We start from the raw sequence: 144,179 nt of genomic DNA, 5'->3' as shown, positions 1-144,179 counted from the left end.
TGAACTCCTTTCTGCCAAGATTTGGACTAAGACCACCAGCTCTTTAGCATAGGCCAGCAGAACGCTGCCAGATGCTAAGAATTTTCAGTCGTTCACAACCTGTGCTGATTTTTAGATAGCTAAAGGTGAAGGGCTCGAAATCTTGTTTTCTGTCCCCAGAGCGATCTTGTTTCACTGTCATTCAGCATTATCTTTTCTCCAACATTGTACACAGCACAAAGAACTTCCTAAAGCTACTTTGACACTCGATTCTACTCCAGCTGAAGACAACAACCTCAATCTCATCCTTCTGGTGTTCTGTAGACAAACTTTGCTCTGAGTTAATATAAAATACCATATTCAGTAGCATTTATTTTCACAAATTAATTTAGGCTACATCATCTAAATAGCTGCTAGTGGAGACTGCCCATGCAGATTTTAATGCTATAAACGTACATTTATTTCTAAATCATCAATGTGATTAACTGGCACACACAGTATTTTATCCAACAGACAGAAGCTAACTTTGCTTAAAAAGAGGTGGACAATTAGGGGATTGTTCCCCCTCTTCTGAATGCTGGTAGCAAAAATATCCACTAAATACTGAATTGTTGCTTATTATAAGATAGTAGAATGTTCACCTAAACTTCATGGAGGAGCAAGCTTTTACAGAAGTGAAGAGTACACACATACACACACACACTATAAATGTATCCAGCTTTCAAACAACTAAAAGTTTTCATTACTATGATCAGGTCTTTCAGGTTTGGCTGTGAGATTTTTTTCCTGTTTTCTGCATTTTCAACAAAATCCTCCAAAAGACTTGTTATTCTTATTTAAGCTTGATGTGGACACAAGCTTTTTTGCAAGTAGTTTGAGCTGCTGTTAGCAGCTACTGAAGAGCTCTAAGTCCGATATGGGTTTAATTTGTGATGAGTGCCATGGCAGAACAGTCTAACAATATAAGTCTGTTGGACATATCGTCTGGGCTGTCACGTTCAATTTGCACATGACCTCCTGGCCAAAAAATGGGAAAGAAGTGGTAGAATGTGGGACTGAAAGCTTATATTATTGCTTTGACAGCTTCACTCATCTAGAAGTAATGCAAAATGCAATTTATATTTATACTCTCTGACCTTCTGTACAGAGAGGGAAACTATCTAATGATGGGCCATGGTAGCAGAGAAAGAAACAGATCTCAATACAGCTGGAATTTGTCTACATTTTTTGCTTTTCAACCATTCAATTACAGTCAAAAGATAAATGAAACATGAAGAGTGCCTTGGTTAGGTAGTGACACAATTATTTTATAGTGAGTAGGTTCTGGCTTTGAGCCTTGGCAAAGGTTGCCATGCACGCCTTGTTTCACTAGATACAGATAATCTGCGTGCTCCCACCGGACAAATCCCCTCTGCTTGGAGGTGTGTCATTATGCCCATCACAGAAGGAGAAGAAAGACACCAGCAACTCGGTACCACTCTTCCCGTGCATTTGAATATTCTTGAGAGAGGCTGACGCTCTAATCCTATTAACTACAATAAATCAAGTCATGCCTAATTGTAAACAGGACCTTATTCATTTTTGTGGTAAGTAGGCAGATAGGAAGAACGCACCACATTCTTCTTGTCCAAGGAGCAGCACATGGGTTTGTGTCTTTGCAGGGAAAATAAACAAATAAATCACCCTTTGATTCTGTCAGAACTGCTGAAGTAAATACCAGGTGAAAACACCTGGAAATCCTTAACAACACATCTCAGAGCAGATATCCGACTGCCATAGCTCAGCATCCTTCAGAGGGCTTCAGTCCAGCCATGACTCTTTACAACAGTGGAGTTTGGCTCAAAATTCAGCCTCCAGCTGCATTTTCATTCAAAAGAGACACAGCATTTGAAGGAAATGTTATTTGCAGGAATGAGCATTAAGAGAAGACAACAGACACAGAAAACAAAGTACAAGTTTTACGCATCTCAGTGTATTGTGAACAATTTTATCAGTCTGAATTCACGTCTTCATCCCATTGATCTGTTCTGCCCTAAATAGGAGGTGATCCAAAGTCCGTTGACCTCAATAGTGAGACTTTCATAAATGGTTGTAGGCTGTGAAACAAGCCTAGAGTTTAGGTGTTCATATAAACCAGACAGTCGCTTGTTTTCTTTTCTGTCTTAATTGTTTTACTCTGGACTGCCACATTGCAATGGGTGTTTTTCGCTTTTGTAGATTGAATGATTAAAAAGCATGGTATTTGACAAAAATTTCAACTGATATGCAACTTTCTTCATGGAATTCTTTTTTTAAAAGACGTGATGACAATAATAAACAATGAAACTGATGGTCACTATACAGTTAATATGTCAGAAAAGAAAAAAATGCAGAAACAAAGGCTATGGGAAGGTCATGTTTCATAAATAACTGCAATAAGATGAGACAATTAAGACAAAATAGTGCAATGATAAGAGGCTGAGTGAAGATTAATATGCAATTTACCTTTCTTTTGGTTTGTTTCCCAGTGAGAAAGAGTGCTTTGCCCAAACTATTAGTTATCCTACAGGTTAAAAACTTCTTACCTCTGCACCTTTTGGAGCAGAATATAATTATATCTTTTTTAAATTGTAAGGAAACTTGAAACCTAGTTGATTTATGTAGCTTCTTCCTCTGGTCCCTGCAGGCTGGTGCAAACTCATGGCTTTCCAGCGTGTAATGTTTCAGTACATGGGTTTAAGCGATGGGCCACACATGAGGACTGAGATCTCTAGGGTGACTCCTTGGAGATGAGGGGCAGGTCTGAGTGTGAGGGGCACTTTGCAGCATGAACCTCGCAGTTGGTGCACATGGTTAAATCAATACCCACCTCCCCCAGGGCTCCTCCAGCCAAGCAGCACCGCAGCTCGACCAGGGAGTGAGCTAACCAGGAGGTCTGCTTCCTTTTCTTTCTTCTTTTTTTTTTCCAAGTGGGCAGCTAGAATCGAAAGAAGTTAAAACAACAACAAAAACCACCCCCCACAACATACCTGCCTAGGTCCAAAAACTGGTCTAGGTCTGACTCCTGCTGGTGTCACCACAGGCTTTGCCCTTGGCGGTGGAAGGAAAGGGATGAGGCCTTTGATTTGGGTGGGAGGGAGAGGAATGCCCCCGGGTAATTGCAAGGTTGCTTTTGCAACCTCTTGCCCAGCAGCTGGTACAGAAAGCGGTGCCTCCTCTCCCTGCTTTGCAGATCTTTTCCAGCTGAGTCACTAAATCTGGAAAAAAATGGAGCAGTTGAGCTGGCATTTTGGAGGATTGATTTGGAGCGGGGGAGGAGAAAAAAATCCCCCTCCTTTGTCTGCACCCTTTTTTTTTTACATGAAGCTGCTGGAGTGAAGCAGTTAATAGTGATTTTTTTTTTCATCGTTTTTAATCCACAACCCTGCCCTGTACCTGCCCTTATAATCCCCTAGCATGTGCTGGTGACATCACATGGCCATCAGCTCCCAGCTCCATCCCTGTGACTGTCATTAACTGTTGCAAGCAAATGAAAAATGACTGGGAGACTCGGTGGCTCCCACCAGTGACCTTGGGTATTATTAGAATGACCTCGCTTTGGCTTGACCACAAAAAAAAAAAAAAAAAGAAAAACCTTCCTTGATATCATCACAGGGGCTGGGGGCTGAACTGAGGGTGTTTGCAGTGAGGAGCAGGGAAAGGAGTGGAGAAAACCATTAAAGAAAGCAAAGTAAGTGTCATGCAAAGATGCAGCGGCCATAAATACTTGATCAGAGGCGCAGCCCTGCCACCAGCCCTGCAGCCTGACCCCTTGCCAGGACATGCCGGGCAGCGCCGGGGTTACACTGCACCTTGCCGGGCGTAATTTTAACCCACCTCCTTTTTGTTATTTGTTTGCTTGGTCTTTAAAAAAATATAAAATCACAGGTAACCACTTCAGGGCTCTTTGGCCTCTCACACCTTATATTTTGGAGTACTTTTCTGGTCCTACACACACCTCTGTAAACAGAGGAGGCAACAGACTGGGCAGATTGCACACTTTCTTGTGCAGTATAACACATGGAAAACCTGTCTTTATGTATCTATGTGCCTACACCTACTCTATGTGCAAAGACTCACACACACATTATACAGCATATGTTTATAAATGTGCATATGTATATAAGCATACATACATATACAACACATATTAATAGATATTCATATTACGGTTGTGCATTATTCTCAAGGCATATGAATATGGACATAAAAAGAGCACATATTCATCACACGTCTGATGTTGCCTTCTATGCAATATATAATAGTATATATAGCATATAGTGGTCATGTTTCTTCCAGTGTACTCTAATGATATTAGTAATAGCAATAGTAATAAATAATAATAATAATAATAATAATAAGAATAAGAATAAGAATAAGAATAAGAATAAGAATAAGAATAAGTTCCCACAGCTGGGCTGGGCCACGGGGACATGAGGATGCTCTGCTGTTTAATGCCCTCCCTGGCAGGGACCTGCAGGCTCCGCTGGGGCAGGGGCTGCCCAGAACCCCCAGCCCTGATCCCAGTGTGGCGCTGGGGAACCACGACAAGCTGCAGTGCACTACTTGGGAGGAGGGGGGTGACCCAGCCCGGACACCGGGGTCCGGCTGCCCTCGGGGTGCCTAGCTGCGAAATGGTTAAAGCCCTGGAGGCAGACAAAAGCGATCCTCCCGCCGCTGTCCTGCCTCGCTTCTCTGTTGTCAGCTGGAAATGGATCTGATGCCCTCTGGACTTTAACTCCCGACGAAAAGGGCATTTTATTACAGGTTATGACAAGTTGGAGAGAGACACGGAGAACTCAATAAGAAGAAACAGCAAGTGGAATCAAGGCGGGGAGTGGGGGGGTGGGGATGCTCCAGATGTTCGGAAGACAGAGCGAAGATGACTTCAAATCATAGGTGTGAGCAGAAACCCTGATGCAGTCGGCGGCCGCCGGCTCAGCGCATCTTCCGCAGCGGCGGGGGCTGCGCGGAGCCGAGCAGGGCGGCTCCTCTCCCGGCAGAGCCCCAACACACACCGGTACCAATACCATCTCCTCCTCAGCAAACAGGACCAGACAGCACCAGACCTCCTTTTTTTTTTTTTTTTTTTGGCTATTAAATCGGGGCTGTCTGAATGGCTGGAGATCTTTTCTCCTCCTGCACCGCGCAGGACAGGCTCTGTGTGACTGAGGCAAGAGGAACCAGCTGCGATCGGGTTCCCTACCCAAATCCTCCATCTCTTTCGTATTTGGGGCCAGGAGGGTATCTGCTGCCCGTCTGCAGAGATGTGCTAACACCCAGCCTGTGCCAGGCGGAGCAGGCTCTCTGGGGGGCCGAGCTCAACCCCCGGCTCCCATCTCTTCGTCCTTGGACCTGTCACGTAGTTAGAGGGATGCCAAGGACATTATGGAGTCTGTCAAGCACTCGCTACTTCTGTCTTTAGCGTCATCCTCATAGACAAACTTCGCAGGTGTTAGAAAAAAATATATGCTGGGAAATAATAATAATAATAGTAATAATAATAATAATAAAAAACCCAACAAGCTTAACAGCTGCTCAGGGACACTTTAAACCATCTGATTTTGCAGGATAAGGCTACCATCCTAATTCTCCCTGGCAGCTTTTCAAGTGCGTTTCATTGCTGACTGCCAATGGAGGACGGCTCAGTCTCTCCCTTCAAGCCCCGCTCGGTGCCTGCCGAGTGTCTCTGGGAGCGGTCTGGCACCGGGAAAATAAACTCACATCTCGGGAGCCGGAGGCGGGGGGGAAGAGTGCTTGTCTCCGGAAAAATAATAAAAAAAAAATTTTCCAAGTGTCAGAGTGTAAATTGAAGAGTTTCAGCCGGGGAAACTTTATGCCTTATGGCAGGTGAGCACTGCCCGGGGAGCCCCTCATCCTCCTCAGGGCAGGGAGAAACGCGACAATTGCAAAGATAATCTGAGGACACGCGTGCCCAAGGGTGACTTCTGTGCCAGCCTGCCATCCCTGTGCCAGCCATGAGCCACACAGTATTTCATCGGGAGAACCGAAGGCAGAAGCACTCGGCAAAAATCACAGCGCACAACACCTCTGCATCCCTTTCCCCCCCTCCCAAATGATGCTCCCTACAGCCCTTTCTAGCCTGCCGGCCAGGTGACTGTCAACGTCTGACTCTTGTTATTTCTCTTTGGCTCATGTGTCTTATTCCCGGGTTATATTTATTTTTGAAGCGTTGAACCCCCAGTAACATGAGGGGTTTTCTCTGAAGGAAGAACAAACCCCAACGAAATCCCAGAGCAATCTGCATGGCGAAGTGGAGCTGCCTGCTTCTGGAAATGATGCTTGCAGAAAGGGTGGAAGTCATGAGCCTCTAACCAAAAATGCAGCAACCCCTGGCCAGTATCACAAGGGCAAAATTCCCATGGGCCTCAGGGTTTGCTCTTATCCTTACTTACAGTGATAAGACCTTTTGCTAAATCCCCCAAGTTGCTTGTTCTTCCGTTTCATGTATAAAGTTACCGAAATCTTACAGATAAAGGCATGTGCCTTTACTGTTTCTGGATAAGACTTATAGCCACACATAAGAGACTACACTGCAAAAGATCAGTTAAAATGTGTTGCTGCTTCAATGAAAGACTGTTGAAAAAAAGTGTTTTGCTTTAAACCACAGCATGAGGAAAATCATAATATAGTAAGAGGAGAAAAGAGGCAGCTCCCAGCAGAATAAAGACATTCTCCGCTCTGCTGTCACTTGCGTTTTCACCTGTATTCGTGCTTTCGAGAGCAGGCGGTGTGGCTCAGGGAGCCGCTTCTCTTCTCTTTTTCTTATAGTTTATTTCAAAATGCAGCCAACACGTTCACAGGTACATGACGTTATTCCGCACTGACACTAGAAAATAGGTTTGGGGGAATGCGGTGGAATTATGCATTAAGCATGGGGCAAGAAAGTGGAAAATGTAGAAAATCCTGGAAGTTTTTTCTACAAGCAAACCGAAAAGACAAATTAGCGGGGACTACTGGGATTATAATGTATCAATTTCGTACTCTTTTCGGGGACCTGTATCATGTAAGGAAGGGTGAGAAATTTCGGAAGAGTCAACTGTTTGCCTCTTCCACTTAAGCGACAAGTTTTTGCCTACATTTGCAGTCGCTGGTATTTTGTAGCACTGCTGCTTTGGAGGAACACAGCCCAGCCCCAAGCTTCCTCACCTTACCGATAAGCCCCAGCTTTCCTTCGGTTATCCAAAACTGTTTCAATTTGATCTAGCGAGCCCCGAAACTTTTACAAACATGAACAGAGAAATATCCCATACGAAAGAATATTATAACTCAGGGAGACATATCACACTGAATTGGCTAAAAAAACCCGCCCAAACCCCAAACCAAACCAGTATGGGCTCTCGCTCAGGTTTATTTGGAAGTGGTCTTTTTTTTATGGTAGTGAAAAAGCGAAGGGACGATTAACTGCTTTAAAGGTAAATAGAAGAGGAGAATGGGGGATCCTAGGAAGAGGAAAGCTAGGCAGGAGTGCATCTGATGGAAAACAAGCGTTTCTTCGCGAAGTCGCTGGGAGATGGGCGAGCAGATGGCAACCCGGGAGCCAGGCAGCAGGATTTGCCCCTCTCGGAGAGGAAGAGAGGGCATCGCCCTTCCCCGGGTCCCCCCAGCCCTCGGATAATAAACTCAAGTGTCTGCCTGTCTCAGCCCTGCCCATCTTCTTTAGCCAACTTGACAAAGTGGAAGAAATATGACATGTGAATTATTAAAGAGGAGGCAGTTGACTCCTAACCTCTGTTGCTTTTTCTCAGAACCCATTACCTGAGAATTTATCTTGCAGGAATTACAGTGCCTGAAAGCTTCGGGAGGAGCAGCGAGGAGGGAGGGGGGCGTTTGAATAAGAGTTTTGAAGAAATACCGCTGAAAAGCACCAGGTTTCACCTTAGCATTTGCACCACTCAAGAGATGGATAACGTGTTAGAGAAAACAAGCCATTCCTCCTTAGAAGTGGATCAGTTCGCCACAGGGAGCCGGGGAATAAAATCCGGACTGAATTTAAAACGGCTATCACCACTTAAATACCTTTAAAAAGTAGGAAGGGGAAAACGGAGAGCTTTTCCATGGTTAAAATTTGTCCTTTAGTCTCGTCCTTAAAGTTAATGAGGCCACTTTCTGGGCACTTGACAAATAATCTTCCAATCCGCCCCGGGTGAAGCGGGGCTCTGCAGTGGGTCGTGCTCAGCCCCCGATACGCAGGGACGTGATTTACCTCCCTGCCAGGGATGCAGAGCCCGAAGTCCTGGGGGGAGCGGGGGGGGAGGCACAAACTCTCGGTACAGGCTTCAAAGTTTAGAGGATCCGCCATAATCTTGCCTGCAAAAGTTTCTCACTGCCGATGTAACTGCCGGCTAACTCTCAGGCCGACCAATGCGGCGGCTGATTTTTTTCCAGGAACTCCTAGAAGACGGGCATGTTGAATGGCATGGACGTTTTTTATTTTTTTTTTAATTTTTATTTTAAATTTAGAAAGGGGAAAAACCCACTCGAGGGGGGGGGGCGGGATTTTTCCGGTCCTTTGGGCATAGATTTGTATCTACCACTGCCAAGCTGAATGTAATAATTGAATCTCTCCCAAATCTTGGTGATAGAGCAGTCAGAAATGACTCCATCTGACAGCAGAGCCATGAGGCAAGTGATGGATACTATTGTCCAAGCCTGACCCTCCATTAACACCACCTATCAGCATCTGTATTCTGTCACCAATTCCCATGCCGGAGCCAAGAGGGGTGACTCTAATATTCTGAGCACATTGAAGGCTTCCATGCTGAGTTCAACCCTGCATCAACTAAATGGGTGGAGAGGATGACCTAAACCTTGCGCTCTCTATCTCCACTCGTCTTATTACCCCTCTCCAATCCCATTGTTTTGCAGGTGCCTGCAATTTGCTCCTTATCTCCTCACTGTTTATGAGGGCTCCTTTTTATTAATACAAAGGAGAAATGTTATTAATATTAATTAACAAAATAAAAAATGAAGCAGTTTTGGGAATCCACCAAATGAATAATCTCATCCCCTAATTGGAGATGAAGTGGGGGGGGGAGGAAGGAGGTGTAAGAGAAACAGATGACCTACTGGGTGACAGGCACAGGTTGGAAGGGTGACATTTTATTGTAAGCCTCCCTATGAAAGGAAGAAAAGGAAAGGACCAGTCAATTTAATGCAGGGACCAAGAGTGCAAGAGTGTTGCTAAGAGACAGAGATGCTGCTAAAGTTCTGTGAGAAGCTGTACCCTGACCTTATGCAAATGGAGGCTTCCAACTCTTTGTGGAAAGGCTGCAAATTCCACCCACTGTGTCACCAATACCTGGCATCGAGCCTTTTATTCAAATGTTCTCTAAAAACACACACGCAGAGGATGTGACAAAGCATGACACATTTAGGGCTGGAAGGGGGGGATGCAGAGGGGGGGAGCGGGGAGGGGGGAAGGACGGATCTCATGGTGGAAATGTCACCCATCCATACCTCCTAGAGCCTGTCATCTTCCCGAGTTGAGAGACGAACCTGAGGATTCCTCAATTACCTTAATCCAGATCTATTAAGAGTCATAAATAGCGTCTGTTCCTTGTGCGCGGGGGAAGCTTTGGGAAAACAGAGGAGCCACCAGGATCTACTCGCTACCAGATATATCTCTGTTCACATCTGCAGCACCTATAGCTGGCCAGGGACTTCCTTCTGGCTTTGATTATTCCCCATGGTCAAAATACGGCAGGGAAAAATCAGCCCTAGGCACAGTTTAGCCAGGGCCGACCTATAGGAAACCGTAAAATCTGGCAGAGCAGGGAGGTGAAACACTCCCAGAGAAGTTCAAACACAACCTTCACCAAAGATTCAAGGCGAAGAGAGTGACTCTACAACGGCTTTTATTTACTGCAGTTAGCAGAAAGTAAATACCCGCGTAGATCAATACAGCCCCGCTCCTGGTGGAAAACAAGGGGTTTTTTTAGAAGGAATCTGAATTGCAGACCGGCATCAGTCTAATTAAAGAGTTATCTCGGGGGAAAAAAAAGCCATAAAAAAATCCCAGGTTATGCCAACTTTCTTCCTAATATTTTAAACACCTGCGGATGTAAACGAGGGGCTCCCTAAAGCGCTCAAACTTGGTTGGAGGACCGGCAGCCATCGGAGCCAGCGCAGCAGCTCCGCTTCTCCCAAACTCGTCCCTGTCTCTCCCTGCACCTTGCTCATATGCAAGTGGCAAATTTCTATTTTCCCAAGAACGTGCAGATTTGCGATGCATCGAAAGGAAGGTCTGCTTGTGCTCGGAATAATAATAATAATAATAATAATAATAATAATAATAATAATAAAAATAGCAGAATAATCCTGGGTAGCTGTCTAAAATGAAAGCACGATGAAGTGCTCCAAGAGAGGGTCGTCCTGTCTGTCTAAGTTTGCACCGGTTACATTCAATACTGCTCTGTTTTCCACGCGATCTGGAAATTATCGGTTTACTTTCATTTCAGTTGATCCTCGGGGCACTTTTGGGACTCTGGCGGCCAATTTTCCTTTCACAGGAGATAGGATTTCTCTGTCCGCCCTGAGCAGCAACGGAGAAGTGACTCGGCTGCAGGCTGCAAAGTAAGTTGATGCCCGATTACTCATCTTTTAGACGCACGGGGTTTGCTTGTGCTTCAAACCCGCTCGAAAAGTCGAGCTTGGGGGAAGCGGGCAAAAAACCTATAACCCCCCTGTCTCCATCGGATCTACTTGACCGCCCCCCCCCAGCCCCAGCCCCAACCCCAACCCTGTGGGGGGAAAAAGCCGCTTTGTGCATCTCCTGTCCTCAGGATGCCCCAGCCCAGATGGAAAACGTGACCCTTCAAAGGCAAACGACTCAACTCCGTGGATGGAGGTGGCACTGCCAGGGACATGCTGCTTCCTGCGGTGCCACCCGGGAGCCGGGGCTGCTCCCAGCGCTGCCCCGCTCCGCCCCCACGGTCCGCTGCGCAACCCCCGCGCAACCCCCGCACTGCCGGGGCTGCGGGTCCCCTGGTCCAGGTGGACGCACTAAATGAATTTACCCCTGCAAATTGCCCAGTAGATATATATATATTTTAATAGTAAGACTTTTCATAATGTGCACAATACTATTAATATTTCATATTAGCAGTGCGTGTATGGTGAACTTTGTAATGGGAAATTCAATCGCCGCTGTAAATATTAATGGAATAGGAAATGAAGCCACAGTTTCCATGTAGCACTGACAGTAAAACAGAGTGAACATGTGGTGGCCCTGGGGCAAGATAGGCCTTTCCTCTTGTCTCTCTCGCTTTATTACATTAGCCCGAGCCTCTCCTTACAGTTCTGGGCTCAGAAGCTGAAGTTCACAGGTCAGCCATGACAAATGTCCCTACGTCTAGCCAAACAAGACCCCCTGGCCTTGCCATTACATCTGCCCAACAAGCCCCCGGAGAGTGCTTAAGGGTGTCTGTTGCAGGTAAAGAGCTCTTTAGAGCAACTTTCCAAACAGATTAGAGGAGGGGAGGCTCCCGCAGCTCCTTCAGAGCTGGCTGCGGGGACCCTGCTGCCCCCCCCGCCTCCGGGGGGCACCGGGCCAAGGGCCCCTCCCGAGCTCCGCGCCCGCGCGTGGGTTACCCCTGTCCCGGTCCGTGTTTTCCGACCGCTTTCCTTCTGCCCCGAGTTGCCTCGACGGCACCCGCAGGGCTCGGGGCATCCCCCCCCGACGCCCACTCGCGACGGCACGGACCCACGGTCGGGGAGTGCGGAGGTTCCCCAGCGGCAAAGGCTGCGCTGGCAGCCGCGCCTTGGAAAGGACCGGGCGTCAAACGCCGTTTTGGCTCATCAGCCAGGGATTTCAGCACTTGGGATGACATCAGCCCGGGACTGCCAGCCTCCCGGGCTTTTTTTTTTTTTTTTTTTTTTTCCATCCCTCTTTCCCCTATTTCCAGGATTTCTCTTGTATAAACAGCACTCCCGACCGCTTCCTTTTTACAGTGGGCATTAATCTTCATTTGTTAGGGGAAGCCTTGTCAGAATTTCCTCCCGCCTTTCTCCTTGGAGGTTTGGGCTGCCCAGTGATTTATGCCTTATCTCCTCCGAGGCTTGGTGCTGACTTTTCCCGTGCCTTGAGGAGCTTCAGGTAGGCGGGAGAGGGGCTCGGTGACCGGGAGAATGTGTTTAACCCCGCACTGCTGCCAGCATCCCTGCAAACATGCTGGGGGCTTTGCAGCCCGCAGGGGAGAGCCGGGCAGGATCGGGGCCTGCCACGGGTTAAAAGTGGCACAAGGCACCGTGATGGAAATGAAAAAAAGGCGCATTTAAGTGAGTGGAAAGCGGGAAGGTAACGAACGGGCGAGAATCCCAAAGCGTACTTGGGCGACAGCCCTTTTTATGTCAGTAGGCAAAACTTTTTTCACTCGCCCTTACCTGTGGCGGGGAAAACTTACCGCACCCCGAGAGCCCCACTCCTTCCCACCGGCCGCGAGAAAAAAAAAACCCAACAAAAAACCCCGCCATTGGCCACTACCAACTTTTTGTTTCGACAAATACCCGGGAGAACTGATTTCTTTTAGGAAATTCTAATCTTTTATTATTTCTCTGACAAACTCTATTAAAAAAAAAAAAAAGTCCGCGTCTGTTCTGCTTCTTCAGCAGCTCAAACTACCCAGCAGCTCCGACAAATGCTGAACTGGGAGGGAAAAGCCCCCGGTCGCTTTCTCCTTGGAGGTGCTTGTCCCTAATTGCATGCCAAGAAGAAACAGTTCTCGGGAGCCTTTCAGCCACCGGGGTTGTGAAATCATGAATGAAAAGGAAATAAACCCTAATGCGCAGCCTGGAATCGACTCCGGCCACTTCTACATTGACTTGTTCTTTTAACAGCTTCTGTATTTTTCCAGCATCGTGGCTCATGTACTTTGTACAGTGTCTGTGGCTTCATTAAAAGCTTTCTATTATATCCCCCAGGAAAATGCAACTGTCACCTCTCCTTGCCTTTTAAGAAGAGTTGCACTTTCAAAGAATATTCTTCTCCCCTTTTACTAAAAGAAACAGCACTGGATTCAGGTTTTGTAAGTGTTAAATAACTTTCCCAGCGTGTATTAAAGGAAGATTGTATTTTATCAACAGCTGATTGATGCGGCCATGTGATCCTCTCGGTTTGTCTATAGTATCATATTTATTTAACCTGCTGGGGGACCGTGTTCAGGGGCCGCTTGCTCCCGCTGGCAAGAGCACACACATTACACACTACCCCAGGTATTCTGATTGATTGTTCCCACCCCACAGCCTTTGGATCATAATTTAACACAGCAGGTCCTACAGCACAGACGAGGTTTTCGGGAAATACAGTGAGGGGTTTCTATGAACTAGTACCGGCACAGCTACTAGGCTTTTCTGAACTAAAAATTTGATATACGGAGAGAGATGTAGGAGCGCTTACACAATCCCGATGCGAACGGTCTCACAAACAAATGCCTTTAGCCTCTTAATTTAATCCAAGCCCTTTATTTTTAGCAAGTTCTTCCTGCAAATGAGCGTTTTCTGTGACTTTTAAGGCACCTGAGTACGGCACCATCAGCCACGTCAAATGCCTAATAGCGGCGGTCCGTCAATTATATTCAAGCATATTTAAGATGCGGAGAGTCAGACGTCAGTTTTCTCCTCACTTTCCCCAGATGAAACAGTTCACAAAGTCTTTTGGCTACCAGCTGCTGTTTGCCCCCAGAGAGGAGTTAAACACAAAACGCCCCCCCCCCCCCCAAAACCAGCAAAAAAACCCCCAAACAACCCCACACCCCAGACCCCAGCCCATAACATTCCCGCCCTGTAAATTGTTTAACAAGCTCTGTGATGAATTAATTTGCGCAAGGAGGTCTGGTTCCCGGCGGCTGTTCCCCGCAGCGGGGCTGCTGGTCCCTTCCCGGGCAGCCCGTGGGTGGCGGTACCGGAGAGGGCTGTCCTCGGGCGGGGTGCGGGGCTGGGCCGGGCCGGGCCGGGCCTCTGCCCTGTGGAGCCCCGCTGCGGTGCATCCGGGGCAGCTTTGATTAAGATACTACCTTTTTTTTTTTATTATTATTTTTTTATTTGTGTGTGTGTCTGTGTGTTTCTCCTGCGTGTAGCCACGGTTTTCTACGGGAAATAACGTCTTTCAACTGCTCTTAAAAAAAAAAAATAAAAATCTTTTTTTCCTTCCTTCTGCGAAGTCAGGGATGCGCTCGGGGGCAAGCCCTCGCCCCCGCAGCTGGTTCTCCGTGCCTGCGAGTGATTTATTTATTTATTTATTCCCCTCTGCCCTATCTGTGCGCCCTGGAGAGGTGGGGAGCTCACACGTTTGCTCTCTGAAGGCTGCACTCCTGTCTCGCAGGAGCCTCTCAAACCCAGCCTAAACCCCCCAGGCTCGATTCGAGGCCGAGACCGCGGTTTGGCAGGGGAGGCTGGCCGGGCCCCCGGGCAGGTACCCCGGGCACAGCCTGGCACCCGGCGATGTTTACCCATGACTCAGGGCTAGGCGAGGGATGCAGAGGCTTAGCAAGGTGAGGGAGATGGCAAAGAAGGTGCCAGGTAATAGATCGGCTCCAGTCCCGCGGGGCAAAGGCGTATTGACAGATCACGTTAATCAGTAATTTTTTTTTTTTTTTTTTTTTTTTCCTGGTGGGTGCCGGTGACAAATAGCTCCAGTCGCCGGGCTCGTAACCCCTTCGTGGCCGGGGCCGCTCTTCCTGTCCAGCCTCCCGGCTCCCGTGTGAGCTCGCTCCGCTCGCCCCTTGGGAAGCGCCCCCCCCCCCCCCCGAGAGAGGCCGGCTTGATTGCCCGGGCATTTCCCAGGGCATTTCTCCTTTCCAGCTTATTTTTGCTGGGGGGAAATCCTGTCACTGAGGACCACCTGTGCTGAGACCTCTTCAGCTGGCCAGGAAAGGCGGTTTTATGGTCCAAACCTCCCTTTTGGAGCAGAGGACGGTGAGCGCTTTTACTCTACACCAGGCACTTCCCACATTACCTGTTCTGTTGACAAAGTAAATCCCACTTAAAAACATGATTCCTAGGCTCTGTGCGAATGAAGCATATATATTTTCAGGGCTTGTTAGTGCCAGGTCATATTGACTGTTTCCTGAATAGTTGCCATTGTGCCGTGCTTGCAAAAGAAACGCGAGCAAACATCGCCCGAGAAAGGCTTGTGGTTTTCCTACACATGCCGGCTGCAGACTCGCACCCCACCCTGCCGCTCGCAGCCAGCCTCTCCCTCCTCTTCCTAATCTCTTCCTTTTAAATTTGTTTAGAAAAGGAGGAAAAAACCAAAAACATTCGTAGGAAGGTGGGGAGGGAGAACGGATCAAACAACAAGTAGGGGTTAATACACCTCCCAGGCAACCGCGGTGCAAGCGTCCCCTTGCCATAAGCGAGATGGAGTGCGGTCGGGTTTTTTCCCATGGCTTTTTCTCGGTGAGGGCTTGGTTCTACCTGCCCAGGAAGGGGATAAGGCACCTTGCTGGTGGGCTGAGGGGCTGGAGGTGAGTTTTTTGCCTTTGGCAAGGTGCCGGGCAGGATCCCGGCCCCCTGCCTGCCCCTGCGCTGCCGGACCCGCACCCTCCAAGCGCCAGGTCGTTCCCTCCCGCCCCTCCCCGAGGAGCTTTGGGAGGAAAACAACAACGTTTGTTCATTCCAAACCTCGGCAAACAGCTAAACTAGTTTACACAGTTGGTTTTGACGAACGAATAAATTGTTTTCTTTAAGTACACCGTCCTAAGCAAGCACACACTTTAACTAGTTTTCCTATGAGACAGCTTTTTACTAGATTGCTTTTTCATTGCGTGGCTATCGAAATGAGATAATGACCAAAGAGGTGGAACCTAATCAGCCTTTTAGTTGAGTTTAAAGAGTCTAGAGGTAGTTTAAAGGTAGCTTTGGTCATGTTTGCCGGCCAGCTGCGATGTTTGCACTACCACGTTATGATGGGGAGAGTAATGTGTTTGATAGATAAGGGAAAGAGGCTAGCCAAAAAGCAAGGTCAGGTGTGATAAGACTTGACACTTTTACTCATTTTTCATGCACATAAAAGGAAACTTTAAAATATGAAGCCAAAAGAAGGAGGAAAGACTCGACATGCTAACATCTATCATAAACCCCATACATTAACAAACCTTACTTCTTATTTAATTAGCCCCAAACCTTCTTATCATAGTTTGGAACATGTCATGCCACAAAAAAAAAAAAAAGTTCTTCTATTTTGTTTAGCAACTAGGTACGTTCTCAAAAAACCGCACTGTTCATGGGATAATCACACAAATCTCTTTTTCCTTTTTCATGTTTTATCTTCATTTTTTAAGTAGTGAATAAGTTATAAGCCAAAGATAAGAGTCTGTGAGTGTAATCAATAGCGAAGGGAGTGCACAGGGTTTTAATAGAGGACAGAAATCTTGGAGAAAAAGAAAACAATTATCACTCTGGAGTTAAAATCTCTGTAAAATAAAAACACCAGGTACCGACGATGAAGAAATATAAAGTGAAATGTAACCAAACAATCAATGGCAAAACTCTCATTAACTTAAATAAGGCCTGCCGTGACTTGAATAGTATTTTAGAAATACTGGTGTCCAGGAGCACAGATACATATTATTGATCCTACATTCTGTAAAAATGAATTGATTTTTGCAATATACGCAAGAATTCTAAACCAGAACTTATTACATTTTTCTTTCAGGAAACATTTCTGCCATCTTCAGCTGAAATCTAAGCTACACATTGAAGATCAACCTCTCGCCAACACACACCTTCCACAAGCAAATGATTTTGGTCCCCATTCAACAAAGTAATAGTAAGATAATATTTGCAAAGCCATCTAATACCAATTTTCAAAGGCAACTTAGGCTAGGTGTACAAAGGCACTTACACACCTATGTCCAAAATGTGGCTTCTCAAAATGCCTGTGCAGCTGCTGCTTAAAATAAACCCAGAGTCTGGAGGCACTGCAGCTTTTCTCCTTGAAGCCTGGCAAGCGCCTAGAATTTGCCTCTGGGCAGGTCTAGGGTTCTCTGTCCCTTGGCAGTGCTGAACAGCTTGGTGTTTTCTGCTTTTTCTCTGAGCCCTTCACAAATGAGGCCTCTGTGCTTGCCCAAGGGGTCTCATCGAGGGGGAGCTCTCAGGGCTTTAAAAGAGAAAATGAACCCGTTGAAGAAAGATGACTGACCTCCTGTCTTTTCCCTCCTGGAAGGTGTGCTTTCCCTGCCCTTCCACCAGCCCCCAGAGATTAGAGTAGCCCCAGAAGGATGCAAGGTTCTCCGCCATCCGAGAGGACAGAAGCCCCTGCCCCAACTCTGCTGGGAGATGAAGGGGAGAAATGGACCACATCTTCATCAATTCCTCCTGAAATGGTTCCACTTTGCAGGAAAAGTGGGCCAGAGAGAACATGCAAGTATGAGCATGGCTCTATACCTCAGTGGCTAGAGCAGGCACCGAGGAAGCGGAGGAGGAAATGTAGCTCCTGGGTGAACCTGGTGAGTCTGGGATGCCCTGTGGAGTCAGGCACCTAAAGCATTGCTGCTGCAAATCCCAGCCCTGAAACTCCCCATTTCCTGATGTTGTTCCAGCTCTTAAGGGAAGGAGACTGGATGTTGAGTGGTCCCTTGATTCCCACTCCACACTGGACACCAGGGCAGATCCCTGAGGATGGACTGGAAATTCACCCGGAGGAGCCTGATCTTGGCATAGCTTTCCTGCAGAGCTCAGTGCAGTGTTGGGTTTAGAGGTCCCTGAGCAAACAAGAACTCACATCCCATGATTGGCACCGGCACGCTAGCATGGCCCTGTGCCAGCAAACAGCTCCTAATCAGGTGGGGCTCAAATACCCGTATTGTTCTCACAGCAAGTGCGTTTGATGTGCACTCACACATACAAGCATAGGGCACACTTGAACGCACACGTAAGGCTTATGAGATTTAGGTGTCTAAATACCTACAATACTTTGGAAAATAAGTCTGACACACACCTGAGTCACTCAGGCATTTTTCATAATACTACTCTTAAGTACCTGCTTGACTGGTGCCACATGAGGGATCTCATAGACTTCATGGAGACCTCTTTTGCCTAAAATAAAATATGAGATTGAGGGCTTTGCCAAACAGGGACGAGATGACTCACCCACTTGGAGATCATGCAATGTCTTAACACGCTGCTGAATCATGGCCAAGGCAACAAAAGTACAAAAAGCATGCAGGGGATAAAGAAGGTGAAAAGCAGTTTCTCAAGCTTAGCAATAGTGCTGAAAATAATACAGCCCTGTGTCCTGTGCAAAACCCATCACTTCCAGTAAGGACTAGTGTAAGAACGATGAGGGCTTTTCCACATCACCATTGCATGGGACACATTTTCTTCTCCGGTGTGCCTTTCTGCTCCTGAGTCCCGCAGGCAAATGACTGGTGGGTGCAGACTTTCCTTAGAGTAATGGGCAGGCAACTGTGGCTCCTGCTGGATTACATTTTCCATTAAAAAAAAAAAAAAAAGGAAACCTAGGCCTTCAGTAATGATTTTCTTCCTATAGGGGCCACCTTGTACATTTTTTTTTGGTCTCATTTTAATAATCTATATCGGTGTTATTTTTTAGCTGATTTTAATGTCAACTAGGGATTAATGTGCATTAATTAAATTGACTGTATTTTCTTTAATGAGCACAAAAGGATTTTATGTTAATACTGATGATCCTAATAAGTATTCTGTCTACTTATCTGTATTTTCTCAACATCCTGAAATATTTTATTAGGAAACAAATTAATTTAGTTACTATCACAGAGTAAAAACAAAAGCTATCAGGTGGCTGTTAACTGGGTCTGGCATTAGCAAGCTATATGATGATTAAGCTGTAAGAACTGCACCTAGTTGCAGAACTGTTATTGCAATGCATTATTTTAAACTTAATTTATGCCATTTTTATTTCTTGTTTGGCATTGACTGAGTCTTTTCTGGATTTAAAGCCACTATTAAACAAGTACCTGAGTTGCCTTAAAAGAGATGCTGGCAGTGAAGTCTGGGTTGGGGCCCATACCCCTTTCTTTGGAGCAAGCTGCTAACAAGTAGGAAACAGGATTAGCTGGGACCAGATGCTTACAGAGTGATTACAAACAGGTAGACAGGTATTAATGTACGATCCCCTTTCAGCTGTTCAGGCTGATAATGCAAATTAGTTTCTAACTTGTTAAAACCCTACAATATAATAAAAATCATTCACAACAAATGAAAGAAATACATTTATTTGCATGCATGAATATATCTGTGTCAATATATTTTTATACATTCACAGCTGTTCCGAGCTTGAAAGACACTTGACTTGCTGAGCAAGCATTTAATAAAAAGCCCATGGAAATGTTAATTAATGGTATTTGGTACTAAATGCTCACTTTGATGCTAAAATGTTACGCTGCACAGATTTAAAATTCATTCGGCATTTTTTGCCCTTGTTACCATCTGCAAATTTCTACCCCACACCCCATTCTCACATCAGGTTGCTGAAATAATTTGATAGTATTATAGCATATGCTAGTAATGAACACTAGAGATGGCTTCTGATCCCACTACACCTGTTTAACATCGTGGCTTTCAATTGCATAATTTTTGTCAGTTGTTTGCCTCATTCGTCATGGTTTAAATACCTATCCCAACTCAAAATGCCCTTGGTTCTGCACAGGCACATAGGAAGAGGCAATGTGCCTCAAAGAATGCCCAAGAACCTCAGCAGCTGTCAGCTCTTAAATAAATAAGAGCAATTCCAGTGAATTCAGAAAAAATATTCTGTTGAACAAAGTTACTTGGGTATAAAATAGTCTGTGAGATCCAGCAGCAAGTAGAGTTGTAAGAAACCTGACAATGGTTCTAAGATACACTGGGAGAATGGGGATCTGAAGGCTTTCAGGGGCTAAAAGCCCTCCCTGCCCACCCTCAGCATGGAAAGGACCTCTGTGAATCCCACTGAAGGTAATTCTTGTTTCCTAAGCCTTGTGGTATTGGGAAACTCAGCCAAGTGCTAAATATACTTTTTAGAGCTGATAATAAAGCAAATTGCAAAATCTTTGAAATATATGTGATTTAAAGAAAAAATTGCTTACATTTCAAAGACTTTGATTTTGAACTAAGTTTATAAAAATGTTACTGACATGACTACAGAACTACTTATATTTTCGTTTACATTTGTCCTTAATAAGAACAATTTTCCATGTAAATGAAATCACAATAATAATTTAAACATAATTAAAAATAACTCCTCTGGCTAAAATATTGCAAAAAGGAATGGTTTCCTCCAAAAGACCAGAAAATTAATTTTTTTTAGATTCAAATTCCTACTGAAACTAAAATAAAAATTGCAGTTGTCTCATTTGTAAGGAGAGGAAAAAAACCTGTAAGAAATCCAACTATTTTATGAACTTGCAATATATACATGGGTGTGTATACATAGATGTTTAGGCATTTATTTCTTTATACTGTTTCTTTATGTTTAGTTCAAGTTTTGAAATGAATGCTTATATGGAGTTCTAATAACGTTTCCGTTTACCTTGTGTCTTTCTTGACAAATTAACCTTTTTTTAACAGTAACTATAAATTACTTAATCATATTACAGCATTAATTAATTAAAGATGTTAGTAGATGACCTACAATTAATATAAAATAATTACTTAAATTATTGTTAGTTTCAATAATCTGGAGCTGAAACTCTGTTTGTAACATCTCAGGCCAGCATTCCTTAGTGTGATTACAGTGTATGTTACCGTAAAATACCCTACTATCGTTTTAACAGTGTGTACAGGAGAATTAATTTTTATGCCAGATCTCCCCAGCACATCCAGGCATTGAATTCTACAGAATGGACTAGGGACCTAATTGTGAGCAATGCATTTTGCATAGGCCACCAAAGAGCTCCAGACCATAAAAATACAATCGACATCTTCCACCACGTGGCAGATCCCCAGTAAATCCAGCTGAAGAATGGGGCCATGGCTCATGTCTCAATGCTTTTGCGATTATAGCATTCACAAGTGGTAAGTGAGGCTGTGAGATAGCTGTCTTATATACTCTTTTCATTTGAGTACATGTAGCAATCTTGCACGTTTGAGTTAAAGCCATGTAAAATACAACATCAGATAAAAACGATCTGCTGTGTGTTGTTACGAAAAATGTTTTTTGGAAAACGAAAATTTCATTGCCTGGTAGGATACTTTAAAGATCCTGAATGTGCTGAAATTTATTAAACAGTATTATTTCCTTCTTTAATCTGAAGTAATTTTTAAATTAAACCTTATTGAAACCAATGAATGCAAAATAATATTAAAAAAAAATTCCCCCAAATAAGTCCATCAGTTTCAATTTACACCACTGGTGGAGATTTTGAAAGGGAATAATTAATATACTTCTATTCAATCTACTATTTATGACATTACAATTTGATGAACATGTTACTTTCTAGATGAAAAAACACATTCCTTAGCTCTTTTTTTATGGTAAGTATGGTTTAGTACTTTCACAGATGTGCTATTTTTACAGTAAAAATATCTTCCATGGAAATATTTCTGGAGCAGGTGTTCCAGTCCTATGATGAGAATTAGGGGGACAGAGGAGCATATGTTTATACCTATTAGGACAGCTGAAGTAGTGGGTGAAATGGTGAGGCTGTGCTGCAGCTCATGTGGCACCATTCGAAGGTTAGGATGGCTCCTGAGGTTCACACCAGCTATTTCCCTCAGCTGAGAGAAGATAATCCATTTTTAGAACATTCCTTCAGCCCAAAGCAATTTTTTTTTTATTGCTGTTGTCCGTGCAGCCCACTACTCTTTGAATACGATGTGATTTGTGCTGGCATCTGATTGCGGTCCCCTAAGTCCGCTCTTTTCTGTTCTACCTGGCAGCTTCTGCCACATCCATCTCAGTCCTTTTGGAGCATCTCAAATGCAGTAGAACTAAATGCCTAGCTTTGCCTAAGGCAATTCAACTGTAACTTGACAAATTGGCCAAAAAATTGTCCAAGGGGTTAATTCTCATTTTAAAAAGTGTTTGTTTTGTGAGACCGTTAATGACCTATCCTAGCCTATCTAACAACTGGACATGGAAGGTAAGAACGTGCCGGGTGCAGACTTGAGGGACTCTTTAGGTCTCCACTCTTGGACACTTTCTATATGTGACAACTAGACCATCAACTGATGGAAGTCCATCTTCCTTGAATTATTCTTCTAATGGTTTTCTATACCTCCCATTCCTATATATTCCTCCCCATTTAATAAAATACATAACTCAATACACTGAACTGGAACCTTGGCTTGGTCAGACTCCAGAGACTGACTCTGAATTCTTACAACTAGAAACAAGGTGAAACCTTCCTAACAAAAAGAAAAAAGCAGTCTTCCAATGCCAGCCTGTGGTCCCCCTCCTTCCTTAATGAATTGGGAGATTCATTCACCCCACAGTTTGAAGGTAAATCTTTCCATATGAGACTTTCACAAGAAGTAGACTAATTTGCAAATATTTAGCAGGGCTCTGTAGCCCTTCCCAGGGGCACCTTGGGCAGAAACGTCAGCCTGAGAACTGTAGCACTTTCAAGAGGGTAAAACCACAAAGCTCTGATCTGACTATAAATGTTACATTACATTTCATTATTGGTTTGGCACATGTTATAACAGATGAATATAGACGGCTTCATCTGTATGTTTGAATCTCTGTACACATATCTGTCACAAGTGATATTTTTAAGGGTTCTGCCTTGGTTAGGTGAAGACAATAACATTTATTTGTGCAGGGATTGCAGTAAATATTGGCATGTGCATAAACGGAGGCTGTAGTCAGAAAATACAATCCATAAAGATTTAGGGGATGTCGTTCGAAGCACACAAATCTATGCCTTGTTCACATGCATATATAAATACCAGCATAAGAAAATTGAGGCATCAGTGTCCAGTCTCGATCATGGCCTTATAAAAGTAGCTCCTGTGCAAGAGTCCACTTTACAATTTCCTCTGCTCTACCCACCTCCTTTCATTGCAAACTTAATGAGTGCTTTCAAGTGCGTGACAAAAATGAGATGAGAGAGTTTGGGGAAACCTCCTTGTCAGGGAAAACCAACACATTGAATTAAAGGCATCAAATATTTGAGCCTCTGCAGTCAAAGCTGTGTTTTCAGAACATAAAACTAATAACATGCATTGAACTACTGAAATACTATAAAATAAAGGAGAAAAGTCCAATAAACACAGCCCCTAAAACTCCAAAAAGGTGCTTGCTTTTGATCTGCAGGAGTCTCTGCTTCTCTATATTGTGTAGGAAGAACCACTCAGCTTAACCTGTGGGTGTTGCCTACAGCAATATTTTAGCAATTTGATATTTTTAAAAAAAAAACCAAACCCCTGCCATTTCCTGGGACTCTTATCGTTCACTTTCCCTTGTATTATTTTTGTCTGTTATTAAACTAAAGAACAATGGGATTTTTTCCTCCTCTTGTTTTGTCCGTAAATTGATTTATGTTACAGTGGGTAGTTGCATTACACACCCTTGTGTAAAACATGCTGAACACTAAAGAATAACTGGCTATCTACCACTTGAAGATTAATCTTCTCTCTGTTTGAGTATCTGAGACTACAGGGCACTCACAGCTGGAAAAGAGCATTCCAGCTACAGGTTTGCGTTTTTAATAGCATATGAAAGCTGTTGTCAGTTTTTTGCTGTAGTATTTAGTTATCATCATCATCACCAGAATAATTAATTGTAATTCTACTGTACGTTTCATCCAAAAACCTCAGAGTGCTTTACAGGCCTTAATTATCCCAACCAACTCCTGCAACATGTAAATGATGCATAGGGATAATTTAACAACTACTAAAAGGAGCTAACTGTGAGGTAGCTCTATAGAGGTTGTAAATTAGTCATATAGGCTATCTGAACGAGTTAGTTGTAGCCTGGGAGAGCTGAAAGGCATACTACCCAACTGAAATAGCAATGTGGCATTAGCAGGCAGAGTATAACTATGATTTGGCCAAGTTATAGGATCAAGTAATCACACTATGGTGAGGTTCACACTGAGATCTGTAAGAGTACTCCTTCGGTGCCATGTGTGCTGGCATCTTTGCGTTCTCAGTTCGCTAGGGATGATGTGCATTGATGCAGCCTACAGAAGAATAATAAAAAAATAATTTTTACCTAGGCAGGCCAAACTTGTGACTTTTGGCCCCAAAATTCAAGGAATAGAGAGGAGTTTTGTTAATTTTTTTTTTTTTTTAAATTTCATTTTTAAGAAAATGAAACCATTCCTCATAAATTGCATTTACAAGGCTGTTCTCAGTCACATCCCAAAGACATCTCCAACAGCTCGGGGAATGCCACTGCACGGCTGGAATATGGGTCACTTTAACTCAGACTGGAAATGCCAGTACTGAACTATTATCTGGTGAAATGTGACAAGATCACACAACAAGGCAGTAAGGCTGAATGCATATATAGATGCAAATATTTCTATTATACCAATACAGGAGACAGAGGAGATGTTTCCTGCATTACTAAGCTCTTGGTGTACTCCTCACCTCCAAATAGAAGGAACTTAAAACTTGTATTTCTAATGCTTGATGGAAACCTTAATTAGGAAACAGAGATCATCTTAGTCTTGAAGGGAATGCTGCTATTTTGAAATTTTACTGAAGCTACAGTTTATGGAATATTCATGGTTTAAAAGCACATTTGCAATAACAATGTTATTTTTCCTCCTTTTCCCAGGATTTATTAAAAGGTAATTGGCCATCACTACTTCCCGTCAGCTGCTCACCTCAAAACGGTTGCCGTCTCTGACATCAGTCAGCTATTGCCATGGGAAAGATTAAGTTGTCTTAATTGTACATGTTGTCAGTTAAAAACATCAGAGAAAAAACCCAAACAACGACAAACCCACAACCAAAAGCTATGACCAGAGAATATCTAGACATGCTAGTAACAAAGACTAGAATAAATACAGAAGCAATGGCAACTATTGCTCGTCTTAAGATCAGGAAGCTCAGTTTCCAAACAACAGTGCTGAAGGTGAGGTTTCGGGATGCATCTCAGCTCAGCTCAGCTCCAGCAACTTGCTCCTGCTTATTTCAGGGGAAAGACACAGGCTTTCACCAGCTGAGGATGTGGCCCCGGCATCTCACTCAGATGCTATGTGAGTGCCTCTGTCCCCTGGGCTTTGAAGAGATGTGGAGTGGTAACCTGTACACATGTGTGGGTGTCCTAGCAAAAGGTTTGTCAACAGGATTCAAGGTCAATACATATAAAAAAATGAGGCCTGGCTAATTTACTTTCATTTGTGCACTTGGAGTTAAGCAGCAAAGAAGGGGTTAACCATAAAGTATTTCACCTTGAACCTTGCACTCTCTTTATCTAGCACACCATAATAAAAGATCAAGAGTTCCTGCTTATTATCTTATTTTTCCTCCTTGTTCCACTAGGCTAGGGCCCAGACTAGTTATGGATTAACACTGTGATCAATAGTAAGCTTGCTGTCTCACTCTCGGCAGGGGAAAATGAACTCAAAATGCAGTCAAACTCTTATTGATCAAGGATATAGGTCTCACTTTCATTACCTCTGTCTCCTGATAACCCACATATAATGTGATGAGTTGCTAATCTCTCTGATTTTCAATGGACCCTTCACCCCTCCTGTCTGTGCAGTAGAGCTTTTATTTTTGCCTCTTCTGTGTAATGCTTGTAGCATTAACTCTCACTCTGTTACCATCAGACTTGGTCAATCAGGACTCATAAAAGGACTTTTAAATAGAATTGGGCCAACTGTGTTAAGATTATATTTGGGTATCTCCAAGCGAGGGAGTTACCCTTCAATAATAAACAGATAGGATAGGTAAAGGAGAATACTGCTTCACCTACAGCCCTGACAGAGATCAGGTAGTTTGGACTACTCAAACCCACCTCAGAAGATGTTTATGTAGATGCTTGCATTAAAAACATATGCTGTGCCATAGTGCATTCATAGCTTCTAATTTCATTCTTCTGTCCATTGTGGATAAAGACCTATTTCATGTCTATCTATCTCACCTGTAATTTTGGATACTTGCAAAGAAATACTTATTAGTTTCTCAGAATCAACTTTGTTGGGTATACACAGGTGAGTGCATTTTATATGCAAAGATAACATTTTCTCGTATCCCCCAAAACAAATAGCTCAGCAGAAAAGCAGTTTATTGACAGTGGTACTGATAGCCAGAGAAATGCTGAATATTTGGTCATCTTCTGCAAATTTTTAGCAAGCTCAGAAACCACCTTCTGTTTGCAATTTTCAAATGAAGCAATTTCCTTCTGGAATACAATAATTTGCTGACTGAAAAAAGGTTTGTATTGATTTCCTCATTGAATAGTTAATGCTAAATTATAAAAATGTTTCCTTTTGATGAAATCTAATTTTTCTTTATTTATTTTCCATTGGTATTAACAGTTGTAATGATAAAACTGAATCGAAATTAAATTCTAGTGACAAGCTTGAAAGAAAAAGTAACAAAAAAAGTTCCTAAAATAATGAAATCTGAAGAGCTTTTTGTCTGATTTGAAGAAAAACAAGTTTTGAAATACTGGAATTCCCTGCAAGATAAGATTTTCAGTGTCAGCTAACCCCACTATCTTAAAAACAGATAATTTGCTGGTGAGCTAAGTCACTGGATTAAAGTAATCAGAACTGTGTTAGAATGTGTTAATCAATGTCCCCAAGCAGTGCTTTTTCCAGTTTGTCTCAAACAAATAGTCTATGTACTTCTATCAGGTAATTGAACCAGGTCCCCTCGCGTACAGTGTCACAGGAATTCAAACGACAGTTCTTGTAGATCCAGTCCTTGTAGATCCTACAAAGTGAGTCATTATTAGCATAATTATTTGTGTGATCTTCAATCAAGGATGTCATCACATTTTCTTAAACATAACATAGATTAAAAATAAGACGTTATTGATTGGTTCTGAAAGAGAAAGGTCTCAAGTTTCATGTGTAGTGTTTGCCTTCAGTGGTAGTTTTCTTTATACATTAGATAACACTCATAACCTTGTAGCCATTGTGAATGCTGAGCTGTCTTTTGAAGCTTACATCAATCATATAATTAAGACATCTTAGTACTACTTTTGCAATCTAGCCAGATTGCGATCTGTGCTCCCTGGGCCTGTTTCTGAAACTTCAATTCATGTTCTTTCTTTTTTGTATGTGTGCATGTGTCACGTAATTACCGCTCTTCTTTCTCTATGCTTCTTCCAGGTAGTCTTTGCGGTTGGTCCAAATTTCTTTGCATTAGCCTTCCTGTTAGCTCTAAGTCTTTCCATTTTATTACAAAGAAAAATTAATTGGGTTCTAATAATGAGGTAGGCATGCAGGGCACTTACCAATGAAATACAATTGTTTGTGCATAATAGAATCTCTATGGTGGCATCTGCTTGAACAGCTAAATCAAAGACCAACCAAAATCACTGGTTAGAGATAATTATCTTTGCTGTAAAACATGCTCAGATCTATATGGTAAGATAAAAGCTCACCCACGGTATCACTAACCAATACCTTTTTTTTGGAGGGGGAGGCACTAATGCATTAGTTAAAAAAGCAAAAACATAGATGTCATCTCAGATCAAAATATTCACATGCTCGAACATTAGCAGCTGATCTTTCATTTTATCATCTTAATAAAAAGGGGTCTGAGCTTCAAAGGGATTGTTGACACTTCATACTACCCTTACTGCTATGTCTCTTTTTTGTTTCTTCTCGGACATGTCATTCGATACCCAACATTCTCCCCTAAATGTGACATATCATCAGTTTGTGTATTAGAGTTGAAGTTTCTTAAAAATTGCTCATTTAAAGACGTGGACCTCCCCATATGATTTTCTTCACTATTTCAGTTCTGCATTGAATAGGCACAAATAGACAATCAAAAAAGCAGATGTGAGAAGGAAAAGATATTTTATAATGGAAAATATTTTTATAGAAATGATGAAGGCCTCCATCATAAGGAAGAAAAGTGAGCTGAATTTTTGATGTATAAATCTGAAATACAGTCCTGCATCTGTCAAATGGATATGTCAGAAAAAGTGACAGTGGTATTTTTTCACTTTATGACCCAATCTGATTCTTATCAGAGTCAGATCTGGCCCATAAAGATCATGGACATCAGCTACTCGATTGACCTAATAAGGCAGGTTTAGTCTTACAGTCTCAAATGTGTTTTATCATTGAAGAGCTAAAGCACACTTAAAATTTTGCATATAAAGTAATGTAAGCCCAGGGTATAATTTGATAAGACATGGTAATGCTGGCAGGATCCCCAATATGCGGACAATTTATCTCTAGCAGATACATTCACAATGCATAGGTTTGGTGGAATAGCTGCAGTGCTGAAACAAAACCATTTTAACCTTTAAATACAGAGAAGGCTTGAGTTTGGTACCATATTTGTGCTACTTTTTCACTCACTTCTACGCCCAAGTTTTACATTTAGTTATTATTCCCTCTTTCTCCAGAGAGACAAACAGGGACAGGCCATCACCATGTGAATTAATGAACTGCTGGCAATAATTACAATTATAGTTGACAGTCACACTGCAGTGCTCTACCTACCAGTCGTGACACTACCAACAATACCTGAGAGGAAGAATTAAATTCTCCAGAAAGGAAAGAATGGGTTAAAAAGGCATATGGAAATTTACACTAGGGATAATTTAAAGCAACTGCTAAGATTTAAAAAAAAAAAAAAGTATAATCACAAAATGTCCACCAATTAAGCCTCGAGAAAATATCCTTTTTTTGTTTTTTTTACTTTCGTGTTTTGAGATACAGAGTTCACCCTAGAGCGCTGAATTTCTATTCATGAGCATAGTACATACATAATTAATGCAATCTGCTGTCTGTTATGACTAGAGATGACAGAAATTTATGTGACAGCTACCAAATATGTATATATTTGGTTGTTGTGTATATGGCTGTTAATAGGTTTGGCTGTATCTGGCATTGATAATATGCCACCAATGTGGTGAAGTTAAACCTATCCCACGTCTTTCAGGCCTGGTGTGTGGTAGAGCTATCCAATTTGAATAGCTCCTTTATGTCCTTTTTCAAACCAAACGTTTTTATTTTTGTCAATAAACTGTGTCATTTATTATAGTTAAGAAAACTCATGTTGTTTGAGGTCTTTATCAGAGTTCCTACAAATCAGGTTAATTGGTGATCAACAGAGCTTTTCTGCCTTTAATGAGGCCTGGTAGCCCAAGGCAAGGCCCAGCTCTTGATAAGGGACTTTCCCTTTCCTTATTCAGGACTCTTTGATCACTTTTTTTTACTGGGAGAACAACCGCCGGGAATGTCATTGTTTTTTAATTGCCTGATTACCAAATGTTGGAGATAAAAGATAGATGTTCTCAATTAATAACATTTACATAGATTAGCATCACTAACAAGCCTCATTAGTAGCTGCTGACTTTTGTTTAGGCTGCGTCCCATGTCAGTTGTGCTCTGATAGCGCACTGGTAAGTATTTTCTCCATATTAAAATATATTTCTTTCTAATCTATTTCCATTAATCAAGCTATATATATGACATTTTAAAGCACAAACAGGCTTGCATTGAAGTTAACTCTTACTTCTCAGAGCATTCAGTGCAAAGTTGGGTATATTAGGAGGCTTTGCATCAAAAAAGCCTTGCCTTCAGGAGCATTTGTAAGTCCTGAGGTACATTAACGTATTTAGCATAATAAAAAAGCCACTGCAGCCAGTTGCTTGGAGTTCCTCTGCAACTTAAGTTGCTGGTTTAGTTATTAATTTTGAACCACCAGATCATTTGTTTTTGCTGTGCCTCAGTCTACTCATCTATGAACTGTATATAGTGACACATGTTTTCCTTTAAAGTGCTTTGAATGCAAGGGCAGAAAATATACTGGTTGCACTCACAATATCCTTAATAAATATCTGTACTGAGAAAATAAATTTCTTTTACACTATTCTGTTGGTGCAAATGTTATCCTTGAAATCTGACCTTCTGCTAAGGCCGTTCCTCAGCAAAGTACCTCGTCCTAATGATTAAATCATAGGAGATGTCAAGAGCCTTCAGGTTTGCACTCCAGAGAGAGGAAAGGGGAGTTAGAGTTTTCTTGGTCCTTACCCCGAGATTGACTTTTCCATTGGCCAATGCACTTGCAAGTGTTGTTGGGGTAGCAGAAGAAACCTCCCTCTCCCATTCAAGCAAACCCTCACCAAGTTGGCTGTACTTTAAACACACTTGATTTTTGGCAATAAAAATCTATTTGAGAGCTTGTGCTTTTCTGCTTCAAGAACAAAACAAAACATATATCAAGCAAAAGAAAGAAAACAGCACAAAAGCACTGTTAAAAAAAAAGGCTTAACATGTATAGCTTGCCACAAGGGAAGGGAAAATGGTATTCTGACTGAACTGTCAATGAAATCAAGCTAAAAGCTGAAAGATATATAGAATGCCAAATACTTTAGGAGATAGAGATACACTTCTGCATGTCTTTGTACGTGTGTGTACAATTGGAGATACAAACATGTATGGACTTGTGCAGATTAAAAAATGCTTCTATCTATTATTTTGATCAATGGTCCTCTTTTTTATATTTTCAACACCTACTGCACCAATACACACAAAACCAATATTTTTTACTCCATCTGCTTGAAAATCTCTAGTGTCATGGCCTTTGCTTCAATGTCGAAGCTGATTTCAGGGTTGCATAAAAAAAGTAAGCTCTATAGTTCAGTCAAGCATCAACAGTAAAGTGCTAAAGCAGAAGCTTTTGTGCTATCAGTGGATGGATTAAATAAATAAATCAATCAATAGTGGATGTAAACTTTTTTTTAATCTCTCTTTTCTGTAGAAAAACTAAGGTATAGATTCTTCCACCCTTAGTCTTTAAGGCAGAAATAGCTTTGTTGACTTACACTAGAATCTGTGGTGTAAGACGTTTCCCCCTTGTCAGCAAGGGATATCAGAATGTAAAATCAAACAGAACTCAGAAGAGATAACATTTTTATTTGTCACATTTTTCAGCCTTTTGGTCATGTATGTTTCATCTTTATGTTTTTTAAAAAGAGAGAAAATAACCCCTGATCTTCATTTTATTGATGCATGCATTTCATAGGGCAACACAAAGCATGGAGCAGAAAGCAAAGGCAAGAAAGATACAGGAACTGGATATTCCATTTGTGGTTTTGCAGCATAAGATGACAGAACTGTGATTGCAGGTATGTGCACGTATTTATTTTTTAATTATCTGTTTTAGAGGAGAAAAGGTAGTACTAAAATTCTTAGTGTGCACAGTACCAAGACTGCTAAGCACCATCATGCATGATGTCAGAGCCCTAACATGACAGATGTGTTCAGAGAGTGAAATTCATCTTTGTTTATAGGGCCAATGCGGAGCCTGTGAACCACTTAAACACCGTTATGAGGGAGGGACACGGACCACAAACCCACCGCACTTGGGCCCTTGAACAACCTATAGATGGCCATTGCTTCAGACTCTGGCTGGGTTCAAGCCATTTTCCCAAGGGAAATGCTTCTGTGCTGTTATCTGTCTCCTGGACTATCTACTCCACAAATACAAGTTGTTATTATTTATATTTTAGTTCTTTCCTGCTTTTCCTTTTTCAGCTTTCACCCTTTGTTTGTGACCAACACAAAAGAAAAATAAGTAGAGAGAAAGATGAGTCTAAATAAGCAAGCCGGGTCCTTTTCTACACTTACTTTCCGAGTCCAGGTAATTCCAGCACTCTGGTCCTCCAAATTCTTTGATTCATGTTCAGCCAACCAGAATATTTTCCCTCTTGACAAGGTATAATTTCAATGGAGCTGTGTTTTGTCTCTGTATGATGCATTTCATATTTTTCATGATTTCGCATCCCTCATACAACACTCCATCAATTAAAATGATAGCTACTTATGTGGGACAATAAGTGACTATGAGGGAAGGGATTTGTGGAGGCAATTCACAACCTCTAATTCAGCTCCAGGGATGTGTTCGAGTACAGCTACCTTGCAACCACTGTGCCAGGTAATTTGCTGGAACACTCCACTGAGGCATCAGCCTGTTGATTGCCTGATGTGTAAGAGGCCTCAGACTGGGTCATATTCAACAATTAGTTTTAGTAAAAAAATCAGGAATATTTCTTTCAACATTTCTTTCAAAATATATTACATGCTTTCATATTGCAAGGGTTAAAACATGCAGGAAGAGGGAAGCTGAAATAGAATATTAAAGAAATTAAATCACTGTTTTGGTTGAAACAAAACACTGCAGATTAACCTAAGATCATTTTGTTTGTTGCATTGCAATAAACCTTAAGTACTGACGCAAATACTATTTAGATCTTTATGTTCGCAGAATAAAAAACCTCAAACAACTATTTATCACCTAGATCTAATCTTGACCACATTTTCTTCTTAGCTAGTAGAATATTCTAAAAAGAAACAGATGGTTTTAACCATCTTTCCAGTACCAAAATATAAAACTGGTTTAATTAGTGTGTAAGCAGTCATGGCCATGCACTACATGTGCAGCTCCCTGCAGCATATCTTCCCTCCTCCATCAGCGAAGCACTGCTGAAATTCTCCCATTCCCATTACTCCTATAAACCTTTAGGCCAGAGCTTTGATTGATATAAATCAAAGCAGCTCCACTGAGTTGGATGGAGTTGTGCCAATTTGTGGAATTGAGGTTCCGTGTTCATGTCTTAATTTTTATTTATTTTTTTCCCCCTGCCAAATGTATGAAGAAAATAGGGGAATATGGAGGAAATTCCAAATGCTGTTGTAGCATTCATTCATGGTTTGTCCCTTTCAATAAATGCAAATACACCAGATTTTTTTTTTTTCTGAACACTGTTCTTGTTTACATATACACTTTTAAATAAAACAGGAGATTTGCTAACGAAATGATGCAATTAGAAGAATATTCTTACAGAATCTACCCAAAGGAGAACAGTAAAGAAGATAAATTCAAACAAAATAGCTTTCCCACTGCATAGAAAGCAATTTTTGTAATTGTATTTTTTTGGTATTTTATACCATTCTGATTCCTAGGGAAATTATGATTTTTGACAAAAACAACCCATTCCTATTTAAACTGCATACCAATTCAGGGCAGCTTAGTGGATAATGCAGCCAGAGTTCACCTACAGGACCTCTGTTTGAACCAACTTCAGGTTATAACCTAATTGGCTTCTTCGTCTCAGCTCAGTGTCTCCAGGTCAGGCTATGGATCACTGCCAAGGCATTAGGGAAACTTGCAGCAGAGTTGCACGGCCTAAAGATAGACAACTTCAGTTACAAGCTCTGCCTGTCCTGACCCTTATCCTTCACTTGCACGAATATCCTCTGCCTTAAAAGAAGAAAGAAGAAAGAAAATCCATGCTCTCTCCAGATCAAAGCCATTATTTGCCTTTGTCTTGCAAGGCATCTGGACAAGGAAAAGGAATAAAAAGATGGTTTTGTTTGTTTGTTTGCTTTTAATTTGAATAAGGATCAGAACTCCAGGAAAAAGTCATAGAAGCTAAATTAAATCGGTGGAAAAATAATGTTTATGATGTAGTGGCTTTGAAGCAATTGGACCCATGTGATCAAAGATTTATGATTTCTAGAAAAGAAATAAAAGGATAGGTCTAAGAAGTGGGACAGATCCAGAGCCATCCCATTAGCACAGCTGGAGGAGATTATTCTTATTATTCAATTAAAACAAACAAACAAAAAAGATGTTAATTCTTCAGCTTAAATTTCACTATGGTTGGACTAGATCCATGATGGAACTGGTTTCAGTGGAGCATGAAATCCCTGCCTTAACACCAGAGAGTTGAAATAAGGAGACACTAAAAAGCTGTCAGTAGAGAGGGACCTACACTAGACAATGTCTTTTTGAAGAAAACAATTTTTTAATTAAAAGTTCCCTGAAGAATCTCTCTTGCTTTATTCATTGTTTCTCCTAACTGAATAGATATCCGATGAGATCTTTTCATGTTTCTTCACGAAAGAGCTCTCTTTTAATAATCTTCCATTGTTTTTGACTGCTGTAAATTAAATAAGTATATTCATTTCTTCAGCAAATCTACTGATAGATAATTTAAGCCTGATTATATTTTGAATTTATTAGAGCCATTTGATTTTTTTTTCCCCTCAAAATGTCTGGCAACAACTATTTTTAATAAAAAATACGTAGTTATCAGTGAATAGGTTGGCAGTCACAAAACAATTTATTTTCTATAGGATTGTAAAATATAACTACGAAACAATCACTTGAACTTGAAATTTTAAAATTCTCTTCTCAAAGAGTGATTTTTAAGACGATTTTGGAGTTTTATACTTGGGTGGGAAAAAAGTGCAAAAGAATGCTAGTAACTTATCTTTCCTTCTTTTTTACATTTTTTTCAAATTTCCTTTTGCTGCTTAAAAATTCTTTAAGTATCTTCTGGCTTTTGGAAAGTGGCCAGAGGAAAGAGGAGGCTGTCATTTAGTCAGAACCTAATTTTTCCTAACTGGAGGAAGACATTAAAGTTTACAGAGTGGGCAAATAGAGAGGAATAAGAAAGTAATTAAGTGCAGCCACCTCTGTCCCTACAAATAAACAAACATAAATAAAAAACAAAACAAAAAGCCAAACCACAAGTCACGTTGTTTCAAATACTTTAAAAAGCAAGCAAATGCCAAAAAGGGGAGAAGACATTTTTTTTTTTGTAATTTTACAGTAATAAAATGCTGGACTGAATTGTGGTGCCAAGTATTTTGGAAAAAAAATTAAAATTAAAATATGAACAGTGTTCCCATTTCACACTTTTCATAAATACTTTTTTCCTCCCCTCCAGCATTCTTTCCTTGTACCTCTTTTTCTTTGTACTGCTTCTAATGACAGTGATGTTTAGTTTTACAGGGTGGGATGTACCACAATTTAATCAGTTTATACTGGGACACCGAGCAGGACTCCAGTGTTTCATGCCCGGGGTAGTCCCTGTCTCAGCACTTTCCAGGAGAGCATCAGGATGGGTGAGAGGCAGGAGATGGAGCTACTGGTAGTAGGTCCAGTTGTTACCCTCATCCCCCAAATTGGCACAGCTGGAAATGAAAGCCAATGATAATTTTTGGCAGCCTCAGCATCACGTGGAAGACATATTTGCTAGATCTCAGCACTGTTCTCTGCACCAGCTGAGAGGTGAGTTAGGCCCTATAAATTCCCTGTTTGTTCTGGAAACTGAAAATGGAGAAAATTCTTGGATTGGTGATTGTGAGTGAGGAATGACTGCCATGACTCTGTTTCATAAGAATCCTCATGGAAGCCACCAACAGCAGAATTCGGTCAAAACTCGACTAACAGGTAGCGGGTGCCTCCCACAGTCCTTGATCCCATTACCTGCCAGGTTTGGCAGAAAAGGAGAACTTGCCATCTCAGCCCTGCGCCCTCGATACAGGGGCACCGAGACACCATTCCCAGGTGCACATGCCACAGACTGAGATTCATCTGCCATTGATTCCCCTGGAATCAGACTGAAATTATCTTTTGTTACATTTTGAATATGCTGTTTATTAAAGTCAGTCATGCCTCTGGGCTGGGAATTTCCTGAGTTCTTGTCAGGAATATTTTTTTTTGAGTCATTTTGCATCATTTGCAATTTCTGATGCATTCAAATACTACATTAGGTCCCCAGAGCAAAACCTTCCTGTCAATAGACCTCATCTGACAGCAATCTTGGGAGGGAGCTTTAAAACTCAAGCACTAGTTTTGAATGCTGGAAAAAGCTGCCCAAGAGATAAGAAAAGAGGAGATAACTGGTAGTTCTCTTAAAAGTGTTTCATGTAACCCTGAGAATCTCTTGAATATCTTATAAAAGAAAAAAAAGAAAACCATGGCAGGAATCAATTCAAATTAAATACCATAGAAAATATTTTCTAGATAAATCAAAATGCCTCTTATATAAATTCGAGCTGCACACCTCAAATGAATTTTTCCATTGCGTGTTTTTCACTATATGGGTGGGTATAAATGCTCCATAGATACTCCTGTCATCTTTCCCTATCACATTGCAAATATGTTTATGCTTGAGACTTACTGCCTTTTACTACAGTGAAAATAAATAGTGAATGTTCTTTTCTACTTACCATGTTATGTGTTTTAGAAACTTCCAGAAATAAGTCAGAACAGCAATATTTATATAGTTAGGCCTGGCATATTTGTGTATATTAGGTAAACATGGTTATTTGGAACCAAGCTGTGCCTGTATGGTTTCTTCATGCTGTTTTGTTGTCTAGAGGCACAACGAGGCCAATTTTTTAGAAGAAAAATGTGCCATATAATTGCCACTTTGTGATGCATTCAGCTAAAATTATGGAAAAAAAGAATCTCAGTTCCCCCTTTGATGCATTATGCTGTTGTTGCACTCTAGCTTTTACGAGCTTTCCAATGCAACTGTCCTGCTCAGTAAGAGAAAATACCTGAATTACCTACACAAGTGCACACACATACACATACACGCATACTGATAAGGTTTGTCTAACCCCTGACTTGAGCCATAGAGAAAAAATTGCCATAGAGAAAAGGATATGTTTGTTTGAAGGGGAAGAAAAGCAACACTGTTAAGAAAGGTGCGAGCTGACATGGTAAATAAAAGCAACACAAGTGAAGGCACAATTGGAGCAGGAAATAGTTGGGAGATGTGATTCAGCACTTAGGCTGGGAGATTATGTTTAACAGGAAGAATGGAAAATGTAAGGCAGCTCCTCCTGCTGTATATTCATTTGAATATGTCAAATGGAGAAATGAGGGACCTAGCTCATTTGAGACCAATGCCACAAAGGGAAATACCGTATAGTTCCAAGTTTTCATATATTGCCATTAGAACTGTGTGAAAATTAGACAGTATTATTGGTGCAGTAAATCACTCAATAGATCCACACAATGTTTTGTGGCACCAGGATGATATTTTAAAAGGATGCAATTATGTTTTCTGTCGGGATGTTCATCAGGACAAAGATGGCCCTTTGGAAAACACCTAGCATGAGGTTTTTTGACGTTGTCACAACAGAAATGCAGTAACAAGTACCTCTTTCCACGGCCTGTAGACAGTTTATTTATGCAAGAAAGAAATAGGAGTAATGCTAGGATATTTATGTTTAACATGAAAGAAAAGCCTGGTTCAAGCCAGCACACAGGAAAAATTGCTGAAAATCTGTTCATCACGGAGTGGTTATCTCTGTAATGCTGCCAAAAGCAGTAAAACATCCTGTTACCTGTGAAGTGATTGCCATCTGAGTGAAGGGATGGAGTTACCTTGCTCACACCAGTACTTCTGTAAAAACAGTTTGTGCATTTTTGGTGGCTTTGCCTTCTCACTTTTTTTAGCTTCTTCACCATTCTCCCTTGCAGATCAGATACTGGGAAATGCAATCAGTGTACCTATGGTCTTCCAAAAAATGGCATTGGAGTTCCAGTACATGCATTTTGTTCCTGCAGGATGTTCAGAGTTGGAAGATAACCCATACCTGTGGACTGAAGATTAAAGAACTGTGTGTAAACCTGGAATTTAAATTTCATTCAGTTTTTGACATTTTGCTTCTTCCTGCTTTGGGGTGAAAATGCAGAATTTCAAATATTTTGAAAAAACAGATGCCTTGAAAAAATTTACCTTTGAAGGCATCAATATAACCATTTTACAACAAATCCTGGAACAAAACTTTCTCTATTCATAGAATCATAGAATCATAGAATCATTTCGGTTGGAAAAGACCTTCAAGATCATCAAGTCCAACCATTAACCATGCCCCCTAAACCATGCCCTGGAGTACCCTGTCCACTCGCTTTTTGAATACCTCCAGGGATGGTGACTCAACCACTTCCCTGGGCAAGTGAAAAAAAGCATCATTTAGATGTTTTGTGTTTGAAAACAGAATGTTCTTTTAATTCAATGTATTTGAAAATTCCTTGTTGAAAAAGTAACATTTTTTTCATCATTTTTGAAAAATTTCATACAGATATATTGATAGAGCATCAACTCATTACACCATTTAAACCCCAAATATTAACACTTAATCAGCACAGTGAAGTCAGAGTGAAACAGGAATATCTGACGGATGATGCATAAATAAGAATAAAAAGAAGTAAGACTCCATTTTATGACCAGTCACCAGCACTGTAGTCAGAGCTGGTAAAACTTACAAGCTGTTTGAGCTGAAATAAGATGATGTTCTTCACATGACTTTTTTTCTGAAATTTTGCAGTAAGCTATACTAATATAATTTCATACGAAAATGAAATTCCCCTGAGTCCAGAATCCAGCTCAAAGCACATACTCCTCTGTTGTCACAAGATGTCCAACTTACAAATCATGTAGACATGAAAGACCATCAGGATAGTTTCAACAGCTAGAAATTTCTCTTGATGGCTGGACTCTGACCACAAAGAAATATATCAATATACCCTTCTAATGAAAGAATCAATCTTTAATAAACAGAGACTTTTTTCCTTCTCCAATTACTTGCAATTCTCCAAATGTGAGAAATGAGAACACCTTCTACTCCTTGCCATTGGACAGAAGTGATAGGCATGTTTTAATTTTGTAGGGAGGACGGCTTGAGCTGTCTGCCAGTAGTTTCACAACCCACTTTAGATCAGCCACATCAAGGAAACCTTATGTTCAAATTATTTTTCATATTTCAAGAGACAAGGTTTGTGATACCTCTTGTTCACAGGTGGTCAGTTCAAGGACTCATTAAAAGTTATACAAGTTTCCTATTGATAAATATGTGAAAATTATAGTCAAACTGTCTTAAGAAGTCAGAACCATTAAAGAACATGTGCAGCATTAAAGGGAAATAACAAATTATTATTCAATGAGATGACTAGCCTTGCTATTGTTGCTTTATTTTCAAGTAACACTGAAACAGGCTCCCTGGTGTTTGTAGTTTTTGGCTATCTTTTTTTTCCTCCTCATTATTAATTCTTTTTTTCTCCATGCTAATCAGCCAAAGTGCTGTGTGTTTGGAAGACTGATTTTTATACTTCATTCCCTTTGGATTTAAGGGTTACTTGTAGGCCTAGCCAAAGACTTAGGCAGTAGGTAAAGTCAAAGGCACACCTCATGACCACCGCAACACACACTCACATGCAGAGTTTATGTGACTGCTACAGCTCCAGATTAAAGTTCATTGAGGATTTTCATAAATCCAGTGGGTAATGTGCCAAATAAGATTAGAGAAGACTTCACATTATTGCACAATCCAATGAAAATATCATCTGCTAGGCTCCTTCTGGTGGCGACTGGAAGTAGGTAGCTAATATTAGCAGGTGTTTGTCTCAGAGGCAAAAAGAAGGAACACCTGCTTACACCCGTGCAGAAAGTGGGAGAAGTAGAAGTAACTTCACCTGTGGCAATGTCTTCTGTAAAAATGCAATTTTTAAGTGCTGAAATTCTGATCATTGCCCTGTTGTGTCATATTCTTTTCTCTACCTTTGATTACATTATGTTTAATCTCACCCTGTTTTATATTTCCAAATGTATTTTTATTCAAAATTCTGTTTAAATTTATCTAGCTGTACTTTCATATGCTACCTAATTCCTGACATTATATTTTCACATGCAGAATCGCATTAATAAATGGAGCAGGTGGATTTTTACATCTGATCTGTGCCTGTTTTCTTTCTACACATATTTTTCTTTCAAACCTTGACCTGCAAGAAAACAAGAAGGAAGAGTGAGTTTTGATACCTACATTCTGGCACTTACACAATAATCATTCAATATGTTTGTATTTGAGAATAAAGCAAAATGGATTTTTTTTGTGTTCCATGAGGCAATAGTAGAGGAAGTCTTAAAGAGGGAGGTGCATTTGCATTCTGTATTTGTCTCCTTCATAAATACGGTTAACTAATTGCCTCTCCTTTCATCAGTTCTCAATCCTTTGTCTCTGAACACAAGCAGAATCAGATTCTGATACCATCACTGAACTTGATGAGCACCTGACTCCATTAGTCATCCTCTTGAACTCAATGGTCCAGATTCTCAAATGGTATAAATCAGCATAGCCCTTTCCCATAATCAAAAAAGCTAACCTAAGGAGATGATTTGTGGAATAAAGTCCTACATGGGGAGACTAAAGATATCTGAATCATAATGTTCTAAAATTTTATGAAACATCCTTATCCCTAAAGCCTTAAAAAAGTAAAGTGGGAATAAATACTTTTGGAACAATTAGCTGTGTTATTCTTAGATAACACGGTTTGATGAAACATGATCTGTATTCTGCTCAGGAGTAGAAATGAATATATATATAATATGCAGAAGTTTATGCAATTACTTTAAAGCATTTAAGCCACTTAAAGATTGTCCAGTTTTTTGAATGTGGTCATGATTCACAATTGTTGGATAATGGATGTAATCCTTGGTGTTACTTGGTAATAACCCTAAATGTTACTTGGGATCCATAAATTGTGAATATTGCATGCTAACACTCCTGTAACTGAGATGTATGACAGATGCAAATAAATGGTACTGTTACAGCAGCCTGTCTAGATGGACCTTACCTTTATAAAATGCCATGTTTGCATAATAACATTTTGCTTCATTGCAGAACAAACCTGACTTCACGCTGCCCACTGGCTGAGAGCTTGTAACAGTCCCAGAAATACAGCTGCAGTAATGTTTACAAAAAGTTGAATGGAGCAAGCTGAATACAAGATCCTGTCTAGAAGTGACCAAAAGCAAAATGTTGGAGTCACAATAAAGGAACAGTGCCCAAGTCTTAATCCTCTGGTGTCAACATCGAGGAATGATGAATTTCCACAGTTGGTGTGCAAAAGTGATGTCTTCAACCATGGCCTTGGCAATCAGTCAGACCTCAGAGTAAATTAATGCAGTTTACAGCTGTTCTAAATTTTCCCAAAACTAAAAACATAAAAAAAAAGCATGTATCCCATTTCTGGTGTGATTCTCATTTGCTTGTTCTCCTCCTGGCTTACTGCCATTTGCCTTCCAGTGACTCTGTTATAACAAGGAGGCATGGAAAACATCTCTCATCTCTACTTCTCCCAGATCTTTAATAGCACCATGGCTGGGGAACACGTCCAGAAAGTGAGAGATTGGATTTTAGTCTCTACAGGCTGAGAAAGAAACAGACTTCAGATCTCCCTCACAAAGCATCCAGAATATGGCTGCTGTCACTGGGGCCATGCCTAGCAGTCTTCAGCTCATATGTAGGGTATGGAGCTTTTAGGCAAGCAGCAAAGACATGGTAGTGCTCACTCAAGTTACAGTCACGTGTCCCTGCGGTGTCCCCAAGTGTTTATAACTTACATAGTATACTATGCAATTCAACTTTGTTGAGTTCTCTGGAAACATAGTTAATCCAGTACTGAGTGTTTGTAAAAGACCAACCTGATGCACAGTGAGGAAGCGCTATAAAAATAGATTTCTGCTCTTAACAGCTACTTCCAAAAGTACCACCCTATCAGTGAAAGTGGGAAAGGTCTGCTAAGGTAATACATCCCACACCGGCCAGAGATGTAGGTTCATGAGGGATAGGATGAACTTTATAAAACACTTTTAATCTTTGGCCTTTAAGCAGCATAGCCAACAACAGGTTCACATCAGGATAGTGGCATTAGCCAAGACAAGTTTACAAATCCCTGAGTGTGCTTCCATCATCCTGAGCTTGAGATATCTGTCAGTCCATAGCAGATGTTGCTGTTGCTGTGCATGTGTCATGTTACTGAAACCCCTAGATAATGATTACGACCGATTATACAAGATGCCATGTTCCTTAATCATATCACTTACATTTCTGCTGAACGGCAGTGACAAGGTTTTGAAAAGAGAAGATCACAGCTGTCCAATAAAAAAAAAATCAGATAAACCAGATAGTGTTTGCAGACAGAAGATTATGCTAACCTGAAAAGTAGCTTCAGTGCTGTTGATTTTTGCACTCTTCCTAACTGACCTGAGCCCTCATTCATCCTTTCTCTTTGGCATCACATCTGAAATGGAGGTGATTGATGCATGAGCAAGTATAGGTCTGGTTTTTTTTTTTTTACATGTCTTATTTACAATTTTCTGTTCTCTAAGTGAGCATTTGAGTGCTTGGCTTCCCCCCGCCCCCTGCCCCAAGATTACCAGTCTCAGAATACAAGGAACTGAATACCAGTTCTGATGCAGACAGCTGGAGTGAGAAAATCCCCTCCTTGCCCTAGTGGTAACCCCAGCTCTAAGCTGAAGACATTCCTCTCCTTCATATGCTGGCTCATTTTGGAGTCTCTCTTGTGCAGAGACTGCCAACTGTCCTGAATTAAATGCAATGCATTTCGATATGAGTTACTGCCTACTAATGACTGAGCAAAACCAGTGTATTCATTTAAGTAAAGAGTTCAAGCGGGGTTCCAGGAACGAAGATCTGAGTGCCCTACTAACAAAGCTATCTAGTTCAGTGCACAATCTGAACTATGCAAAAGAAAAAACCTTATACTTTTAAGCAGTTATAATGCAGTACTACACCACTCAGTTTTCGGTGGAAAAGTCAGATGTAATTACTGTTTGACACAAAGGGATTTTTTTTTTCCTAGCTCTGCTGACATTCTATTTTAAATAATTAAAAGTATAATTTAAAACTTAAATTGATCATTTCAATAGACCTGATCCTGTCCTCAGAGGGAGCCACATGTGTCATTGTTAAACTGTTGATCAGCCCAGTGTCACTGCTTCTCCTTCATCAGAACATGTACCATCAGATCTATAATTCTTTTTTGCTTATGATGGCAGAGCTCCAACATGGGTGTAGTTTGACCCAGGTTAAGCAGATTTAGCTAAATGCATAAATTGTTCACATTCTGTCATGTGAAAAATATAGACCTTGAGCCAATGTTGGGAATACAACTGATAGCCCACCCAATGAAGAAAGTAAGGTATGTATGCAAATTTTCATAGGTTCATGTGTCTGGACACTACTCTCTTTGACTCCTAACTGTCCAAAGGAGCTACATGGGTTAAAATGATGTCTTTGGTTTTAATGAAAGTTCAGATGATTGTGCGTTCTGGCACTAACATTCATAGAAAGCAAATTTGAAGGCTGTACAACTCACTGCAAGCATGCTTTCAATTTCCTTTCAGTTTTTCTGGCCCATTTCCACCCATAAAATCACATGAAGAATAAGCCCATAAGCCAACTAATAAGTCAAATGGTTTTCATGGTGTAAACCACAGACCTAACAGGATGCCAATGATCCCTGGAGGCAAAGTCCGTTCACCTGGATTTCTTGTGCCATTACATGGAGTCTTGTTTCCAGTGCATTCCTGTCCATTGGCAGCTTTGGTGGAGTTGTGCTATCAGAGATGTCTTCCAATACCTGTACTATCCTTTCAGACTGATTTTCATCAGTGTACAAGGGAGTGATATTTATCCACATGGCAGAACTTTAAGAAAACAGAACTGAGCCCTGAAAGTATCATTAATTTGTGCCTTAAATTATCATTTTAAACTATTAGTTGTTAAACTAACAGTTCAATGAGTTTCAGTCTCCAGGATTTTCTGTTCTATGCAAGTTATTAAAGAAACTTCTTCAGGAAATGTCCAAGTCATAATGTAAACATCTAATTTAAATAATAAACCTAAGTTTAACCTGTGATAAGCATTAAAACAATCCCTGTCATAATCAGTGTTCCACGTGATGGAGATTTGCTCCTTTTCTCTTTAGAGAAACCCTCAACTCTGGATCCTGGACTTCACTAAAAATCAGGAATATGTATGTAAATTAAGATATATAGCCCTATAATTGCTGCTAAGGTAAGTTATGCCCTCCTGAATAAAGTAAGATGGTTGCCTAGGTTTTGCCTAAACCCCCTAAGATGACATCTATGGCCCATATGTGACCACATGTGGTATAAATAAAATGGAAGTATAAAAGAGAAAGAGATAAACATATAATTAAAAACAGCATAACAAACACTTGTGCTCATTCATTTTAATGACTGTATGCTCCAGTTTATAGAGCAGTTGCAGATCCATGCCATAATAGCTGTGTTGACCACATGCCATAAAATACATCAGTGTAGGCTGGGTCCAAATTATTCAATACTTGTAATAAATCCATCCCATTAACTGGATAAATATGCACAAGCAACAACTCTGGTGATAATGCTGGAAAGTGGCATGTTGTTACTTAGCAGCAATGCTAGCTAGCAGGACCTAATAAGTAGTAATACTACTGGCTTTTATTAAGAAACAAACAAACAAACAAAAGATTAGTTTAGCTTTTAAGATCTCATAACTATGTCTTTCTTTCTGTTATTTGTAATTTGAACTGAAAAAGAGATTGTGGCCTTGAAAGCTTCAATTCTGATTACTTTTTTGTAAGCCTAATAAAAGGCATCAGTCATACCATTTATTTGTGAAAATGAAATCTTCATATATTGAAGGTCAATTTCAGTTGAACTAATACAATCAGTAAAAGTCAAGGTTCCTTTACCATTAAAATTGTCCATGCTCTGAGTCTTTTGATATTCTATGCTTAACCTTGAATCATGCCTTGTATGTTGTATGAAGGGAGGATAGTGAATTCACGTTACAGTATAATGACTGAGTCATCTTGGCCTTGATTTTCTGCTGGGTAAAGCAGATATCCAACAAATATAAGAGTTCTCTAAAATTATTTGAAATTAATACACTCTTGAAGTACTTCCTCTCACCTCGGAATAAGCAGCAGGTCACCTAATGTCTACAAACAGCTTTTAGTTACAGTTTTATGAAATATTTATTATCATTCCTGAATATATTTCTTAAAGTTGAAAGATGGTTACATATAACTAGAGCAAGTATTGATATTGAGAAACACTTTGAGGTTTGCACAGAAGAAATCACACAATAATTAAATATTTACTGCAGTCTGCGATCAAAATGCTCCCACCACTGCAGGCTGGCTGGCTCTTCCAGGCATACAGCCCTGCGTTACCATGCCGAAAGCTGTCACGCTGGGCCAGCCATGCGGAGGATTTGTGTAAGCAGCTTGCTACTCACAGTTTGAGTACGAGAAGCGGCACTTAGACTGCCCTGCTTCTGCCATCTCAGCTGAGAGGAGGGTAAACCGAGGGTATGTGGGCTGCTCTGCAAGGGCTAGTGGGGCAAATCTTGTCAGAGGATACGCTGGCAAGGAGCTTACATATTATGCCTTTGGAAGGTGCATTCCATTTGGGAAAAGGGAGCAGAATAGCACTAGGCAGAAAATTGTATGATTTTGTAAAAATGGAAGATATTTGGCTGAAATCTGGGTGCCATGGTTGCAAGCTAGAGTTCCCTTTGGATAGAGCATGCCTAAACTTGAGCTTAATTTTATTCAATGTGTGAACTGATTAAATGCACACATGTCTTCAAGCACATACTTTATGACCTCTGGAGTACTGTGAAAAAGAATGAGGTTGTCCCACTATTTGTGATACTTACAGTGTAGAAAAGTCATGCACAACCCTCTGTCCCATCTAGCTCATGATGCCTTGAGGGAAACATGGAGAAGAAAAGATGGTGAGAAGCTGCTCTGTGAAAGATGATGTTGCATGGAGCAAGTGGCTAAGGGATACTTCATCTAGCTGTGACCTGAAGACAATCCACAAGCTAAAACATGCTGGGTTCAATTATAAAAGAGTGTCAGACCTGTGCTTCTTTCAGTAAACTAACCATCGTACCAACATAGTTACTTACGGAAAAACACATTTCTGAGAAATGTTGTCTGATGTTTTTAATATTCAGATGAATCAGTAACAAAATAATTTCTCTAGCTAGCTGACGTGCTACTTGAAAGATAGTCAACACATTTTACATTCATAAAGTACTCTGCTAAGTAGATAGCCGAGGACACATATGCAGAGACAGGACTTTCTAGACCCAGTTCTGGCAATAAAGATGGCAGAGCAGCTTTATTATCGTTCTGCAGCTCCAGAAGATGTAAATCTGAGTCCTCTCCTTGATTTGTTCCAAAAGCTTTCCCTCTCTCTGCCTCTTCCCTTTTCAGTACAACTATAAAATAGGAACTTGATCATTTGCACTGAGGAATAAAAAGGCACATCAGTGTGATACTGCCAACCCCAGACCAGGGCAGGGTCAAGCTGGATGGAGGCTGTGCGTGAAGGACATCAACCTAAAAGCACTGGCACAGCAGAGCGCTCCACAAGTATGAGTACCGCCTCATTTTTAAAAGAGGTTTAATTAAAGAATACATTCAAATCAGTTGGCTCAGAGATGCGTTAAAAGCATCACATGCAAAACCGCCAAAAGTAAGAAGCAGTGCAGGTTTACAGCAGTGTCACACTGCTTACTCCAGTGGAATGAGTTCTGATTTTGATCTGTGTAAATGAAATTAGACTGAGGCCTGCATCTTATCTCTCTGGAACTGGATTTCTGGAGATGACTTAAAAATATCTAGTTTGTGTTTTTAAAGCAGTCCTGCACCAAGATAGAGTTTGAGGGATTTACTTGCTGAAAGACCTAGAGAAAGGATGTACAATGGGAAGTGAAAACTAGATATAAAAATAATGAAGGATGTACAGGCTGGAAGGGTCTTTCTATTCATGACCATTCTGTTCCAGCAAAAGTAATTTTTAACCTGTGGATTCCTTAAATTCTTTTTTTCAAAAGCCGTTCCTGTTCCTCCTGAGAAAATTATTAACTAGAAGCAAAGGATGTGTTCATTTTAGTATTGATTATCCAGTTCTGAATTTTAACTGTCTTTTCAAAGTGTCGAGTTTAGTGGCAGGCTGGAAGAATTCTTAATTGCCCCACGCTGGCAAACAAAAGTTTCTGATGCAGGACTGAGACTTGGTCCTGGCTGCATAAAACAAACTCTTTAAAACCTTGTTGTAAAATTGTTCAGACTGATTTTTTTTTTTTCCCAGAATATCTGCACTAAAGAAGAGGCAGTGTCAGGCAGTCTATAAATAGAACAGTACTGTATGAACTTTTGAACTGTGAAATCTGGGGGATGTAATCTTCCTGCTAAACAGAGGCTTACAGCAGATATTAAATGCTCTGACAGGAGCTTCGCCCGTATTTGAACTGTCTATTAGAGGAAGGGAAATTGTGAATTGTTGTTAGCACTGTGCGCCGGTGTGGTAGCGTTAAGGTTGTTTCAGAATCGCTTGTCCTAGTTGAGTAAGTTGGTTTGGCTATTTTTCTCTGTGTGTGTTTTTGCATAAGCATTCTGCGGCCAAACGGCTTACCAGCATTAGATGTCTAAAAAAAAGGCTTTGGATCTAAACCAATTAATTTAGCAGACATTTAGCTGTTATGACACACTCCTTAAGCAACGGATTTGTTGGAAGAATCAGCCTATATTACTGTTTGCATCACCTTTAGTGGGGCAATGCTGATTTTCATCAGCTGAGAGTCTGTCCCATAGGAAGTACCACCCGTAAAAATTCACAGCAATTTCCCTGGTGACATCGAGTTCCTGTCCATCACACTTTGAGCACACACAGGACAGTGCCCACTTTTACACAAGAAGTAGCTGAAAAGCAGCGTCACTTCCCAATATAACTGTTACGCTATAGATTAACATTCACGTCATGGCTAAGTCCTTGTAGCAGTTGTGCCGTATGGAAGCTGCTTTTCAGAGACATGGGTGTGTAGCCTGGGCAGTTTGTGGGGAGGGGGAATGGAGACTTCTCAGCCTGCACCAGGCTCCAGGCGCTTAGAAAATGGAGAGGCATGTGTAACACTTTTCTGGTGTTCTCCAAACACTTTTTCCGTGTGTGTTTGGAGCGTTTTAGCTGTCGACATTTTCAAGCAACCATCATGGCCACAAATTGGACTAGAAATGCATAAACCCCCTGACTCCAGGAGCTGGGATTCTAAGAAAAACTGCCAGCATTGTGTGGATATTCAGGAAAATCACATCAGCAGGTGGTTTTCCAGGGGCAGGAATGACCAGGGATGCTGTGACCGAACAGGGGAGGAGTGCCCACAGTGGGGCAGAGGTGCCTCCAAATGGGGCCAACCACCAAGTGGGAGCACCCCCTTCCTGCTCCCACAGCTGCCATTTGGGTGGGTGTGGGGACTTTTAGCCATGGCCCCACCCTGCCCCACCATAAAAGAGTGGGAATGAAGGTCATAGGGTTTGGCTGCTGGAGGGGTGGGTTGTTGTGGTGCTCCCTCATGAGTGCAAGCAGCTGTGGGCCTTCACCAGGGCCTCATTAGGGCTGGGCTGCTTTTTCCTCCCATCAGTCTCCAACAGGAGGATCTACAAGCATTTCAGAGAAGGAGACCTTCCTGCAAGGCCTGGTCTGATCCATGGAGAGATGCTGATCTGAAGGCAGCAGACATGCGAGTAACCCAAAAGCTACCAAGACCTTTGGTCCCTCTTGGTTGTGTGAGGGGCTGAGTGTGCCAGGGCTATTGCTGGGGGCTCTGGGGAGGGTAGACTGGAGGTGCTGAGGGCCTTCCCAAAGCCAGCAGCAGCTCTGGGTGCTCCCTTCCTTGAGATACCCACTTTTGGTTGTGGAAATTGCTCTTAGTGTGTGGTGGGGAGGGTTTAAACCCTAATGGCTGACACCCAGCTGGCAGGAGGTGGGTTTGTTGGTGGTCCTGGAGGCCCCTGGTGCGGTAGAGGCAACACACCTCTGTGGTTTCAAGCCGGCTGTGTCTTAATGGTGATTTCTTTGCTCTCTTGCACAAGTGTTTGGGTTGTGTTTTCTATTGGACCCTTTGAGCCTGGTGCTGTGGGTCATGGTGGTGTTTGCAGTGGCCCTGTGTTATGGAGGTGTGTGGCTTGCCCTGGCAGTGAGTGAGTGCATCTGCCAACCACACAGGTTGTGGGTTATAAAGTTTATGAGCATCTTGGGAGAGGGGTCTGTTGGTGCAGCTTCTTAAGTTGTTCCTTTGCCTTTTGTAAACAGAAGCTTCTTGATAAAGGCCAGAGTGAGTAAGGATCTTCACCTCACTGTGTAGGTGGGCCAGGCAGGCACTTCTGTCTGGTACAATGGTGTCCTTTGCGTGCTGAGTTTGCTTGGTGGGCTACAAGTGGAAAACAAGCCAGATGTGACACCAGCATGCCTAAATTTAAGCTGTGGAAATTAGTATGGGCTCCACAGACCTCTGATATACGGCCCTGAGAACCGAATACTGTTCTCCCCAGTGAATTTGCCATGTAAATTGCTAGAGACAAGGGTTTCATTTACTTTACTTCTGTAGATAGACTAATGTATTGATTTTTTTTTGCCATCTTTCTTTTTAAACCTGAAGGAAAAATTCAAATGAAACCTAATTACGTCTCTCTGTTTCTGAACAGTTTTGGAAATTGCAGAGCAATCAATATTAAGTACACTTTACACCAATTTAGAGAACTATTCTGTCCAGACATGTGCTTTATAGAGCTCTGATTTTTGCGTAATTTAGGCTGAAAAGTAGGGTAATGTGGATTTTCCAATTAGCTTATGATAAGTCAGTGTTCTTCCACCTGAATATTTTTAATAGCTTGGTTTTTAAAAGCATGGGTGTATATGTCCAAAGGAGGCAAATAAAAAGGAAGATAATCTTTTCAGAAGGATGAAAGACAAGTGGATTAATGCAGAGTTTGAGATTTTGTGAGAAATTCAGATACACAGGCTAGTGTTGCAGGGAGAGCTTCTACTTGTGAAACTGTCACTTGTTAATTAAGTTAATGTCTACAGTGCTCTGAAAATGTAAAGCACTATGTAAGTGCTAAGTATTATTATTAATGATGCCAATTTTGACAGGTTTACTGGAATAGGCTTTGCAGTACAATATAAGCTAATGTTCTAATGCTTTACTCATCTACAATGAAACTGTTAAAAATAAGAAAGTGGGAATAGAAGGCCAGCAAAGGCCAACAGACTAGATGGAGTCCCTCATTTGGTGTTTTCTGCAAGCACTGCCTGGGAACAAGGTTAAATCAAAGATAACGTGGAGCTGTCTCACCATCTTCTAGAACTCTTCAGGGAAAACCTCAGGTGTACGATAGGCTGCACCAGCTTATTGTGACTTTCAGTTGTCCTGTTAGGAGATCCGTTGGCCCTCAATACCTGTAACACAAAGCGTTGTAGCCATATGGCCGGTGTGTCCCACCTGTCGCCTATAGACTCATTCCTGTCACAGACTACAAAAGGGGAATGGGGTAAGATGTCAGCCCTATGTACCCCAAGAGTGCTTTCTTCTCTAAGGGAAATCCCTACTGGCCAATTAAATTGGTTTGTGGCCCTTGCCTTTCTTGCCCTAAAGGGGTTGCAAAAGGAAAGAGATGTTTCTGGTGTGGGCTGTATTGGTATTAGTGCCTGAATAGGTGCGGAGAGCTGGTCAGTAAAATATATAAAAGCACATATTCAAAAAGTGAATAAATTATCTTTCACAGTCCATTGGGTCCTAGTAGTTTGCATGTAATTTGGATATAGAAGCATAGCTGCATGCAGGTATCTGACCCAGTAAATGGAGTAGTTTCCTCAATGTCTTGGGCATGTTTCCTTTAATAACTGTAGGCAATGTTTTTTCTCTGAGCAAAACTATCAAATCTGACCTGTAAAGGGGACAGTCTAATCTTCAGATGTTTTTTCTTAGATGCTCTTCAAATTATTTTTTTCATTACCAGGCTTAATTTTCTCCTGTCTCTATGGCTTCTAACCGGTGTAAAGTATGGTGAAATACAGAACAAGGCCTATAGAATTCAAAATTCAGATGTCTTTATGCAGATGCCTCTTTTTATGTGTCCCCTTTCAAACTTAAAGTAATTTCCCAAACAGTCAAGTCCAGTAGATGTCGTACTGGCATGGTCAGAGCAAGGGTCTGTTTAGCTTAATTGCTGCAAGAGAAATTTATGGATTCTTTTGCAGTTTGGCTTGGCTCTGCTAATGTGTCGAGAGTGCATGTGCACACATCTCTAGTCAATGGTTCCAGCCATGTGAGACCAGCCACTCCACTGCTTAATTAAATTCATTTACTGGCTGGCAGACATGCCACATTTTAGTGCCACGTGGATCCTGGTTGTGCTGGGAGAACTTCAGGGCCAGTTGTTTTCTTGTGTGTTAGAGACCGAATTGTTGCACCCTTATTTAATATGAACTTTGGTATTATGCTGCATTAGTCAAACACTGCAAGCAGTATTGGAAAAGGGATGATGCGGTTGCTTTGGGGGCCTGGGAAATTATGTCTTTCAAAAATAACAGCAGCAAGGGAGGTAGACTCTAAAATTATTTCCTTGCCTTTTACTATGTCTTCAGTCAGTTACCTTAGAGTTGGACTTGAATAAAGGCTGCCAGGAACCAGCCAGGACTCAGTCTTTCTCATACATCCAGAAAAGTGAAAAGTAGTATTTTTTCCTTTTTAATATTGGACAATGATGTAGTGTTATGAGGCTATTGTACACTTTACAAGATGAATCAGTGGTCTGGGTAGGAATGGCTGTCTAGAATCAATGCTTTCATCTGTCAAAGCATCTAGAAAAATTACTGCCTTCCTTTGCAGGCAGGTAACAAGGAATGGTGCCTTGAGTGGAAAGGTTTATCAGTCCAGCCCATCTTCTTGCCCATCAGCCACCAGTCAGGTGTTAGTCACTGGGTAAAGTAGTCTTGAAGCATCTTGGGGGGTAGCTTTGAACCCCTGCTACTCAGGCTGCAAAGAGGGATTTCTGCCTTGGCCTCCTCTGAGCTGGCTCATCTCTTGATATCCAGATGTCTCCTGAGTCAGTTGGTTTCCTATTTACAGAGTAGCAGTGCTGGGATTTGTAAACAAAAAAACATTATCAAGACTTTGCAGCCTATTCCCCATGCAGAAAAGAAAGCAAAGCAACACAACAGAAATAAAAATCAGAATAGACTCCAGCAGTTGCTGGTGTTCTAATACAGCATGGGGAGATTTAAAAATTTAGGGTCGATGACTGGATGTTGATACAGGAACTATATTAAATATAAGTTGTATTGAGATCTGAGTCTTTCAAGACAACCTTAAAAATAAAAAAAAAAAAAGGGCAAGCCTTTTGCCCTTTTCTAAAGTGTGGTAATAGGCTGTAATTCTAAAACAGGTATGTGGACTTATGCTTTGGATGCTCTAGTTGCTGAATACGATGCAGCTAGTACATCGACCCTGTCATGAAAGCACAAATAGTCAGAACAGAGTCCTTAAGGCATAGCTGTCTATTATAAATCAGTTAGAATAATTCATGCTATAGATTTCCCAGTGCTGAAAAGCCTCTTATTCAGCAGAGTATAAACATATATCACATTTTATAGATTTTTTTTTTTCCTTCTTGGTATGAGTCAGACTTAAAGAATTCTGCAAGAGAAGAACAATGCACTGTACAGATATTCCCTGAAAACCTTCGTAAATAGGAGGTGGAATGGAAAGATACTATTTAGCTTCAGGAATGTTTTTAACAGCTCTAGTCACACCTTTGTTATTAAGTTTGGAGCATGTTGCGTAAGAGCCAACAGTAAGCCTGCATGTAGAGCATACAGGGGCTGTGTCTGGACTCAGGCTGAAAATGCAAATAGGACTTTCTTTTCTGGTTTGGTTTCTCAACACAAGTTAGAGCAGCTTGCACCAACTGGTGAAGGCTGCAAAGGGCCATTTTGCCAGCTGGGAGGTGCAAGGGTGTAATAATGCTGCTGCTGGCTCCTTGCCTGTGCCAGCCACAGGGAGGAGAGTGGTAGAGAAGCCAATGTATGTCTCAGTGCCACTGAAGAGGAGAGATTTTTCTGCAAACCAGGCTTGAAGACAGCTTGTACCACTTGGGAGTGGGGCATGGTGGATCTAAAGTAACCAAAGACCTGCCATGAAATATTTATGCTGTGACTCCCTGTATACTTCATATCACTTAAGTTTCTAAAATTTCCAAAAATAACCCCTTAAATCCAACCAATTTAAGTCATGAAGAGCTGGCTAGTGCACAGTTCTCTAGGTTCTGATAAATGGCCTTGGGAGTGAAGGAGTTAACTGACCATCATCAATTACAGCATCAGAGGGGGTGATTAGGACTGAAATTGCAGGGAGGTTTTTAATTTAGCCGAGTAGAGGAGACGCCCCCAGCTTAGCCAAGCTCATCAGATCATATACTTCTTACTGCTTCATCCGCTTACCATGCGCTGCCACTCAGAGCTATTGTGCATGGAGAGGGCACCGAGCAGACATGATGATAGAATATTATTCTATTGTCCAGAAATCCACCCAAGACTCACTGTCACTTTGCCTGCCACAGAAGTGCCTATCGTACAAAATTCTTATAAAGACCCCAAATCAGGAAGCAATCAGCAAATTATGTAAAGGAAGAAATGGCACAGTTTTAAAGCTTAACATGGACTAGTTTATCTGCCTGATTTTTTTTTTTTCGTCCCTCAGCAGAGTCTTATTGAAGTAGCTGGGATTACTCCTAGGAGTAAAGATGCATACAGGCTTATGTGTTAGGATCAGGGATGAATCAGTTGGATACTTGTATTTTGCCTAGCTCCGTATACATTCAACCCAAGTGAAGTGTATGGTGTGCAATATATAGACAGCTCTAACTTCTCCAATGTGTTTTCCTGGTCAAGTTGGTTAGCTAGATCACTTTGGGCATTGCCTTTGGAAAAGGGCAGCAAAGTTCAGCCTGTGAAGAGCAGCTTGAGGGAGGGGAAAGGGCTCTTAGCCCTGGCACAAAGCTTTTGGGGGAGTTGCAGTGATAGGCACCAAGGGAAGAGTCTGGCCCAGCGCTGTCGGAGAGAGAAGCTGCCTCTGCTCAGCTGAGCAAACCGCTGCGGCTGGGGGCTGTGGCTGGGTCCCCCCCAGTGCTGTTCTGCTGCCCGGGGCCACAGGTCCCTGCTCGGCCGGCGGGGACCGGCTGCTGCTGCCGGCTTGGCACATGCCACTTGTCAAGGCTATGAAATGCAGGAGGGGAGAAAAAGAAAGAGAAAAAACCATCACACCCGCATCCCCACTTTTCATCTGCTTTTATTTTATATTTCTGGTAGAATCCCTTGAGTGTGTTGCTTCTGGCTTTTAGAAATTTGCAGTGTTCGTAGGAGAAATTGCAAGCGGACACTGTTTATAGAGTCAGCCTTTATGTTCTTCCTGGGGAAGGGAGAAAAGGAGGAAGGAGGACAGCGGTAATCCTACCACAGGATGTTTGGTATGGGCCTGATCCAAAACTCAGAAGTAGTCAGGCTTTGGTGATGTAAAGATACCTGTGTTTGCAGACTGCTTTTGCATTCCTAGGTCTTGAAACAACCCCCTCTCTTCCATTGGAAACTTGAGAATAACAAGACCTGAGATCAGGCTTATATTGGTGCAGTGTTAGTGGTGAGAAGGCCGTGGGAAGTTACGGCAGTCCTATGTTTCCCTTCCCTTGTGTCTTGCTGCTTGTAATGTTGTTGAGCTCCTGCCACTGAGGCTGAAGTTTTGTTTATGATCATGTAATTAAAGATTGACTCACAGTGTGCAGGCATATGGAGGCTAAAACAGTTGCCCATGAAGCCTTCAGCAGCATTTTGTGTGGTGTTTGGCAAACTATTTTTATTTTGATTCTTGTTAATGTGGCACTTTGTGCAATCATGGAGACACTTAGCATGTAACATCAGTCACCTGTGTAATCCTAATGAACTCATGTAAATGGAAATAAGGGGCTTCTGAAGAGTATTAACAATGAACTGCCATTTTTCAGTGTGCCATGATGCTGGAGGAGACTTGGCAGCCCTATCGGCCCACCCCTGATTCTGAAATGTGAGAGCGTAGCTTTTTGCATTGCAGGGGAAGAATAATCAGAGCTAGTCCTTGAAATGGTCTATAGCGAAGCAACAGATATTTTAGCTTCAGGGTTATCACTGAGAGAACCCTACTCCTTACTCGAGCAAATTCCCACTGATTTCATAGGAGTTATGCCTGAATACAGCAAAGAGCAGGGCTTGAGTAAGCCTTGGTGTGACCTAATACTGATGTGTTTCTTTTCTAGCCCACAGTGGTTGTGAATTATTGTGTTACTAATATAAAAAGTTGGATATATTGATTACTAAAGCCATTTTACAACTGTCAGTTCCTCCTGTGTGGTAAAATCCATATTATTCATACAAGAAGAACTGGAAAGGAAAATCCACCCCCCAAACCTGAGAGCAGCCTGGGGAGCCACGGTTGCTTTGCTCTCAGTGTGCTCTGAGCAGTGCCTCCATCAGGTTGCTTCCCACTGCAGTGCTTTTTGCAAAGGTGGAAAGGAGGTCCTTTCCCAAGCTGGTAGAATTCAGGGCTCTTCAGGTCCTTTTGCCCAGGTCTGATCCATTGTAGGATCTGCTGTGGGAAATTTTATAGCTAAAGGATCTGAAGGTGTTGGAGATGAAGCCTGAATTCCCTGGGAATGGCTACAAAACTAGGGCTTAATGCAAAGGGCTTGCAAGTTGTAAAAGGATGTCAAGTGGAAATTGGAGATGTGCAGTTTCCTGGAGAGTCGGGCCATTTCTTCTTCCCTCTTGCATGTAAACTTATATTCTGTAAGAAAACATGATTGCTTTGTTCTACTGTGCTGTGGAGATCTTGTTGAGGGTCCTCTGCACTACCTAATGCTTGCATGATGTTTTGTAGACCCTAACACAAAAGCCACAATGCTTGCTGGGACCTACCAAAGAGCCTCAGCAAGTGGATCTTTGACAGGTCCATGCCAGAAGTTGCTACCAGCTGTTTTTCAGCTGTCTGTTTTTATTGTAGTCTGTCTTGCTGACCTGTGAGCTATTACATGTCACGGCTCTGATGTGATGTGTGCAGCAGCTGCTTGTCCAGAGCAATCATACTTTGTACTTCGGGCTGCAACTATTTCTGTGCTGCTGTTGAGTCAGTGGGAGTTGCACTATGGGCCAAAGCAAGTGGAGAGATCTCTGCACGTTGTTACTTACTGTGCATTTTGGGAAAACTCCCTGGTCTAAGTAGGCACCAATTTTTCCTGCAGAGGGACAGGAAAAAGAAGCCTTGGTGTGCCCAAAACTACTCTACAGGGTGTTTCTGTAAGGGCAGCCTCCCAGAGATTTCTTCTCACAGAGCCTTAATATACAATGAAAAGTAGCACTAACCCTAGGAACAGACATATCTTCTCATGCTGTTTAATTTCAGTGATGTTCAGGCAATAATATCAAGAGCTAACATTATTACTAATCCAAAAATAGGTTATAAAAGAAAAAAAAAATAAAGCTGTTCTCTGAAAATTCAAGTACAATTGGCAGAAAGTCAAGCTGCAGTAGTTCTTTAATTTGATAATAGCTCAAATCAAGAGGAAAGAAATTCTGTGAGCCTGTTAAGGGTCCAGGTCCGAGCCCTACTGAATTCAGGGAGACTGTTACAAAGATTCTGATCAGATTACAGGATCGGAGCCTAATTAATATTTTTTTGTTTTGTTTTGTTTGGAAATGAAAAGACTTGGATTTTTGAGCCTTAAAGTTTGCTGAAGTGATTAATACCTGTATTTTCTAGTGCTAGCATATTAAATATCCTATACATTTTTCATCTGTTCTAATTTATCTTATTAGGAAAAAATGGGCAAATAACATATATGTAAATATATAATATTATACTTTAATATAAGCTGTGTGCTGCATTCAATAATGAATGTTGTTGACTCTAGTAATTAAGTATGATTCCAGCTTCAAACAGTTATTTACTTGTCAATATTAGTGAATCTAGTTCATCTAAAACTGCAGGCAGTTTTCTGTTTACTATATAAACAGTAATTGCCTGTTTAAGTATTTGCTAAAATATTGTTTGAGTCTAAAATCAAGATCACAAGTGGATTTCAATACGCTAGTTAATTTACTTTAATTTTGGAATTTTCTCTCTGCAAGGAAAGAGAAATATGAAGAGTAATTTCATCTCCTTATAGTTGATTTAATTGTATGTACTTTTGATGGATTAAGTTTCCAGTTAATTGTGGAAAATGCAACAACAATATTATAAAAAGAGGTTTAAAATAAAACAATTGCTGGCTGCTTTGCATGCTATTTAAAAAAAAAATTAACATTATTAATTTTACAATGGTAATTTATAAATATTAGTTACATCTTCCCACTTTCAAACCCCCCAAAATAGATGGTTTTAATCATACTTATTGATATTATCTATGTAATTATTTTTCATTATGCAAATATGTTTCAATTGCTGTGCGATAATAATGTGATGGAAACATTTTCCAGTTCTTTAAAACACATGCTTAACTAAATCCGGGCTATAACGGAAAACTGGTGTAAAAAACAGAAAAAAAAACCCCAGGCAAAGCTTTTTGGAAAAGCAACAGTAGCTTTATATCTGTAACATTTAATGCTGAATGTTCAGGTAATTTCAAACTCTACTATGAAATAATGATTGAGCAGTTTTGTATACATGGACACTTTAAGTTTTTTAAATAATGATCTCTAGCCGTGTTACTTTCTATCCTTAGTTAAAACTGACACTAAATTAAAATATAATTGATTTCTAGTAAACAGCATGTTTTGTTAGTCTTTGCATATATGTAAAAGATGTAAATAACCAGCTTCTAATTCACATGCATTTCTTAAAACATTCTGAGGGTGCCTTCTTCCAGGGAGAAGCAATACGCAATGTTAGAGGACTGTGAAAAGTTTATTTGAAAGTATAATTAACAGTGCATACTCAAATAAATATAGGCATTCAAAAATGGAGAGGTTTCAAATTCAGTCTTCTTTCCTATTTGGAATTTAAAGATTGTGAAGAGAAATACGATGATGATGCTTGCTTTGGACAGAATGACAGCATTAGATCTAAGTTTCCTGACTTGATTTTAGTGTCGCTGTATGATTGCTAGCTTAAAATAATGTAGGCAATGCTCTCTTTTGCCAGAATAAAGTATTATAATTTCTAGCAGTTGATAACTTACAATTTGTTCTTGTTTCTTTTGTGTAGATAGTTAAATAAGAAAATGAAGACAGCTTAGTGTGTTGTATAAGGATTCTAATGAATCTAGCAGGGTTCTAGTTTTAAAACAAAGTAAACGGTTATTACTTTCAGTTAAAAAAATCAGGATTGTCTGAAATAATTTATTGGATATATGTTCTCTCTGGATTTTTCTTGTAAAAAGTTGCTCTAGTGCTTTATTTTTTTCTTAAAGAAATTTATACATGTATGTAAAACCCCCAAGTGAAAGTTGCTTCAGCCTTTATTGCAGCACCACTGTCTGCAGCTACAATTTCAGCCCTAAGCTTAACTTTTTTGCAAAGTATGTGGTTTTCATTAAACCTGTAATTAGTATAATTAATAATTCACTAATTGAAATGCAGGTTAACAAACCCCCATATGTAAAAGTAAAGGGGGAAAAATGTCATTCATTCACACTGGGCTTTATAAGCCTATAAAACTCTTCAAAGGACTTCAAGATATCAAGCAATCTTTTATTCAGCTAAACCTACCCCCCACCTTCACTCTTACACACACTTAAATACGCAGTATGCTCACAGCTTGGAAAAAAGCAAGAAAAGCTTTAATGGATCACTGATTTTAACCAAAGAGGTAGTATAGAGGTATGTATTCCATATAAATGGTTTCAAAACAATTTTTGTGGTAGTATTAATAATTTTCATCAAATGAAAACAAGCATCTTAATGCTATAGAAAGCAAAGCTTTCAACTGTGCACTTATTAACGTAGCTTTTATTTCAAGCTCAAAACATCTAAAACAATTACACTGGAGCAACTGCGTAATTTGCCCCTTTCTTTACTACACAGGTATAGTCTTGTAGACAGAGGCTAATAAAGATTTAAGGGTAAAGTGGAGAGGTAAGGTCCAAATTTTGTTCATCTTTATACCCATAAGTAATTAACCCATTTGAATAGATTGAGACAAATAACATGAGGAAAGGTATTCACATGTGCATAGGTTGCAATACCCAGATTCTAGTTAGGTGCTTTACAACTGATGTAATAAATCAAAGAATAGAATAATTATTTCTCAATTTACCATGACATAGATAGCTTGTCATCACCCTGGTTATATGTACCTTTAAGAAGTGGTGAATATTAAAGATCTATTTAACCACATCAGTGAAACAGAGCTAACACAGCAGGAAATATTACTTTGTCTTTTTTTTAAATATAAAATGACTTGTCAAGTTATTTGCTTCTATTAGAAACCAAATATTTTCCATCTGGAACTAAAGATCAGAATTTTATACGTAGGACATGACTATTTGTTCTTAAATGGTTATATATTTAAATAATTTAAAATGTTTTGCTGTTGGGGATTTTATCTTTTTTAGAAGAAACAATAGAAAAGTCCTATATCTAGTTATGTGCTTTGTGAGCTGTGCATGTATCTGAAATGTTTTTTGCAGTTTTACACAAAAAAAATCTATTTTTAAATTTGCACAAAATATTTGCTGCTTAGATCAAATAAGTATGAAGTGAAGATACAGACACCCTCAATGCGTGCTCTTTCTGCAACTCTTTGGAACTGATGAGTTAGTTATTTAGAAATATTTCTTAGATAATTTTTATCTGCATTTAAGAGCATAACATTGAGCTAAAATTGAACGTTATACTAAGCTAAAAACTAAAGTGTTCCCTTAATATCAAACTTTAAAATATAATTGAGGTAGTAACAAGTCATGGACAAATTATTGCTGTGCAGCCCAGTGGTGGGCACTGAAATGTTATAGGTTCAGTTTCATAATGCTGCCTTTCAAAATCTGTTATCTGTAGTTATCTTAAAATTTGTGTGCTTTCTGAAACACATGATTTAAAGTTTCTCAGGACAATATACTATTTCAATCAGATAATTTTCTAGAGTACACATTAACAAAAATCCTTACAATTCCCTGTTATCTTTGTCCTTTTTTAAATGGGAGAGAAAATGCAGAGGATAATGACTTATGCTTGGATGCAGTTCAATGCATTTTGTATGTTTTATTGATAAACATATACAGCTACATATATAAACATATGCAGAGGTATGTGTTTATTTGTTATTATGTTAAACAAAAGCTGTTAGAGTTCCCTCACCAAGATTTAGCAAGTTTGCCCTACTTGCGCATTACTGATAAATATCAAATCCAGCTCAAATAGTAATCAAATGTTCAGGATGACTGAAACAGCATTTTTTCCTAACTTAATCTGACTAAACAGGTAAGGATGCGGGGGAAAAAAAAAAGCAAACCAAAAAAACCCCAAATCTGAAGACCTCACTGTACCGTCAGCTTCCCTGCTGACACCTGTCAACTTTTTAAAACAAATTTTTAAGCTGGGTTTGGGAAATGGGGGGAGAGGAAGAGAAGCTCTTTTCAGTTATGGATGATCTGTGAGAACTCTGGCATGATGGTCAAGCTTCTCTTAACTCTTAAGGGTGTCCTTCATAGTTCACAAATATGTTCAAACACTTTTATATATCTGAGATGCAAACTGGTGGGGGGATGTCATATCTCTGTTTGTATTGAAGTTTTTTCAGAGTTGCTAACAGGTGTTACCCACTACTGTAACTGAATCCACACACTGCATTAAAAACTTGGGACCAGAACGTGTATTTATCGCATCTGCAGGAACCTACTGTAGTGTCTAAATAGACAGAACCTGTTGTTTCTAATTTTATTTCCTGGTCTTACTAGAGAAGTTTGTAGTCTGCACTTGTGATGAACCTGAAACTCGATTCACAGGATGAAAAATACCTAATAACTAGAAAATTGGTAATATGGTGTATTCATACCACTTCAAAATGTGTGCTCTCTAAAGATCAATACAATAAACTTGCTGCTTGTTCATTATCTGACTAGTAAAGTGTTCTGTCTCAATAGGATTTCATCTACACTGGATAGGTCACACAAGAGAGTAAGAGACCTGTTATTTAACTACTAGATTTTGCTTTGATTCTTAATTTGTGGGTAATAATAAAACATCATTAACTATTTGTTTTCTCATATGTTAATAGCCCAAATGCATTTGAATCTATCTTTTGCATAGATTTTTTTCTCACATGAACTGTAAAGACTTCATTTTTAATTTAAGCATGTTTTGAGGTAATACAGATTAATCTATTCCTTATGATTTGTAGATGCAAACATTCAAACAGTGACAATCTCTGAATATCCAGAATACTGTGTTTTTCTGTCCTTTTCTTTCAAGTCTTCTGATTCAGTTTCCCTAATTTCTTTTATGAATTAATTTTAATAGACTAGGTCAGTCTGACAAAAGTATTTTACAGAGTAATTTAAGTACATTTATGTGGCAGCATTGAGATTTCATAAAGGGCTGAATCTTCAAGCATGTTTTCTTGTAAAGAAATTAAGGTCATATATGTGTGAATTTATTCTTGTGCCTGAGTTGGAATGCATAAGTGATACACATATGCACATATTTCAGATACTAGAAAATAAATCAATATAAAATAGTAATTATTTAAGGTAGGGCACAGCCTTGGCATATATTTAGGCAACATTTAGCATCTGTGGGCATTATCATAGCAAAATAGTAGTATTAGAAATTAACTCGGATTAACTTCACTTGTAAAGCTGACTTTTGAGTATAAAATATGGGTTTGAGCCCTAAGCCTGTATTTTCCAGTATGCAGTGCCAAATCTTCACCTCATATGTGCAGACAAAATGTTTCTGCTTTAGCTGGCAAAATACTCATTTATACAAGATGAAGATGTAGCCTACATCAAAAACCTCATTCTGGTTACTCAACAGCTTTTAACATTTAACACATCTCCAAGCATGTATTGGAAAACTACTTGGGAGGAGGTGTATGTACATGCATCTTACCCCAAAACACCCTAGGAACTGATTAATCTGTTTTGTTAATCAAAGATTTCATCTTCACATTATAGTGCAGCCCCATTAGTGAAGCTGTGATGATGGGACACATGATCATTTGCTAAGTAAAGTCAAAATTAATGACAAATAAAATCAGGTTCCCTTTGTGGTTATTTCCAGCCAGCTGCATCCAAATATAAAAGAACTATCAAAGGGAGATACCCATTAATTATTAACTCAGAACAACTTCAGAAAGCATGTCTTAAAAACCTCCATTGATATCATCCTGACAGGCGCCTAATCTCAGAAAGTTGTTGGTAAGAGTTGCATTAGACTCAGCACTTCACCAGTTCTGACTCAAACAACTGCAACTCGAGATGCACTGCAGCATAGATATGAACACATGGGACAAACTACTGCCTCTTAAGACATCTGTGAGTAACATTTACAGCATAACATGCTGTATAATTCCCTGCATAGCTCTACCTCTGCTGTCAGCATAATAGAGTTGTCAACAGTCTAATTGCAAGATGCAATATGTAGGGGGGTCATCCAAAAAAGAAATCTCAGTGGAAAGTAACACAAATCAGCTGTCATTATTATAAAGCTGGACCAACCTTTGGCTAAACCATTTAAACCTCCAGATTAATCCCTAGATTTATCTGTATAGATTGGATCAAACTCAAAGTTTGACTGCAGACAAAAGAGAAACTTCAAAAAGAAGGCTATCATTTATGCCCATCAGACAATGCATTCAGTTAATGATCTGCAACTTACATTAGCCTGGAAACAGTGTTTTAAAAACTTAACTGTTGCTTCTTTTTTCTTTTCATGTTATACTTTGGCCTTCATTTCCAGCTTTTTTTTCTCAAAACACTTTTGTCAGAAGGTGAAAATATTCTTTTTTTAACAGAAGATTGTTCTAGTTTCTGCCTTTCCCTTTCCACCAACTTACATGATTAAATATCTACTTTAGTCTAAAAGTTAACTTGTAAAGAGCTTATCTGACTATGTGGTATCAGTAGAACCTAGATTTATTTACCACAAGATCTCTTTATTGCAAAATGTATATGCTATATCAAGCTGTTAAATTCCTTTGAATAATTTTTTTTTAGGATTTTATGCCACTGATAAAAATAATTAAGAACAACCAGTGTTGGAAAAACTCTGCTGTTTCTTTTTTGTTTTAAAAAAGCCAAGCAAACTCAGACAAAGCTTCCTTTCCCCCCCTGCTGAACAGGGCAGGCTAGTAGTTTTTATTTAAAAAAAAAAAAAAAAAAAAGATGCTAGCCATTCTTTCATCTTATGGGGAGACATTTAAATTTAGAATAATTACAAGACAACAATAAGCAGCACTGAGCATGAATGACAAAATGCAGCTCAATTTGATGTTTTAATGCAGTTTTTCCCCTCTCATCAGTGATATTAACCCTTCTGACTACTTCACTGAAGATTCTTCCCCTTATTTCCCAGACCATGATGTGAATGATAGATTATCAGAATATTAACAGTTTATAAACATGGATGAATGAACAATGAGTTCAAGTATATATTTTTCATATACTAACTCAAATTTCAAGACTATTTCTTGCTGTATATGATATAGGCCTGGCAAAGAGCTAGGCAACAGATCTATTAGAATAGCTACTAGCTGTTGTAAAGAAGAGAAAAGCAAGGTTACTGGCTCATCTCGATCAAAATAATTAGACTTTCAAGTAAACTAGGATCAATATAATTTCTTCTTTTAAAAAAATGTTTCCTACCTTTGCTGGCCTGTTTCATCTGTTTCATTAAAGATGCAACTTTTACTGATGCTTCTGCTCATCCTATGTTTTCATCAGTGTGAAACCTAAAATGCTCTTTGCCTAAAGTGTAGGTTAATATAATAGCTACTTGAAGCAGGAAACCTCTGCAATGTGTCTATAGTTGTCTTTATTTGGGCCTATGCAGCATTTTGTTTGTCCTCTAGCCTTTTACGGCAGCTGGACCCTGACCTTCAAGTTCTTAAAAAGAGGAGGGGGGGGAAAGTATTCTTTTCAGATTCCAAGTTCCTCCCTTTTTACCCTCCCACTGACACCATCCCATTCAATACTACAGATAACTTTATTCATCTATACATCATTGTATCAAATTCAATAGGCAAACTGCTTCAACATGCTTCAGAACTGGACAGGGCAGTAATGTCTTCATTTTTTCTTAGTGCAGTGAGTTTCTTATCGCAGTCCTTTCAAGCACAAAACAAACACTGTAACAAAAAATGATCTCCAAGTTTTTCCCACCCTGCTATTTCACCATGGGCTTATTTCTTTGTTCGATCTTTTAGTGGACAGCTACAGATACAAAGCTGTAAAATTGATTACATATGTCCCTACCTAACATGAGGTAGGAAACTGGGGGGGGGATCTTTTATAATTGCAAACTGTATTGAGAAGATTTACTTTGGGCTCATACTAAGAGCGTGGAAGTAATTTGTTCCTGAATTGGCTATCATCCTTTAAACAGGATACCAAAATTAAGTCACATCCAGAAAAGCTCGTAGAAATGTCATGTCAACTGCAAATTTAGCTGATCACTATTTGGAAAAGACGGATCTTTTTCCCAACTATGTCAGTGTGAATTTGATACACCTAATGTTACAAAACTCCCAATCTGTCATTAACTTCCAGGCTTGACTTAAAGCTAATGACACCAACTCCATGGATGTTAGTACAGCTCTAGCAGCAAGGAGTCCAGCTTTCCCTGGTTGGCCTATTCTGAGTCCTGCTCACCTGCAGATGTGTTTAAGTGAAGAGAGTTGAATGCTTGTCCCAAGTGTTCATGACGTAGCATGGTTTAAGCTCACTAGCTGAGCTCCAGAAAAATATGCTATGAACATACCGATAAGAGGGATAGGTCAGTATTTTAATGAATCACTTCATTAAAATTCATTTGTAGTGCCTTTTTATTGTAGCATGGAATATGTAAGATTAGGATACTCAAGTCAAACTCATGTCTTCTTGACATCTTTGTCTTTTAAATGGAAAGTAAGGCTGGAGTGGAAAAAGTTGGTTAAAATACAGAACTTCTGAAGTGCTTAAACAGCTAATGGTACTAGATCATTTTAGATTCTAGGGATGAAAAAGAAAAATAAAAAAAAATCACTTACATCCCTGACTGGGTGTTTTCCACTATAGGCCCTACATGTTTATGTAGAGGGTATTGCGAACGTTTGGAGGGATTTGGGAGTTTCAAAAGGCAGAAGTTTATACATTAGTGCTGCAAGTTGCAAAACACTGTTGATATTCAAATGTTTATTGTGTAAAATCTGGGATAAGCTTCAGCATGAGAGCTCCTTTAAGTGCCTACAACTATTGCTAATTCCCCTCAGCATTGAGGCTTGCACAAAGGCCTTAATCCAATTCCACTTTTTTTTTTTTTCAGAAAGCCTATGCTATTTTCTCTCACATAAACTAACAACACTATCCCATCACACTGCAGAATGGGTCAAAGAAAAAGGGCTCTGTGTTTATACTTCACCAACACTTTGTGTTTCTTGGCCAAGTATGGCAAGAAACTTTAAGTGGGTCCCGCAGGCCCCACGCCATCTTTAGAAAGAAAAATAAGCCTTCAGAGATTGAAAACAGACTATTTTAGGCACTAAAAAACGTATGAAATGTCAACTATTCTTTCAGTCACTATCCGTGAAAAGAAATTGATCACTCAAGCCTCATTCTTCCAGTTCTGATTTAAATTATGAAACACAGGAACTGCTTTGATACAATAGTGTATTCTACCTTGCGTATAACAACATCCTTGGAGATACTCTTTTAAGAGTGTCCTTAGATACTAATATTTGTGTGTGCATATTTTATTCTACTACCACATGAGTACCTACTCATCGAAACAGCTTAAAGCAGTAAGTTCCATCAGGGAAAATAAATTTCATAAGGTCTCTAGGTTTACTTTTATGAAGTGTAAAAGAAACCGTTTCACTTTATGAAGCGTATTTTGTAAGCTTCATCCATAATCTGTCTTGTACAGGAGATCCGAGTCCAGCTCGAAGTGGTCGGGTATTCTCTGTATATAAACCTTCACTTATTTCTGCCAATCCCAGTGGTGTTGTCAAGGTTTAAACAACAACAAAGACTGAGCTGCTTTGAGGATTGACCTTCCACTAGCAGGAGGTGAGAAGCTGGTCTGGTTCCCATCTGATCATCTATGAAATGTAACAACAAAAATTCTGCTAAAACTACTGGGGATGCTAAAATGCCAGAGCGTAAACCAGCCTTTAAAAAAAAAAATTTTTTTTTTAGTTCCAAACAAGAATTAGAACCCCTTTTATCATCATGGCTTCTTAATTTTTACCATGAGAACCCAACTGACATCCTGCAGCACCAGTTGTGCTGATTTAGACAGCATGGATTCTAATCTCTTGAATAAGCTCATAGTTATATTGCCCCAGAAGGAGTCAGAGGAATTCAGCCTGGAAGGGAATCACTTATTAAAGTCTTTGACAAGCTGGAATTTATTGTCCCTTCACACTGCCTTTGCTCTTGAACATGTGTGTTAGCGGCTGAGCCAAAGCTTCATATGTTTTTTTTTTGCTCCTCTCTGATTATATTTATACAGCAACTACAGGAGTGACTGCAGTATACTCAGATGAGGTTTGAACACTTTGTCATGAATGGTATGAAATAAGCTAAATTTTCCTTCGGGTTTTGCTTCCCTGAAGAGTTTTACTATGTTCCAGGAACCTCTCTTTCCCCCATCTCTTTCAGGATTTGTTGTCCACTGAGGGCATTCAGGACAGGGGAAGGACTTGCTGCCCCTCGTGGCCTTGCACTGCCACCTAGAGCTAAGTGCTGCCAGGCCCTGAGCAGTGTCCCAGCTCTCATTTCCCTTGGGGGTGTCAGAAGCAGAACAGTAGAAATTTTCCCCCAGATGTGATGAGCAGAGTCTATACCATTTGCAGACATCCACCTTCTGCAGAGGAAGGAGGCTGAAGCAGAGTATTTCAGCATATGCACAGGTTGCTCGCTAATTTAGGTGAACTTAATCCATTGTTTTATCAGAAATGCACGCTTTGGTGATGGAGAGTGATGATGGCTTCTTTGAGACACTGTTTCTTATCAAATACTGAAAAAGCACGTTTTCATGTTTTTGCAGATAGGTTATTTCCTACAGCACTGTTTCTGAAGTAGTTCAGGTATTTGCATGGGCTCTTCTCCACTAACAGGCTTTTAGCCCTTCGGATCATGTTATATCCGTTACCACACATGGATTAGCTGAGTGCCGAAATCACGTTTTATAAGAGGTTTTTATATGTTGGGGTTAAAATTATCCTGCGTACGTAGCTAACGCAAGGCTTAAGTATCACTTAGGTCCTGTTTAATTTAGTTTGAGATCTATGGTAGAGCCAAATTTTGTCCACTGGAACTTGCCCCTAAAAGGCAACTTTCTGGAGCATCCCCTTTATTTTTCATGAAGGATAAAACAAAAGAAATACCTGTGCAAAAACACTGATGAAGGACATGCATTAAAATTAACCCCCCAAATATTTCAGAATAAGCACCAAAATTCTTCTTGAGATTTTCATTTTGCTATACTACAGAAGTTAAATACATACATTTTATATTCACAAACACATGAAGAAAAGTTCATTTTGCCCCACAAAATAGAAAATCTGGGATTTTTTTTTTTTAAAGGATCATCAAATGACTAAATCTTTCTAGTGAGAGATTAATTTCTTTTGCATTGTGCTGTGTGCAGTACTTATTGTGGGGAATTTATAAGAGTTGATATTTTAGTTGACTGACAAGTCTCTCGATGTATTTAACAACTTTAATTATACCTGTCATTTTCAAAATGAGTGAAAAAATGTACAAAACCAACAGAAATATGTCAGTTGGTTATTAGTTACAGCGAAGTCTCTCTTTTATTTCTCTTCGCTTGGGTGGAAACCATCCTTTCTATTAAATAGGGAGCCAGTTCAAAAACTTGAGACCCATCACTGTCTTCAGGGTTTTTAATTACTCCTCTGCCTTTTTCTTTTTCTTTTGGATTGTCTCTATGTTAGATGACTTCTGAGTTTTTAGATTTCCTCCTTGCCTTGCTGTCAGCATGTAGCATCTTTTCTTTATCATGTCATACAATTCAGATGTCTGATTGTCTTGTTTTGGTGCCATACTGGCTCGGCAAATGCAGCCCTTCTTTGTGAGGGGAAATGCGCCTTGTCATTGTGAGAAACGAAAGGGAGAAGTAAGCAGTGGTACTGGGAGCAAGGAAGCAAAGTGGAGGAAGTGTGCAGGAATTGGTGGGTGGGTTATTTGCTAGCTAAAAATGGACCACAGGCCCCACTAGAACTTGTTAAAGTGACCATACTGTGATTTTATAAAATAACTTTCTTTAAAGGCTGCATTTTCCTCTTCCCTCTATTTGTGTCCTGGTCTTTCTCGTGTGTGCAGGTTCTTTCTATCTTCACTTCTCTACTTCACTTAAAGGTTTCCGTGAAATGTAGACTTCTTAAAGGGTTTCCTTTTGGCTTGGCATGGTGCTTGGAGGTTCCTTCTGTGAGCACTGGAGGTTCTGATCTAATATCAAAGGGTTTAAAGCTAATGACTTTAAGTATGGTTGAATTTTATTGCTCCTCTGGTGGGCTAAAACCTTCAGCAACTCTTTGACCTCTTCCCAGTCAATCCAATTCCATCTAATACTCTGTGACTAATATGGTGGATATTTAATCTACTTTGCTGCTGAAATTACTTTTAGAGCCACTTTTTTCCTTAAATCTTCCTCTTTAGAGAAATTGCTGATCGTAAGCTCTAAATATGTTGCCCACTACAACATAGGTTTTTAAAGAAAAAGCTTTTATTTTAGTAAAAGAAAATTAAAAGATGTAATTTCTTCTTATATCATAAATGGAATGAGGGGATATAATTATATTATGAAAGTAAAAGCCAGGTTAAAATGAAAAATTGACAGAAATCTCTCTGATCATGCTGTTAATATAGATATCATGATGAATAGCCACACCTTAGCCAAATATTTCCTGTAATATAATTAAGCTTTGAAGAGAAAATTAAAGGAAGCTCCTAAAGACATTATTTCCACTCTCTAGGCAGGGCTTACTGAGTTAAAATTTGGAACATGGATCTTGTCCTATAAGTAGTACCAAGAAGCTGAACTGAGTTTTGTTTATAGCATATTTTTTTCTTAAAAAGTGACCACACTGAATAGTTGAGGCCATGGTTACAAATTTGCCATAGTGCCTGAGATATTTGGCCACTTTTCCCTGTTTTCATCTCAAGAGATCCAGGTTGCAAGCATTCTGCACTCTGCAAACATGAGCAGAAGGGATTTGCTTATCTGATTTATGTGAGGACCCACCAAATTGTGTCATGTATAATGATCTCTACATCCACAATCCTGTGCCTTATAATTTAGTCATGGGCATAGGCACATTGAATTCAATGGGCTTGAGTGATTGGAATTTAATGGAACTATTTGTATGCCTAAAATTAAGCATTTAGGCAAGTTTTTTGAAGGATTGTGGCATTAACCTTTTCTATATGTAACTTTTTAAAATAAGTGTACCATCTAGCATTGTATCAGGCGAAGAGATGCAGAGTTTAAGTCTCAACCTTCTGTCTGAATCCAGAGCAGGCTGATATAATAGAAAGGGTGATATGAAATGAGATTTCTGCTCATAGCCTAACTACCAAGAAAGATGAAGCTTCCAGTGCAAAGAGTGAATGGAAAGAAGTATCTGAATTCTCTTGCCTGTCTGTAATACCAAGGATATTGCTGGTGCAATAACACGAGGCTAAATTAAGAGTGGAAGTGAGAACAAATCTTCTAACTGTTCAAAGAGTGAGTCTCAAAGCAACCTGGAAATAGGAGCAGTGGTGGAAACGGAGAGATTTCCCCCTAAGCCAGGTAGTTTTAGCTGTGGTTTGATTAGCCTGCGAAAATGAATGCGTGGTCTGCAGGAGCTGGGAACTAGACTTGGTCATCTAGCTCAGTTTTCCTGTCTTCCTAAAAAATTACGTCAAGGGATGAGATGCATTAAAGTAACAGTAATGGAAGTGATTGTGCTCTACTGCTCTTACAAGTAAGTGAAGGACTTCAGTCTTCAGAGCTGTCCATATGGCAAATTTCACATGCACTAAAATTAAAAGAGAGGGGTGAGGTGACCCAACCCACATGTAATAAACATCCATCCCACTTTGGATGGAAGTGTGTGTTGAGGGAGGTGGTGGAGAACCTGGGGTGTTCTGTGATACAGCCGTTCTTAAATAGGGACCCTGGCTCACAGGAGCAGGAGGGAGGCTTGTGATGTCTTTAGAGCATATTCTGTATCAGGAATATCTGGGCTCTGTTCTGAGATTTGTGGATTTCCTTGAGGAGAAACTCCTAGTAGTATTGTTTAGCTGCTGACATGAGTACTAGTTGCTACTGGAGAGCATGTGGGTATAACACAACCTTACTGTACAGGCCAAGAGATGATGGTTGATGTTGAGACGAAGACCATGAAATTATTGTGTGGATCTTTCTAGAAGACTACCTACCCTGCAGACCACTAAAGCCATAGCTCGGTTCTTCTGTCTGTAAAATGAGACTAACCGTACATAACTATGACATCACTTCTTGATGCTTAATACATTGGTATTTTAAGGGAGTTCAGCTCTTCAGAGATGTGGTACAAGTACAGGGTTACTTTTTTACCTTTTTTATATACAGTTGATGTCTTGGGCATAAATTGCATATAAAAATGCAAAAATACGTAGGTATGTTTATACCCCTCCTCTTTTTGTCCGCTGAATAGAACTGTAATTGATGGAACACAAATGATGTATTAAATTTCTTGCACACAGGGATAAAATAAGCCAATGTGAAAACCACCATGTGCAGTTAATTTATAGACAAATATATTTGGAGCAGGTACAAAGAAAGGTGTAAAGTACTATGTTTTAACAGATTTTCATGCCATATGCATTCGCTTTAACTGCCTGAAGAAAAAAAAAAAGAAGATTGAGCTAGATATTTTTAAAAAAATTAATGTTAAAATACCTTTTGAAAATTATCTTTTTTTAATTACAGGAACACTACTCTTCATGGGTTATTAGTATGTTTAACTGTTTTAACTATTTTTTATATTATTTTAATAAGTCAATGGTTTTGCCACTTAATTTCATTTAAGAAAGCAAATCAGGACAACCCCCCCTGAACTTTGACATTCTTTCTTGTATTTATTGCATATCTTTGGAAATGACCTAATTTTAGAAATTCACATGAAAACAGTGGTCAGATCTCGTCATTTCAAATTAAGTCTGACAGCTCAGAAGTTAAACCAGTTTAGCTTGTTTTAACAGCTACACTTCAGTGATTCTGGGTTCTTAAACTCTTTGGGAAACCTTCCACACTTTATTAGGGAGAGGAAATTTATATAGCAAAAGAAGAAAAACATATGTAATTGCCAACATATACATAGTGACTCTGGTAATAACATCAGTTTATATATATAGATTGTTAGTATCCCGTACAAAACTGTATGTATATCTGCTTTTGTGTGAAGGAAAGATATATTAGCATGACAAACAACTTCCCTTAAAACTATCATCGAGGCAAATGTGAGTGACTATTCAGTAACTCATTTGGGAAGCTAAATTCAGTAAAGTGAATTTTATCCACAGCATTACTTCTTCAGACAGAACTCTGTATTCAGACTTATATATTAAATTTTGTCAAGTGTGCAACTAAATCTGAACGTTAGGTTTGTCCACCACTTGGAACCCATGGTAAACCTGTGGGAGAAGATTCAGAGTGAGGGTTCATCCTATCTCCTGTCCCAGCTCGTGTCTCATGCTATCTCCTTTGAAGGCCATAGACATGTTCATTCAGTAGGTTGCGATGTATCTACCAGGCTCATGACTCTGTTCAGAGAACAGAAAAGCATCTTGCTCATCAGGTGGAAACTATTAGGTATTGCGTCCACTTGGGCATGGCTACAAGCCAGCTCAAATCTCAGGCTGAAGCTCTTAAAGGCGGGGTACAGAAGGAAGGAGCCTGCAGGCATGGTGGACTCAAAAAACCCAATTGTTTCTGAAACTGAAAGCCTAGGAGGCTGCGATGAGGACAGAGCTTGAAATCAGATTTAATGTTTCATTAGGGTATAGAGACACTTATATGCTAACCCCTTAGCATGGCTACTGCAGAGTTGAACCAGCAATAGTGGTTCCACTGGCTCGACTTGCCACAAAGGGTTTAGACCTTGGGTGTGAAACAGTGTGAAGTGGTTTGAAGTTTCTGCTGTAGCCTCCTGTTTCTGCTGGGTACAGTGAGACATGCCCTGTTGCCACCCAATAGCTGACTCTTCTGTTTAGATTCAGGTAGCAACTCAGTGTGTCTTGAAAGTCCAGTCTGGTATCTTCTTCCCACATCAGTGTTTCTTCATCAAGGTCAGGTTAACTCTTAAATTTTCTGGACAATCTATTTAGATTAAGGGCTTTTTAGATCTCTTGCCGCACAGCAGGTTTTTAGAACGTTGATTATTTCTTTTAAATCTGTTTGGGAAACTATCTTGATTTTCCATATCAAGTATTTTGGTAATGACTAAATACCACTGCTACATATATTGCTAGTTCTCCCTCCTTACCTTTCTTTCTAACCCTGTTTATACCCCAAGAATTACGAGCAAATTTTAGTCACAGCTGGTGATCTACCACGACTCTTACCTGCTCTTGAAAATTTCTGAATATAGCCCTGTTCTGTTTCCTTCTGGTTTGTTGATGTGTACATTCTGCAGCAGTGGATCAAGACAGACTGTGTAAGGCACATCTTCACAGAAATGCTGTTTTTTTGACTGATTTCCTATTAACAACATATTGAGAGCCATCACCCGGTTTTTAATCCCTTTAACATATGCACAATTGGTTTTAATAAAAATATCATGTAATACTAATTGTGTTTGCGCATTATCAACAAAAAGTGCAGCACAAAATATGTGTCAAAACTGTTTGCCAAGGCTTATTTTCAGTATGTTCACTGGCTAGCCTAAGGCCAGCATCCTTGCCCAGAGGGAGGTGTTTTAAGGGCTGCAAAAATATTTAAAAGTGACAATAACTGATAATATTGGCTGGTAGAAAAGAAGTAGGAACATATCTTGCTGTGCTTCATAATCTAGGTAAATACCAGGGTTTCAATAAGCATTCAAACAGATGCTTAGTTGTCTTTCCATTATCCCTCATGAGTTATTACTCTAAGACTCTAATGCAGAGCAGTGACTTAGGTGCTGATAAGTAACTTCTGGCGAGGCTTGCTGCAATGTCGTAAGGAGCTGCTGTCCACCTAGTTCCTCTACCAGAAGTTACTGACTGTGTAGTAAAGTTGGAGGACTGCAGTGAATACCTGATAATTAACTGATTTAGCACAAAATCTCCTGCTTGCTTGAAAGCCACCTTCATCGCCATAAGTAGTGCAGATGTGGACTTGTTTTCTGCCTTTCTCTTGGGGCAGCTCTGGCAGAGGCAGCTGCTTCCGGAACCACCAGAGCTGGATCCACTAGAGCTGTCAATACCTTTATACTATGAACTTGAAACTAAGCAAGTTCATGGGCTAAGCATGTTCAGAAAACCCAAGGTCATGCATGACCTGTGTTGCACTGCACCAAATGATGCTTGCTCTCCTGTTCAATCAAGATAATCTATGAACTAAATGACAGTAATTTCCATTAAAAAGCCCCCTAGAAAAACAGGAGTGTGTGTGAGCACATGCTTTGAAAACTTTTCTTGATGATACATTTTCTTTCTTTCTTTGATCTATCTGAAATAAATGGAATCCATTAGTGCTATTTAACTTTGCCCCTAACTGTTGAAAATGGAAAAAAGCTGACCGTAGTGTTTATTTTCAAAATCCTGCTGCCAAGATTTTTTTTCTTTGAGGGAAAAGAATGAAAGAAGAACAAATCTCTTCTTTGCTGCTATGGTCATTATAGTTTATTTTCAGTAAAATAATACTGTCTCAGTATTTGAAACTTTCTGCATGGATGAGCAGTGTGAGCCTGATTGCAAAAGATCATTCTAAGTAGTTCATGTATAGGCTAATTATTAGGACAGGAGAGAAGAAAGGCAGTTTTAATGTACTTAGGTATCAAGGGCTAGTGTTATTACAAAAGGTGGTTGGAAAACCACATATGATGTTGAGTGTGGTTTTAATACTCAGGCAGATGTTGAGAATGTAATGTAATCAAAGGGTGAATGCAGATAATTTCTGGGCTGTTTGGGGATTTAGACTGGTGAGGGTAACCAGAGTAATGTTTTTAATCCCTAGTTAGCAAAGGGAGAGGCAGGAGGCTGTTAGCATATAACTCGTGAAAATCTATGGAGAGGTACAAAGGTATCAGTAGACCACAACATCCATTGTGGAATGGTGTTTGCTCTGCAGAGGGTGAAATTCTAAGATTATATTGACTCAATTTGGAGAAAAGAAAAAGATAAGCATTTGGAAAAGACTATCCCATAACATGGCCTACAAAAGAGGTAAGTGAAGCAGTCAGAATGTTCATTGCATATATATATGTATATATATGGAAAGGAAAGAAATAATGAAACTGTGCTTTACCTTAGAAACACTTTTACAAGTCCTGTGTTTGGTTTAAAAAATGAGGGACCAAATTTGTGAAAATATAATCAGTCATTTCTCCTGTTTGGCCGATGAGAAGACAATTTTCAAACTTAGATGACTCCTGAAGGTTTGCATTTATAGGTGTTTCTCTTCAGAGTAATTTAAAATGATTGCCTAAGAAAAGTTAATGTAATTAGGCTCACAGTATACTTCCAAGTTTACCATAGACCATTTGCTTAGAAAAATAAATTGACACAGATTTCCTCTTAAGCTTCAAATGTAGGAATCTTTTTATCACAGCTGATATCACTTGGTTCTCTTCTCTATTTGTGCATCCAGTAAAGATTTAGACGGCATCTTTAGGAAGTAGTGATTTTTCTAATCCTTGTGGATAATCCCTTCCTCTGACTAAGGGCAAAGTGACAAAATCTTGGGAAGAAGTTGATGTGATATTTGTTTGTATATGCGTACTTTTCTCTGGGACTGACTAGCTGGCATCCGCTAGCCCCAAACTGACACAAGTGTCTTTGACGTGTTTCTGTTTCTGGGTTTAGGTAGATATAGGTGTACGTGTGTAACAATACATGCACGGTCTCAGTGTATCACTGGATAAAAAGTATGTTTCAAAAGGATATATTCATCCTATGGACCTATGCACCTGCACTTCGGCACACATGAATCTGGGTTGGGAACCTGAAACTTATTTTGCAAAGTTAATTATACTTGAAATATATATAAGAAAATATTGGAATTATCTGTCATTCAAACAGAAAGACTGTTGTTTTGGGTTTTTTTAATGAATGTACTGTTAGGCTTACAATGGTGGTGGGAGGAAAGGCTTTAAAAGAAAGTCATACCAGCAAGTCAGTGGGAAATGCTAATCTCTTCCAACACAGGAGCCAGTCCACTAGGTAAAAACACAGGGATATAATCAAGGCACTATAACAGCATCATTATTATTGTCTTTGACAACATGATGGGTAATGTAAGCCCAAAATTCGACTATGCTAGTGAGATTGAGATAATGGCAATTAGAAAAAAAAAGAGGTAAAGTGGTTTTGAGTGCCAAATTATCTCCTCCTGAGCCTGATCAAATGCCCACTGTAACCAGTGCAGACATATATTGACATTGGTAGGCACTGGAATGGGCTCTGTAATTCAGGTTTTTCCTGTTGGTTTGTGCTGTTTATTTTATCAGACTGCTGCCAGAGTGACCCTGAGAATGACCTAAAGTAAAAGTCAAATTACACTTCTGACTTTTCTCTTATTTTGTTTTTAGGTGAGATAAGGAAATCTGAAGGCTTAACTCACAAATCAGTAATCAGTGGGGGGAGAAGAAAAACAGCACAAGATAGTCTCCTCCTCTCAAAATGGGCAAAGAAAGAACACTTTTAAGAATCAAAGGCACAATAAAATAAGATGTTTCCCCAGGAGCCAGAATCTGTTCTCCTTTACACAGATGTAAATCAGAAATGGCATGTTGAACCATTTTGGGTCATACCTGTAGGAATGATGTAATAGTGCGGAATTCACCTTTGCATTGCATGAAGGCCACGTGATTCTCCATCGCTTTTTTGAACACATTTTTTCACAGAATTTTTCACCAAGGCAGAACTGATAGGTGCTAGTGAGACCTCGTGTGAGAGTCCACGATAGGTTCAAAGTGGCTGATACCCCAAAGTCTGGCAATATTGAGATAAATACTGATCTTTAGCCCTTTCCTTCTTCGGATTCACACATGTGGAGTGGAATTTGGCTTCTTGCCTTGTAGATCCACAAAGGACTAGAGCAAGTTTTATGTGATAAGCAACATGGAATATGTAAAAGCTCTACGTGGGAAACTCTGGACTATATAGTAGTCTATATTGTAATAGTAGCTACATCATAATGGTACATGTGGTAACTAAAACTGTGGCAGGGAGACTAAATTTCAAGTCTGCTTAAGGGCCTCCACAATCCGGGCAATCTGTTAAAGGACTGTACATAATGAATGTTGCCCTCTTCGTTGCTGAATGCTAAAAACACATTTTCACTCTCTGTCCTCTCAAACTGAGGTTGTCAAATTGGTGCCAAGTAAGAAAAGTATATAATATATATTATGTACCTTGGAAGTTGGTGGATGCTTGTTCCACTCAATTTAACTGTGTTGCTTTTGAGGACAATTTGTTCTGACCTGGAGTGAGAAGCCTGTATATGAAACAGCTGTTTTAAATATGTCACCAAAAGAACTGATATGAATTATTTTCTCTATTAATTCAAGCAACTCCGGGCAGGTGGGAGAACATGGTTACACAGAACCAGCTGATGAGAATATGGGTTCACCTGCTCGTTGATTTCCCTTCCCAACTCAGCTGAAGAAATATCTTATGTTTATATTACGTGGCTAGGACCCAAGAGAGGTGGGATTGATTCTTGTGGATGTTTTTCAGCCTTTCTATAAGACTTTGGACAGATGACCTCTTTTCTGTCTTTTTTTCCTGATGTGTAAAATGGGGATAACTGTAATCATCTGTCTAGTAGTAAGTTACTTTTTGAAAGTATTGGAGCTACAGGCTTAAGAAAGTGTGCAATATTTAACAAAGCAGGAGAACATCATGCTGAATAACACATTTGAGAAATCTGTAGCCTCTCTTCTGTTTGAAAGATGCACTTTGATTTGTTGTTCAGGTGTAATTTTGCCTGTGTGTGTCTATCCATTACTTTTCATTTTAACTGTACAAATTACCTATGTAGATTGATAAGAATGCTGAAATGCTTGTGGCCATACAAGTCATATGGCATTCTTGTCCCTGACTGGGTAAGTTAACTCTTAAATGAAAAGAAAGATGTTTTGATTTTCCTGGAAGAAGTAAAAGATTAAGAGAACTTTAAACAGTTCTTTTTTTTTTCTGTGTGTATTTCCTAGGAAAATTACTCATAAGTTAATGAGTAAGGCTGTATTCATTTAATTTCTTTTGTACAAAGCAATTCTATGTCATTTTATTTGTCAACTGTGAGGTTGGATACTACTTTGGTTATCTGAAAGCTTTAGAGCTCTGGTAAGGTATTTAAATACTTAATTTAGAGTATGGAATGGGGAGCTGTACTGGCAGGCAAGGGAAGCGAGCTCATAGTCTATATTATTTTACTTTGAGCATGGGGCATGTTTTGAAAAAGTGTAAAAATTATGTTCATTAAGACATCATCCTCATACAAATAATGATTAGATTAAAATGTGAAGCCTAACTTGCATAAATCTACTATGCAAGATCTACCTGTGAAGTGCTTGGTATGTCCTGCTATTGGAGAGGAAACATCCGATCCATCTAAAAGCAAGAAAACAGTAAGTCATTAGTTGTGTTTTGTGACCTCTCAGGCATAATTAGATACTGTGTGAGTCACCTGTGCAGTGTTATAAGGAGGTATGCTGCAGAGAATACAAATACAAAACACTCAGGCTGGTCATGAATAGTTATGCCAATTCTGATTGTAGTACAGTTTTCTGTTACATATCCTCTAAGGTACAGCAAAAAGAAGCCTGCCATTTTAATGAATGTTTCTGGTGTGTAGAGAAAGATGATATAGTCAAGCATAGGTCATCTATAGCCCTTAGTATCAGCTGTAGCATACATGCCATTATATCATAATACCATTTTATCCCTCATGATCTTTGATCAGTGCTAATGATCAAAGTTTGTGTAGCAGCCAAGAGAATCATGAGACAGTAGATATTTATAGCTTATGGCCAATTCTGACTACTCTATAGCAGCTTTCCCAGTGTTCTGTAGTTTGATTGATGTCATTGGCATGCTTCAGCATTCAGAATATATCAAATAAATTTGCCATGCTTTGAACATGAAAGGGAAGTAAAACACTGATAATTTAAGAAACCAGAAAAGTGGGGGAGATAGGAGATACACATTGCTGCATGTCCTTTGGCAACTAACGCCATACAACACTTAGCAATACAGTGCATGCATGCAAATTGCTAAGCATCCTCTTTAATGCAAGGCTTTACTTCCACTGTAAGAGTGTTGCTATTCAAAGGGGCTGATAAATGAAATCTGAACTGCATATGCTGCAATGGAGAGGAGGACAGGAGCAAGAGACAGCTGTTTGGGGTGACTGCTTTACAAGCAGAAGCCTTTCAGTTCCATCAATCAGACAATGTGAAAGGCCCAAATCCAAAGACACCAGCATCCCACCCCCTTTGATCCCAATCCTAATAGTGTGCCAGTCACTGATGGAAATGCATTACAAAGTGAGAATGGTCCATTTTCTTCTTTCCTTTTTTGAGAGTCTGTATTTATCAGATTTAACTAGTTAATGACTCTGCCCTCTCTCTTCTGTGTGCCACGAGGAATCTCGCTGCAGAGGTGACAATTTTTTATGGTCAATGGGCAGTTAAAGTGTAAGCAATCCATGGGATCTGTAGGAGCTGTTTTGCAGGGCTGAGAGTCCTGCAAAGGGTTAAGCATCGACTTGCTTCAAAATCGATAGTGAAATTATACATACATTTTCCTCATAGAGACAGTATTTGGTTGAGACCTGTGAGGCCAAGCCGAGGATATCTGGATAGCATATTGATTCTAGTGAAAGCAACCGTTGTGGTGGCCTCGTGCTGAGGCTGTGGCTCTGGTTTTAGGAAATGTGTGTTCTGTGTCTATCCCTACAGCAGCCTTTGTGTCTCTATCAGCACTTTCTGCTGATAACAAGCCTAAGTTTGCCCACTAAACAAGGCTTCCCTACCTGTGAGTCTGCAAGCACAGTTGCAGCATGTCTTTGAGCTCATGTGGCACCTTGTCTGCCCACATACAACAGTGTCCTGGTTTCAGCTGGGATAGAGTTAATTGTCTTCCTAGTAGCTGGTATGGTGCTATGTTTTGAGTTCAGTATGCGAAGAATGTTGATAACACTGATGTTTTCAGTTGTTACTAAGTAGCATTTAGTCTAAAGTCAAGGATTTTTCAGCTTCTCATCCCCAGCCAGCGAGAAAGCTGGAGGGGCACAAGAAGTTGGCACAGGACACAGCCAGGGCAGCTGACCCGAAGTGGCCAACGGTGTATTCCATACCATGTGACGTCCCATCTAGTATAGGAACGGGGAAGTGGGGGCGGGGAATCGCTGCTCGGGGACTGGCTGGGTGTTGGTTGGCGGGTGGTGAGCAATTGCACTGCGCATCATTTGTACATTCCAATCCTTTCATTATTACTGTTGTCGTTTTATTAGTGTTATCATTATCATTATTAGTTTCTTCTTTTCTGTTCTATTAAACCCATGAGTTTTGCTCCTTTTCCCGATTTTCTCCCCCATACCACTGGGGGGGGGGGGGGAGTGAGTGAGCGGCTGCGTGGTGCTTAGTTGCTGGCTGGGATTAAACCATGACAAACAGTCATGTCACCACATACGAAATACCTGTGAAGATGCTTAGGTGGACAGACTGGGAAGGGAGGTAAGGTATGCCATGCTCGCAGCTATGCCAGAAGTAGCTCTGAGTGGTATAAACTATATGGTCTTGGACCCCTTAGATTTTTGTGGTGTAAGCCTCCCATCTGTAAAATGGGCGTTACAAAATATTCCTTTGTCTGTCATGCCTGTGTAAGCGTTTTTGGATACCTGTATATACCTAGTACCTAGCCCAAGGGCTCTGACCAAGACCTACAATAATGAAAATAATACTTCTATGTGGAGAAGTGCTTGTGAGACCTGTCCCTCTGTCTGTAAAAGTCACTGTCTTATTTTTTCCAGTGTGTAACCTCTTATTATCAGGCTTTCTTACTGATTTGCAAACATGAACGTTTGTAGGTTAATAGAAATGGGCAGCACATTTCAATAATCTCTTCTGCTTTTTTCTTCTTTAAAAGTAATTTTCATGTCAGTGCGTACAATAACAATAGAGTTAAGCTATGTCATTAATTTCCATAGATGGTAGATGGAGAATGTTAAATTCTAGGCACCTGAGTGGATCATCAAACTCTTCTACCACATAATGACTCTAAATAATCATATTCATCATAATTAGTACCGCTAATAATGTTAAAAATAAACACTTGTACCTCAGACCATTAGTAACAGTAATCTTGTCATCGTCCATGAAAATTACTAGACCAGGTTATTTTTCACAGTGGGGTGCAGATATGAGATATATAATTAAAATATTAATTACATATTTGATAGAGCTTTGACTATCATTATTATATTACCATTGGCCTCATTATTATACTTTCAGTATGTTACCTTGTATATATTGTGTTTAATAAAGTGTTTAAAAGTGGCTTTGGGTTTCCAAGATCAATATATGTTACAAAGAAAAATGTATATGAATCCAGAGGTAGCGAAGAAATGGGAATCAAACTGTGGTTAAATGAATTTCTGTCATTCAGCCCTGTACTAAGAGGTGACACAAAGCTGACACAAAGCTAATCCTAGTCATAAATCCCCAAAATAGAATTTAGGTGATACTTAGGTGATATTTAATGGTTATTTTTGCCTGAGTAGATTAAATGACAAGAATACTAGTTAGCCGAATGGGAGAGATGAGCTTTAGAAACCAATGTATTCTAAAGTTTTTTTTCCTCTTTTAGGCACAAGTTTTTTCTGTTAACATAAACAGGAGGTCTTCTAGTGTACATAGGGGCAAGTAGTGCTTTTGCATGCTAAACTGAATTAGTATAAGCAAGGGGCAGGTGTAATTTGAAGATAAATAATAGTGACACAGCACATTTTGTTAAAAATGATGGTGCATTTAAGATTGAAATCTTTTGTCAGGAGTTTATTTTCTTGTTTCCATGGTGGTTAATTGTCCATTTATTCCTTACCTGTCTGTAACAGAGTTGCAGGATTGTTTGTTGCCATTATTTGAAAATTGTGTCATAATTTTTCTGTAATAAGCTGTTTCAGGTTGTTTCAGATCAGGACATACTCTAAAAGTAAATGCTTTAGAAGTAAAACACAGACCCCAGTATGGTGTCTGTATCCTTAATCCTGAAGGATTTTGAGGAGTTCTCCAAGATGCTAGTTATGCTGTCTGCTCCTGTTGCCTTCCTTTGTAACATTCAGTGGATTTCTTGGTATCTTTCAGAAACAGAAAATCTCTGGAGCTGAGGATAGTCATTGCCTCCTTTTCACTACGGGAAAGGACAAGAATGCATTTTTCCTATTTTTAAAAGTGTTTTTGCAAAATTTTCTGTGTTTTTTTTACTGTTGCATTAAAACAGTATCAAAAGAAATAGTTTCCAGAATCAACAGTAGTAGATAAAAAAAGGCTTCCAGTCAGTTTTTTTAAAGTATTTTTCTTAAAGAACCTTTAATGTACATTTATCCCAGAACACCTCCACACCTTCTGAAGCTTAAAGGATAATTAAGTAATGAAGTTACTAAACTTCAGTTTAAAAAAGAAATAAAAACACTGCCCCCTGCCCCCCCAACCACTGAACCTGGTTATATCTGTGTGGGATGGGGGAAGATGTTTTCTAAATATAAAACTGGGTTGGACAAAAGAGTTCTCTACAATTCCTGTCAATGTTGAGAAGCTTGTTCCACCAATGTGGTATGAAAGGAATGAACGTATCATTTGTTTGGGAGCAGTTGGTGGCTGTACAAATGAGGCATTTTCACTTGCTTAATTCATAAATTGGAATTAAGGGAAAAACAAAGACCCCAGGCTTACCTTCAACCCTGTGTGTGCATGCATGCCACCCTAGCACTGATTCCAGGTTAAACTTCTCATATCCTGGTGACTGAGCAAAATTTGGGGGGATGTGATCCCATTCTCGCTGTGCTGCAGAGCACTGAGGCACCCACATATCAAAGCCCAGTGTCTGTTTTTCCATGAAGATGGCATTCAGGCAGCCAGCTTTCACCACCTACCCATTAACATCTGTAAAGGTATAATATGGTGGAACTTTTTGTTGTCCTCCTCCTGAATAGTCACGTTCCCTACTCAACCTGAATCTCCTCTAATGTACAGCTTTGCACACATGGAAAGTAATTTCTTTCAGAAGTAGGCAGCAATAATAAAACCTTATCATCTGCTTCACACCAGATATTATGAGTGTGGTTGTAAATAAAACCTTATCACCTGCTTTAAACCTGATAGCATAAGCAGTGGCCGCGCTAGGATTTCTTTTTGGTTTGACCCACTTTAGTGGCTTTATTTAGTGAGACAGGCTATGGCTATGTTCCCCCTCAACACATCTGATATTTTACAAGGTTTGGGGGAGAGGATGCTTTGAATTGTAAATGAATCTAGAGCACTCCTTTTAATAGCGTGGGATATCTCCTCTGGCAAACCATTAACAGAGTCATAGTCAACACAGTCAATGTAGGGTAGTCAAATGAGGACAGTCAATAAAAGTGTAAGTGCCTGACTATCCAGAAAGTAACGAAACTCTTTCAACAGATTGGGAAAGCAGCTGATTAATAAACTTTGCCAAAATGCTATTTTGGATGCTTTCTGTGCTATAGATTACTCTCGGACAAAAAAATGCTTCGTGGATTTTTTTCAGTATTATTATTGAGACTTTTTTTATAATTTTTACATTCACCCAAAGCTACTCAGGTATGACATCCAGTGGCAGGGTTTCAAAGTTTAGGACACGAACAGGTTTTGTCATCAAATGGAATTTTCCTTATAGAAATGAGGTGTTCATTCTCAGTAACTTGAAGATAATCGTTTCCAGATTTCAGAGCTGGCATGACTGAAAGAGGAGGACTTTGGAGGAGGCTGATGAACCTAATAAAACCTCTATGAAAAATTCAGCTCTTCATCAGGTCCTCCTTGTCACTAAGGCTTATTATAGCCGCTTACTCGGGATTAGCACAGACAGAATGTGTTTAATATGTTATTAAACTAGTTGGAGTTACATTAATTTTGTCCCTATTTGTGTTAGTGTTTTGTGGAAAAACCTGAGATGTTCTATATGTACATGACTTTGTTTTGCTTAAATAAGTTTGGTAGCAGATTTTTGTTATGATGTTTAAGGCATAATTTGGGATTTTAAAATTTAATTTAAAGATTATTACATAATTCCCATCTTCCCTGAAAAAAAGGAAACTGCATCCCTTGATACTCTGAGGTATAACTGCTTAATACAGGAGTTTACTTGGATCATTTATTGATTCCTCACAAATGGTATTGTGGTAATGTGTAAGAATAGCAACAGCATATATTAAAACATCTTTATAATCAGAATAATAATGAAGGGCCTGTAGATATGAGAATCCCAAAGTTTTCCCAATGCTTTAATAAGTACTGAGCTACTGCTACAATTCCTGAATTATTCAGAGCTATAATTTGGAGTCACAAGGCTTTAGTATGCTGTAGATGTAGCATTAGTCTTCGAGGGTCATGGTAGATATTAAAAATTGTTATGGAGAGATCTAGATTGCTAATCACACAATGGCAGAAATGTTGTGTAGTGCCCTAGAATTACAAATAATTTAACAGGATCTGACCAGTGCTAAGTCCCCTCCCTCCTCTTCCCTAAAACACAGGATGTACAGCAATGCTTCTGTAAGAATAAAGGGGTGCAAAATGTCCTCAAGTGTATGTCTCAAGAATCCTATAAGCAATGGAATAAGAGGAGCAGAGCATAGATGGAAAAAAGCCTCCTCATGGACTGGAATGACAGTAACTAACCGCTACACTGAAGTTATAATTATAATTTTGTCACAAGAGTAGAGAAGTCAAGGTTTCACAAGGGAAAAAAAAAAAATCTATTTACAGAAAAATATTATGCTTTTCATTTGATAGAAAAAGTAATTATTGCAAAGGGACCCATGGAAGATCTTGAAGACAGTCACCCTCCTTTTAATAAGTGCTTGTGGCAGCTAAGTGGGGATCAGGAGTATTCTTTATCAGGTTTGCATTCAAGTAGTACTAAATATATGCAGGTAGGAATTAAATAGTATCTGAGTTTAATTAAAATTATAAAAAAAAAAAGGGGAGAAGAATGGTTGGTAGACTGCTCGACTGCATTTTAACCAGTAACCTCAGACCCTAATTAGAAATGCTTTTCATATCTCCTCCATGCAAGGGCTTAATCTGACGTGAGTCTGTGAGCGAGGGCTTGGGGGACCAGTGTTAATTCTGCATTCGATCTTGGTTTGTATGGAGGCAGGCAATGCTGATTGACCGAGTTGCAGCACAGATCCCATGACCTTGCTGGGATTTTCATGTGAGGTGTTAATTGAGAGGGTGGGTTAATCTTTGAGCATCATTGTCCCCGAGCTGAGGACAAAGTTTGTGCTCTCTGTTTCCTTACTCAACAGTATATTTGATCTCTACCTCCTCCCCTTTATAACAGTTTAGCAAGCCTGCAGAAAATTCGCTCTTGATAAATTTGTTGGTGGAGGATTCTCTCTTGCTTGTTTTGTTTGATTTTTATGATCTTGTTTTGGAGAAAGACTGGTTAACTGGGATGAAAACCAAAATATTCTTCTCCTCACTGTTTCTTCCCCCTGCCCCATCCATTCCAATGAGACTATAATATCGGGTGGGGGGAGTGACAACTTGAGATTAATTATACTAAAGAAAACTACAAGGCATGATTTCAAAGTTATTTCATCTGACTGCTGGGAAAATATAAGCTCTTTTTATTGCTCCTGAGTGGAAAGCCTAAAATAATTACAAAAACAAAGAGATGTTACAGGGGACAGAGCTTTTATAATAATATACAGGTTAGAGTTTTCATACTGGATTTGTGTAATGCAAGAAAAGACAGCCCTGTAGTTTTGCTTTTTTATAAATAATGAATGGGTTTTTTTCTTCATGTGTTTACAGGCCTGTCATTTCCGGTGTAAGGAGTAAATTTTTACTCTGGGTAGGACTAATGCACACTGGCTGACCTTAAATATGACTCCCAAGTGAGCAGGATGGTAGTTAAAAGCAGCAGAAGCAGTGGAGCTCACACAGCAAATGCTGTGAACCAGTAGTGATAAAAAAGCACAAATGATAGCTGTCCTTGACACACAGAGAATTTCTCTTACTTGTTCTATTGCACCAGCTGTAGATGAGTTTAATTACAATGCTTCAAAACTAAAACTCCTTTTGGAGTGCTTTTGTGAAGTACAGGCAAGTTTTGCAAAGCCCAGGCAGTGTGCTCTGTGCCTAGCCCTCTGCCAGACCCATCGCCCTTGGTGAGCAAAGGAAGGAGACTGTCCTGCGTGCAGTGGGAGATGGTGGGACGGCTTTGGCCCATTGAGGAGTGAATGGTGTTTGGGTCTGGTTGGATGGCTGTGAAATACATCCAGTAAAAAAGGGATGCCATGGTTTTTACATGCCTGACTTGTAGTGGTTGTGTGGCCTTCATGAGGTTGCTTCTACCTGAGCGTTGCTCTTGCCTATGCCAGAATCATTCCAGAGAAGGTCTATGGCAGGGTGAGATATTTCTGTGCAGTGCCACAAGAGAAAGTGTGATGCCTTGATGCCACAGAGTTGTGATTTGATGCAGATCTGGCCTCGTGACTTCCAAGTTTTCTTAAATAGTTCTGTGGCAAAATCACAATCCTTAGGAAATGGCACTTTATAGGGACATTGGGAGGTTGGTTTTTTTTTTTTTTCAGGAAATGGCGCCATGTTCCTGGAGAGTAACTTGTATCAGGAAGAATTTAATAGCTTCCTTGGCTGGGTGGAAAGCTACAGGTCAGCTCTTGGATTTATATCCCTATATAGGTTCCAGTTGTAGAGAGTTTCTTGTAGCAGTAGTCAGCAGTATTCTAAGCCTGTTATGCCAGATTGTATTTTTCTTTTTTAAAGTTTAAGAGTATTGATAGAAACTCAGTGGGAGCTAGGAAATGCTGGCGTTCACTTCAGTGTCTATATCTTGCTTTGAAGTGAGGCATTGGAGCCCAGCTTGCCTGAGCTTGGGATTCACTGAGAGCCAGGAGCTGGGAGAGCTGGTGCTTCTCACAGTCTTCCCTCAAGATGCTCCGACTCCGCGATCCTGGCCTTGCCTCTACCACGCTAATGCTATTAAAATCCACCCATGTGTTATCTGTAATTGCTGACCACTATCTTAAGCCACCCTGCAGTCTTTGAGGAAAATTAATTTTGGAGTTGTGAAAAGACAGAAATTTTGTTTCGCAAAGGATTTGTAGAGTTCAAAATCTGGCTTCTGTTCATACTGGAATGAAATGTGACATTTTCAAATTCTTGGCAGAGGAAAATTCTCAAAAAAGCTGCCTTTCAGATTGATCAAAATGGTTCATTCTGGGTTGGACTTGCTTGATTTCATAATCTACCAGAAAAAAAACTGAAATAAAAGTAATTTCAAAATGAAAAATCAAAAAGGTCAAAACAAATCGCCCCTCCCCCAAAACTTAAGGCAAATTGGCCTGATTCATAAACCCACTTTAGTTTTATGAATCCACATTTTCTAATTCAAAGGGAGGATATTGTTGGTTTCTTTACCTAGATTATTCCTCAGTTGCTTATGAAGGGAACACCAAAATGAAGCTGGCTTCTTGGGATCTGTACTGATTTCCAGGATTTGATGAATTTCAGTAAAATACATGTTTACGGCCTGATTGTTTTGCATGAAAGGTGAGAACTACTTCTGATGTTTGGAGCAAAAACAACTTATATGGGCTACAGAAATGCAGTCTGCTGTTTGTGTTAATCGTGGACAGTTATTGAAAGGATATCCTTAATCATTGGGGTGATGTTAATATTTTAAAGTTTTCAGAATAGTAATAGCCGGTTTTAACACTATGATTAACCTCTGTCTAAATGTAACTGCATTGGTTTTAATAATTTTGACTTGGTATAAAATAACACATAAACAAGAGTTTCTTAACTAGGTTTGGTGAAACTATGAGATTCTTAATGACTTAAGATGTTTCCCTAGCTAAGACTCAAGGCTTGTGCCCTCTTTCATTAGGAAAAAAGGAGACTTGGAACCATTCTTCCCTCCTGTCCTTACTGGTGGCTACTTAAAGACCCTATTTATGCTTTGGGGTAATTAGGTGCATTTTTGAAGTTGATAGAAGGAACAACGAGGACAATTAGGAATAGGGTGTAAGATATTTTCCCTTTTCAAGCCACAAAGACATTAATGGAAGAAACCAACAGCCCGATGTGGTGTGCTCAGGCACAACAAGGTACAGGAAAACCTGGGGGCATGCAAGTCTTCAAAGCTGGAGGTGGAGGTAGAGTAGCAGCAAAGGCCAGAATGGCTGCATGGCCCAAGAGAAGAGCTGCTTGGTTCTCCAGGCTCTGTGTAGGTCCCAATGATCTGCTGAATCCTTTTGTGTGGAAGAACAATTCTCTTTGCAGTTGGTGAAATTAAGTGATGGAGTGACCTGCAACTTGAAGCTTTTTCTGTGGATGCTGTGTCTCTGTAAGAGCGTTTGGGTTTGGCCCTTTGTGTAGTCAAAGAGAAGAGGGTTGTTCATCAACATCATCTTTATAGACTTACTATAACTCTGTATTAGGCAACTAGTAAATGTTCCCTTATGTAATTTTGGGCAAAGTAGAAAATGACTTGTGTAGCAGATGAATTATCAGTTTCATCTTTGGAACATTAGGCCTAATGGTCTTATGGTGCTTGTTTGTTGTTTTCTGTCACTGCCTTTAATCTGTTTTTTAAAAAATCCATTGATTCTGTATTTATAGAAACTGTTTCACCTCGTTGCTCTAGATGATCTTACCAGTTAAAATATGTCTGGCCTGGTGTAAGGAAGCAGTCTTATGGTATGTTCTATCTGTGTGATGTACTTTGTCTGTAAGTAATAACAAAAGGCTTCATTAGAGAGCTAATCAACTCCCTCACCTTTGAGACCTAAAGTAATCATGTATTTCAGTTGCACATCTATAAGAATGAGCCTGGTAATCGCGTGTAGGAGAAACTGTCTTTAAGCGAAGCCAGGCAAAGGTGGCAGGTGGTATAGCTGGCTTCTTCCTGTATGGGGTTTGCCTCTTAATCCTGAGCCCCTCTTTCAATAAAGTTTTATTTTGGCTTCTTGCAGAAAAAAGGTTTCGGAAGCTGGGTAAACAGAGCCTGAGCCTGCACGAAGGGGATTAAGAAGGAGAGGCAAGAGTGGAAGGGAAAATGAGGATATGACAGAGGCCATAGTGAGTTCAAACAAAATTTGGCCTGCAGAAGGCAGAAGAAATCCCACTGGTGACAGGTGCCATCTTGTGGGTCATTCTGCCACTCTGCCTCCTGCCACTTTTTATAACGAGAAGAGATAAAGGAGGTCTGGGTTCTTAGAGGCTTTGAATTGGAAAAGTAATTCAAAGGGATGTGAACATGGTTGGCTTCAGGGTTTGCATGATACTGTAAACATCAATACTTTGCTTGTCAGCACTCTATGCTATTTAAGAACGTTAAAGTCTGCTATAAATAGAGACTATGTGCGTGTCTAGAAACATGTAATCATAAATAGTATGAATGATAATCAAATTATTTTTACTTTATAGTAATGCAAATAAAATATTCATGCATCATGTAGGCCTAGGAAAGGTTACAGCCTGCAAACTGTGCTAATTAAAATATAATAGCACTGAGGAGTATATGTAAGAGTTACTAATGTCCCTATTTTCCCTCTTTCCTTTAAGATCTTATCTCTAATGAATACATAAAAATGCAATGGTTAGCTGTGTTTTTCGGGGAAATTTATTTTGAAGGACTGTGCAAAAATAATCACAGCATATACTAAGCCAAAATCAAATATGCTACGATAAAGCCTATGTAATTTTTTTAAAGGAAAAGGTAGTATTTCAGGCATGAGCCTGAATTCTGTCAAAAAATTAGAATATCATGAATTTTTCAAGGTTTCATGGTTTAAAAGATGAAATTACAACAATATTTATGTCAAACATGATCGCATATTTCAGTATTATTTTTACACCAAATTTAAGGGTCAAATTTTTCAGGAATAGAACTTGGCTTTACCAATTACTATTTTTAAGTACCGTCAGACAAAAAAGGCAAACTTGGAATTGGCCTTAATTTCCTTTTCCCATGTTCATACTGTCCAAAATATGTTGCCCTTTTGTGGACATTTATGAAACAAAATTGCATTAGGATGAATGAACAGTATGGAAAGAAAGCTTTAAGCTGATGCATACAAGAATTCTAAACATGCTGTATAGTAAGTATTTATGTAGTATTTATGCCAGAAGTCAAATAAAGGATATAATCTTATTTGGGTAGGGAACAGCAGTGCCATCCGAGAGCTCCCATCACAGCTATAGGTGAGCTCTGTTAAGAATTTGTAAGGAGAAAGCAAATCCATGAAAATATCAAGTAAATTTGACTGATTAATGCGTTTGAAAAGAATTCTTATTCCTTTGCAAGCATTCCATCATTATGAGGAATATGAAGATCATAGAATGCATTATTCTGTCCCCATGATTCACTTATCCCTGGTTGTGAATCAGTGCATGAGACTTGACTGTGAATGGCTGGAGTCAATGGCTGTATTGTGCATGGGCATAATTTGTGGTGATGGAAAGTAAGCTCAGTCTTAATATTATTTGGTCACCTAAACTTAGGAAGTTGCATAAATGTGGCTGTGCTTGAAGCTTGCTCTGTGAAACTCTTCTTTGCATGTAAAAATAAATTACGTATGTATATATTCAGACTCTTAAGGGCAGTGAAAAACTTTTGGATGTTCATTTTGCTCAGTTATTCGTGAAATTAAAAAATTATTTGTAATAAAACTTCTCAACAGTTAATTATGACATTTTAATGGGGAAAGCTTGAATTCTTTCACAGGGTTATGAAAACAAGTTAATGTTAAATGTGACATTTTCCTTTGGATTTATGACATATCTCCTGGCCCCTCCCTCACCCTACACGACGCGTACAAAAGGAGGTATTAACAGAAAAACAGAGATGTTGTGTGTTCTGTTACGAACAAGCTTTGTGATCTCATCCCAAGGTTTTACCCAAGCTTGAACTATCTGGCTTTGAGCTGGGGGAAAAGCATGTCAGCTCTCCCCCAGAATTTCAGTGTCAGGGAGAAGGGGCAGAGTGCCTGAGCTTAATGCCAGGCCCCCTTTCCTCCCCTCCACAACCCTGCTAGAAAGACAGGAGTCAGGCACTGAAAAGCATACCAGGCATTTTTAAACACAACCCTGACATTTCCTCAGCATTTCCATAGCTAAGGCTTTCCTCCTCCCCATCCCCCTACCCCCTCTTTCAATCAAATAAGGCACCCGCTCTCTCATGCCTAGTGCAAAGAAGGAAAGGGAGGAGGGGGGGAAAAGTTGGCAATTTAATTCAAACAAAAGAAGCTTGAAATCTATAAGCACAGCAACTCCGAGGCTTCTGGCAAATAGAATTCTAATTAGTATGCTGCTATTTTTCTTTTAGACAGATGAGGGATGCCCCCTATTGACTCTAGCAGGCAGGCTGGTTTAAAAAAAAAAAAAAAAAAAAAAAAGAGGGGGGCAGGTGGGGGCTAGCCAGCAAACACTGCAGATTGCAAATTATATCGCAAACCCTGCCAAGTCCCAGCTCTTGGCATCAGATTTTTAATGACACCCTGGAAAAGGGAAAAAGAAGCCCTCAGCTAAGGGATAAAAATGAGGGGTTTTACACTGTGATAAGTCTTTGCTTAAAACCCAAATGGCCAAGCACACATTAGGGTTTTAAAATATTCATAGATAGAAGTGAAAATGAGGATATGAGGATGTACATTTGTTGCTTGGTCAATTGACAACTCATTCTGCATATTAATAAAAGGGATGATCTAATTTTAAAGGGACAGTCTGTCTTTTTTAACCATGACTTTTTGAGTATTATGAAGCTGAGGGCAAAACATCACAGAGGAGGCCAGCAATGACACAGAATGTTGTTTTCTTTTGATGTAGACCTAGTACTAACTACTACTTTGCTCAGGAATTCTGGGGTCTCTAAAAATACGATACCCTTCTTGTATAGTCTCTCTGATGTATGGCTGCTGAACACTTTGATATTTTTTCCTTTTTTTTTTTTTTTTTTTTTGCAGTGCATGAGGCCCTTCACAGTTGTAGGATTTTATCCACAAACAGTCAGACCATCATAGAGATGGAAGCCATTTCTTTTAATAATTAGGCCACCTTCTGTTCCAGAGAACTGCTTTTGGCATGCCTACCTCGAAATAATGTTTTTTTTAATATCACAGTATATTTCCTCCCCCCCAATACTATACTGTAAGTGTTCACAACAGTGTGAATTCATATTAATGTTACATACACTACCATAGTTCAACTAACAGAAATGTCTTTGACCAAAGATTTAAAAAATAAATCCAAGCCCATGCATCTCAAATCCTTCTGTTCAAGATTCACTTGGGGGGCAATCTTAAAAAAAATCCACTTTGATTTCTTTACACCTGAAAGTCCTAGTCACAATTAATTCCATGAATGTGTGTGTCTACCCTGAGTCATGGTTAGACAGTTAAATACCAAAGGAACTCTGCCTGCTAATAATTAAAAATGCAAAACTGAACTCAAAATTATTTGCATTTACAAAACTGTAGGCACTACAAAGGGAGACTGTGTTGATACCAGCCTCAAAAGTCACAGCTAATATTAATTATCTCTAAATACACACCCATATACAAATGAAGCATTAACTCAGATCATGCAGCTAGCAGTATTTCTAATGCAGGGCTTTAGACTTTCTGTAGATTTTTATGGCATCCCTTAGGCTGCGTACCTACAAAAATGAGGCTTACATGAGCATTTGCTTTACCTGTCAGTCGCCTCCTAGTATTGTTGCTTTTTTTCAACTGAATTTGACAGAAGGGCAGAAATGTCACTGATAATTAAGTTCTTGTAAGTTTGGTGAAAATCGGTAGAGGAGAGAAACCCAAAGGAGTACCCCCACCGAGGGGAAGGTGGGCAGGACTCAACCCTTCCGCGCTCGCGTTGGGAACAGCTGGTGGGCTGCAGCATCTCCTCATACTTCCTGAACAGAGCGTATGGTGAGGATATAGATGAGGAGCAAGGGCTAAAGGACAGAAATCTGTAGGAAACCGGGCTAGTGGAAGAATTTAGATGTGTGTTTTTTAGGAAGAGCAGCTAGCTTATGTTTTCTGACATGTAGCCTTTTTTCAGAGCAGTAATTGTGTTGGCTTTGTAAGGAAAAACTGATGCTGTTATTGAGGGTCTGCTAATTGCTGTTTAAAAAAAAGTATCCCTGTAACAAGATTATAATGTTACTAAATGTGTCCTCAAAGTTTATATTTAAAGACACAAAGGTGGTAGGTTTCTGAAGTGGGGTGTTTCATTATGGGGATCTCATTAAAATGAGCAAGTTCATGTGATTTGAAAAGTGACTCTACTGGAGTACGAATGATACAAAGAAACCTGTGTTAGTTTAACGCTACCTGTGTTCTCCTATTGAACAGTTTTTAAAGAATAGGAACCGAAATGCAAGGTATCGAAGGGAAAGGGTGCAGTAGGAGAGACCAGAATGGCATTTCTCAGCACACTGATGAATTAGTCTTGGTGCAGAACACAAGTGTCCAGACAGTGACACTGTTTGCATTTATTCCTGGAAGGGAGAAGAAAACCAGTCCATAAAGCTCCCATTGATTTATCAGAAACTTCCCAGGGTGACCTCTTGGCAGGAGTTAACTGCAATACCTCTCTGGTAGTTGTGGCTATAATTCAATGGAACCATTATGGATGTTATGTGAGTGTATGGTATAATCTATATAGGCTAACATATAATCTAAAAAAATAGATCTAAAGTAAAAATATGGTGGGCTCTAGTTGATTTAATTGGAATGCCATTGACTTCAAGGGGAACAGGATCAAGTCCTTCATATAATTCTTATATGTATGTGATACTTTGTTTGCATGGCAGTTTGAGAAGGAAGCTTGAGAGATCTTGAAAAATTATAACCTATGCTTCTGGTGTGTTGTTAATATACACAGAAACAGAACTTGTTAGAAAAAAAATTGAGCTTTTGGCTTAACTGTATCTACTGATATTGAGTTCCACAGGCAAATTAGGTATGCTTAAAGGGGGGTGGGAAGGTAGGAGAAAGAAATGTTTTCTTCTCTTTGGCAGTTGCTCCATATCTACTGTACATATCTACTTGGAGTTATACTGTCAAAGCACTAAGCTCAAGTTTACACTTGAACTGCATTTGTTGAACACTAGGCATCCAATTAATAGATAAATTAGATTACAAAAAATGATCTATCCAAAAGGAAGAGTTGAAATGGCTGTGTAACCCATTCTGTCTTTAATGATCCAGCCCTGTGGGAAGAAGAAAAGCTAACGTTTGAAGGTATCAGTGGAGCTCCAGGTGAGAGTACCAAGTTTTGCTCTCAAGTGGTTCAGAACCGTTGTAGGAAGAGTCAATTCCCTATCAGTTAGTAAAACTTGGAATTATCTCTTCCAGTAAATGTTTTTGGTGGAAAAGAATTTTCTCCTCCTTTTCTCACGGACCAGTTATATTCAGTTTGCAGGTGGAGGAAGATAAGTGATTTTAGCACCCAGTGGCTTAAAGGAGTTCAAATGACCACTAAAGTCATATTAACTTGTCAAATTGACCAGTATTTTCTGCCACTGAAACAGTAGAATGGATGGCTGGAGACAATAAAATTGTTTCAATTATACTGCATTAAGCATCTTCACGAAGTGAAAATGCAGAAAGCAAAGAGGAAAGGATCTAGGAGATGTGCTCAACAATGACAAGAATTTCACAGGGACTCATTTGAGTGAATACCCCATGAGAGAGATATATTGGAATAAATATCTACTGAAGATGCAGGCAGCTAATTTGTACTTGAACACCCCAAAACTACAGCAGCAAGAACTTACTCTTAAATATTAATGGCAGCCTAGAAAGAGAAAGGCCAATATTCTGAAAAATATTACAGGGACCTTGATTGTGTCACTAGCCTTTAATATGGGACAAAACAAATGCTCATGCTGTCTAAGAGTTGCCAGGCTCAGCATTTCCTGGAGTTGCCTACTTGTGAGAGGTGTTTTGCTCCCAACATGTACAGATAAAAACTTCACTGGCCAGCAAATATGAAATAACTCTCAGCTGCATATAGTTAAACCTCTGATGCCCTCTAAGAGTCCTAGCAATTGAATTTTTCAGTTTTTGTTATCTAATGTAGAAGTTAGTACACAACCGTGCTTTTTGCTGTATGTTCATGTGATGATGTGGGATGAGCAAGACCAACCTCCTGCATTAAATTCACAGTGAAAAATACCAGTACTAAAAATCAGTTGTCCAGCTGTAAAGGTGTTGCAGGATGTAATGCAATGTAATTAAAAGCACAGCTGATTGTTTTTAAAAGAAATATTCTGCTCAAAACCAGCTGTGATGCTTTCTTTAATTTAGGAAAGAGTATTGTCGAGGGGTGGGTTAGTTACAGGAAGTGGGGAGATACAGGTACATGAGTGGTTAGAACAGAGGGGTGGAATAGGGTTTGGTGGGTTTTTTTTATGAAACTCACGCTAAAGATTTAAGATACTTATTAATGAATAGGTATGCAACCTTCCTTTACTGCCATAGGCTTGTACAAATAGTTACATTGATTTCATCAAAAGAGAGTTTTCTTCAAGGTGGTGAATTTAATCCTAAATGTGAGTAGAAAATGTATGGGATCATATTCTGCCATCCTCCTCACAGTAAGCATTTCTATAGTTTGCACTTTATGGACATAATCTCAGTGGGGACAGGGCATGAAGGGAGGAATCACTGATTGTAAAGGTTGATGAATCTAGGACTAAAAGGGTAAAGCCACCCCTTTTTTGTACACTGTGATAGATGACATTATAAAAAAAAAAAAAAATGCAGGAGCTCTGTCTCTTGCAAACTGAATACCTAAGGCCAAGCTCCAAAGAAAAGTTATATGGGAATCAACTCATGTGCCCAGAAAAATTTTGCTTGAATAAAACGCCCAAATTGACATTAGCTCTTGAATATTTGTCAGCCCAAAGCTAGAAGAAAAGTGTCTCCTTTGTGTTCCAGTGTATATGACTTTTCTTTGCTCACTAGAATGCATTAGAACATCATCATGGAAAAAGTTGCAGTTGGCAAAAGTGAACATGAAATATATATTTTCAGAGGATAAAAATGTTATGAGCATCTACAAACAACTGGCAGAGGGTTTGATATCGTAAGAAAATGGCCACCTATGACCTCACTCAGATTCAGTTTGACTTTTCACTTACTTAAAACAACATTTCTTTTTATGTGCCAGGTTATATATTTTACTCAGTGAAATGTTTGGTTTATTTAAAATTATAAGTGTAGCCAATCTCTCCATCCAATTTTTTTTTTTTAGAGCACCCACTCCAGTCAGTGTGCTCCTCTGCAACCAATAAATCCAGCAGTAAATTATGTATGATTTAAATACACAGAGATTTATATTTATGCTTACAATGTCAGTATAATTTTACAGTCAAGACACAGTACATATATACTCTGCCGTAAGTACTAGCTTGATACAGTAAACTCAAAAGAGCACATTGGGGGTTAGCAGTTAGAGCTGAAAGTGAAAATCAAGAAACAGCAGTAGTACTGCTTTTGTCTTCAGCATGCTCTTCAAGATGTGAGATGCTCCAGTGGGTGGGAGACCTATGCACCACCCCCCCAATTCTGGGGATAACCCCAGCAGATATGCTTTACAATTACCTTTTCTTAAAATGCCAATTAACCCTTTCAGGGTTTTGTGGCATACTGTGAGCAAGCAGGAGAGGGGCATTCATTTATCCCTTATATTGAACATCTTAACCAATTATAAGGGGATTGGGGCGGGAGGAACAGGTCTTACGCTACTGTAGATGTATCTGGAGTGCTTCCTGGGTTTATCATTGTGGTTTTTAACATTTAGGAGGGTCTGCATAAGAATACACCAAGTAAAATAAGAACACACCAAAAATAAAAAAAAAAAAAAAAAAAAAGAAGTAAAACCGTACAGATAAAGATACCACTTTGTTGAATGAAATAGAAAAAAAGCTTTAATTATCTTGGCAATATTGTCCGTGCTTGTTAAACCTTACCAGCTCACAAGGCAACAACATTTTTAATTTTATCAAAATGTCCTAGTGTTTATGTTCACAAACAGTAGCCACTGGTGTAAATCAAGCCTTAACTCTATCAAAGTAATTAAGACCAGGCCACCGGGAGACTGAAATTTTGTAATAAAAATACCGCAAAATATTAAGATTCTTATGGGAAATAGAATAGTACTAGGATGAACTAGAATGACATATTGCTAGAATAAGCCTAGAATGCCATTAATTAACCTGAAGATTAATTTAGCCCATTTAACTATATGTTTTGCTACTTGGACTCTGATCCTTCAGATCTCATGTGGAGATTGACTCTTCCATGGGGTCCCATTCGGGTAAGTGTTATTCAACATGAGTAAAGGTTAGAGAAATAGTCATGTTGGTTAGTAGCTGGTCACATTTTGCCAGTGTACCCAGTGGGGGTTTTTTTGGATGCATTTGACCAGATCTTTGATTTGTAAGTTGTTGGACTACTTTGTGAAGTCAAGTTATTTATTTTGTCATTTACATGAGAAAGGTGAGAAAGAAAAGATAAAGGTGCTAAATTTGCTAAGTGGGTTTTTGGTACATGAGTAGGTAACACTTTTAAAATTTCTGGTACCTCCCATTAGTCTGAATCCGTAATCTTTCCACATCCCATACCTTCAGGGGCCAGAGGGAGAAGACCCTGATGTTTCTGATCACAAACACTTCCATCTTCTGATTCGGGGTAAAATGCTTCACAGAAGCTCTGTGATTGCCAATAACTGAGTTGAGGCTGCTTGTTTTACTAAGGAAGAGTTAATGCATACAGAACTATGAGACTGGTTGCAAGCTTTTAAGTAAAAGCTGGACTGTGACAACTTCTGTCGAGCTGGAACAAAGAATATGGGATGATCTAGACTTGTGGGTCTGTACATTGGCAGCCTCACCTCCCCAAACCAGGACTCCCATTAAGACAGGATGGGTTATCACCCTTACCAGAGGATGCAGCATCGCTCCGGTCTGTGATTCCTCCACACATTTGCCTCCAAGCAGGGGGAATTTGGCTGAAGTAGGTGAAACTACATAAGGTATGAATTGGACTTGGACCAGTGAAAGAAAGATGACAATTAGGTTGATTTTTGAGTAGAGTAACTTAATTCAGCTCAATCTCATCCAGAATGTTTGCTTGTCTTTGTAGAGGTGCAGCGTTCAGTTTGTCTTTGGTATTGGATCATACCATCAAATGAAATAGGGATAAGTTTTCCTTCTGTTTTTAGAAGGTTCAAGGTTGAGCACTACCAAACAGATAATATGAAAGCAATGCTCTGTTCTACACTAAACATTTTAGCCAATGTTAAGTTTTCAAGGCAGAGTCTTAAATTATTTGTTATGCAAGTGCAAACTGGTGATGCACTGGAAGGAAAATTTCCATTATAAAGTTTTTGCAATCAGCAATCATCAGGCACTTGACAATGAATGAAAACCAACATTTGCTTTGTGTGACTTCGAACATACTGAAAAGGTAAATGATTATGGCACCTTCCCCATTATTAAGTGCATGCATCTCTCGTTTAAAGTATATGACAAAATAGCCATGATAAAATCAAAGGCTATCTTTGTGGCACATGTGTTTTAAGAAGCACAGCACCTACTGAATTGGAGATTTGCAAGCATTTAGCCATTTAAAAAATATTATATGTGTGTCCTTTATATACACATACACAAATCTCTCTCTCTCTCTCTCTCTCTCTCTCTCTAATGGGGCAGGTAGATTTATATAAACACAGACATACCAATCTTGAACCGCATGTGAGAGTGTTTACTGCACACATTAAACATAATCTTTAAAATAAAATGTATCCTTTGGAACCAAGACAAAAGTAGTACCTTTTGCTTTATCCAAGTCCCTGCCTTTACTTGCCATGCAAGAGAGTGAAGGAAAATGGTATGGATTTCATACAGCAAAGAGAAAGTGCCATTCATGTCCTGACAAAAGGAAGGTAGCAGTGTCTATCACTGTTTTAACTGCTTTCTAGGTGTCCAGGTGTAATGCAGCATCAGAACTCTGGGTGATCATACATGCTACCTATGGTGCAATAGTGAGGTATAGCAGGGTAAATGAAGTATAGTTTTAGCAGCCCCTGACAGCGTAGGTAGAGAAATAGGGGTCTATTATAATGATTTCCCATGGAGACGTGTGCCAATCATGGGGAAAAAAGAATGTCTGAAGGTCATCACCAAGGAAAATTACATGCTATACTTTTTCTGGCATCCAAGTTTGATCACAACGCTCAAGAAAATAGTAGAAAGATATATGTACTGTGCACAAGCACATACACATATATGCATTGGTTTGCTGTGTACCACATAAATATATCTGGGTTTTTCAATACCTGGGGTTGTAATAGATTCTCTTTGGACAGGCAGAGCAGAGGAAGATGAGATGTTTGGGTCATGTCTTGCAGAGAGAGGGTGAGAGCCTGAAGATGGTGATTCTGCAAGATTGAATAACACAAACATAACTATAGGGTGGGAGGGTTGCTGTAGCATTGAGACATTACTGATGGGCATACTTGCAGGTTAACCAGACAATGTCATGCTATTAGCAGTGTTACACCATCTAATTGATACCTTTACATCATTGCATTAGATTGTGCTTTAAATTCAAAATTTTTAGCTAGTTTTCCATCTGTATTTCTATTTTCTAGTTCCATAAAATATTACTCAAAGAGACTATGCTTTGTATTTTTCACATAATGCTTTTGTGCATGATACTCAGCTGGAAATTTTTTTTATTTCAAAGTTATTTGGCTTTTAAATCTGATTGTGTTTAATTGCCTTAATTGCTCTTTAAATTATTGTGCACTGTACAGAGAAGTCTATATAAAAAAAATGAGTAGGATCACCCTTAACTCCAAAATATAAAAAAAGCGCTAGGCTATAGCACTGACCATGTCATAAATTCTATGTCTGTTCAGGCTGCCTATATCTTCTCTAATGATTCCAAATTTTAAACAGTTAGCAAAATACAATTATCTCCTTGTTAAAATAAACAGCCTTCAATGGGAGGAAACATAAAAGGGCTACTGAATTCATACATATTTTAAAAGCATAAAACATGTGTGTTAATAAAGCTGCTTTAAAGAGAATACATCAACATATTATATAAATTATTTTCTCTCTCTCTGCATCCTCTCCCCTCCATCCTGTTATCAGTCATAGGTAGTAACTAATCTGGAAGGAAAAGTTGAGAACAGAGGGAAAGAGAAAGGTACAGTTTTCCTTCTTGGCTTGAAAAAGCTTTGTACAGTGTTAATGAAAGACTGTTTCTTCTGGGGAAGAAATGCTAATGTGAAATTTTCTCTTTCTCTTAGCACAGTCATACATTAGAGATATTTGTAGCAGTGGAGATGCAGACTGCAATAGGTGGATGGATATTTACCCAAGAAAATTTGAGCCATGCCCTTTCATTTTCAGAAAGCCGCTACCTAATCTCAGTGTAGCATCAAGACAAAGGACACCTCATTCTGTTTGTGCCTGCCCTGCAAAAAAAAAAAGGGGGGGGGGGAGAAGAAAAAACCCACAACCCTTTGTGAATGCTATTAGAATAATGGTCTGGGGGAAAAAAAGATAAAATACAAATTTCACTCCGATCTGGGCTGGATTACTTCCCCATGCCCCTGCCTTTATTGAGCGATTTGGAGTTTCATTAGAATTCAGAATTCCTGCAGAAAGAAAAACCACAGTGGCACGGACTTCTCTTTCAAGGGGATTGCAGGCTGACCCATCAAAATGAAAAGGCTCAATGTTTTGCTGACAGGTCCCTGAGCAGGCCTGAGTGACAGCTTCATTTCAGCACTTCTCAGATGAGATTTGAATTGGGGGGTGGAGGAGGTAGTAGGAGAGAGACTTTGTTCCCTAAAAAGTGTCAGTGTCAAACTCTGCAGTTCAAGTTCTAGTGTCTGAGGTACAAAACCAAGTCAGAAATCATCTTAGACTTGCCTGCTTCCCAATTTATTATTAATGTCTCTCTAATATTAGCACGCATGAAACTTCATTTAAATCTTAGAGTTCATGTCGAGTGTACATTGTTCCTTTTATTGGAAATAAAAAAAAAAAAGTAGGAGATGGATTAAAGTACAGTGAACTGCTGTATAATGTCTGCATGAAAGATTACTTGGTGGCATTTTTCTGTTGTGATAATCAAAACATCAGTGAGAGCCTGATCCTACTTCCTCCGTAGTCTGTGGGAATAGGAGCAAATTTCTTATAAATTGAACTTGGTATTTCTGCCCACAAAATAAATGTGGATAAGAAAATACCTGAAGGTGTTCTCAGTTTAGTTTAAAGTTCAGAAAGTGTCTTTGTATATACTTCATGATATCCTAAATGAGCAACTTTTTATTGTTTATCTCAGAAGAAAACATGGTGAAAACTTGCAAGCCTGTCCCTGCCATACAGGCAAGTGGAACCAGAGAAGCACCTTAACCTGTTCATGCAAGGGAAGTAAAATTCATTCACTTCATACTTGTTCCATTACTAAAGGTTGATTGGATATGTGCAGGGATGTTAGCAAAGTTTTTTCCTAAAAGTTTATTTCATTTTCCAGGTATTAGTTATTGGTATTCACAGCTTTTATTAATTATCTTTCTTTTCCTCCTTTTTTTCTTGTACATATTAATATGTTCTTTAGTGTGAGTACAAAATCCAACTGGTTCAGTTTGCTTTTAGGAGCCATCACAAACAGAGGGACAGAAAAAAAGTGAACCTAACTTTTAAGATGAATATTAGAAAATTAGGTCTGAAAATACAAATCTTCAAAGTAACATTTATGCTTATACCTTATTCCTATACCTTATGATGTCACTCTGTCAGTAACTGTCACAAAACACGATACTATTCCATAGCACAAATCTGTTCTTGACATTCAAGACCTTTTCCTATCCTATATACGGAAAATTTTCAAAAAGAAAAAAAAAAGTAGAAGTTTGAACAAAACCCCAGCATATTCCCATAAGGTAGTTAAACACAGACAACTCTGTGCACTTTTGGAACAGTTAAATATGACTATAAATTGTGTTTTATGTATTATATTCACTTTGGAACAAATTCTACTCTAGTTTATATTCATGGAAAGCTGTAGTAACTTCAGCAAAGCTACAGGCTTTACCATGTAGGTAGAAAAGGAGATTTGAATGCTGTAAGAGAGAAGTATATTAAGCTTTAATTCTTATGTGAACGTGATGAACAGCGCTGCATTACTGTGGTTGTACCGTAAGTGTTTCTATTGAATGCAACAGCCAATAGTGACATAAAATCTATGTAAGTGGTCAGAGTGCATGTTAGGACCGTCCCAAGGAAGCTTCATCTTGTAAACTTTCACTAATTGTTCATGGTTTGCTTTTCTTTAAAGAAGTGCATGCATTTGGAAACGGAGAGTGAAGACGCTAAAACTGAAAAGCCTCCTGAAGCTTCATTTACGTCTTGTCCTACTTCTACATATTAAGAAATCTTACTATTTTTAAGTTCTATGGATTATTGAACAGAGCAAAAAACTCACTTTGCTTAAAACAAGCCTCAGTGTGTAAAAAGTACCCATCTCTTACAGAGCAGGAAATACTACGTGCCTCTGATCCTAGTGAAGCCCTGCATTATACTACTTTCATAATGTGCTTTTATAGTAAAGTTTTTTGTATCTTGTTTTGAAGATCATGGGCCAATTTCAGGTCTGAAGTCAAAAGGCACAGCAGCCTCTGTACTTATTTATCCCAGGAAAGAATTTGGCTTCAGACACTTAAAAGGATCAATGCAGCAATAGCATGGTTTTGAGATTAAATATGCAATGAAAAATTGTTCCAACACAGAGGCACAAATTTCTCCTATTGAAATCAATAGGTGAATTCAACTGACTTTGTAACAGTAGTAGGAAATGGGGTTGAGAGAGGGCTTATTTCAAAAATTACCTAAAAAATAAAATTTCATATTGCAGTTTTTGAGAATCTAATCTGAGACTCCAACATACTTCTCAAGCATTGGGAATAGGAACAGGATGCTAAGAACAGTAAGGTGAATACTTAGAGAAACACAGAGTTAGAAGAGGAATATACTATACTGAAATGTAAGACAAACAGATCGAGTCCAGTTAGGGTGGAGTATGTATGCTTAATGGATAAACGTGGTATTTGGACCTTGTAAAGCCAAAGTGGACAAAATATTAGTAAATTGCACTAGGAAAAAAATCCTATGCCAAATGAATTCTAACTTTCCTGTCCTTTGCAGAACTTAAAAAAAAAAAGAAGAAAAAAAAAAAGTACCAATGTCATGTACGAGCAGCCACGTAAACTAAAGCCTGAGTTGTGATTTGTTGGGATTCAGCCTGTGAGTCGGTGGCAGACCTGTGAGTTGAACTTGCTGCCAGTCCAGGGCACTGGCAAAAACTCCTGGTTGTTCAAGCTTTGTACTGAGAAACTTGTGGTCTGTTGACTTTTTCTTGCTCCCTGTATCGATAAAAGCTGGGAAGTGCTGCTGGAAGTTGTGTGCTGTGTTTTGCAAGTACGTGCCTGAGCTAATGAGGAAGGGAGGAGGGCATGAGAGGACTTGACAGTGCATGTCCCATGCCTAAACATCCCCCCCGTTCTCTTTTCCACTCTCCCCACCAAACTTCCTCCCCCCTGTTCCACACGCTCATTGAAACTGGTTTGGGTATATCTCATGTGCTAAAGCAGAGTTTGGAGCAATAAGGTGGGCAAAGTTGAAGGAGATACCTGGAAGCTGTGCTCCTGACTCGTCCTCTTCATTAATATCAGGTCACAGAGGTAGCCGCAGTGAGACAACAGATCAGTCCCGTGTTCAAGCCAGCCTAGATCTGTTCTGCTTTACTCCTTTATGTAGTTTCCCCAGTTTCAACAGGGATGCCCTTCTGAGGAAGGTAAGTCAGAGAGGCTTAAAAATGTGTGTGCTGTAATGCCATTGTAATGTATTAGCTGGTTTATTTTTAGATCAAGCTAGCTGTACAGCAGCAAGAGAATGTATTGCTTTTTTGTATTGTTATTGCCTCCTCATTTTCCCAGTATCAAATCCCATATTTTTCCCTAAATCCAATTTGTTTTTTGAATTCTAAATTTAACATGCTGTGCTTTTTACCAGTGAGATTGTAAATGTAAAATCTGTCAGAGGGAAGGTGGGTCTTTTGTGGGATTTTTGAGGGTTGGAGGTATTTAATCAGCTCAGGTATTACAAATATTGCATGAGGAGCTTCCAGAAGAGAGTAGAAAGGAGGAGGAGAGGCTGTTGCAGAGGAGTTGCTTAACTGGTTTCCTTAAAGAAAGATACTTTTGTAATTATGAAAGTTAAAATCAGCAGCATGTTGTTAAACAACTTGCATAAAAACATTTATGTGGATGCTGATTCTTCATATAAACAAGCTGTGCAGGCATTTAGGCCCCAACATCAGTTCAACATATAAGCAAGTGTGCTTTACTTTAAGCATGGGCTTAAGCGCTTTGTTGAAGACAGGGCTATTAAAAGTATTGAACTTCTAGGTTCTCATGCAACTGTCCTTGTCTGACATCGTGACCCATCTCATGCTTTTCTTGCAGCACTTTCAGCAAGCTGGCTAGGAACTATCATCTCATGTTGGCATCTTTGGGTGTGAGGTAATCCAAGAACAAAAATCTAGATCCAGTTTTACCATGTCATCAATTTTGCTGGCGCTCCGTTGTTCATAAAGCACCAAAATGTAACTCTTGCTTTCAAACACTTTTGCTGAGTTCAATGTGATAATGAATGTGAAGGGTTTGCATGGAGGAGGCAAAACTTTTTCCTCCCCCCCCCCCCCTTTTTTTTTTCTCCAGGTTCACACCAGATAGGCATTTTTTACAGCCTGAAAGGGGATGTTTTCTTTTGTTAATAGCTTACAATCAGATGAAAGGACTCATCACTCTATTTTAGTGCTCCACCACATGGCGTGTATCTTTTATAAATTACAGGCTGGCGTTGTGTGCACTGGGGGAGAGAAAGGTTGGTTTTCTTGCTGTGAGCCATCCTGCCTAATTGTCGTATGCAAATAAAAGCAATTATAAGGCTTTTAGGGTGAAGGGATGACAGCTGAGTTTGGCAGTTGAGGAGGCCTCACCCACCTTGTTGTCATAGCAACAGGGAGGAAAAGGACAAAATGGTGTGTATACAGTGGAAACATTTATTTTGGTTAAAGAATTAAAAACACATATACCACTGTTATCATGAAACATCAATATGTGTAATGAATGGGTTTGTTTAAAACATTACAGAAATTAAACTGTATTTATTCCTTGGCCCTTTAAATGATCCTTGTCATCTAACTACCAGTTACAAACCATCACTTGTGATTTTATCTGCTACTTTTAAATTTATGAACAGATCATAACAATCCATTCAATAATTAGGAGATTACAAGTTTCTGTGTTTTAGCATATCTATTCCAATGTTACTAGACCCAGAGCTGCATGAAGGAGAGGGACATTCAGTGGTGTTTCTGTGAAGGGGAAACAGTGAAAAATAATAACCTATTAGCAGTCCATAAAGTTCAATATAAAATATGTTTGTGCTAAAGTGTTAAACAAGTAGAACAAATAGCATGCTAGTAGCATACAAAATTAAAACGAGTCACAAATGGATATTTTCTATGGCAATTTATTTCACAATTACTCTTGTGGAAGCTTTCATGAATTAAATATGAGTTCTATCTTGAAATTAGGTGTTATAAGGCTAAATTACAAGAGGCAGCCAGTAATTGAGGTGGCTGAAACACGGGGTCTAGTGAACTAATCTCTTGCTGTGTCACGTGGCTGTCCTCTCGCCAATGGGAAACCTCCCCATCACAAAAACAGAGGCAGCTGAGAAAAATTGATTTCTCATCTGAGCCATATTTGATAGCTTTTGAAATCGAAAATTGAAATTAACTAACCTAAGCCCCGTCGTAACAAAAGAGCAAATTAAATATGCAACATGGCTTCCTATTGGCAGCAAGAGGGCCTGCCAAGGTAAATTTGTAAATAGAGTTTAAGATGCAATCCTCTCCCCCCCCCCCCCTTTTTCCTTTCTCTCAGTGTAAAAGTATAAGTCTGCAATGGCTTTATAAATTATTTATTAAAAAAAAAAAAAATTCATCAGCTGCAAATGGCCACTGTGGTTAAGGTCTTCCATGGAGAAAATCATTGCATTAGAAGAGCTCATTAAATGAAGCAGAATTAAAATCATCCACAGTCATCCTTGAGCTTGGAATAAACTGTACATGAAGAGACTATGTTTTCTTCTAAAGAAAAGTTTTATGAATGGAAGTTTACAAAAACAACAAAAAAAAAACCCAAACGAAATCAGACCACTGATTTAGACTTTACAGGTAGCTAGGGCTCAAATACATATTTTTATTCTTTCTTTTCATTAACCCCAAACAATAATGGCATAATGGCTTTTTGAGCTTGGTGGAGTATCCACATGCTTGCCTTTTGTCTTGCTTTTACACATCCTAACACGTTACAAAGGATTCTGACAGTGAATGCTAATGATTCAAAAGGTGCTTCTGCAGAGCTGTGAATTTACAGTGGGATTCCCTGAAATGAAGGCAGCCAACAAAATCAGTGATGCCATGCTCTAAATACTGTTTTCTGTCCTTTTAAAAGGGGGAGGGGGGGGGCTGGGGGGAATAGAAACACACACAGCCAAGACATCAGCCTTCAGTGTTCTTCTTTTACAGGGTTTCTGCTTTTCACTGCCCAGATTTGCATTGGAAAACAAATTATTTCATTCCAATACTTGAGTAGAAACATGTATAAAGATATAGAGCCAGATCCCTGTCGGCATAAATTAGGGTAGCTTCTTTAACTTCAGAGGATTTATGCTACTCTACATCATCTGAAGATCTATCTCATGAAATTGTTCCACTTTTCTGCCGAGGCTGTTCAGATCTGAACTGTATAAAATCTAGTGACAACTGTAATGGAGGATATTACACTTAGCCTGTCTGTCATCCCAGGGATCTTGTAAAATCATTTTCTGTTCTAATTTATTACTTTTAGTGTCAATCAGCTGCTGACAAGCTGAGTAACATCATTAGGCATTGAGTTCATCTACTCAGCACTTTTTAAATGCAGTTTAAGTAGTTGTCTCATTATGTGTAGTAGGACGGAAAGTCAAGGTTCAAGGAGTTTTCCTTTTTGGCAGAGATATTGTTGAAGTCTGTACTATTATCTTTGAAGGAAAAAAACCCACAAGAAAATAGGTCTTTTTTTTTATGGATTTGAAAGAATGAAAAGAAGGCAGTAAAATGCAGTAAAACTCACTATAGAAACTTTGGTTCTGATTTCCCACTGCTTTACTTTGTATTTACCTCAGATGCGTGAGTTGAAAGGTGTGAGGATGGAGAGAGGCAGTGATGAATCGGGGATTTTGTATAATGTGGAGCTGATGGCTTCCAGCCATGAACTAATAAGTGGTTGGGGTTCATCTCCTAACTGAGAGCCTGCTATTGCTGTGCAGAGAATATAATGGATGGAAATAAACCATGCACCAATCCTGTAACAGAAAACATTGATTTCACCAGCCCCTGAATAGAGCATGATTTTATTTAACACTATTACACAACAGAAGTAATTCCACAGCGCTGGATGTGGCAAGGTAAGAGTGAAACTAATGCAAATTTGCTTCGAATAATTTTCAGGGTTGTTTTTAAAATAAAAATGCGTGTATCGAAAATGTCAGGGTAGACAACAAAAGCCCTCCAACTTCATCCCCTACTAGAAACCTGAGGGCTTGACTCTGGGCTGGGTCCTGAAAAGGGGCCTAATGGCTATCCCTTGGAAGGTCCCTCATTCCTGAGCCACTTCCCAGCAGCGGTTCATGTCAGAAGAGAGTGCTCCCATGTCAGTCTTCATGTTTCTGCTCCATTTGAATATGGTTCTTCTGACCATGTCTAGATAATAAACCATTTGTCATAGGAAGCCCCAAAGCTGCTGAGACATACTGATTCAAGGACAGCTAAGAGTGGTGGTCCTCTCTGGGAAGCCCCAGTTAATGGGTGTAGCAAGAAGCCAAAGAAAGGAAATAAGGTCCTGGGCTGGGTGATGACCATGTGATTTTATCTCTGTAACAGGCAGGACATGGCCATTTTCATGCCCGTTTCTCATATAGTTCCCTGATGTGTGATTAGAGAGACAAAGTAATTATTCGATTGCAGTGGAATGGATTTTGCCAAAATTTAGGAGAGGCTAATTGCAGCCTGGAACAACTGGTTAAACTGGTGTAAGGCGGTCAGGAGAGGAAAACTTTTCTAGTGTGAATGACTATTTAGGATACTGCTATCATATTCCCTTATGTTCCAGGGGAAGAAGAGCAAGTATAGTTATGTCATATAGAAATAGCTTAGAGAAATGATACTGCACATTTTCTGGAGGATGCTGAGTATATGCTCCTTTGGAGTAGTGGGAAATATTTTATAGGTGGTTTACTGTATTCATGCTGAATTGATGATTTCATCAGAGAAACTGAGACGTAGTTACATTAACTGTGTCTTAGTGTGGCTGAAGCTTTTTCTAAATGCATTTTATTTAATTTATAAATAAAAATAAATATGAAAGTTTCCTACCGGTTCTATCTGAAACTTTTGGAACACAATCATTCCTAATTAATAACGGATTAAATGTGTGTAGTATAATGTTCCTGTTGAACAGAAGTGAAGAAGGTAATATGAAAAAGCAAATGTGTTGATAAGCATTGCCAGTTCAAATAAAATTATTATTGGTTTAAAGTCCAGGCCCCCTCCCCTCAATAAACTGCTTTATATGACATTCTGTATATTTTAGATATAGTTACCAAAGCTAGCAGCTTTCATGGTATCCATCCAACAGGATATTGTAATCAGAGTGCCAGTAATTCTGGGAAGCATCAAAAAATGTTTCAGAGGATGTTTAGTCAGAAGAAAATCACAGCAGAGGCAAATCTGAACTGTTCGAGCAAAAGGGAAATTTCCTGCTGAACTGTAGAACAAATTCTACAAATAATTGCACCTACTGGACAAGTTAGATAAGGATGCAGTACACATTTTAAAATAGTAATCTTGAAACTGCATATGTAGCTGTAGAGTGCATATGGGTGCATCTTGCTGTAAGTAGTATCTTTGTATTGCATGTGAATTGCTCATTTTGAGTTTACCTTTAAAGATAATCCTTTTTTTCTTATTAGATCAATCATTAGAATTAAGAGAATATTAATATATGGCAACAGTTACATTATGAAAGGGTATCACTTTCTGCATCTGGGAGTGTAATTCTCTTAATAGCCACAAATCCTACAGGGACCCCAATATTCAGATTGGTCTAGGTTGTATTGTAAACTCCTAAATTAGGCTTCAAACCAGAATATATTTAAACACATTTAATGTGAATAATTTGGCTTATAAATATATATCAAGGTAAGCAAATGAGAATGGGGGGGGGTGTCAATTTTTCAACTCAGTTGCTTCATAGCTTTGTGCTTTATATAGCAACAAGGCCCTGATTAAGCACTTAAGCATGTGCTTAAGGTTAAGCATGTGATTAAGTGCTTTGCTGACCTAGGGCTTAAGTACCCTGTAAAGCATTGGAAAAATGAATAAATCAAATTTAGGTCAAATCCAGCCCTGTGCTACATACCTATGGTAATAGCAAAGCAGAAGGTAGGAAGCTTTGCTTTCAGAGGCTCGAAACAGCAGGGCAGGATTACAGCCTGACATTCAGGGGAGTGCTGGGGAGGGGGAGCAAGTGACTGTGACAGCCCCTGCTCTGGGAGGGCACAGTCTGCCAGCCAGAGGCCTCAGCCAGGTCCTCAGCTGGCTGTCACACACGCTTCAGTCTGCAGCAAGCAGGAGCCTGTGGTGAGAGCTGCTGCTTTTCAAAGAGCAGAGTTTATACGGGTGTTGGGTGGTGTGGCCGCATGGCTTGCCCCAATGGCATGGCCCTTGTCCTGCAAGGATGCTCAGTCCTGCTCTGTCTCCTCCATTTGCCTCCTCACCTTATACCCTGGGAGGGAAACGCTACAGGAGTTGGCCTTTCCTTTAGGGATAAGCACTGGGGACATCTTGCATAGCCTTGTGCGGAATTTGGATCTGCAGTTTAGACGTTGGTGCTGGAAGCTCCTCTGTGTGGATCCCTGCCCATGGGACAGTCCCACCTGCCACAGGGATGCACCAAACTGAGCTGCTTTCATGTCTGCTTGCAGCAAAAGTTGTGCTTAGATGGCTAATGGTGAGAAATGGAAACATTTGGGAAACAGGAACTGTACTGGTGGACAAGGGACAGACATTTAAAAAAAGGAAGGTGTTTTCTGTGGATGAGTGTTCCCAGGAGTATTGAATATTGTTCTGACGCTGCCTAGACTGCTGTGATCTGGAAGCTGGCACTGAAAACTTTAATGAAAAAAAGTTTGGGTTTTTTTTTTTTGTATGTGTGTGTGTGTGTCTGTTATTTCCTTGGTCAAAACCAGCCACTGCAGAGATGTGCTTAAAAAAAATTGTGAATTCCCACAAAATGTGCTTTGGTAGTTATATCATTCATTCTGCTGGAGAAGGGTAAAGCAAAGAGTGAACTATAAAGGGCCACAAAGATGAGGATAAGGTGAAGTTTCAAGGGACATAGATCAAATATGCATCCTTAGAGGGGAAAGAAATATAATCTAAAAAAATGCATAGGGTTCCTACTAAGAGTGGTATTGTACCACTTAAAACCTTTTCATTCTCTTTCTTTTCTTATTCCCCTCTAAATCCTGGCTTCTCTCTGGAAAGAGGGAAAAAAAAAAGTCTTTCAAACTCATGAACTTCTGCGTACTGGGAAAGAGGAACACATCATGTGCTGTCACTGCAGACTTATCCTCTACAGTACCACCTACAGTGGAAGTCTAGCTGCAGGCTAGAGTTATACAATATCACAGAGAGAGATTAAGCATTACATTTATTGTGGTTGCTGGAAGGCAATATTATTGCTGTTTCAGTGGAGAGATTTATAGCAATACTTAATGAATGCTACTAGTTTTGTTATCAGTTGGTAACCATGCATGTTGTGCATGTGGAAATATTACATTAAGTCTATACAAAAACCTTGGAAAAGTTGGATACTAGTGTTTGTGGCAAATTTGGTAGCATAATGAAACTATGTTAGTATAATGGCATGGTATTGTTAGGTTGGGCATATGCTGTTGGACAGAATACAGGCAAAATTAGCCTTATCGGTTTTAGGCATTTTCCAAATGAAGAAATTCTTTGTGATCTATCCTTAGGAATGTGCAGATTGTTACAGTTATCAGTCTCAGTCTATTTATGAAAATATCATAGGTCAGAAACAGTTCAGAAACTAAATGCAAATTAAAAAAATACAAAGCTTTTAATGATATTTTCCATTTTAGCTCTATTTGAATCACAGCTATATGTGAGTCATCAGCAAAATAGGAACTATTAAGATGGATCAGAAAGATGTGAAACTTAGGGGTTCCTGGAAAAAAAAAAATTCAAGTTTTTTTGTAATCATGCTGGTCTACTGACATCTACTCCCAGTTTTAATGTAGTAGACAGCCTTAATGAGAAATTGAAAGGTAGCAGTCAGTGCAGACAATTGACTTTTCCCCAGAATCTTTACTTAGAAGCACTAAAGACTGAGCAGCCTAGAAAAACTGCAAGAAAAATCTTATCTGAATTCTTTTAGATATAACATTTATTCTGTGCTCTGACCTGGTGCATTAATATTACATTATCATGCATAGATAGCTGTATGGTAAATGTATATTTGTACATTGAGCTGAAGTGAAATTTTCATTAACGCTCATCACAGGCAAATTATTAGGCTTAGAAGCAGCTCTTTATGTTGCAGTGCAACATATCTAAGTTCATGACTGGTATCAAGAGTCATTCACTTGAATGCTTGTAGGTGCACCTTTTTTTCCTTCAGGAAGGGAGATTTATTACAAGATCCTGCTATTGAAACCTCAGTCAAGATTAGGTGTAAAGACAACAGAGCACAGAATAGGTAAATAGCATCTGTGGTACTCGCCATCAAAGGATGTGATAGAGTATTCTCAGATGGAACAGAGAGGTCTGATATTGCATATTAGCGGAGTTAAAGCGTATGAATATTTTCAATACCTCATGCCTCTGTGATGATGGAGAGAAGGCAGAAGCTTTGGGCTTGGATGTTTTAGATAATTAAGAGCAACAAAAGATTATGTTGGAAGCAGATTTGCTGCAGATAGTATATTCTTGCTAGAGAAATGGGATATCTAGTATAGTGGTCTGATGGCCCTTTTTATTTTCTTTTTTAAAAGGAAAGAGCACTTCTATTTTCTAACTGCATTGTAGGATGCATAATCAGACTCATAGCAAGTAATGAAATGACTTTTCTTCCTCTAATAATATTCTGTTCCAGAATTTATCAGAATTTTGCAACAGTACTTGCAGTCTGAGATAACTATTACATAGATATATTCTAAAATTTGGATACCTACTGTATCAGGGAATTATTAAAGAGAATTTGCGTATGTGAATTTGATTAGTGTTGAATAAAAGCATCTCATTTTTTTGAACTTCCATCACCTTTTTCTAAATGGTAGTGAAGTGGTGATTAAAAAGGGTTAATTATATATTATTTTAAAGTGTACATTTTTTCTTAATTTTCAAATTAATTTTCTGATGTGTGTGCTTTACTTTTTCTGTCTGCAGTTTATTGCATAAACTCTCTGCTCTGACCTTTGCAGGGTAAAAGACTGGGGCTAGATGGTGGAGGCACCTGAGAATGGGGATTATAAAACTACTTCCATAAATTTTTGACTTACCTCTCTCTGCATTTTATTTCCTTTCTTGGCAACTGTTCATAGCTATATCCCAGAGCAATGTTTCCTAGCTCTGATTTGTGAACCTTTATCCATCTGTGGGGCCATGCTATGCAGTTGTTGCACAACTTGTACAGGTCCCCAGGCATAATGTGATCTCACTGGGTGAAAGCACTAGTGCCTCTCTCCAGGTAGAGGACCCAGGGCACAAAAGACATCCTGTAGATTAGGAAAAGTCCAGCTTTTGCCAAAACCTGCATGGAATGCTCCAAGAAATGTTGAGGACTGGAAGTTATCCACTGGACAAAAACATGGAAACACAGTATAGAATCAAACATGATGATCTTCTGTTTGCTTTCAAATAAAACAGTGAAAATAAACTAAAATCCCAAACTAAAATTCTGGAGGGTCTTCTGCACCTATAGATGACTGTAAAGTCTCCTGTGCCATAAGGAGCATAGCAGACCGCTGAAGTAGTTTTGCTCTGCTGTGTACCCTCAAGCTAGTACAAGCTAAGATGCTTCATAGAGGTCTGCAAGGTCTGCACGCAGTCTGAGTGACGAAGGCCATGATATCACACACCTGTTGGTAACTACCATCACTCATAGCTACTCCACCTTGAACTATGTTGCAGACCTGCCCTTGGAGGAGTTCATGTGAGTGGCCATTATTAATCTATTAATGTAAGCATTGCCAAATGTTTTCCTGATAAAAAAATCTCAGAAAATGCCATTACGGCTTCATGCCCATTTCAGACCTAGGTTAGTGTAGGGATACACCAAGTAGACAGGAAGAAAAGTTAGATACAATTTTTAAGTTAAGAATATGTAGTCTAGCTTTTTACATGATTAGCTGTTTATGCACAGATAGGAAATTTTGATATATTTTAGAAATAAATTGATACTGGACAATGTACTTTTAAACATTTTACACTATCTATATGTAGCAAATCCAGAGACATCTTATAGTGTTTAATTAATAAAGATTCAAATTGTTTGACTAAATAATAAAATATTTAAGGTCGGAATTCATCTTTTTAATTAAAATTTTCCCAAGGCAAGTAAGATTACTGCAGCATGGAGAGATTTGCTGATACTTGTGCAATGTGTTTTTTATAATGCTGATGGTGACTGACAAAGTCAGTTATATGCCACTCGAGTTGTCTGTTATTAATATTTTTGTATCTGTGATGAGAAGAGCAGCAGTAACTATTGCAGTTTTTGAGCCACAATAAATAGCAGCAAATGCATTCTAACCTCTGACTCTGTGACAAACAGCATGGGTACTATCTGCAGCTCTGGTTTTAATTTCAATGGCATCAAAGCTTCAGAAAATAACTCCGGCACCATGGCTCAGATAAAATAAAATGCTTACATACAGACATAAATTACCATGGGAATAAAAAGTCTACACCAAAATTACACAGTTTCATAATGCTCTTAAATCAAAGTCTAGAGGACAGTGAGCACAGCTCACAAATTGCAACAGTCACACTACTTGCTGAGTGGCTTTTTTGGCACTAACCAACCTAACAGGTTTCTTCAAGAAGTGGTACTTGATGGCATATACTCAGATTGTGTGGGGAAATTCAGTGGGACTACACTCCCTTTTCATGAAAATTAATTCCCCGCACACATTAGAAAACATATTTTCACAGTTCTGACTGCAGCATTGCACTGCATGAACACGTGTTCCTGTAAATACGATACTTTGTTGGAGTTTCATTGCCGCTGAACTCATTGAATTTGAAGCTGCGTGTAATTACTTTAAGGCATAGTAAATCCTGCTCACCTTACTAGTGATGGCACTCCAAGAGCTACTGTATTTGCAGTCAGAAGCCAAGAGAACATTGCAACAAGCTGCAAAGTCCTGGGCAAAGCATTTTGCAGGAGGAGGCACTCATCCTAGATCAGTTCCAGTTTGGGTCTTTACTAGATGGTGTAGACTAGATGACCACATAAATCCTCCTGAACTCACCTATGGAAACTATGTTTTTAATTCTTTCCTAATCCCTGCCTAGGTATTCTTGCTGCAGCTGCATACATAGTTGTCTTTGCTGGAGTTATTAATACTCTTATCTGTAAGTTCCTCACCCCTTATTCCTTATTCTCATCACAGTTTATGGGAGTTTTTTGTCTAGTCTAGGGGGCTTGACAAGCTGGTCTGGCTATAAATAAGAAATCCAGTTCTGATTCTCTTTGAGTGATGGAGAAACAGGCTACATCACTAGAATTGTGAATAGACTTCCGCTACCTTCCCATGATTCTCCCTGTGCCTAGAAAGGCAGAATTCTTCTACAGATCTCTTGGGGAAAAGACCCTAGAGACTTACCGTAGCTCTAAGAAGCCCCCAGAAGTTCTGCTGACATGCATGGAAAGTCAGTGCAAGGATAGAGGCAGTAATTTGGATATGCCCACAGTGTTTTCACTTCTGGGATTGACTATATATTGGCATTCAGACCAAGCACTGATCACCAAGATGGTTACCACAGTTCAGACCATACTTTTCCATGCATTGAGGGAAAGAGGAAGAAAAAAACCTTCTGACTATATTAGTCTGTATTAATACATAATGATAGATGTTAATGAACCATGTTGCCCTCTAATGAAATCACTTCTTCATTACTGCAAAAGGAATCGGGCCACTTCCACTCTGCTACATATCCCAGTTGTGGTACCTGTAGTCATGGTTCAGTCTGGCTTCCCATGAGAGTATAAAATTTCGGCACAGTTCTTTATTATGTTTAAATCCCACTGACACACAAGTAAGCTATTAGCCTATTATTGTTATTATTTGTGAGTTTGTTAATTACCCACTTAAGTTTTCAGTACATCATTTTGTAAACTTCCATGTAAAATTCCTCAGTCGAAACAAGTTGGAGCTCATTGATGCTGCAGTCTCAAGTTGAGCTACTTGAGGTTCTAAGAATCCAGTGGCTCAAAAGAGATTTTCGTTACTGTGGTCAGAAGCAGCTCTACCTCATAGCAGGCAATCTCATACTAGAGGATTTTAAATGCCTAATAGCTGTAGGCTACATAGAAATCAGTTTTCTGTCCAAGTCATAAAAATAGTACTGGTTGCCAGATACACTTAAAAGGAAGTGATCAGTGAACCTGATTTTTCAGTCTTAGAAGGTTCTTTGGCAGGTTTTCAGTGCAACTTCCATAGACTGAGTCTTTACACAGACGAACAAAAACCTCACGTATTTAAGTTCATCTTGTGGACTTCTTTTAAGAAGTAAGGAGTTCTGGTACCTTTTTTTTTATCTCAAGGGGGGAAAAAATGTCTTTCGTCTGATCTTTTTTTTTCCTTCAAAAAATGTGTTCGAAAGAAGAATAGGGAAGGACAAAAGAGGAAAAAAATAATAATCTGGCATTCTTCAGTGAAAGAAGAGAATCCTGTTTTGACCACTGCACCTGAAACAAAGTTCCCACTCAAAACACTGGAAAAAAATGGACATTTACTTTTCTTTTGAACTATAGAAAAATTAGTTTCCACTGGAAAGTTGTTAAATGCATTTACCTTTGGAAAAATACTTGTCAGAAAAGCCTGTGTGGGGGGAAAAAAGGTAACAGCCCATAGCACTTCAGATTTTTGGCTAGAGCCTGAGATACAGGTGGGTTTTAGAAAGCACGGGTCATGTGCAGGAGCATATGAAAGCTCACCTTTGCACTCCTGTAATCTTAAAAAAGTCTCTTGTGCCAAGCTGGAAGATGGCTCTAACTTCTACCAACATCAAATAGCACCTGGACCATTCTGTCTATGCCTGCTGTTCCCCACAGGCCATCTGTGATCTGCATACCACCCTTCACAATTATTGATACAGTGAGTAATTACTTCTGATGTTAGATATAGCTCCAACTTTCCATTAAAAGGAAAAGACACAGATGAGGTATCCTCTCTGGAATTCTTAGTGCCAGAAGTAGAAATAACCTGGTGGGTCAAAGGGTGTCCAGGTTGACACATGCTGTATTCAGTCAAGAGACTTGTCCTTACTTCAGGCTCAGGACACCTTTTGTAAGAGTGCTTTTGATCTAAAAGGCTAATGAAAAGAACCTGAGCGATACGCATCCTATGTTGTTCGTAACTTTGTGCCATGCTAGTCAGCAGAATATACCCTTCCAACAAATGAGGAAAAATCATATCTTTGTCTTTCCTAAGTAGAAATTGCTGACTTCCTATTAATTTTCTTTCATAAACCTGATGGTTGTGTAGAAATGTTTTATGTAAATACACTTTACTGTTTTCCCTTGATTATGTGTAACACTGACTATGCCTCTTGCTGTGTACTGGAGTAGGTCTTTAAGCCAATGCTGAGCTCTTGCTTTATCGCGTGAGACACTACAGAGGACTCCAGGCGTTACATCCATCTAAAGTGTGTGACCCGTGCTGTCCAGAGATTTCAAACTTTACAATTAATTTTTTTTTCACAAGTGAGTGCCATAGGGGAGAACTGTTACTCCCAGTTCACGTTTTGGAAGGTGAAGCCCAGAGACTGTATTTACACTGCTGTGCAGCAGCAACCTGTAGATAAGGGAAAGAAAAGTCTGTCTCTAATGGTTAGTTCTTGGAGTTTCCTTACAGCTATCTATGGGACAGTTTCTGGCTCTTTGTGGCTGCACCAGCAGTTTCCCTCTAGTTTGCTTGCCCTGCTATGATGTTATGGTCAACAAAACGTGCAAGGCTGCTATCATGAAATTTCCTGACACAGTCTACCACGAAGATATATGGGATTACAGGCACTATGAAATCCCGCTGACATGTTGGAAAGGGAAAACCTTGCCAGAAAAAGAAACTAAACACGAGGTGGTAGAGCTCATGTCCACCTTCACTCTTGAGGTCCATCAGCTCAGGTTACAGAAGTTTTTTGTCAAAGAGACTAAGTGATTCACAGAACTGAAGGCTGGTAGAAGAAAGCATTTGAGCCTCAGTCTCCCAAGTTTCAGATGAGCATAATAATATTTATACCCAGTAAAACTAGGTTGAATCCTATGGATTTACACCAATATGAGCAGGGCAACAAAGAAACAGGTAGGATATTCTATGAAGTCTGAGTCTAATCTACTTTTTAAATGGTTGCAGAATATAGTTACAGGTTCTAAAGAAAAACTATAGAGCTGCAGTGTTTTGGTCAGGGTATGTTTTTATTTGCTTAGATTTTGGCACAAGACTAACCTTAAGAAATCATCATACTTTTGTCAGGCCAAATGTTTAAGGAAGGAGAGCCTGGAACTGCTGTTGCAGTTGACTGTCACTGGAGAGGATGGTTTGATGCGTTTTGTACGACTGGGCAAAACAGGTTCTGCTCCAGCAATCTTGGCTCTTCCAGGACAAAATTGGTCCTGTTCCTTAGCACCCAGAACCAAGGGGTGGAAGGAGGTCATATAGTTTGGTTTTTACTCCTTTAATTGACGATACAATCCATGCTGAAGACTAACCTGGGGATATTGCATGTAAGAGTGCAACAGTGATTACAGGTTTGCAAGCTGATGGTGAAATTTTGAATGTGTGATTGGTAATCTGAAAATGTAAAACAATTACACGTAGCCCTTTTTACTCAGCTACACACCTCATTTCTTGGTCTTACGCTGACTCCAAAGGCAGAATTCATTATCTGATTGGTCAAAGTGCTGCTCTGGGCCCATTGATTACTTAACAGAATAGACATGAGTTAAAAGGAGGATGAGGGGCCATTTCAATATGGGTTGGGTTTCTATTATTTTAAAATTTAAATAAGAGTCTGAATCACCATAATATAAAGAGGTGAAAATCAAACAACTATGGTTCATTCCTGTGCTTTGATTTTTATACCCACGCATGTTAAAAAAAAAAAAAAAAAAAGAAAACCAAACATGTGTGCTGCCTTTTAATAAAGATCATATTAAAAATTCAATAAATAGCAATATCTCTGATCTCTTAACAAAAGCGTCTGGTGTACAGGAAATTAAATGAAAAAAAACTTGTTAATCCTTTTTGATTTCTGTACATGGTAGCTGGAAGCAGAATTCTTTAACTTGCAGGATTCTCTTTTTGTCCTCCCTCTTTTACATTTCTTCTCCTTTTTCTTTTTTTTAATCTTCTCCAGCACAAACGTTGTCTGGGTAACCTCGGTGTAAATGCAGTCTGTTTCTCTGATACATTTAAAAATAAATAATACAATAATAATAATAATAATAGTAAAAAAAAAGAAAAAAGCCATTGTGTCATTGTCTCATCCCTGTGGCCTTGCTGTGAGGGATCCATCTCGAACCAGGTGATAACCCGATAGACTTTATCTTGTCTTTTCTGGGCCTCCCTGAAGCCTGCCAACACTTCGGCTGGCTGTTAGGCATTTTAAATATCCCCCATGAGCCCTAACCTTACCCCTTTTCTCTTCTTGTCAGCTGGAATGTCTCAGAGCTGTCAGAGGCTTGTTGCTTATTGATGTTTCCGTGTGTTTTATGTCTTTTCTGAGATATGACAGCCCCTGACACAGTGCTGATTTCAATCAGCCGGCTTCTGGAGAGGCCTAAGATTTTGTCCTCGCGTGGTCCCAGCCGCCAGCGTACTTCAGAGGCCTCCATCTAATGAAAATGTTTCAGTAGGCTGAATAAAGGCCCGCTGCTCAACAAACAACAGTTGATGAATTCACAAGACAAAAAAAAAAAAAAAAGGAAAAAAAAGAAAAAAAAAGGAAAAAAAAAAAAGGGAAAAAAAAGAGGAGGAAACCCTCCCCCCCAACCCTCTGCCTTTCTTATAAGAAAAGCAAGAAGAGAGAGTGACCTCCTGAGCCAAAGGTTTTGACACTGAATCAAATCCCTTTAGGCCTGAACTGGCAGGCTGGGCCTGGCTTTAGATTGCTTTATCACATCTTAGAGCGATGCTTGTATATACCTCAGGATACCCTACGTGTAAAGAGTGGATATTTTACCCCTGTTGCTTATTAAGTCAAGTCTCGGTGTCTGGTAGAAAATGAAGGTCTGTCTCACGGAGCACTAAGAGGGGAGGAAACGCATCCTTACCTAAAACAGGGAGTGAAATTATTTGCATGGAGAAGCCTCTTTGAAAGAAAATGGGTCGTGGACTTTGCTTGAAGTCAATGTGAAAAAACAGATATTTTTGTTCACAATCAGCTGAAAAAGGGAACAAGCTTTGGGGCTATGTAGTGCATTTGTTTTGTGGGTTTTGATCTGGTCTTTTAATTGCCGTCAAGTGTCGGAGTGCTAACGGAGCTGCATGACCACGCGGGACGTGTCCCTGGCAGAGTCAGGCACTGAGCCACTGTTTGTGCTGTCTCCATCACCCAGCCTTGGGTACCGACGCTGCTTCTCATGGCTCCTTTCAGCATTTCAGATGGGGGAAAAGCAAAGGCAACAGCCATCCTTCATCTCCACCTGGGGACTGCATGGAGGAGAAGCCTCTTGTAGGGTTATCTTGCACCCTCTCAGGAGCCCATTTCCCTCTCGAGGCGTTATCTGAAGCCACATCGATTCCCTAATCCCCTGATTTCAGCTGAAATTACACTACTGTGAGGCATCATTATTATCCAGGCTCTGATGCATATGTCAGGGATCAGCCTTTACCATGCTAGGTACTGCACAAGCATAGCAGGAAAACACAGCAGCTACAGTAACACCTTGAATTGCTAATACCGATACCGTGGTCTTTTCCTTCAGGATGCACAGCTCATATTATGAACTTTATCTATGTGGAGTAGTCCGCTGATTTTTTTAGAGGGATTGTACCTGTCTGAGCCTGGGCTGTGGGATTAGGTTTGTCAGCAACAGTGAGATTTGTCAAGGTTCATGTTTACTGTTTTATTTACATGAGCTTGGTCCGTTTTTTCTCTGTTTATTTTTGCACAGATGAAAAACAATCTCTCCCTGTTCTCCAACTAACTAAATAAACACAGCCCCCCCCACTTTTGAACAACATCAGTGAAATCCATATCTGCAGTGACTCAGATGCTTTTGTTAATAACAGTGAGAGCTCTCCGTGTAGCCTGATTCTGTCCTTCAGATGGGAGACTTTCATCCTGAGTCTTATTTTTTCACAGCATTCAGCTACTGGGTTTTGAGCAACAAATTACATCCATGCCTCCAAGCCAAACAAGGAGTGAAAATTTCTATTTAAAAGAATGTGGAAATAATACTGTCCATCTACCTACAGTACAATTCCATTTTTAAAGTGCTTTGATATTTTTAACAATATTAATATAATAACAGCAGCATGTGCCTATTGGGTTAGTCTGTATTTTATAACTTGGTATCCAATTTCTCCCTTGTTTCCTGCAGGACTGTCACTATTAATTTCTAGTCCCATTTTTTCCGTCAGTGTGAACATTGTCATTGGACTATTGTTTGTAAGTGATAAGCAGCCCCTAGTATTATTATTATTTCACTCCTGCTTGTTGAGCATCAACAATCTACCAAAAATATTAAAAATTTGGTGGAAGTTTAACTCTCTCTTCACCAGATGTTTCCCATTTCTTCAACTCAAAGGAACATACTTGCTACTGTATTATCCAAGAATAAAAAAATAGGAAACTAGTAGAAAGGCAATCTGTCAAAGGGGAAAAAAAAAAATACCTCAGGGGGTAAAGAATGACTTCACAGTATGGCTTTAAGGTTTTAATTTATATTGGTCCTGACTCATGACACAGCCAGAGCAAGCCTGGGCCTGGGAGTCAGGTCTCCCACTGACCCTTGCATAGACTGGTTGAGAGAGAGATGTCAGCTGAAAACTCCCAGGGATCATGGGGCTGCCAAGCACTTTGAAAATGACTGCCAATTTGGCCTAGTCTCAGCTGAACACATGCCCAAGAGGGAGGGAATGCCAGTAATAAAGCAGTTTAGAGGGGAAGGATACTGCTTTCGACCTCCCAAACCTTTCCAGCCTTTTTATATGACAATACTGTTTGCTTACATGTATGCTCTCATATACACGCCTGCATGCGCACATGTATACACTCACTCCTTTCAAAACCAGGAACAGTCTGCCACGTAATGCATGAGGTTGATGCCCTCTTCTGTGTTCACTATGCAGCCAACCAACCCCTCTTTCATTTCGGAAGATATTAACAATAAAAGTGAATGAATTCCAAAACTTATAAAAAGACAAACTTGAGACCCTACAGACAATTAAGGAGCAGAACAGGTGAATACCAGAGATGACATGAGGTTCCCCTCCTAGTAAATAAAGGTAAAAAACATTCTGATTTTTTAATGATGGGAGATAGTGTAAAACTACAAAAAGATACAACTTTGTTGATATCTAAAGTTTCTCCAGATTCAGGTAAGTGAAAGTAAAGATTTCCAGGTTTTTTTTTTTGCTCTTGCCTATAAGACTTAAAAAAAATGAGCAGACGCTCTGTTCCTGTTAATGTGAGTTGTTGTAAAGGAAACCTAATTTTAAATTTGACTGTCCTGAAATCAGTTTTTCTTCTGTTTTATTATATTCCATTACGATGTTTCAAGGTTAAGAAAGGAAAAAAACCCCAAACCTTACTGGATCAGCTCAAATAGGAGTGACTTTGCAGTTCCTTCAAGCTTATTGCTGTTTCTTTTACTCATGTAAGTAGTGCCACTGGAGTAAATGATATTACTCATTTGAGTAAAGGCTGCAAGATGAGGCCTAATGTGAAGATGTTGGAAAGAGAATAGGGGGAAGAATGGGGAAAAAACCCAGCTGTATTAATCAATGTCCCAGAACATTGCATGAAGCGTGCCAGAAGTAAGAACTATTTGGTGCACATAACACAACAGTTAAGAATACCTAGATGAAAAAAACCCCAACAAACAAAGCACCACTTGGCAAGCGCATTCATCTGCTGCAGCATCTGCCTCCAATATACTTTATACTTGCATAGATATGTTTGGGAACTGAAAGGTAACAAGAATTTATCAAAGGACTAGCAAGCACTGATGTTACCATTCACAACTGTTACAAATATAAATTGTCATAATCATATTACTTGTTCCTCAGTTTAATTTTTGCCAGGATGTCTTTTGTCTGAAATGCCAAAATGTAATCTAGGATTGGATACATGCTGATACAGCTGAAATATTTTGCATTAGTCACCGTGTAAAATGCTTCCAGAAATATTCTTTGGTATTTCTGACTGTAGTTGAATAGAATATTAACAAAGATAACAATACTTCCACTGCTTCTTTCATTCCATTAAAAAATTATAGTTTCTCTTTTGGAAGCTTTTTTGAAAAATACTAGTAAGGAGGGTGGCTTCAATGTAGGTGACTCATGACCTATGCAACAGTCCCACAGTTACAGTATGTACATGCAATTAGTACTCAGGTAATTTCAAAGATGTATTCAGACTGGTATAGAGCAGAGTGGTATCCAGTGAAAAACAAATATGTGGTTGTCTTCAGTGAACCATGTTTGTGTTTGAAGAGTTTTGCAGTTACAAGTCCCTCATGAAAAGAAGTCTTTCTACAGATTTACATCTTGCAGTAGCACGAAGACTTTCTTCACATTTTAGAGCTGGAAGTAGTTGTGATGGCATCTCCAAAGGCCTGTGTTTATCATAGTTTTGAGCACCAAAGGGGCTGAGAGTTATTCATCTGCCATGAGGAGTCAACACAATAGCAACTCTGCTATGCCAAACACCAGAGTGGGTCAGTGAGACACCTGGGATCTCCTGGTAGCACTTCTTCTGCTGAAGAGTGCCTGTGTCTGTTTGCAGAACTTGTCATTCAGTCTTAAAGTATACGCCACATGCATATGCTGCAGTCTTCAAAACCCCATAGGTCTTGTTCTGCTTTTGTTTATATAGTTGTACAATAGAAGAATAGGAAATGCATAGGTGCAAAAACTAACCTTGGTTAAATGACTGTCTTGGATGAGGTTAAGCACCATCAGTAACTTGAATGGGAAATTAAATCCAGAGTTTTGCAGTCCACGGGTCTGGGAAGCTGAGCCTTGTATAGACCACTGATGGGAGGAGGATCTTCTAAAATGAAAGGAGAAAGGATTAGCATGTAAGAAATCATTGATCACATATTCATATATATGTGATTTTTTTTTTTTTTTTTCTAGACAACTAAACCTCAGATGAAAAACCTTTTGATGTGAACCACGGAGATATTGTGGTTGGGACTAAGAATTTTCATGCCTGCTTCCTGAATTATAGCCAGGCTGCATGGCATGCTCCCCTTGAGCGTATCATAGGGTTATGACTGCAGGACGGACTTTTCCCTCTTTTCTCCTACCTTGCTCAGATTAGGTCTGTGTCTGCTGTTCTTGAGTCCCTCTAGACTATTCCTAAAATAACTTGAAGTAAAATTTATCAGAGTCAAATGGACATAGCAACTTTTCAGGCATACACGATTGTATATGGATTGCCTTCTCAGCAGAGAGTTCTTGGTAACCTCTACAAGTAAAGTTTCAGTTTAGAGTATGAACAGCAAGAAGGATGCCAGAGGCCAGTAAAATAGATACCACGAGTGGATCCCTTCCCCTCCTACATGTTTATTTCAACAATATTCTGCCCCAAAAGGAAATGTAGGGCACAGGTATTAACTCATGTTATTTGGAAACACAAAACATTAAGTAGTTGTGAGGCATTTCTCTGACTCCATATTGCTGGTGCATCTTTGGGAAGCAGTTTTCATTGAGCAGCTGACCATGTCCATGGGCAGATGAGCAGGTGGTGCCTACAAACCTGAGTTAGTTTCCCAAACATCTGGCTCCTAGCTCCTTTCAGGACTGAGCTTTGCAAAACAAGAGCCCTGGTCTTTCTCTGAGATGCGCGTGGGTAGGTTCCTTGGTGAGCTTCAGCAGGACTACATGTGCCTGAATTCTTTGCAGGATGGGGATGCTGAAATACTAAGGGCCATAATTTATGGGCTTTCAAACAGAGGCTGGTCATCAAACCTCTCTCTAAACTAAAATACTTGTAAATTATTTTTTTCTTGTATTTGTCCGGAATTTTTGGACTATTTGTTGCTTCATATTTGAAACCTCCTCTCCTCCCCATATAGTGCAAAAAATATCTCTTTGCTGGTTTTGAGGAATCTGAGATGCTTTCACTTGATGGAAAGACAAAATGCAACTGTGAAAAGACTTTGAAATTTTGGGAATGGTATTTAAGGCAATGGGAATGTTTTGCAGATTTCTGTTTTCTTTGTGAATTTAGCACAACCTGAAAACAATTCTACATAATACATAAAGCTTGAAGTATCTGTCTTCCCCTCTGGATATCAACACAATAACGTTCGTAGAAAAAAACCAAGATAAAACCCTAGTTGATATATCACGTCTATTAAAGTGAAATACTGTAATGGAAATCAACACAGCTCCAGATCTGGCATTAGTTTTTCCTCTTTAACACAGATCATCATGAAGTTTGGACAAGTGAAATGTTATGTAGTTGTGGCTTTTCCATGTCAAAAACACATATCAGTTCCTTTATATTGCTTTATTTTGAATGCAAGGTTTTCTGAATTATTTCTTCTCTTGGGTTTGGGCCTTCATCCAAGAGACTTCAGGCCAAATCTGTCTTTGCTATGACTCGATTTACTTCATTTTGCATGCACTGGGGAAAGTTTAAACCTCAGGTGGCAAAATACTAAAGTATGAAACCCTGAAATAGAATCTGGTATGAAGAAAACAAATGGACATTCTACTGCCCTTTGCTCACTGGGACTTTCTAGTGGAGGTAAGAAGCCACGGTTTAGTTCAAATCTGCATGATAAATCACATATGTGTTTGATAATCATGCTACTTTTAATTGTATGTCCTACAGTGTTAGTAAGTTATCTTACACAGTTAGCGCCTGCCAAATGGAGTTGATTTCTTGGAAGAAGAACAAAAGATGAGTAAGAACAAATGAAAACAAAGTCTACCTACTTTATATTTTTTTCAGTGACACTAATGTGCTGGACATTTTCCAAACAAAAAGAAAGCACAGTGGTGTCCACATGAATTCACAATACCCAGACAGTGAGACAAGAAGAGCAGTACAATAATACTAAAGGAACAGCATGACAGACAGAAGACTTAGGTGGGGAATTTTAGACATATCATGTGAGTGGGAAAAAAGTCCGATGAATGACTGGTGGTGATTCATTGTTGTAGTAAATAGAAGAAAAGGTGAACTTTAGGGATATTATATATATATACACATATGTTCTTGCATTTACCATCACTTACATTGTCTGTGTTCAGATTATACAACATATAGGGCTTTGAAGTAATACTGACTTGTAGAAAGCCTATCTGATAGAGGTAAATGGGAAAAGATGGAAAGGCATAAGGCAGGACCTTATTCTCCAGGCCTCATCTGGTGTCTCATTTGCTGCTTCTAACACCATTGAGAGACCTCTGAGTACCATTATACTATTATTAATAATAGCTGTATCATGATTTCTGCTCAGCAGTAACAGCCTTAGGCAGTGCCTGCTCAGTGATCTGTGTGCAGTCGCTCTCCACCTCCCATGATGCCAACAACAGGACGTTCTCAGCTCCTGTTGTAGCACTTCTTGTTTCATTTGTTCCCTTGTCCGCACCTCTGATCACTCGCAGCAAGTTCTTCTCTTATCCTGATACTGAAGTTCTTGAATTTATTTCCATGCTGTTGCCTTTCTCCCCCTGGGCTCTTTTTCAGTAGGACCAGGAAACACAGTATACATTGTGGGCAGACAATAAGCTTCATAACGAGAGATCAGAACTGCTCTATGACTCGGTGTCTTTGTCAGCAGGAAAGAGGTGGTTGTGCTTATAAAAAAATGTGCAGTGACAGGTCTTGGGCAGGGATGAGATAAATGGACCCCCTGTGTGCCCAACAAAACCTGTGGCTTGCCCTGCAACCCAGAGGACTAGTTTCTAGTGAAAAATTAATAGTTTTCTAAAACAAGATTTCTTTGTATGCTATAATATATAATGTTATGAATAAAACAAGACAGACAAAGACTTTGACAAGATAATCTGTAGGAATTTACAGAAACTTTTCCTAACTGCTGCAGTGATTTAATTTATTGCAGAGGAATGTGGGTTTTTTGCGTGATCAAAGCCAACTTTCAACAATACCAAACGAGGAGGGAAAGGTGGATATCAGTCAGTAATTAGTAGCAACATTTATTGTGTGTGCTAGTTGCCTGAGGAAAATCCAGAGTGTTTATCTTCAGTGTTTGGTTGTTAGGTGGTGCATTGATGAGCAGAGGAATGAAGCACTTCTCATTGCTTTTTTGTCAGTTAGGAACAGCAGTTGCAGAAGAGAATACTCATTTCTTTTACCATATTCATCACCTTAGTATCCGAGTACCCTCCAGTAGTATATTAAGCATGACTAACATCTGTTCTGTGTTTGTTTTCTCACCTCCTCTCCAAAGGGAATGTATGTAAAGTGAACTGTTCTGGTTTGTTTTGATATATATGTTATACTGCTAAATGTTTATGTCAGCAGACAAAGTCAAAGAAATCCTTTCTGAACTTACAGCACTGGTTCCTTATAAAGCTATCTATCTCTAAGTCACGAAGACCTGGGAGTTTTTTTTTTTCTTGTTCATGCACTCAGAATGGCCAGAGGCAGTTATACTGGCTATTCAGTTGGATTTTTACAGGGGAAATAGTGGTACAGAGAAAGCATTTTTCTTAATTCAAAAATACAGTATGATAGCTTGAATCAAGACCACATTTTGCACCACTGACATCATGTCTTTGCATCTTAAATGATATAGGTCACCAGTGACCCCAATGAACTATTAAAATGATGTACCTAAGAAAGATATTTGGAAGCCAAATGTATCAGCAGCAATGTGCAACCAATCTGTCAGTGCAGTGGTGATGTAACTTGGCATTATCCCCTATCAATGAGCTACAGAATTATATCTGGTACTTGAGCCTTTGGGGAAAGATCAATATGGTCAGTCCACATATCAGCTAGGAACATTTAGAAGAAGCAATAAAGAGAGTAATACAAAGATATTTTGTGCATCTAATCAAAAAGGTGGTGCCATTGATCCCTCAGAGGGTATGAAAATGGTCATTGTAAAAATGAGATGCTGAATCAGCCTGAAAGAGGTATTGCTTACATTAATACTGAATTGTTTTAGGATGGGAGTTTTGAATAATCTAGTAGTAAAGTGACAGGACAGTCCCATGTTCATCTTTAAGAAGTAGACGTTGCTGCAAAGTGATCTGTTCATGAGTAGGGTTGTTAGTCTTGTTTGGCAATTACATCCATATTTTTTTGTTCAAGATTTGTGACAGTTTTTCATCAGAGACTGGATGCAGACAGCGTGAGTATGGCTGCATTTCTGCAGTTATCCTTCCTGAATTTATTGCGTAACGAGTAGCTTCCAAACCAGGCAGCTCCAGCACTGCGTTGCTTATGGTCCGTCACTGTCATGCTTCCATAGTTAACGTGTTTTAGAAACGTTTGCAATGTTGCTTGTTCTCAGTATGTATCTTTGCTTAGGTTGTACAGCAATTTTGTTGTGTCAGATTCTAGCTGACTACCCATCCTAAATCATGTAATTAGTAATTTTTTATACTGTTGGATATGGTAGTCCTGTGCCTCTGTAATTCTAGAGAGCAACCTTTTCAGTATGATGAATGGAAACTTATCAAAAAGGAATGCCTCTGCTATCAACACTTCAGGTTAGCAAAGCAGTAAATGCTAACCAGCACAGCCACATGTCAGACTTTGCAGAAATGTCATACTTCCAGCCTCTACATATTTGGACAGATCTGTCAGTTCTTACCTATGGACTATGGATTGGCAGCATCTCAGTTGTAAAGCACACATTGTGAATCAACATTTGGAAAAGCACATGCCTTCTGTGCATAATGGGAAAAATTTTGCAACCCTAACATTTACGCTTAATAAAAGATAATCTCTTCCAACATTGCATAGTAAGAAGAATGCAAATCCTCTCTGGTGTTGTATAGCTACAAGGAGAAGAGTTTCCCTGTGACTCGGAGAGAAGCCTGACATATCAATGTCTGCCTAGCAACTGAAAGGTGACACGTGGAGCCTCCTTTTCAACTCATTTCCTCTTGATGAGAGGAAGGGATCCTCCTGCGAGTTATTACCTGAAATAATACCATATGGTAAAATGTAAACAACATCTGCATATTCATGTAATAATTTCATCTGTTTAATTAGTTCCAGCAAAGCAGTTTACCCTCTGAGGCCCTCGCTGTCAGCTCCACGCTCATACATCCATGCCCTGCTGTCGAGCCTGACAGCCGTCTATTGTTCATTCACTGCTTCCACTTCGGCACTTAATGTAAGTGAATCTTCTGAGGGGTGGAAAGCCTGTCCCCATTGATCCAGATGTAAGGGCTGGGGGGGAGGAGAGTAAATATCTGTCAGCTTGGAATACGGATAGTAAGAGCAAACTTGACAGGTCAGGTGGCTTTGTGGGTTTTTGGGGGGAGAGTGGGGGGCAGGTTGGCACTTGGCTTAAGTACTAATCATTGCACAGGACTGCAGGTTTGACTTTGTACAGTTGTTAAGTCTTTGCTCTCAGGACAAGGCTAGGCACTTCCCAATCAGGTGAATTCAGCAAGAGAATAGCAGCCCAGCTTTTACAGTCAGCTATATTTCAGTGCCAAAGTAATGACAGCATGCCTACTGGTGCAGCAAAACACAGGGCCCTAGAGGGCTGTATGGATTGGCCAAACAGGTTTTCGGAAACGCATGTCAACAAACACTGTTCAGGACAAACTGAGAATGTAAAAGCGTAAGTCTAACTGGAAAGGTCCCTAGAATACATTTTTAGAGTCTCCTGTCTCACGTAAATAAATTATATTGTGGGTCACGTAACAATAAGCTATTCAACTCACCTTCAAAAGGAAACATTTACATTACGCGAATATAAACACTTCATGGTAATATTACACGTAAGTAGAGGAAAGTACTGCAGTTCAATGTGGTAAAGTCAATATCATAATAAGGTAATAATAATAATACTTAGTACTTTATATAGCCTTTTGCAGATTTGAGCAAACACTATCTGATTAGTCCTCAGAACACCCTGGGGAAATAGGTAAGTAAGAATTATTGCCTTGTTGTGAAAATAAACCGTATCTTGTCACACGCCCCTCACCATGGTATCTACACAAACAACTGGTCTGAGGGACAGTATTCTTTCCATTGCCTTATGATGCACCAAGGTGAGATTGCAAGGTGTAAGCTCAGCTAAAGAGCTGTATCTTATGCTTTATTCTAACAATGATTATATCTATATTAATACCATTATCCTGTTCAGAAGATTTCTAGAGATTGTGGCCAGTGGTCAGGAAGGGCAGATGTTCCACTGCATTCATGATCTTTCTTCACTGAAAGTGTCAGCTTCACTGTCCCTGAATGGCCCGTCTGCATGTCAGGAAAGGGAGAGGTTTCCAGGATCCAGCTATTAAAAACAGAGAAGAACCAATAAACTGAATTGTGTACTGGAGGGGTATACTGCGCTGGAATAGTTTGTCCTCCTTATCCTGTGCTCGCAAGATGAGATTCTGCATGTGCAGATGTACTCTGTGGACATTTTTTATAGTATGCAGTGAAAGCTTTCAGGCATAAGTCATAGTGGTTAAGTAAGAGGTACTAATGTGTTCATCAGTATACTGAAAAAGGGGTGCTACTGGTTACCTGAAGACAGTGATAGCAGGTCTTTCCTGCTTACAAAAGGAAAACTGGGAAGACCAGAAACCATCTACATGCTCTCAGCTGGAGTGCTTCAGGTTTCTCTCCTTGCATCTCAGAACAGTATTACAATTATTCTTTTAATGTTCTTAATCTGAACCAAAATAACAGTTCACAATAGACAGAAGGAAAAATGAGCCACCTAAAAGTGAATTATGTTGCCAAAGTCCCCATGACAAGATAACAGCAAAAAAGGGTCATGAGATATCCACCCAGCAGAACTATCCTTATTCACCAACAGCAAAACTTTTGTATCATGTTACCTTTGTTGTGGGCACACAGTCCCCTCAACTTCAATGAAATTGTAGTCTCCTCCTTAAGACTGTATTTCATGCAGTCACAGCAATAAAATGAAATAATGTTCAGATTATGGAAGTCAGAACAGATTACCTTTATGAAGCTAATGAGCAACTGTTCTAATTGTTACCTTGCATACATTTTTAGAATGTTTTCATACACACTGCAATATAAAAATGAATCTCTAGAAGCTCTTTGAAAAGCTAATTTGTCATAAATTAAAATAATAGTAATTTAATAATAACAATAAAATGACACTGAATTAATAATGAACTTTACAAAATAATATTGAATACAAGAAGAAATTAATCTTGTGTTCATGACAGGTTCATCAGTCTAATAATATGAGGTTCTTTTTCCCTGGAATGAATGGATGCTTATTACCCATGAAATGGGTACATATGCTTCCCAATCCATATGACTCCAAACATATGTGAAAAAACTTTCAGGTTTGAGAGGTTCATCTTTCTTGGTGTCCATTATATCATTATTTTCTGTGCTGAAACAGACAGGAATTGTGCAATAGTAAGTGGATATAATACCAATTTAATTTTGGGAATGTTGACTAGCATCAAACTACCCACACTGCTTTAAGTGCCATTAGTCATCAGTTTATAAGAAAACCATTTTGTCTGATGAGAAACAAAGTAATCTGGGTTTGATTTTTAGACTTGCAGACTTCTGATATCCTATGCAACATTATGTAAGTCAATCATTCTGGACTTTTATTCCTCTGACCATAATTTTTTTTCTCTCTCTCATTGGCACGCTGAAATTATAACTATTCTAGGCAAGCCTATAAAGTAATAAAGCCCTGTGCTGAATTTAAAGTGATGATCTATAAGTAATATATTTATTAATGTAAACTACTTGGTAGTCCAATCATGTCTGGGCATTACCTACGGTGTTATAAGAGTTCAGTTACAATGGGATTCTAACATTATCCCCCCCCACACCTCAAAAATAGTTGTATTACTTCAGTACTTACCTAATAGTCTCTCAGATCAGCCAAAATTATAGCACAGGTACTTGTATATTCTTGCACATTTTAGCAAAGCTATGTTTCATTAATATTCTGGAAAGAAACCCTAAAACTAATGGATTCCTTCCTCTTTTCTGCTCTTTTAAGTGCAATAAAATTGTTCTTTGCCATTTTTTCTCCATTAAATAACTTATATGAAACAATTTGAGGCAGGCCTTGAAGTTCTTCCTAAATTAGATGAAAAAAAAAGTCCATTATTTTTTAAATCTATAATTGTTATGGTGTTTCTATGCACAGATCCAAAATAGTTTCTAATGGACATTTTAGTGTAGGAAAGATAATGGTGTTTTAGTGAGGTAAGACTGCTGGCCAAAGCAGGGTTAATTTATCAAAATAATTTTAACTGTAGCTGCCTAAAGAGTGTAACTTCCCAAATTTTCTTTACCCACAAGATTTTTTTAACAGGAACATTACAAAACTAAATGCATCTAGAATGCTTTGGTATTTTTATTTTTAATAAGAAAGTTAAATTATAACTGGGTTATGTTCCCAAAACAGAAGCCTTAATGACCTTTATTCTATATTTCTTTTCATAGATTATTGCGATAAGGAAACCCTCGTGTCGCGACCCACTGGCGTCTGGCTAATCCAATGGTATTCGTCGCTGCATTGTCCGTGATCAATAACTAATTATCAAAGTGGCATTTCTTTTCAAGAGCTCCTTGTTAAAAAATGGCTTTTGGCTGAGAGTGTAGGAAAAAGGTCGCCACTTTGACATCGTTGCAAGTCTTTCAAAATCCAGTGGGCCGTCCGATTGAATTACTGTCCCAAACTAATTGATATAAATTTGAACAGAAGAATGCTTGTTACTACAGAATGTCATAATGATATCCTTGGCAAAAGCATGTCAGTGGGAAAAAAAGAGAAAAGACCAGCACTAGTCACAAAGCATCTAGACAAGTCGCAGCACAAGACTATTAACAAAATTAACAGGAACAAAATTGTACACCAATTCCTTCTTCCCAGCCCGTCTGATAGGGCATTCAAGAAAGAAAAGCATTAACATTTTCTTTTGAACCTTATCCTTTATTTGAAAATAGGCTTTAAAAAAATCTATTGGAAAAAATAATTGCAGTGTACAAAGGACTGAAACTTGATGATCAGTTGCAGAAGTCTCATTGACTCTACTGGGATCATGAGTGAATATCTATTGGAACTCAGCTTTAGTCATAAGGCAGACTTTGGTGGACAGTTTCCTTAAGAAAGGTTTCTAAGCAGCCTTAAAAACTGTGCCTTTGAAATATGGTAACCTTCTCTAAAGAAAGTTGGACTGTATAAGCCACATGCCTTTGAACTGGGAAAAAAACCCAAACACTTAAGATACAGTAAGAGGAGTCATAAAAATGTGGTAAGAATGGGAAAAAGGTCTTGTACTATTCATGCCTGAGATTTGATGTATTGTCTTGGATGTCATTTGGAGATTGCCTGCTGTGGAAATCTTGGAAACCTGAATTTTCATTGCAAGTCAGCTGGGCTTGTGGAGGTTCTGGTTTTTTCTTTTTTTAGATCTGACTGTCTTCTGCTCCATGCCCTACATTCAGTCCCTGAGCTGGGAATTGCTGGGGAGTGCAGGAAAAGGTTACACTGTGAAGGGTATGGCATGCTCTGTAAAAGGGGTATTGTAGAAGCCTTTTTGTAGGGGCATGATAACTGGGGTTAATTCATGACAGAAATTAATAAGCTGAATCTATTAGTTATCTGTCAAAAAAGTTGTCAAGTAGTTTGCCAAAATGTGTCATTTTAGCCACATCCAGAGCAAGTCATGTGATTGTTGAGGAAGAGAGAAGAAAAAGACATTTGTGCCTAATTGGAAACAGTGAGGTTTTGTGCTTTTTAATCCCTGATCTTGAAAGGCTCCAGCTGGGGTCTAGTAATGAATATCTTTCCTGCAAACTTACCGTTTTACATTTCCTAATGATAAAGAGAAGGTGACTAATGAATTGACACAGTGACTTTCATCTCTGCAGTAGAAATGGAGATTCCATTCAGACTGTATCAATCAGCAAACTGAAGTTTTTAGTATCTGATGACTTGTCAGTAGCCCATGTGAAATGAGTAGCTTTATGGTCAAACCCCAATGCCACCTCTGTGCAGGATTTTTGGTGCAGATTCAGCATAGGGACTCAGCAACAAATGAATTGGAGAGACCAAACAAATTTTATTGGTGCCAGTCCTCTTGTTTGGACTGGGTTGTGGCAGACAACCATTCTGAAAACAGGTCAGTGATACACAAATTAGTTTTAATAGAAGTCTGATAGATTGTTGCTTGTGACAGATTTATTGTTTGGATAATAAGACCATCAAGCCACATTTTCCTAGTATGTCAAAGCCACGGAACAAAGTGAGAAACCACAAGGGCCTGAACATTCAGATTCACATGGTTCTGGTTATAAAGGGGAAAGTCTACTTTTGCTGTCAAAGGATCTAAGGTAGTGAAGTTCACTACATTCAGTTCCCATTCTGCCTTCCATATATGACTTTATGACTGTCCTCTTATGCTGGGGGCAGGAAATGCCTTGTGATGGCAAATAGCTGAGCCATCTCTGACAGACTTACATCATCACAGAATCGCTAGGGAACCCTCTTCTTGTCTTCCATGGCTGCTTTAAAGACACTTTGTGAGGCTTTCTTCTTTAGCAGACCAGAGAATTCAGTCTGAAAGCCTGTCGGGCGGGTCAACCAATGTCTAGGTCAACCACTCTTGCCCCTTAATTATTCCCTCTGGCATTACTTTCACAGGGTGATGGAAGTAGAGGCTAAATATATACCCTCTATATATAGGCTTTCTATATATTCGGCATATATGAAACCACACGTCTATACTGTTATTATCAGAATGTACATTTGCATCATTGCATAATCTGTAGGAGAAGTTGTAATGTGTGTGGAGGGACTGAAAAAAGACTCCTACATATTTGTTAACTAGTTTCAGGTCCAACTGAAACCTTAACACTGTCAGGGCAGGCTTATAATGTTGTTAAACATTTTAGAATTAGTATCAACTCCAACAGGTAAAAGTAATTCCTCTGAAAGAATGAAAATTTTGTGACTCATTTGACACTGCATGGCTTCCTTACAAAAATTGGCATAATACAAAAATCAATGTAGCCCCTACCAAGCAGATTTAAAATTGGTTAGTTGATCTCAAAATCTGCTCCTAAATGAGAAATTATCATTCATTGGTGTATTTTTTTTATGTGGTTCCACACAGATCTGCATATAGCCCAAAGTTAATATTTTGGAGAAAATATAAAACTCCTAATAGATTTTGCAGATACTAATTTGTAAATAGCAATAGGAATGGGTTACTTACATGGTTTTATAGAGATTGCATTGCATTATCACAGCTAAACGTTAATGCAGAGTCATGCTTCTAGGAACAAGAATGTAAATTACATTTATAAGCTTGGAGAAAGGAGAACCTCTGAAAAAGACTAATAGTCATTGTCATAATTGAACACAGGGGTTAATACAAGAGGGTAAGTGAAATTTTTGGATGTACAAGAAAGAAAACATTGAAAAAGAGTAAAGTCGCTTAAAAAACCCCACAACAAAAACCCATTTAAGAGGATTCTGATAAGAGAGAGAGAAAATTTGATTTGAGATCATGAAAATACTTTTCCTACTGAGAAACTTAGAGAGTTTACTTAACTTGCCTGATAGAAACCTAGGAGCTTACTCACTCACGGTCTGCAAGACATTTCTAACAGCTAACAAAAAGTTTTTCCTGTAGCTTAAACCCCAACATGATTAGAGCTAATAGAAGTTAAACCAGAAAAATTCAGCCTTGAAATAAGGCAGTTCTTTCAATTTTTCATTACTTACTGCAACACTATTAAGAGAAATGTGACAAAATATTCATAAAACATTTGAAATTTCCTTTATCCCTGTCTCCCATCTCTCTTACTAGTGTCATTGGTAATGTCTTAGGTGGATGATTGGCATTCTTCTTTATTAATTTCATAACCTCTTCCACAAAAGTAAATACTTACCTGAATTTTAATTATGTAGTAAAACATGTAATTCTGAATCCAGCTAATTGTCCCAAAGTAGTTAATGTATAAATAGCTCCTAATATCTCACACCTACTGCTTCCATTTAACACATACTTCCTGTGTTTCTCTTTTTGCTCTTTCTAGCACAGAACCAGAGCAAAGGGCCATATGTAGCTAGATCAAAGCAGGAGTCTGTCCAGAAAGGAGTTGTGACTCATGAGTCGTAACTAATCCCTTGATTACCTTCAGATGGTACATTTTATTTCCTTTCTTGTATCTGGCCAGCTGTTGCTCCTACTGCTGATCCTGTTGGTGTTTTACTGCTTTTACCGGCACTGCTGATGTCTTTCAGTAGTCCTGTAGGAACAGAAGTAGGGATCCAGGAGAGTAGTTGTGCTCCACCCAGAGCATTCGCAGCTGAGTAGGTGAGGTGGGATTGGCAGGAGGGTCTCCTTTCTTCCTCTCCACAGCTCCTAAATAGGCCTTGAAGTTTTATTGTGGCAGTTATCACTTTAATATCTGAACAGCTCCCAGGTTAACTGAGTGATGAGCGGGATTCTTAGTGGTGGTGGGTGTTAGCTCCTTTCTCTCCCTGCTTAGGAATCTCTGCTGGTAAAGGTAGAGGGAAAGAGGTCAGCTGCCCTTGTCTTCATCAGCATTATGATGGGAAATACTTCTCAGTACTTCCAAATTCACGTTAACATTTGTTTAAAATTGTTTACAAACGATTAATTTATCTGTGTACATGTATACTACTTATTCGCAGCTGTAATTTTCCTTTCATTTGCAATCCATTGCTGTAGTATCATGAGTAGTAAACTGGGATTAAATTTAGTACTTTCAATTTTAATACAGTGTTTGAAGGAAAAATTGGCAACGCAACAGGCCCAGCAAAAATAGTTTAAAATAGTTCTACATGCATACAGTTACCCAGCTATAGCTGTCTCAGAGTCTGAAAATCTGTGATGAAAACGACTATAAAAGTTTCTAATATTATGCATTCAAAAAATAGAGCTAGAACTAGCCATCTTTGTAAAATGTGGAACAATAATCTTGTAGCTATTTCTGTACTACACACAGACACATGCAGCTATATAGGTTTTCCAGTTTTTTGCAAGCAGCAAATCAGCTAAGAAAGCCCAGCTCAGTGAATTTACTTCATTTATGTACATTATTGATCTAAAACTTGTTTTTCCATCTAAGCCAAAGTGACAAAAACTTCTCCAAAGTGAAACAAGTTCAAGCACTCTCAGCCTGGTTCCCATTAAACATCATAAGAACATTGCGATTTGACATTTATCTGGCAGCCTTAAATGTGAAAGACCAGTGTAGCTAGTACACCGAGAATGGCGAGGCCTCTCTGGCACCACGAGAGATGCTTTTACCAGGTTAGGGTCAGGTGCGATGACAGCAGAGTGGAAGGAGGTAGTCTCACTTCACTGCAGACTTGAACTATATTTGACCTCCAGGGTACCAGTGACTTATGGGGAAATTGCAAGAATGCTGTATTGCCCTTTATAGAATTATAATTCCTTGCCAAAAAAAAAAAAAAAAGCTAATTAAGTATACCTTATCTGATGTAACCCTCATCCAAACAGAATCAGAGATCATCCTGTTGCCATTCTCATAAAATGTAACTGTTGGAAACAATGGTGTTGGTGGCTGCGATTTGAATGTAGACCTTAAGGAATCATGATTCCAAACTTCTTGGTGCCCTTTCCCTATCAATCAAACAGAATCGTATGAAATAATTATTAGGCTACATAATTATTTTACAAAATAGAAGGTGTTTTTACTGCACATTTCCATTTTAGTACCAATCATTACTTCCCTGAATACTAATAACAGCGTTAAGCGTTAATAGCATGTTTTAAGGTAAAGGGTCAATAGTCTAAGACCTATGAAAGAACTCTGAGCATTTGCAATGTAAAAGAAACCTTTCACGGAAAAGTGTTAAATAATAAATGCATTTCTGGAGGAAATATTATATTGTGGTCCATTTGGAGAGAAATTACAATTTATAGGACATCACTCAGCTGACTCTGTTTAAAATATCTTTAATAATGCTATGGCTTTGCACTTAATACAGAGGTTAACAGAAAGCTTGCAGCTCTCTGCAGAGGTCAGTAAGTATTATACTCACTGAAGGGAAACTGAGGCATATGATGACTCAGTGCACCATTAAAAGGAAAGGCATCTGAACTGGTGACTCAGTCCTCTAAGTGCAAGAAAATGGTGCCTTTTCTTTATTTCCAACTAGTAAGCCATCTTCTAATAGTTCTTTTAAAAGTATAATATGCACACAGGGGATGGTGAACTTATTCAGAAAAGGTAAAGGTACTTGAAACTTTTGTCTCAAGATGGTTTAAGCTGAACAATTTGAGGAATGTGGAGGGAAGAGTTAGAAATACTTGATATCAGTTTGAATTTCTTTTTGATGCTTTCACATATGCATTGACATTTTCAAGGACCAGAAGAACTGAAGCCCTAAGAAAGAGGCAGCTCAAGTCTGAAATCTCCTTTCCCCGTTGAAGTCAATGAACAGACTCTTCATGAAGCAATCATCTCCTCCTCTCTGTGGCATTACATAAATGCCCCAGTTTACTCTTTTTCGGGTTTACTCCAATTGTTTTTTAAGAAATAAATGGGGTATGACTAATTAAGGCCCCAATAAGCTAACATTTTTCTCCATTAACTTTTTTTCTCCTTACCCTGCAAACGTACTCCTGCAGCTAGAACAGTAATGAAAGTGGGCTATCTCTTCCTTTTCTTAAGAGCCTTTCTCATATGTAAGGTAGTTGAATTCTGCCCAGCAGGTTGCAGATCCACAACAGGCTAAAATAACACCTGCTTCTGATATGGGCACCTTCCTTCAGCAGTGTATGCAGCTTGCTGATCTCATAAAAACTTCATGGGGAAAGGGTAGAGCACTGGGATAAAATTTGGACTGATTCAAAGATTTGTTGGTATGTGAACTGAAATAAGTGATTCTAAGATAAATAAATGGATTTAGTTGCTGCAAGATGTAAGTTGGAGGTCCCTTGTTTCCATAGTTGAATACACATCCTTGAGTTCAGTATGCATATTCTCTATGCTATTGCAAGGCTTCTCAAGCTAGGAACCAGCATACTGAGCAAGGGGACACCTAAAAAAATAACTATGGAAATAGAGAAATGGGTATGATTGAAATATTCTGAGAAGGAATACCTACAGCCACTTTGCATTCATGACCCTGAACCATCTCTTAAACCTAAATACAAGCGCTAGGAAGGATTCACTCATATAAACATGCTGAAGGAAGAACCGCAACTTCTTATTTACCAACCTGTGAATAGCTGCTGAGGAAATGGATAATGTGAGTTCAATTGTAGGGGATCCAAGTGAGTCAGAGAAGTAATAACAGAGGTGGTTCTCATCTGCAGGCCATTGGGACACTCCCTCCAGAAAGGGAAAATGTCTTAAGCTTAGATTTCCACTTGAAAAACTGATTGTTTATCTAATGAAAGCTTTATGTAAAACATGCCCTATCTAAATCTCCTTGAATCTAGGCCCAAATTGGAGTTTCACAACTTTTTATTTCTTTTTAATGCCTAACCTGACAATCAAAACTTATGTTTGCAGACCACATGAAACCAGTGGATACTCTTCCAGTGAAGCAAATTCTTTTCCCAGCACTCTCAATGGATAAACAAATTTCAAGTGAGATTGAGACTACTTAGGATCCTTTCTGGTTCAGGTTAGTCCTACAGGTCTGCTCGTGTTTTCCTTGAGCACAACAGCTCCCACATGAGTCAAGTATTACCCATCACCAATTATCAGCGGATTGCTAAAAGTTACTCTGTCCCATTGTTGGAGGGAGTGGAGTTGCCTTCTGGGAGGAAGCCTTCACAGCAAATACAACATAGCATCTGAGTGAAGGGTTGTCTGTATCAAAGTTGTCCTGTATTCCACCGTCACCGAGTTTTTTTCATGCATTCATTACCAGAACTTATGAAATAGTGTTAGTAAGACAATAAAGCTTATGCCTACTCTTCTGGTCACTAACAACAATTATTTTATAATGCTATAGAATACATATCTGACTGTTAAAGAGTTAAAGAAAAAAATGAATCCTGTAAAAAATCAGGCCATCGTATAATGCCTCCTCATTGCTATAATGATATCAGTTGCAACAAGTCCAATGGCTGACCTCATTACAAGGGTTTAATTGCATTGTTACACAGTTTCACTTCTTCTCTCTGGCCTCTTTCTCTTTATGACAGCTTTAGAAAGGAATTTCAGCTTGAGGTCAAAGGAAATTAATTACTGCTTTCTTAATCTGTGCTCATCTACATTTAGAAAACTTGGGGCTTTTCACTAACATATTTGTGTCTCATTTCTGTGTAGACCCAAAGTTATAAGACTTTTGTCCTTTGTGAAAGTGCATAAATAGCCTTTTTCATATCAGAGGCCAGATTTTTTTCGTGTCATTTACAGTTGTGCACGTATGGACTGATGCCAATGGAACCAATGGAATGTCTCGATATACATTCACTGCAACTGAGGTAAGGCACTTGCAATGTAACTTTAATTCAGACTAAAGATTGCAGACAGATGCCAGGTGTAAAAAAAACCCCAATAACAACAAAACCAACCCAACAACAAAAGAAAACCCAATGAAAAAAGAAATTATACTTAGGATAAAAGTCAGAAAAAGGATCTTCAAAATTAACGGTAGCTACTTCTTTAGAGAGAAGGATGAAAAAAACGTGTCTCTATGACATTAGTTTTTGCCTGCTACTTATGTCCTGTTTTTACTAAATACATAATTGGTTAGTTAAGGAATATGCAGCTTATGCTTCAAAGAACTTGCAGTCCAAATAGCACATGACCTAGTGTGCTGGCATCAAAGCACAATAGTCCTTGGTTGGAAAGCAAAAGCATGTGCAAAACATGGTTAAATGCTGTTGTAGCATGAAATGTAAAATAAAAACTTCTCATAAATTAGGGCCCTGATCCTGTAATTAGGTCATCTGAATTGATCCTTGCCTCTTCCATGAACTCTGACTGGTTTCGAGAAGAACCAAACTTCTTCCAAAGAAGAAAACAGTTTTGTTAATTCACTTCTTGAGGGAGCTGCTTCGGAAGGGAAATTAAAATGAGAGATGTCTCTGGGATGATTTGACAAATTAACTGTGAGAGAGTATGCCATGCACCAGGGGTAATCTGAACAAGCAGTACCACAATACAAGCATGATCTACTAGTTTAAATCTATAAGAAATTGTTATGTACTATGCATGTGTAAAACTATGATACACGAAATATATTTCTCTGCAGAACATAAGTATTTCTTACATGTACTTAGTGATTCTGATTAAAAGTCATGGAAATGTTGACAAAGATGAAAAATTGATAAGTTTTGAGCCCTTTGACGTAGAACATTTAAAGTTTCACAAACCTGTTTTCTATCTTTTGATCAGCTTTGCCACCCACTGAAATTCTCACTACCAGAACAGTGTGCTCTTATTAGTTATTAGTTGCTGCCTCATTCTCCGCTTGCAAGCAGTAAGATTGGCAATAACAAAACTGGAGCTGCAAAGCAAAGCCAGATCACTGAATATTTTGCCCTTCATCTGTCTTGACTAAAATTCAACTCCGTTATAAATGCCTGCAGAAGGAGCATGTTTTCATGTAAGTCACTGGTAAGCCCTTAACATGAGACCTACTTACATTAGAGTGAGTTTCGTTCTCATGATTGCCCAGTTTGTAAAACAGACCGTGTAGACCTTGTGACATTGCCACAAAGCTTTATGGGGTAGAAGTTGAAAGTTTCAAGCCAACCATCCACAGCCATGTGTATGATTGTCTTATCCACAATGCTGGTTGGAGCAGCATGACAGGAGCCATGACATGTTGGGGCTAGGGTGAGTTTGAACTTACTTGTAGTACTCTAGACCTTCTTCCAGGCCCACACCTGATTTAAAATTTTGGTTTAATCATTGTGCTTATAAGGTGACCTTGGACTTAAGCATGACTTCTGGCCCAAATAGAAGAAACAATCAATGTGTAACCATAAAGTTCACCAAAATCTAGTAGCCATGCTGAAAAGAGGTTCTGAACAAGCCTAAACTTCTGATGCTGTCTACAGCCATAAAGGGGTGTAATAATACAGGTAGATGTATCTGGACTAAATTAAATCTGAGTACCTTGGATAACAATAGTAGTGAAGTAACAGCCACATGAACTTCAGTATGCAATAGCTACTCAGGTGAATAGCTGAAGTTGCATGGGCTTGTATTCAGTCTTTCCTAAAGTGTCTATTGAGAATACACTGGTACTCATAATTAAGGAACTTAGATCAAAGGTAGGTCTAATGATGCTCTAATCACATTTTTAACTTTGTAAGAGACCTCCCCATGGAGGGTGTGGACCGAGTCACTACATAGCAGCAGTCTATGAATTATTTCACTCCTTGGGACCAAAAGTTTTGGTGCAAGGATAGTCCAAGATGAATGTCACATTGAGGTGTGAAAGGATTAAGTTGAAAGGCCTAGTTAACACAGACATGGCAGTGGTGACAGAATTAGGTGCTAATGATATATAACAAAATGCTATTACATGAAGTAGGATCTTTTTCACCCAGTTTTTCGATTTTGTCTGATAGGACTAGTAGAACAAAATGAAAAACTACTCATCAATCAGAGGCCTGGCTAGGTCAGACACTTTGGTCAAGCAATGTGAGTAATTCCACCTACCTGCACTATAATTTATTGCAAAATTAATGCCATAACATGCAAAGGCATTGTCAGATAAAAGTAATTCTTAACCTCAGGAAAAAAAGCAAAATTTCTTTCTTTCTTTCTTTCCCTCTTTCTCTCTTTTTTTTTTCCTAACCTGACAGGATTAAACCTTTTTAATAAGTGGGGGTTTAAGGATGATTCACTTCTAATGATTGAGAAAAGGACCTTGAGCAGGGTTTGATAGACTTTCTCAGTCTTTGAGTAAACCAAGATATATTAAAAAAGGGAACAAAAGGGAGTGCAAGGTATTCATTTTTGTTAAAGTTTGCCTGCTTCATTGCAACGGAATGAAATCAAGTCTTAGTGGGAAGAACAAGCTTTGATATACACTACTTTCTACAAGAGTTTTCAGGACAGTTTATTCTTAACCAGATTAAAATACAATAATTCACCAATTCACAGTCTTAATAGCACTGTTATGAGCTAGGGACATTAATGGCGTATTCTTATTTTTAAAATGTTTAAAATTATAGTTTGTTATAAAAAAGGTCACTTATGTCTGGTGTTTGATTGGCCTTGATTGCTTCTGAAAATTAAATTGTTACATTAGCTGTGAAGTAATTTGTAGTTTTTAAAGCTGTTCTAAGGTTTTCATTAAGTATCATACATGCCTACAGGAGGGACCAGAAACTGAGTGGAAACTTTAAAAAATACACAGTGTGTCCAGAATTCATAGCAGACCCTCACAACACTCTCTTGTGAACTTTATTATATCTGTTCCCCTGTGGGAGAAACTGAGGCATACAGAAAGGGTCTTTCCTTTCCTAGAGACTTGTAAATACTCTTCCAGCTGCACCTTTTGTTTATTCCTTCCAACATACTGTTCTGGTGTGTGGTGTATTCTGCCATGCAATGTGAAGAGGAGCAAAATCCTGTAAAACTCTAGGGAGCGAGAAAAGGAAGGAGCATCTCTCATGTACCCATCGCTCTTTCCCTTGGTATGCCTCATGCATAGTTCGAAGGATGTTGAAACAGATGAGGTTATTTATCTGTTCTCTATTCCACCACTTCATTCCTCCATCTCTTTTTTATATGCATAGTGAAACTGATACCAGCAGTTGAAGGTAGGATAACAGGAGGAGGTAAAGTTGTTCATTGCAGAGGATTTACCCATGTTGTGTATTGTTTCTTTGGGATTGCTTGAATGAGAATAGATTTAGGAGATGGAGACTGAATAGAATGAATCTGAATAGGGAGCAAAGGAATAAGAAGCAATTGCTGTAACTGTGAAGCAGCTCCAGATGTTCTTCTGCACATCTAGGATTTCAGATTTTTTTCTTTATGGGTCTACTTACTCTGTAAGGTATTCAGACACTATGGTGAAACAGAACACTTACTTTGGTTTTGTCATATATGTAAACTGATTTTAGTGGAAAAAGAGGTACACTTAAGATCAGGAGCTAAATCAGGAGTGTTGTTATAATTGCCAGATAACTTTCCAAGATAAAAGTCAACAAATACAGAGGACAACATGGAACTATCAACTTGGAAATAATTTGTGATAGTTTTCCATTTCAATGCAGGTGAGGCAACCATAAACAGTAGTGATATGGTTTATATCTAGAATCATATCTTATATAAAAAAAATTATAAAATGGGAAAAATATTGCAAGGATATTGTCATTGACAAGTCTTTCTTTCCTGTATTGTTTCTTTTGAAACTTACACTCAAGGGTTGCAGACTGCAATATCTGGTGACCTGTATAAACTTGTATAGCAGCTAGTGTAGTGCTGTGATTCTATTATCTAGACTTCACATCTTACCTGCTGGGAACTTCCAAGAAATGATGTTACAGTACAAGTAATCCAGTTTTTCTTTTTGTTGTGGCTTTCCTATAAATATTATGGTGTGAATCTTCAGGCATATGATCTCCACCTGTGAGTGAGTATACATGGAGTTGCCCCTGAATTTTGGTGCCTGCAAACACCTGCAGAACTAAGAATAGTCTTCACTTTATCTAACTAAGCCTTTACATTATCTAACACCCACATGCTGACTACAGTTGAAGTTTGCTGCCATAAAGCTCATCTGGAACTATTTAAGAAGACATGAACACAAGACTGAATTGCATTCCTGAACTTTGCAGAGTCTGGACAGAACTTTCAGCAACTGTACCTTAATAATCTCTCGTGGTTATTAAATTTCAGTGGTTTAAAGAGCATGTGGGAATCTCACAAATTTTTGTCGGTATAGCATTGTGGTGCGGATCTCACCAATTTTTGTCGGTATAGTAGCGCGGTGCAGGTTTCATGCAGTTGCACAGCAGAGCACCGATTGAAAGTCTTCCCCAAATTTCCTACGGTAGTTTAGGAAAGGTGTAAAATACACCCTGTGCTGCCCCCAGCAGGCAGGTAAAAGTACAGGTGTTGGAAACACCTCTTGGCTGTGCCATGCTGAGTG

The 144,179-nt window shown here is 39.3% G+C and overlaps 2 long non-coding RNA genes across 6 annotated transcripts; one reads left to right on the top strand and one right to left on the bottom strand.

The window, feature by feature from the left end:
• Positions 1-26,425: 26,425 nt before the first annotated feature.
• On the bottom strand, positions 26,426-103,102 carry LOC128151177 (uncharacterized). Of its 5 annotated transcripts, XR_008238290.1 has the most exons (7): positions 102,957-103,102; positions 99,635-99,734; positions 98,586-98,687; positions 81,168-81,372; positions 77,521-77,571; positions 37,227-37,485; positions 26,426-26,817 (listed from the first exon to the last, which is right to left on the bottom strand). It is a non-coding gene; the product is annotated as an uncharacterized LOC128151177 (long non-coding RNA). The 5 variants fall into 5 exon arrangements; XR_008238291.1 differs by lacking the exons at positions 26,426-26,817; positions 37,227-37,485 and adding an exon at positions 66,993-72,133 and having other exon boundaries at positions 102,957-103,098; XR_008238292.1 differs by lacking the exons at positions 26,426-26,817; positions 37,227-37,485 and adding an exon at positions 66,993-72,133 and having other exon boundaries at positions 81,203-81,372; positions 102,957-103,097.
• LOC128151178 (uncharacterized) lies at positions 103,009-139,519 on the top strand. The gene is made up of 3 exons (XR_008238293.1): positions 103,009-103,120; positions 138,620-138,734; positions 139,475-139,519. It is a non-coding gene; the product is annotated as an uncharacterized LOC128151178 (long non-coding RNA).
• The last annotated feature ends 4,660 nt before the right edge of the window (positions 139,520-144,179 follow it).

This window comes from Harpia harpyja, chromosome 14 (assembly GCF_026419915.1).
Source record: "Harpia harpyja isolate bHarHar1 chromosome 14, bHarHar1 primary haplotype, whole genome shotgun sequence".
NCBI classification, from domain to species: domain Eukaryota; kingdom Metazoa; phylum Chordata; class Aves; order Accipitriformes; family Accipitridae; genus Harpia; species Harpia harpyja.
Note: the sequence above shows the minus strand (reverse complement) of the source record. Positions and strands in the feature narration are given on the sequence as shown.